This window comes from Sorex fumeus, unplaced genomic scaffold (genome assembly GCF_029834395.1).
Source record: "Sorex fumeus unplaced genomic scaffold, SorFum_2.1 ptg000098l, whole genome shotgun sequence".
In the NCBI taxonomy this organism is placed as follows: domain Eukaryota; kingdom Metazoa; phylum Chordata; class Mammalia; order Eulipotyphla; family Soricidae; genus Sorex; species Sorex fumeus.
This window is the reverse complement of record NW_026606155.1, coordinates 72,009,732-72,111,066: the sequence shown is the minus strand read 5'-3', so window position 1 is coordinate 72,111,066 and position 101,335 is coordinate 72,009,732. Positions and strand designations below refer to the sequence as shown.

The following is a 101,335-nucleotide window of genomic DNA, read 5'->3' as shown; positions in this document are numbered from 1 at the left end:
TAAAGCAAAAACAACATAGAGTGACCATTTCTGTGTATGCTCATAGAACTTGGCTGCAAATGAGTCACATTCTCCAGCACTAGTTGGTGGAATTTCTTGACTGACCCTGAGGCAATGGTCATGAAATTGACCTTTACAGGCAAATGCAAAACCTGTTGTCCTTTCTAACCCTGCACTGACAACAGTGGAGCAGGTAATTGGTTGTAGTAGTGCCATTAATTAGATCTTGATATCCCAAAGCTTGTACGATAGCACAGCAAGTAGGGTGTTTGCCTTAACATGCGACCAACCAGGTCAACCTGAGTTCAATTCCTCCGCCCCTCGGGGAGAGCCCAGCAAGCTACAAGAGTGTCTAACGGCAAAGCCTGGCAAGCTACCCATGACATATTTGATATGCCAAACAGTAGCGAGTCTCAGGTCATATAAACAAAAATCTATAATAATAGGCCATACTAATACCATCTCTGTGTGACTACAGATTGGTTTTAAAATATTTGTATTCTAAATACACCAGGCTGGAGGTACAGTGCAGCTGTTGGGTCCTTCCCTTGCAGCAGTTGAGCGGGGTTGGGTCCCCAGCACCACCTACGGCTCCTAAGCTCAGCCAGGAGTGATCCCTGAGTACATCATGTGTGGCCCCAAAGCAACAGAAATACTTGGACCTATTAAGTGCCCTGTAGTATGTACCAGGATATTTTGTTCATGAATGTTGGACTTGGAGTAACTAGATTTTAAAAACGGGCTAGAGATAGAGATAACCTACTCTAGTAGAGGGGTAGGACACTTCCTTGGGTGCGGATCGCCTGGGTTTGGTCACAAGATTCCCCAAACTCTACCAGCAGTAATCCCTGAGCACAGAGCCAGGATTAAACCTTAAACACAGCTGGGTGTGGCATGAAAGCAAAAGTAAAAGTGACATCCATGTCAAGCCTTATCCTGAGGGCTTTTCTCAGGGGCGGGGGAGGATCTTTGGGCCACATTTGGAGGTGCTTGGGGAGGAAGGGAGGTTGTTCCTAGTGGTTCCCTGGGAACCACAGTGCAGGGGTTCTGGGGAGGCTGCCCTTAAATGACTCCCATCCATACTGACTAGCTTTTGATACTTACGCCACATCACTTTTCATGATTGTTAGGCGTTTGGAATTCTGGTCAGATTCAGCTTAGAATAGTGTCTGATCATCTTAAGGGGAGAGAATATTACACACTTTGACAACTGGATAAAGTATGGTATTGGGTGTTAGACTTAGTACTTGATACCAGGATGCCTTCTGCCATTGAAGTATCACTTCTATCACTGAATTGAACTAAACTAGAGAACTAAATGCTAGTTGGTGTGATGCCATTAGTACTGCTGAGGTCTCACTGTTCCACCAGGGGGCACTAGATGACTAGCACAATCCCTAAAATTGGCACTCGGGGATTGAAAAGTCTTTGCCTTCTGCTTTATATTTGTGATGTGTTGATGGGATGCATGGATCTTTTTGCATTTAATCCCCTCTTCCCCCACACTTTTCCTTCCTGTTGTTGATAGTGTGATGACCCTACAGTTGGGGACATATTGTGCTTGCTGGGTCACCTGTAATATTGTGGGGACATTCTTCATTGTGTTTGGCACACATAGTTGTAGTATCTGACAGTATTGCTGCATTGCTTATACATATGCTTACTGCCGCTTGCATCCTTGAAACATGCTTCTGAACAATAGGTGTGTCCAGAAGTCACTTGCATTGTCCAGGGTTTTGGGGTTATGCGTGTGGCAAAGAGCTTGAATATGTGGTTTTAGGCACTGAACCACTCCTGGCCCTCTTTCTCAGCTTTTATTTTTGTTTTTGTTTAGTTTGGGGGTACCACCATCCCCCCCCCTTGCTGTGCTCAGGGCTTACTCCTGACTCTGCTCAGGGGTCACTCCTGGCAGGGCAGGGGTTAGGAGGCGGGGTGCCCCTATGTGGTGCCGGGGGTTAGAACTCAGGTTGGCAGCATGCAAGGCAAGCACCCTATCTGCCGTACTGTCTATCTGAACCCCCCTCTGCTCTTTCTGATTTAATTTTTAGTTTTTGGGGCCATACCTGGCAATGCTCAGGCCTTACTCCTGAGTCTGTGCTCAGGGGGTACTATATGGAGTGCTGAGGATAGAACCGAGGTCAGCTGAGCACAAGGCGGGTGTCCCGTTGTACTATCATTTTAGCCCTATCCCCTACTCTGCAGCCCACCTCTTTGCTTTTAATTTTGTGTGTTTGATCAGTTGTACTCTCTGTCCATCCTTTTTGGGGGGCTGGAGCCCACATACAGTGGTTTAGGACTCCTGGCAGTGCCACCACCGGTAAGGACAACTTCAGGGCTTTTCTCCAGTTTGGTCCTGGCTAAATTCTACCAACCACATCCTGCCCTACCCTGGGCTGGGTACATTACTCTTCAACTGAGTTTTCACTCCATGGACTGTTCATGGTGTTTCTCCAGCCTGCTATGTCTAACTCATCTACTCAAAATGAAGGTACACCCTAGTCAGAGCGAATCACTCCTGCTTGAAGGGCAAATTGCTCCTATCTCTAGCACTTCATGATTTTGTAATTAAAATAATTATGTCCTCATTTCCCCGTTAGACTCTTAGTTTCTTTAGGGCATGGATTGTGCCTCCATATGACCTCAGTGCCTGCCAGTAGTCACTGCTGGATGAATACCTTTATAGTTTCTGTAGGTACGTATCTGTCTCCCACCTTCCCTTGTCTTTTTTTCTTGCATCATCCTCACAGTACATCCTGGAGGGTGCTTTCCTTGCATGTAGCTGACCCCTGGTTTGATCCCTGGCATCATACCTGGTCTTCTAGCATCACCAGGAGTTATCCCTGAGCACTGCTGGATGTAGCTCAAACCACATCCCACCCTCTTTAAAAAAAGCAAGTACGTGGAAAGAAAATTGTTTTGGGGGCCAGCAGGTAGGGTGCCTGCCTTGAATGTGGCTGACAGGGTTTGATCCCTGGAGCCACATAAGGTCCTCTAAGCACCACTAGAACACGCCCTGAGCACAGAGGCAGAAGAAAGCCCTGATTGGTGGGTGTGGCCCAAATGCCCCCACCTCAAAAAAAAAAAAAGAAAAGAAAATCATTTTGGGGGGGAAAGATTGGCTATTCTGTTAAGCACTCCTGTTGAACAAGGAATGGAGCAAGCCCATCCATTCCTGGGGTTCTGTTGGGAGAAATGTGTCTTTAGGAACAAGATTCCAGGAGCCTGTCCAGAAGGTTTCTTTGCTGGAGTTGAGAGTCGAAGCCATAGGACCTCAAAAGGTCCCTGGGTGATAAGAGGTGACCAAAGACACCCCAGCAGGTTTTCAGGTAGGATTTGCTCAACCTGATGGCAATGGTGAAAAGCAGTTGCTGCTTTTTTTTTTTTGTATTTCAGTAATATAACATTTTTTTATAAGTGCTTAAAATGAGTCACCTTTCTCGAATCATACTCTAATCTTAGAATGTCTTTTAATTCTGTTCATTTCTCATACCTCTTCCCCCTGTTTTGTGCCTTGGGTAATTATTCAGTGAACAGACATTGAGAACCTGTCAAGGGCCGGACTCTTCTAGATACTAGGATTCATTTTAATAAGTGAGTCACTTAGAAAACTTTATAGTTTAAGAAAAAAAAAAGAGATTTGCCATACCTCTGACTTGCACCCACCAAAAACCTCTAGAATGTGGTTGGATCTTGTTTTTTGTCTGTGTCTGTGTGTGTGTGTGTGTGTGTGTGTGTGTGTGTGTGTGTTTGAGTTGAATTCATGTACCATAAAATTTACCTTTGGTCAGAAATTCGCCTCTGGTGCAGTGGTTATGTCTCATTCTGGTTTTTTTTTTTTTTTTTTTTTTTTGCTTTTTGGGTCATACCCGGCAATGCACAGGGGTTCCTCCTGGCTCTGCGCTCAGAAATTACCCCTGGCAGTGCTCAGGGGACCATATGGGATGCTGGGAATCGAACCCGGGTTGGCCACGTGCAAGGCAAACACCCTACCCGCTGTGCTATTGCTCCAGCCCCTCTATCTTTCTTTCTTTCTCTCTCTTTCTTTTTCCTTCTTTTCTCCTTCCTTCCTTCCTTCCTTCCTTCCTTCCTTCCTTTCTCTTCTTACTTCTTTCCTTCTCTCTCCTTTCTTTCCCTCCCTCTCTTATTTCCCTCCCTCCCTCCCTTCTTTCTTCCCTATCTTACTTCCAAACCAGATGATGCTCAGGGACCTCTATGGTACTAGGGATCAACCCTAGGGCCTCACGGATGTAAGGCATATACTCTTTTAAAAATTTAAGATTCGGGGGTACGGTGCCGCCAGCAGGTCAACCTGTACCTGTGAGGCGAGTGCATCAGCAGCCTGATGGCGCCTTCAGACTTCCAGATACCCCAAAATTGCTGCTGTGCCTTTGGCCAGACCCCAAAAACTTGAGGCAAAGTTTACCAGGAAAGTAAACGGCCAAAAGTTAGGTATGTGGGAAACACACCCACAAACCACCTCCAGCTCAGCTATATAATTGGAGGCATGGCCTCTCTGGTTCCTGATTGAACTGCTTAATGGCCATGATCCCAGAGACTCAAACAAATCTCAAAACTCAGCGGCTTTTGGCAGAAATGCATCTGGACCACGCAGTAGGTCACTGTCGCTGAGCCACCCCAGGGAGGAAGGGTGTTGTCCCTCTGCCTGCTTCCCCCTGGCGGCTCGGTAACCGTCATCCTCCAGAGGTCATTGGACAGTCAGGTTTGGGCCCGCAGTGACAAGACATGTTGGGCCTCACGGGATGGGAGTGGAGCCGGTCCTGTCCTCCCCACCCCAACGAGACCCCAAATCATCACCCACGAACAGCCTCTCTGGCTCCTGATCAAGCTGCTTAACGACCATGAGCCCAGAGACTCAGAAACAAATTTCAAAACCCAGCGGCTTTTGGCAGAAATGTGTCTGGACCCCGCAGTAGGTTACTGTTGCTGGGCCATCCCAGAGGGGAAAGGGTGCTGTCCCTCCACCTGCTCCCCCTTGGTGTCTTGGTGGCCGCTATCCTCCAGAGGCCATTGGACAGTCAGGTTTGGACCTGCAGTGATGAGACATGTTGGACCTCACAGGATGGGAGTGGAGCTGGTCCTGTTCTCCCCACCCCAACCAGACCCCAAGTCATCGCCCACGAACGGCCTTTCTGGCTCCTGATCAAGCTGCTTAACGGCCATGATCCTAGAGACTCAGGAGCAAATCTCGGAACCCAGCAGGTTTGGCAGAAATCCCTCCAGATTTCATTCATTCATTCATTCATCATCCTGTTAATTCGTCGATTGCCTCGAGCAGGTCCCAGTAACGTCTCGTTCATCCTAGCCCTGAGATTATATTCAAGGCTCTTTAGGAGAATGAGACCCATCATTGTTACTGGTATTTGGCATATTTGGTATGCCACGGGGAGTTTGCCAGACTCTGCCCTGTGGGCAGGCTACATTTGATAGCCTGCAAGTTTGTCCAAAGTAGGAATGAGATAATAAGATGTCATAAAAAGATGTTCTGATAAGATGTCCTGCAGCCGCATTCGGTTCCGGGAGCTGGATTTTATAGTCTCTTGAGTCTTTGATTCCCCTCCAGATTTAAGTGTTAAAATTTCAGAATTTCAAAATTGCGCGCCCACTACTGCAACCACACAACATCATATGTTATTCATAACCAGCAATAAAAAACAAAATGTCTACTGTTGCCTTTTCAGCAGATCTGAGTGTTGGGGTAAAATCTAAAATAATAATGGTGGGTCTGGTGTCAAAATATTGAATGTAATCAAAGTAGAGAGAGAGTAATGCGGAAATCATCTGCCCCACAGGTAGGGGGAGGGTGTGGGATGAGGGTATACTGGGATTTTTGGGGGTGGAGAATGGGCACTGGTGAAGGTACAGGTGTTTCATTGTATAACCGAGACTTAGACCCGAAAGCTTTGTAACTGCTCTCATGGTGATTTAATAAATAAAATTATAAAAAATGAAAAAAAAGTAAGGTGGAGTTCATGCACAATTCAATCAGCTAATCAGTGGCTGAATAAATAGCGGTACTCCTACATAAAATAAATTAATTAATTAATTAAATAAAAATTTAAGACTCATGTTATTTACTTATTTGTGGTCTTTGTGCCACACCTGGTGGTGCTCAGGGGCCCATATGTGGTTCTATAGATTGAACTTGGGTCCAAGGAATAGTAGCCGCAGGCAAGGCAGTGCTTTACTCCCTGTACTATCTCTGGCTCTTCTATGACTTGAGTGGTACACACAGCCTCTGGGGTTCTTTGTTATTTTATTTTATTGCTTTATTTCCTTACATAGGCCCTTGAATGCAATATTGAAATGGTGAGAACAGTTATCTTTGTTTTGTTTCTGATCTTTGGGGGAAAGCTGTCAGTAACATGCACCTCAGTTCTGCCTTGCTGGCACCCTAAGCAATCAGTAACACATGCACCCCAGCACCTCAGCTCTGTCCTGCTGGTGCTCTTCTTCCTTTGTGTGTGTATGTGTGTGTGTGTGAGAGAGAGAGAGAGAGAGAGAGAGAGAGAGAGAGAGAGAGAGAGAGAGAGACCCAGAGATACTCAAAAATAACTCCTGGCTCTGTACTCAGGAATTACTCTTGGCAGTGCTTGGCAAATCATATGGGATGCTAGGATTGAACCTGGATCAGCCATGCACAAGGCAAGCACCCTACCCTCCTGTACTATGTTTCCAGCTCTCTTCTTCCTTTCTATCCTGAACAAACTCAGGAATTTTTCTTCAAGTTTCAATCTAAATATCTGAGGAGCCAGAGTGATAGTAGAGCAGCAGGATGATTACCTTGCATGCAGCCAACCCAGGCTCAGTCCCCATTTCCCCGGAACCTCATGTGATCCCAGAGCCCACCAGGAGTGATTCCTGAGCTTAGAGTCAGGAGTAAACCCTGAGCACTGCTGGGCGTGGTCCCCAAACCAAAAAGACAACACCAACCTAAATAGCTGAGACATTTTCCTTGACTACTTCTAGCCCTTCCTCCCACCCCATGTCTTTTTAAAGTTTTTGGACTACACCTGGCTGTGCTTTGGTTTACTCATGGCTCTGTTCTTGGGGGACTGTATGAGGTGCCCGAAAGCGAACCTAAGGGTCAGCTGTGTGTAAATTAAGTGTGCGCTGTGCCACTGTGACTCCTGTGCCGTCACGCCTACCCCTACAGCATTTTCCATATGGTTGTTGATGCGGCTCCAGTGGGATCATGTGACTGGTGAATTTTGAGAGCAACTGAAAAGATAATAGTTTGTTTTCAGGCCACACCCCACTGCTCTGGGGACCCTGTGAGGCTAACAGAAGAAGCCGGGCCGCCTGCAGGCAAAGCATGTGCTTCAGCCCTGGAGCTACTTTCCAGTCCATGCCAGCGGGTAGTCATACACAGCCCTGGAATACGAATTGCTCAAGATGAGGGACAGTATTTTTCCCTGCTGCTGCTTCAGTTCTATTTTGTGTTTTGTTTTGTTTTGCTTTTTGGGTCACACCTGGCAATGCTCAGTGGTTACTCCTGGCTCTGCACTCAGGAATTACTCCTGGTCGTGCTCAGGGGACCAGATGGGATGCTAGAGAATGAACCCAGATCAGCCACATGCAAGGCAAACACCCTACCTGTTGTGCTATCACTCTGGCCCCTCAGTTCTTTTGGATGTTCCCTTTTTCTTTGCTTGCCCTCTCTCCTGTTTCCCTCCCAATGGAGAAAGCACAACAGCTTTCAGAGAATTCCCACTCTCCTTCTCTGAGTTTCGCTTTCCTTTCCATGGGTTTATTGACATGCCCTCTGACACTGACACCATTCCTCAGTGTGCACTGGACAGTGTCACTGCACACAGGTAACTCTTCTGCCTTACCTGAGTTCTTCCAACAGCACAAGTACCTCCTTACTCTCCTGCTGCTTCTCACAGAATCTATGGAGACAGCTGTGTGTTTTGTTTCACTTTTTAAATTATGTTTTTTTTTTTAAATTTGTTTTTGTTAATGTCGAAAGCACAGTGGTAGGGCGTTTGCCTTGCATGCAGCCAACATGGCCAACCCGAGTTCGATTCCTCTGCCCCTCTCGGAGAGCCCGGCAAGCTACCTAGAGTATCTCGCCCACACGGCAGAGCCTGGCAAGCCACCCGTGATGTATTCGATATGCCAAACACAGTAACAACAAAATCTCCAATGGAGACGTTACTGGGCCCGCTCAAGCAAATCGATGAACAACGGGAGGGCCTTTACCTTACCTTAATGTCTGTGGGCTATACCTGATGGTGCTCAGGGCTTATTCCTGGTCTTGCTCTCAGGGACCACTCCTGGCGGTGCCCAGGGGTCTGTATGGGATGCCAGAGAGAGAACCTGGGTTGGCCATTGCAAGGCAAGCGCCCTACTCCCCGGGCTATCGCTCTGGCATCATGAGTATGTTCCACTTTATTAAAAAAATTTTAAAGGGTTTTTATTTATTTTGCTTTTCTGGGTCACATCTAGTGATGCTCAGAGATTGCTCCTGGCTCTGCACTCAGGAATTACTCCTGGCAGTGTTTGGGGGCCCATGTGGAATGCCGGGAATTGAACCCAGGTGCAAGGCAAATACCCTACCCGCGATATTATCACTCTGGCCCCCATGTGATCCACTTTAGCATTGGCCATCCAATCTAAAAAGTCACCACTGGAGCCAATGAAAGCCCTTAGTCATTGTTCTACAGAATGTATGTGGCAGAGTGGGTAACAGTGAAGGAATGTTGTCAGAGTGGAGGAACAGCCAGAAGGCCTGGAATGAAGGCCCAGCTCTGCCACTGAAGGAGAATGGGGAATCATCCTTTCCTTGACAGTAAAGCCAGTTCATCATCATCATCATCATCATCATCATCATCATCATCATCATCATACCTACTCCAGGAGGCTCTGAAGATTGAATAATCTTTTTGGGGGAGGATGGGGATTTGGGCTACACCTGGCAATGCCCAGACGTTACTCCTAAAACTCCTGCAGACATTTAGGAATCACTCCTGGCAGTGCTCAGGGGCCATATGGGATGCTGGGGATCAAACCCAGGTTGACCACACACAAGACAAGCACCCCTCCCCACTGTACTATCGTCCAGCCCCTAAATGGGGGTCGGGGGAGGTCTTCTGTGTTATTCAGGAAACTTCTTGGTAGCTGGCTTGGTTAGAGAGCTTTGGGTCTTAGATGTACCGACAGCAAGGAGATAGGGACCCTGGTGCCAAGGAGTGTGTCTGGGATCTGGCCCACCCTTTTCTGGAAGGCTAGAAGAAGCTGGCCTCAAAACTTGGATTTTCCTAAGAATGCCTCTCTCATGCCATGCCATTCTGGCCCACCCCTAGGCCTTTGCTCTCCCTGGATGGTTGGCCTGGAGCTGAGAACTGTCTCTTGTTTCCACGGCCCTTGTCTGCAGCAGGTTTTCTGCCTCTCTGGGCAAAGTCTCGCCTTTGCAGGCTGCGGTCCTTCAGATCTGCAACTCCCCACCAGACGGTTGTCCTCCTCCTCATGAATATGCCTCATGTTAGATGCAGCTTCAGCTCCCTAAAGAATGGCCGGCAAGTGCACTGAGAATCCGGCATGGTCCTGGCCTGAAATAGGCCACAGAAGGCATGCATGAGTGGAAAGAATGGCTAAACTATTAACTCAGTGAGCATCTCTCCCATGTCAGGCTTTGGTGTTTCAAAGTTGAGTAAGACGGTTCCTACTTGTAAGGAACGTTTCATCTTTAGGGGTCATTTGAGAGGCACTTAACCTAGTTTATCTTGTTAAAGTCTCCAGGTAACCCTGGAAGAAAGCTGGAGGTTAAGAAATAAGCCCTCGTGATAAAGGTCGGCCAGGGCTAGTCCAGCCAGGAGGCAGGAGTCCTGGTTTCTTCCTGCCACTCACCTCGGTGCCTCTCCCTGCTGCCAAGACCAGGGCCCAAAGATTGGAAGGAGTTGGGAGAAGGACCACAGGGCATCCACGAAGAGCCCCAGTCCAGATCTGACCCCATCATTAGTTTGGTGACCTCGACGAGCTACTCAGTGTCTCTGCTGTCAGCCTCATGTGGGGAAAATATTGCAGTGAACACAACCACCAGTCCCCATCTCTCAGCACCCAGGGTATTGTGTGTGTGTGTGTGTGTGTGTGTGTGTGTGTGTGTGTGTGAAGCAAGATAGTATTTATTGAAACCAAATGTAATTAGATGCAAAGCGGGTTGGTGTGGGGGGGAGGGCAGGGGGGAGAGAAATATGTGTACAGGAGAGAACAAGCTCAAAAGAACAAGCAAGCAAAGATACACAGAGGCCAGCAAGTGAGACATGTTCAAGGGGAGAATACAGGCTAGAAGGAGCAAGCCAACCCCCTCAATTTTGTTTCCCCCCCCCCCCCCCGGGCTGTCCATGGCATGGGAAGTCAGTAGCCCTAGAAGTGATTCTTCAGTGGACTGGTCTTTGGATGCCAGTGTCCATTGTCCTGACAAAGACCCTCCTGATCCTGTACCCGCCCTAGTCAGGGGTCTCTGGTTCCTAACCTTGTATCACTCCTGCTTCTCCCTCTCTGGAGAGCTCCCCACCCTCCCTCCAATTAAGCCCCTTTATGCCTCAGCTTCCATCCAAGTACTAACCAGGCCCGACCCTGCTTAGCTTCCGAGATCAGACGAGATCGGGCGTGTTCAGGGTGGTATGGCCCAGCGGTAGGGGTTTGCCTTGCACGAAGCCAACGTGGCCAACCTGAGTTCGATTCCTCCGCCCCTCTCGGAGAGCCCGGCAAGCTACCGAGAGTATCTCGCCCGCACGGCAGAGCCTGGCAAGCTCCCCGTGACGTATTCGGTATGCCAAACACAGTAACAACAAAGTCTCCAATGGAGACGTTACTGGGCCCACTCGAGCAAATCGATGAACAACGGGAGGGCCATGCCTCAGCTCAGAAGGGTCCTTTGCTATTGCATGCAACCACACACACAAAGCTAACGTCATTGATCCAAATACCTACCATGGGGCCCGAGAGACAGTCACAGGATTAAGGCTCTTTCTTTGCACACAAATGGTTTCCAGAGCACTACAAGAAGTGATCCCTGAGCATAGAGCCAGGAGTAAACCCTGAACACCACGAGTGTGGCCCCCAACAAAGCAAAATCAAATACCTACCTGCAGGATTCCCGGGGTTACCTGACCTGTCGGCCTAGCCCCAGCAGCGTGGCTGACTGTCAGTAAGGGGTGGGAGATGTCTGACTCTGGGGGCAGGGCAGGGAGAGGGAGGGAGACAGTTTTGTGTTCGGGTCACACCTTAGCACCCTGGAGTGGGAGCTGGTGGCACCCCCTGGCGGTATTCAGAAGACCGGTGGCAGCCCCTGGCAGTATTCAAGTGACCGCCTGGTTCAGGGGACTCACGGAAAGCCGGGCGTTTGGGTTCTCAATCCTGGCCATGAAGTTTTGATCCGTTTAGGTCCAACCTGGAGAAGTCTTCTCCCAGGAGGAAGGAGAGAAGGCCATGCCCGGGTATGCTCATTTACTGAAAATGTCTTTATTGAAACAGATGAGAGCGCAAGGAAGAATGAGGCCTGGGAGGATGTCTTTGGGCACAGGAGGGGAGCCCAGACCTATTATGGTGACGGGTGGAAAGAAGCTCTCCCCGCCCTCAACTCGCACGCCTGGGAAGTGAAGACGAAGCAGCGGGGAGGAGGCGGGGTGTGCGGACGACCCTCTGTCCTGGGCTTCTGGGGTGGCCCGGCCTTCCTCACTCGCTCCTCCCCACCTCTGCGCCCCCCCCCCCCCACCCCGCCGGGCTGCGCGCCCCCTTGCTAGACGGGCCAGCCTTCTACCAGGGCGCTCAGAGAGCGGGGTTGGGGGTGGCAAGCAGCGGGACGTGGTCACAGCGGTTGGGGGGGGGCTGCCGCAGCAGGGACGGCCGGCGGCACAGCTCCCCGTCCCGGAGCACTTCCGGCAGGAGCTTGCGCTTGGTCTCCGGGAGCAGCATGATGCTGAGGATGCAGAGGAGGGCGCAGGCCGCCAGCACCACGTGCTGCAGGAAGGCGCCGTGGCCCATGTGGAGGCGCTGGGCCGGCCCGCTCAGCCCCCCCAGCGCCCCCAGCGCCATGATCAGGCCCAGACCGCGGCCCCTGCAGGTGGGGGAGAGACGGACAGGCACTCAGCCTCTGGGGGGAGGTCGCCCCCGGCCCTGTCCAGCCGCCTGCCCACCCCGCACTCACCGCACAGTGGTCGGGATGATCTCGGCCGCCAGGAGGGTGCTGAGGATGCCAGCAGCTTGGGAGGCAAAGAGGCCCAGGACAGAGAAAGTGGTGATGGCCGCGTCGTTGAGATCTGCAGGACAGAGAGCAGGGAGGTGAGAGGGGGCTGGGAAGCGGGACTCGGCCTGTTCCCTGTCTCTGCCCCTTGGATTCCTGATCCTGCGGCTTGGGGTGGGGGTTGGGGGCCCCTCCCTGGGCAGCGCCTGATGAAGAGAACAGGCAGGGAGCGTGGTGGGGGGGAAGAGGGGGCAGGGGTGGGAGAGGCGAGCAGGGGTCTGTTCTGTTCTGCTCTCGGGTGGCCCGTGCCGGAGGTGGTGGCGGAGCCTGCATGTGGCACCTCTGCTGGGCTTCCGTGGCTGGGCCCACAGTGTGGGGGAGGGAGGATGCTCACAATCCCACAGGCCCAGCAGGACCAGGGACGCGATGCCCGTGAGGGTCATGGAGAGGAGCAGGATGCCCCGGCGGCCAAACCGGTCCACAGTCACCCCCAAGAAGACACAGGCCAGCGCCGCAGTGCCACTGGCCAGCAGGGAGCACAGGTAGAAGTCCGACGGGCTCCCGCCTCCTCCGATGGGCTGGTAGCAGTGGCCGATGGCGTGGGCAATGAAGCTGTGTGGAGGGGTAGGGGACAAACAAGCACGTGTCAGAAGCCCTCAGCAGGACCTGAACACACACACACACACACACACACACACACACACAAGCACGCATGCACACACACTCCCACACACATGCACACACACGCCCACACACATGCACACCCCTCCCCTCTGCAGTCTCCCTCCTGCCCGCTGCCAGCCAAACCTCATCCCAGCTACTGGCCTGGCGGCAGCCTCAGCCTTACTTGGTGAAGCCCAGGATGAGCAGATTTTTCCAGAGGTTGCGGTAGTTGAGGAGGGAAGCGAAGGAGAAGGAGGATGTCGCCGGGAGGGGGCAGGTGTTCTCCAGGTCTTGGGGAGAGAGAGGGGCTGTCCGTTAGGGGGGACAGTGCAGGACCCAGGGCCCTGCACTATGGATGGGGATAGGTGGAGAGTTACCAGCACATGGGGGGCGTGTTACACTGTGAGGTGTGCATGACGCACCGCTTGAGGGACTCTGCCCCACCCTGTCCCCCACCCTGCAGAGATCCCTGTTCCCCACCCTGCAGGGACCCTGTCCCTTACCCTGCAGGGGCCCTGTCCCCCACCATGCAGGGACCTCTGTCCCCCACCCTGCCCCTTACCCTGCAGGGACCCTGTCCCCCACTCTGCAGAGACCCCTGTCCCCGACCCTGCAGGGACCCTGTCCCCCACCCTGCCCCTTACCCTGCAGGGCCTCCTGGGCCTCCTCCCCCAGCATCTGCCCATGAGGCCTGTTCCGCTCAGCCAGGATCCTCAGCACAGACTGAGCCTCCTCGATCTGCCGCTTCACTATCAGCCACCTCGCCGACTCCAGAAACAGGCCGGGCCAGCTGGGGACGGGTGGAGGGGACACTCTTGAGTGAGTGGGCTCCCCCATGTCCTGACCAGGGATGGGAGAGCCCCGCCCCGCGCCCCCACGCCCCTCCAAGGAGGCCTGGTCATGGGTCAGTGGAGAAGAGGAGGGACTCAAGGTGGCTGGAGGTGGGGAGGGGAAGGCCCAGGGCGCAGGTGGAGGACAATACTGACCCATAAAACAGGAAGAGGATGCAGGGAGCCGTGATCATCCGCTGCAGAAAGCGCCAGTCCTTAGAGACAAGGGCCAGGCCCAGGAACAGGAAGTGACCTCCCACCCCCACCAACTCCCCGGCCAGGGCCACCCGGAGCCTCTGGGTTGGGTCGCACAGCTCCAGGCCTGGAGACACAGCGGGGAGCAGGGGAGAGGCCAGGGGGGACAGAAGAGAGAGGGAAGGAGGAGGACAGAGAATGAGGTCAGAGCCTGCATGGTGGCCAGCTCCTCCAGCAGATGACCTCCCCCCCCCACCCCTCGCAGCTGGCAGAGTGGCATGCTTCCTCAGGGACCCTGCCCCGCAGACCTGAGGCTACAGGGTCAGGGGCCCTGGAGGGGGCCCCTCACAGGCCTCTCTCTTCCCCCTCTCCTCTGACCTTCCAGTCAGTCCTTGTTCAAGGTTGTACAGCTAGTCAGGGTTACTTTTCTATTTTTTTCTTTCTGGTTTTGGGGCCACACCCCCCTGGTGCTCAGGGACACTGGGCATGGATCACTCTTAGAGGTTCTATTCCCTGACAACGGTTTAGTCTCAATCTTGGGGATCCCGTGGTGGGGGAGGTGGATTAAAGAAAGGCAAAAGTTGGGGCCAGACAATTAGTACAGTGGGTAAGGTGCTTGCCTTGCACGCAGCTGACCCGGGTTCGATCTCCGACCTCCCATATGGTCCCCTGAGCACCACCAGGAGTGATCCCTGAGCTCAGAGCCAGGAGTAAGGCCTGAGCATCGCTGGGTGTGGCCCCCAAACAAAATAAAAGAAAAAAAAAAAAAGCAAGAGTCGCGGATCCTTCAAAGACCAGGGCAGAGAGACTGCTTTTGGACAACAGGAACCTGGGTGGCCTGACGGGGTGGTGGGCAGGGCTGGGGCTGCAGAGAGGCTGGTATGAGTGCCCAGGGAAGGGGCTGTGGGAGGGGCCACACTCACGCATCAGGTAGACTCCAAGGTCAACGCCTGCAAGCAGGAAGCCCAGGAGGAAGCGCAGGGCCATGACACCCGTGGAGGAGCCGGCGGCTGCCCCTCCCACTCCACAGGGGCCCACCAGCCCCAAGGTCAGCAGCACAATCGCGCGGCGGCCAAACCTGGAATGCAGGGAGAACCTCTCATCATCCAGACTTCCCGAGCAGCAGTTTCCGTGTGTGTGTGTGTGTGTGTGTGTGTGTGTGTGTGTGTGTGTTGGGGGCAGCTACGCCCTTCAAAGCTGGAGGTGTCAGAACAGGAGGAAGCACTGAGGTGAGAGATGATGGGAAGGCATGGGGACCATGGATGAGCAACGTCTAGCTACTGGGCAAAGGGATAGCTACAATTTGGTTTATTGACCTGGGCTCCTGGGCTCCTTGTTCAAAGACGAGGAAATTCTCCAAGGCAGGGAGACCAACCAATGGAGAAATAGAATATTGCTTAGGAGAGCTAGAACTGATGGGATAAAATTCTTGTTCAGGGGGAATGAGGCTGGTCTAGCTCGGTCTAGTCAGAGGAGACGAGTCATTGATTTGTGAGGACAGAGCTATTGATCTTTGGAGGTGAAGCCATGGGACACTTGTGTGTAGGGGATAGTCTTGGTTAGTGAAGATGGAGCTTTTGATCTTAGAGGACTGAGTAATTGATGGGGGGAAATGAGGTAACTTTTCCACACAGTTGGGGCTTTAGCCTAATTAATCCACAGGGAGGGTTAAGTGGGGGCGGGGCCACTGGAGAGGAGATTCCGCTATTGAACTATGGGATTGGGGTTATGAATCTCGGGGGTAGGAGTCTTTGATTCATGTACAGATCTTTGTCCAGGTGGCTGGGACTTATATGAGATGAGCCTATTAATCCCTGGAGAGTGACCAATACAGACAGGGTCACAAATCAGGGAGATGGGACTCTCAGTGAGTCAAGAAGGACACAGCTCTTGATGTTTGACAGTGGGAAGAATATTAGGGTCACTGGGAAGGAGCAATGATTCCCAAGTGAAGTTATTAACACAACATGTAGGGCTACTTCTCCCTGGGGATGGGCTTTAGCTTGGTTTTGGGGCCATACTCTGCAGTGTTCAGGGCTTATTCCTGGTTCTGTATTTCTGACTCTGTGCTTAGAACTGGAGATGCTGCAAGGCAAGCCCCTTACCTCCTGCACTATCTCTCTGGCCCTCGTCATGGTTTTTTGGGGGAAGCTATTGATTTTAGGAGACTAAATGATTGTTTTCTGATAATAAGGCCAGTAGTGCATGAAGACGGGCCACTGACCTGGGGATTTAGGGTCACTTGCCCACAGGGGTGTGTGACTGTGGGCAGTGGGGATAGGTTTGACTTGTGGAAACTGGACTACTGAACGACGGGTTGTCTTTAATCTGTGGGGGTTGAGCCCAGGGATCAAATGATAAGCCTGCTGGGATGGGATGTAGATCAGCGGAGAGGCATAGATGGTCAGTGAGATGGAGCATCTAGTCAGTAGTGATGGTGCTGGGAATCAGAGATGGAGTATTTCATCTGTAAAGAGAGCTTTTGGTGGGGGCCTGAGCGATAGTACAGCAGGTAGGGCGCTTGCCTTGCACACAGCCAACCCAGGTTCCATCCCTGGTGTCCCATATGGTCCCCCAAAACTCTGCCAGGAGTAAACCCTGAGCATCACCAGGTGACCCCCAACACAAACCAATAAAAGGCTTTTGGTGGTTGTGGGTGGGCTTGAGGAGAGGCATTAACTCATGGAAATGAAGCTTTAGACCTGGGAGGATCTGAACACTGAGGATTCATGGGTATGTTCAGGGCTGCTGTTGTGGTCACTGACCCATGGAGCGGGGGCTGGGTAGTCTACCCCAGAGGGCAGTCCCACACGAGCAGGTGTGGGACTATGGTAGACAGGGGGTGAGGGCCTTCTTCTCCAGAAGTCGTTGTTGATAAGTGGGGGAGAGAAGCTCCTTGAGCGGGAGGGGCTCACTGCTCAGAGCCACCCTGGGGGTCACTGGGGACAGACCACGGATGCGCAGGAACAATGATCTTTCAGAACGGCAGGCGGAGATGGAGTGAAGGGTCCAGGCAGGCGGGCCAACACTGACCCTGAGGGTAGGGAGGCAGGTGGAGGGGATCAGTGGTGGTCAGGAGGGTTGGGGCTGGGGACCGGTGGGGGCTGTTCCCTGGTATAGAGGAGGTGCGGTTGAGGGATTTCTGGAGAGGAGGGGCGTAGATGAGGGGGCGGGGCTCCGTGCCACTGAACATTAGTGCAGAGGAGATGACGAGTCCAGCGAAGTCTTCTTCCTCTTGTAAACACCAGCTGCCTGGCCAGTTCCCCCCTCCTCCGCCCCCAGCACCCGCTCCTGCCCACCGTCCCTCCGCTGCGGGGGCGGGGCCACCCTCACCTGTCCGTGGGGTAGCCCAGAAACAGGTAGCCGGAGGCAAAGCCCAAGATGAACAGGATCTGCTCCAGGATCACCTGCCAGCCCAGGTCACACACCAGGTCCCACTGGGGGGCGGAGAGGGATGGTGCTGGCGTGAGGCCCCGCGCCCGGAGAGGCTGTTGGGGGGAGGGCGGGGGGTCTCGGCTGCTCCCAGCCACGCCGCCTCACCTGGCCTATGGCGTTGGTGGTGAGCACAGGCAACCCGTTGTAGTCCCAGTCCTTGAGGCAGTGGTTGAAGTCCGGCGGGGCGAAGCCGCTGCACGCGGGGTCCGAGCTGGTGGCGGCGGCGACGCGGCTGGCGGCGCTGGCGGCGAGGGCCGCGCTGGCCACGCCCGCGCCGCTGGCGTTGGGGGGCTGCTCCCAGGCCGAGGCGTTGGGGGGGAAGGCCCCGTAGTGGCAGTGCAGCGGGGGCGCCAGCGTGAAGATGGGGTCGGAGGCCAGGCCCAGCGCCACGAAGAGCACGGGCAGGCAGCAGAGGCCGAGCTGCAGCTGCTGGCCGCCGCCCAGCGCCCCCACCTGGGCCAGCAGCGCCTCGAAGCTCAGGGGGCCGGGGGGCACGGCCAGCGACAGGCTGCTACCCAGGCCCGCCTCGGCCCCCTCCCGCGCGCGCTCGCGCTCGCCCTGCAGCTGCTCGCCGGCCACCGCATCTCCCAGGGTCCCGACCTGCGGGGCGGGGCGGAGGCAGGTGTAGCGCCGCGCCGCAGAGCGGGGTGCAAGGGAGGGGTGCAGGGGGATGCAGGGAGGGGTGCAGGGGGATGCAGGGAGGGGGTGCAGGGAGGGGTACAGGGAGGTGGTGCAGGGAGGGGGTGCAGGGGTGCAGGGAGAGGAGGGCCTGGGGTGCGCGCGGGGGCGGGGGGCACGCCGGGCGCTCGGCGCGGGAGGTGGGGGTTGCGGGGCGAGGACGGCCTAGTTCCCCCCACACCTCCCTGGCGCGGGCACTTACTCCTCCGTTGGGGCTGGGGGTGATCTCTACCGTGCTGTCGATTTTGTTGCCGCCCCCGCCATTGGGCTCGGGGGTCCCGGTGGCCACCCGCGGAGCCAGCTTGCCGACCGCAGGGGGCCTGCCGGCCCGACCCGAAACGATGCGCTGTTTTCTGGCCCGGTGGCGCGCCGCAGCCGGACCGGAGCCCCGAGACCCCACTCCGCAACCGCCGCGGGCGCCTCCGTCGTCTCTGCGATCTCTGCGCGGTTTTCCCCTCCCCTTCCTTCAGACTCTCCTCCCCCTTCCCACGTCAGCAGAACCTTCGTCCAGACTTTTCGTCAGAGAGAAAAAGGGGGGCCAGGGCCCAAGGGAGGGAGAGGATGGGGCGCCGTCTCTGTTCCCTTGGTCTGTGGGTCATTGCGGGGGAAAAAGGGGGAAAAGCTGAAGCATAGCCTAGATTGTCACGAGTTTCCTCCATTCCATCCATCCATCCATCCATCCACCCATCCATCCTCCACCTATCCTTCATTTGTCTATCGATCCATGCATCCATCATCCACTTATTCTCCATCCATTCATCCATGCACAATCATCTGTCCATCCATGCACCCATCCATGCATCCATCCAAAAACACATCCATGCACCCACATCCATGCATCTATTCACTCTTCATCCACCCACCCATCATCCACCCATGCACCATCGTCCATCTATTCTCCATCCATGTACCATCATCGATCTATCTTCCATCCATCTATCCAGCCATACACCCATCCATCCAAGTACTCATCCATGCACCCACCCATCCATGCACCAACCATCCATCCAACCTCCATCCATCCATGCATTCACCCATGTACCGATTCATCATCCATCTATTCATGCCCCTGTCATCCATCCTTTTGTGCATCCTTCCATGCATCCATCTACTCAAATGTTCAGCAGTAGAATTTGTAAAGTGTTTTACTATGCAACTGAACCTGTGCTAGGTTTTGGGTCTGCCAGCAGAGTGGACCTCATACACCTCTGACAGCTAACTAAGGAGAGCCATGTGAAGAGGCAGCTACAGTAACAGTTTCTGCACAAGGAGGATCAGGTGGGGGGGTTTCCTTAGCTGGCCTTCTCCTCTCCAAAGAGACACCTGTAGAGGATTCACTGCCACCCCGGTTGAGTTGCCATTGTTTCTTAGCAGCATTTGGCACCCTTGACCACCTCTTCCTCTCAACACTTTTCCTTTCTTAGCTTCTAAGTCTCATAGCCCCCTGACTTTCACTTTTGTTCCTCCTCTCCAATAATGCATACTTAACCTTCTTCCTCAGCATAATTCAATGATTCCCGTCCTCAGAGGCTCAGGCCCCCTCTGTCCAACTTGGGCTTGTAGGGACACTGTCAGCTTCAAGCACCACCCAAACAAACAGTACAAACCAATACACACGTGATTTCTGGGAAGATGCCCACAGCTCTTCCTCTCTTCTGAGCTCCAGGCAAGTGAAAACAGCTCTTATTTGACCTTCTAGTGTAGGTGATCAAGCTCAGTAAGTTCAGGAACAAAGTCATGTTCTTCACCCTGTAACTTGGTTGTGTTTGTAGGCTTCTTTGCTCAGTAAATGGCCTCTCCCCTCACCAAGTCTCTTCACATCCCTTAGTGACTTTCCTCCCTACCAACTAGCAACTCTGTGGCAGGAATTTACAGAAGTTTATTAATTTATTTCATTTTTTTTGCTTTTTTTGGGGGGTCACACCTGGCAATGCTCAGGGGTTACTCCTGGCTCTGCACTCAGGAATTACTCCTGGCGGTGCTCAGGGGACCTTATGGGATGCTGGGAATCGAACCAGGGTCGGCCGCGTGCAAGGCAAACCCCCAACCCGCTCTGCTATCACTCCAGCCCCCAGAAGCTTATTTTGACCAACTCTTCCATCCACCCTCACCACCCAGATAATCCCTTTACAATGAACCTTGTAAACTACGCCTGGCACCTCAGGGGCATGAAGAACTCAGCAAATAACCAGTTATTGAAGAAACAGCAACTTCCTCTCAACCCTGAAAGAGTAAGGCCTACAGTGTGTTCTGTAGGTTTGGCCAATAGTCTCTCAAGAAATGACCCCGGAAGCCAGTCAGCAGGGTTTATTTATTGAGGTGCATGCCCAGTGCCTGAGGCCCAGTAGAGGAGTCTCTCCCGGACTACCACCATGTCAGGGTTCACCGGCCCGTCCTCCTTTTAGGCACTGATTTTCAGAGCCAAGAGATGTGACGACTGGAGGTGGCTCGGGGAGGCCCCAGCCACTGGATTTTCAGTGGGGCCACATCCTGAGGAAGGCATCCAGCTGGTGACCCAGAAACCCTGCACCCCCCGAGGGGAGGGCCCAGCTCCTCCCTGCTCCAGAGGGCCTGCCCCTGACAAAGCAGGGAATAATATTAAATATAAATAATTTATACAAAATGGCTCGTATAAAAAGCTGCGGGGTAGGAGATGCTTGGGAGAGGCTGAGATGATTGTGGGGGGGCGGTGGGTGGGGGCTGGAAGGAGGAGAGAGGCCACCGGCCCTCAGTCCCTGAGCGGAGCTGTGTGCCACCAGGGCCTGGCCGGCAGCTCTGGCAGACAGGGGAGGGGCCAAGCAGGCACTTCAGGGGGCCAGGCTGGCCAGCAGGGTGGTGAAGTGCAGGGCCCGCCCTGCCAGCTCTGCCACGCACTGTGCCATCTCCTGGGCCGCGGGCCCAGAGGGGTAGCCCAGGGCGGCACCCTTGACTGCCAGCACAGTGGCCCGCAGGGCCTGGCCCAGGGCTGTCCCTGCTGCCCCAACTTGGGCACGAAGAGGGGCCGAAGCTGCCAGCCGGCCGAGGGTGTCCCCCACAAACACCAGGCGGTGGGCGGCCACCACCACCCGCTTGCCGTGGGGTACAAAGAGGCGTGGGGGCTGGTTGGCCCTGGTGCTGGCCAACAGGGCAGCCACAGCCACCTGCAGCGCCGCGTAGTGGCTCTGGCATTGGCCAGCATAGAAGTGCAGGAGCTGGAGGTCTCCGGTGGCCAGGGCCAGTGGCTCTCCTGGGGACTGGGGCTCCTGGGGGCGAGAGGGGGGGTCACTGGCTACCCTCAGACTGGGCCCTCCCTGTCCCTCCCTCCCTCCCTCCCTTCCCTTTCTTCCTTTCTTCCTTCCTTCCTTCCTTCCTTCCTTCCTTCCTTCTCCTTCATTCCTTTTTCTCCCTCCCTCCCTTCCCTTTCTTCCCTTCTCTCCTTCATTCTTTTTTCTCCTTCCTTCCTTCTTTCCTTCCTTCCTTCCTTCCTTCCTTCCTTCCTTCCTTCCTTTCCTCCCTCCTTCTCTCCCTTTAGCTCTCCAGAGCCTCCCACAGTGAGCACAGGAAAGCTCTTGGATTTGATGTCGGAAAAATCTGGACCTAAACACTCTCAGTTGAGTGTCTGAGCTTTTCTGCTGGTCTCTAGCAGGGGAGCTGTAGTGCTGCACCCCACCCCCACTATGAACATGTGAACTTCGTGTTGTTAAAAAAAAAATTATGCGGCTGGAGTAAAAGTGCAGCGGGTAGGGCATTTGCCTTGTATGCGCTGATCTAGGTTTGATTCCCGGCACCCTACATGATCCCCTAAGCATCTCCAGAACTTAATTCCTTGAGTGCAGAGCCAGGTGTAACCCCTGAGCATTGCAGGGTATGGTGGCCCCAAAACAAAAATACATTTTTATTTTTGGGGCGATACTTGGCAGAGCTGGCGACTTGAACTGAGGTCGCTGCATGCAAGGCGAGCGCCTTAACCCCTGTACTATCTCTCTCCAGCCCCTCACGTGTCACTTCACTTTCTTAGTCCAGTTTTTCACCGGAACTGTCATGGATCTGGCCAGGACTCCGTGTGCACATATGGATCCAGGGCTGACCAGAAAGGACAGTGTCCAGACAGGACAGTGTCCAGTCCGGCCAGGAAGGCTGCAGGAGGCGAGGTGCCTGTGGAGGGCTGAGCACAGAGGCCGTCCCAGAGTGGTCAGACCAGGTCAGGGCCGTGCTCCACGCCGAGGCGGGCACAGAGCTCAGCCCCTGACTGCACTTGGAAACCACCCCGATGTGATAGCCCCGGGGGTGAGGGCCACTCTGGAAAGAACTGAAGTGACGCCTCACCTCCCCAAGGCCCCGAGAGATTAGCGAACAGCGTCCAAGGCCGTGGATTAGGAGCCTGGTCTCTTAGGAACCCAGGAATTTGGCTTTGGAGGTGCTTTGGTAATCACCCTGCCCACCTCTGACCCACAGTCCCCAGCAGGCTGGTCAGCCACGGACTGCCCTCCAGCACATTCTTTCCCCTCTTTCTGAATTCCTATTCCCTGTGTCGAGGTCCCACTCCTTCCTGCTGAACCCTGCCCCCTCTCTGAACACCCACTCCACTCAGCCCCCCTTCCTGATCCCCTGGCACCCTCCCAAGTCCCCGCTCCTCTGCCCAGCGCCCCGTCCCTCGGACACGCCTGCCCCGGTTACCCGCTGCTCCGGCAGTCTCCTCTCAGGCGGCTCAGCGTCATCTGGGAAGGCCTTGTCCAGGGGTTTGGACCCCTGCACTTTGTCCACGCCCTGTGGGAGGGGAGCAGGTCTCAGCACGGGTGGGGGGGAAGCAGGGCAAGAGCCCCCCACCCTCCCAGACCCCTCTCGTCCTCCTTGAGGACTCTCCTGCCATCTGAGGTCAGTCTCCTATCTCCAGGCCTGGGAACACTCTGGTGGCTGATCAGAGGGCCCAGTTCCCCCCAGGCTGCGTGGAGGGGGAGGAAGGTGCCCCGGAATGATTATCCTAAAGGTGGGGTGTTGGGTCCTGGGTTCCCAGGTCATGGGTGAAGGGGACCCAAGGGGCAGGAGGGGCTCACCTTCAGGTGGACATAGTCATACTCCTCGGCCATGGGGATGCCCTCGTACTCATTATGGTGGCCAGCGGGGTCCTCCTCCACTTCCCCGCCTTCGGGGTCACCCTCGGCCTTGGGGCCCCCGTAGCCAGGCAGGCGGGGAGGGGGCGGGGGCAGAGGCCTGTCCTGGATGCTACCTTTCCGGCCTGGAGCAGGAGAGGGGGCTGGGGACGGGCTGGCGGCCTCTGGGACGGGCAGGGCGGGCAGCGGGCGGCGGGACAGGCTCTCGGCTGAGGGCAGCCGGGGCCTGTGTGGCAGCGGGGGGCTCTTGGCCAGAAGCAGAGCCAGGGTGTCCAGTTCCTGGGAGGCTGAGGCCCCCGGCGGTTCCGGGGAAGGCGGCGCCTCGGGCCCCAGCAGGGGCACATCGTAGATGGCCTCGTCGGTAGCCCCATCGTCCACACTGTCCAGCAGCTCCTCGGGGGCTTCATACAGATTGAGCAGGGCTGACGCCCGTTTCAGATTAGAAGGAGCCGCGTAGAGCGGGGGCTCGGGTTCCCGGTCCCCCTCACACTCCAGTTCTGGCTCGGTCTCTGAAGGGGGCTTGGGGGTCAGAGGCACGTCATAGGGAGCTTCGTCCTCTCCGGGGTGCTGCGGGGCCGCAGGGCGGGAAAAGGAGGCGGGAGAGTCGTAGGGGTCATTGGGGGGGACTCGGAGGGGGGCGGGTGGCACATCGTAGACCTGCAGTGGGAATGGCCAGTGGTACTTCCGGCTCCATGGGACCCAGTCCCCGAGACCCCCACGCCCACAAGGACCGCCAGCCCTCACCTCCGAGGCATTTCCAGGGGTGCCCCTGCCTCTGGGGACCTTGTAGATGGGGTCCGGGGAGGGCGGGCAGGGTCCAGCAGGAGGTCCTGAGGTAAGACAGGGCCGAGCTGGAGGTGGTACCACATATACCTGTGGGACCAGTGGACTGTGAATTTGGTGTTGTGTCCACAGGGGGTGGGGGTAGGGGGCTCACAACTGCCCCCATACCCCAGAGAACAGCAATGCACGGGGAGAGGCAGCAGAGAAGAGGCCCGGGCCCCTGGGAGCTCCTTCTGCTCACCTCCTGGTCTTCAGGGCTGGGCTGGGGCACTGGATCTGCTGAGTTGGTGGGGGCCGAGGGCCCCTGGGAGGTGCCGGGTGGGGGCTCGGGGCCAGCAGGCAGGAGCTTCACTCGATTGGCGGGCACAATGCCCTGCTGGCCGTGCAGGGAGCAGAGGCACCAGCCGTCCAGCCCGCCAGCACCCTCCCTCTGCAGCACCCGCAGAACGTCCCCTCGGCGGAAGGACAGCTCCTGGGGGGACTCGGCCGTGTTGTCGTAGAGGGCCCGAGCCAGCTGGGCCTAGAGGGTGAGATGAAAGTGGGGATAGGGTCTTCCCATGCGGGGCAGGCCCAAGGCTCCCTGCTCAGAACACACCCCTCCCCATGCCCCCTTGGGTGAAAAGTGGATTCTGACTCTCTCGTATACCCCTCAGGCTTTCCCCTGTTTCTTTCTGCTCCTGGAACCAGAATCACTTGCACTTTGCCATCCTGGGGCTTGGGCCTCTGCATCCAGATGTGTGACAGTCCCTCCACCCCCATAACTCTACATGATGGCCCTTCACCTCTGCTGCAAGGCTCCCTGCCAAAGGCCTTTCCTTGACTCTGCTCCCCGGCCTCTGCTATATTTCTCTCTCCTTGTGTTTCCTTCCCAATCCAAAACACTATTTATCGCTTTAGTTCTGGGGTCACGCCAGGTGGTCCTGGTGGTGCTTCTGGTGGTGCTCAGGGGAAGGAAAACTGGGCTCCTGACTCTGCCCTTCCCATGTGGAAACATGCATCCCAGCCCTTTAAACTATATATGTATTTGTCTATTCATTTTTTTTTAATTATTGAGGCCAGAAAAATAGTGCCGTGGATAAAGTGCTTGCCTTGCACGTGGCTGACCTGATCCCTGGCATCTCATCTGGTCCCAGTAGCACTGCCAGGTGCAGCCTTCGAAACAAAAACAAATTGTTGATTTCTTTGCTTACACCCTAAACCCTGTCGGAACAGGGATTTTTGTCCTCCTCACCCCTGCACTCGGCCGAGCTGGAATCCATCCTCAGTAAATGCAGTGAGTGAATTTCTGCAAAGCCTCCTGAGCAAGAGACATCCAGCAAAGGCCTCACACAAATCCCCTCAAGCTCTGCTTCCTGGTCAGCATCTCCCACCAGCAAAAGGTCAGCTCAAGCAGCAACAGAAACCAGGTTTCCTGAGAGACCCAGCCCTGGCAGAACCTCAGCACAATACAGAAGAAAAAGGAAAGCACAGGAGAGGTTTTGTTCTCCACGTGAGCAAATAAGGGTCTATCAGAAGAGGCTGAGGTTACCATGGAGAAGAGAAGTGTGTGTGTGTGTGTGTGTGTGTGTGTGTGTGTGTGTGTGTGCGCGCGCGCGCGCGCGCGCACGCGCATGTGCTGGAGGTTGGCGGCCAACCCAGAGTGAACATGCATCAGTCTGTTTCTAGTCTCTGGTGTAATGTTTTTCCTTCCATCAGCTCCGACCCCCTGTGCAAATGATGTACACAGACACCGAGCAAGCCGCCCCTCAGTCACCTCCTTTCATTTAATCCTCACAACCCCTGCAGGAGGGAGAGAGAGGCCACCAGTATTTCCACCACTGAAAAGAAACGTGAGACAGGGAGGTTAGCAGGCTGTCACCGACACGCAGAAAATCCAGCAGTGACCTGGACCCTGGTTGCAAAGCCCGCCACGAGGCGCAGTCAACTCTCCTCCACCCCAGATGGGAGATTCCGCTGCTTTTTTTCTCCTGTTAGCAACTGTGTTTAAGTCCAGGGGTCAGTGACTCAAACCTGACTCCAGCCACTGACGAAGGCTTCCTCAGAGCCAACCGTCCTTCACTGAGACCCTCTTCAGGGTCCTAGGAACTGTCCTTCAGAAGCTCAGGCAACCTTGAAGTCCTTTGGTGGAATCAAGCTGAAGCCTTGCACAAAAACAAAATAGATTCTGCCTCAGCCCTGTCTGTTGTGAGACAGTGCCTGCGCCTGGGACTCCAGGCCCTGGGGCCAGCACGGCGGTAGAGACAGCTGCTGGTGAGGCTCTCCTGGATTCCCAAGCAGGTGACCAGAGGGGCGGACACATTCAGTAAGCAGCCCTGAGCCTTATCTCACTCACACAGGCCCTAGGAGGATGCCTCGGTGCCAGCAAGAACAAACACAGATTCCCCTGGGGAGGTAGGTGGGGCTAACAGCTGGGTGATTTTTAATTTTTTTTTTTTTTTGGCTTTTGGGCCACCCTGCAGTGCTCCGAGTTTACTCCTGGCTCTGCACTCAGGAATCACTCCTGGCAGACTCAGAGAACCACAAGAGATGCTGGGGATTGAACCCATGCAAGTCAAGACCCCAACCCGCTGCTCCAGCCCCAACAGCTGGGTGATCCTCACAACCATCTTCTCTTGCCTGATTCCAAACTCATCAAACTATTTCTTTCTTGGGGGTGGGGGGGCAGGACCATATCACAGGAAGTGCCAGGGATCAAAGGGGGGTTGGGCCATTTGCAAGGCATGTACCTTAATCTTGTACTCTCTGGTCCTCAAACCATCTTTTTTTTGGGGGGGTGGCTAGGGTACCACACCCAATGATTCCCAGGGATTAATCCTAGGTCTGCACTCAGGGATGATTCCTGGTGGGACTCAGGGATCTTATGTGGTGCCAGGGATCATATCAGGGTTGGACGCATACAAGGCAAATGTCTTACTCTGTGCTGTACGATCACTCGTTCCCCACTCCCTCCTCCGCATCACTTACAGATTTTATTCTGGGTCCCAAAAGGTTCTTTCCCACCAGGTTAAGCGGATATCACCAATTCGTGGCTAGCTCAGCATTTTTTTTTTCTAATTCTGAATGTAGGAATGAGTATTTGGATCTGGCCAGGGAAGAAGGGCACAGTGGGGGGCGGACAGCCCTGAATTTTGAGTGTAGGCTCTGCGCCTTTTGAGCAGACCATCTTTTTTGGTAGTAGTTATTGTTGTTTTGTTTGGGGGCCATACCTGGTGGTGCTCTGGGGGTAGCTCTGCACTCAGCAATTACTCCTGGCAATTGAGGGGCTCAGGGGACCATATGGAGTGCGGGAGATGCAACACTGGTCAGCTGCATGCAAGCAAGCTCTCTACCTCTTTCTCTAACCCCTTGAGTCGAACTACTTTGGGCAGAACCTTCTTTCTGAGCCTTGTTCTCTTGCATTTGTACAGTCCACAGGCACAGCTGAAGACCCTCCTTAGATAATAACAATACCCTCCTGACTGTGTTGTTGTGAGGACTGAAAAACGCACAATAGCAAATAATCAGGACAGGCCAGGAGTAGATATACTCACTATGTATTTAACCATTACGAAGCCCAAATAGCATGATTAGCATAAAAGCTGTCCCAGAGAGCTGGGGATTTAGGACCACAGGCCTAACTAATGGGCTTTTCACTGGACCTCCCTATCACCCAGGTCTGAACAAGGGGCCTGGAGGAGCTAAAAGGGGTTGATCTAAAGAGTGACATTTGTCCCCAAGTGGAAGGATGATGGGGGCCACACTCGCCAGCCTTCCAGTGTGCTCACTGGGAGAGGTCAGAGAGCCGGTGGCACCCCTGGGGTGGATGGAAGGCGGTGCAGGTGTGGGACTGGGCTGGAGGTGGGGCCGGGGGCGGGCTCCGCCCTGGCCTAGGTTTGAATTTCCACCAATGGGGCCAGACCCTGGGCCTGCAGTCGGGCAGCCGCAGCTGCGGGCCAACTGATGCTGGGTGCGGCCCCCCATCCACCCCTCTGTCCCCCAGCTGCTTGGGGAGGGCGGGGCTGCCTGGGGGAGCAGCAGTGGGCCACCAGCTCCCAGGGAGGCCTCCTCCCTCTGTGCCTCGGTGCCAGCGGTCTCCTCCCTTTGTCTGCAGTCCCCGGAAAGTGGCCAGAGGCTCGCTGACATCACCTCACCTCCGCCCTCCCGGTTGTCCCACAGCCCCCCTCCTTCTGGCTCTGTCCCCTCCCCCGCCCCCTGCCCCGGAGAAGGCCCACCTGGGGCCACTTCCCGCTTTTCTGCCTACTTTGATCTCTTGGTTCCCTCCCAGCCTCACACTTGGCGCGGACCACAGACCCCTTCCCAGCACCACCGACCATCTGTCCCCGCCCATGAAGAGCCGAGAGGGTTCCGGGGAGGCGCCCCCCACCCCCTCTCCCCGGAGGGGCAGCCTCCAGAAAGAAACAGAAGGAAGGCGAGAGGAGGAAGGGGGGGAGGGAGGCCGGCCAGAAGGCGCGAGGGATGAGTGATGGGAGCAGGGGAACAAAAGTGAGAGGAGGGGGACCCAGGCCCGCGAGAGACAAAAGACCCGAAGGAAAGTGACAGGAGGGCAGAAAGACCCTCGGCCTCCTCGCCCCGGGGACTCACCGACGTGGCTATCGCCATAGCCTTGGCCTCCGGGCGCCGGGCTCCGGGCCAGGCTGGGTCTCGCTGACTTCAGTAGTCGCGGCCCCGCACCATGGAGGCCTCCGCGGAGGGTGGACGGAGGAGGAGAGAAAACCCACAAAACTCCCCAAAAGGGAGGCAGCAGCCTGGCTGGGCAGGAGGAGGAGGAGGAGGAGCGGGGCGGGCCGGGGCGTCGCTGCGGGACCTCATCCAAGGGCGCGCGCGCGCCGGACGGTCCCCGTGGCTTCCCGGGGGGGCCCCCCGGAGCTGCCCGCCCTATGCGTCCGGGGCGCCCGGGGTCCGCATGGGCCGAACGCTCCCTTCCAGGGGCGCGGCGGGAGCCGGGGCTGCGCTCGACGCCTCTCCAGGCCGTTCAGGACGGCCCCAAGGGCTGCGGGAAGCCGCCCGGGCGGTTGGGCAGGACGGACGGGTTTAGGGGCCAACCCTCCCCCGCCTCCAGGGCCGCGCGGGACAGCGGGGCTCGCCGGCCCGTGGTCGGGGCGGCCGGGCAGGCGGGGACGCAGACGCCCGTCCCCCTGCCGACTCGCCCCAGCTGGCCAGGCGGGCGCCAGGGGCCTCGGAGCGGCTGTTCTCGCACCCCCGGCGGCGAGGCGGGTTCACACTCGCTAGCTGCACGCCCCGGGCCTGCAGGGGCGCCGCGACGGCGCCTCAGTCCGCGCAAGCTGCTGGGTTCGAAGGGGCGGGCCGGCTCCTGATATCCACCCCCCCACCCCCGCCGTCCTTCACCCGGAGCCCGGGCGCCCAGATCCCCTCCACCGGCCCCCCAGCTTCACGTGCACCGCGAGCAGGCGCGTCCCCCGGCCGGTGCGCCCCGCAGCTGGGGCAGGTGTCCCGGAGAGGGGTGGGGTGGACAGGCCCGGAGCGCAGGGCCGGCACTCTCCAGAGGAGAGGTTTTGGGGGGGGGGGGCGCGCGGGCGACTGTGTTCCCCACCTCGCGCGCGGCTCCACGGCCCGCCCCGGCTCGCGCCCCGCTCGGCTCCTTTCTCCTCCCCTTGGGCCCTCGGCTCCCGCGCGGGGCTCAGTCCTGGGGACGAAGAGAAAGGAGGAGGGACGAGGGGAGGAGAAGGGAAGGGGCGGAGGAGAAAGGGGGACGGTCCCTCCCGTGGCGGGTGTTGAGTTTCAGCTCGGGACCCTCGGGCCAAACTGCGCGCCCCCTCCCGGCCCTTCTCCCCGCCACGTCTCGGCTCACGCGTGGTGGGCGCGGCCCCTGCGGGCGCCCCCCGCTCCCGCTCGCCCCGCGGCTGCCCTTACATCAGCCCTGCCTCTGCCTCTCCTCGGGGAGGGGCGCCCTCCTCCCGCCTTTGCGGGGGTCCTTCTGGGAGCCGCGCTTCCCTGGGGGGTGGCTGGCGGAGCACTAGCGTTCCCTGGCTGGGGGGTCCCGGGCCCGGGGAAAGAAGCGAGTCCCGCAGGAAACGCCTGGCCCCAGCGTCGGCGCCCAGGGCTGCAGGCGGCCGGCTGGGCCGCCGCGGACACCCCGTGGCCAGTCTGGGCCTGTCCGCCCCGCGGCTCCGCCGCCGCGCGCGCACCCCAACTCGGAGAAGCACTAAAGGCTGGAACAGGGACCGGTGGGGAGTGGCGGCTGTCACTGCAGCCACTCCTTTTCCAGGGTCTTCCTTTGGGGATACAAGCGAATACAGACGGAGGCTGGAGAGAAGCCTCTGTCTCTGCGTTTCCTTCTCTCCTCCTCTTGAAAAGAGTGGAGCTGCCACGCGGAGTGAGAAGCTGTAGTGTACTTTCCAGTGTTTACCTTTAGCAAATTAACACTCCAGACACATGCAGCTGACAAAGGCTCATTTGGAGGTAACATCTGAAGTCTAAATGAAGGCCTTTGTGAATCTGAGAAGTTGGAGAGGTGCTCCGGGCTCCCCATATTCCTCAGGTACCTTGCCTGGTCTCTGCAGGCAGGAGAAGGGGGTACCTGTCCGAGTCCTCTCTTCCTTCTTGCATTATTGCCTGGGCACTTGAGAGCAAACTTTTGCAGCCAGTGGGGAGAAAGCTTTGGAGATTTTTCTATGTTTGTTTTGGGGCCTTACACGGCATTGCTCAGAGTTTACTTCTGGCTCTGTGCTCAGGGGCTACTTCTCCTGGGATTTGGGAGACCATATGGCATGCTGCAGATTGAATTCAGGTGACCCCATGTAAGACAAATGCCTTATCTGCTGACCTATCTCTCTGGCCTCTTTGGGGATTTTGTTTTTGGATTTTTAAAAAAAATTTATTTTTATGAAGTTGTTCACGATGATTTATTACATTCAATATCCCAACACCAATCACACCAACATTACACCTTCCCATCACCATTATTTCCAGTTCTCCCAACCACCACCCAAGCTGCCCCAATAGCAGTCCCTAAATAATTTATTTTGTATTGCTTGTTATGAATAATTCGCTAAAAATAATCACAAAAAATTTCCTTAGGATTTTTTTTTTTAATGGACTCCAGGACCTCACTTGCAAAGCATATGCTGGTGGGCTGGGGAGATATTCTGGAGCAAACATGGGGATAAACCACTTTGAACGGTGATTGGTTCAGAGCCAGGAAGAGTTCCAAACAGTGGCTGTTAGCATGTGGCCACTAGGGAGGGCTCTTCCATTGCTGGGGAGTCACTGTGAACCTTCTCTGCCCAGGCAGGGCAGAGGTGGGTAGACAAATGAGTTCCCACCCATGGTTCCCACAGAATCATTAGACTGACCCAAATGGAAACAGATGGAGGCCATAACAGGCGAAGCAGGTATCCATACCAGGTAGAACCGTGCTGTGGGAGGTGGGGCAGTGGGTGGGTATTGGATAGCAAAATGCAAGTCTGCAGAAATGTGTTCAAAGCTTCTGGAATGTATAGGTGCAGCCCAGAAGCAGACCCAGGGGTAAACCCCGCTTCATAGTCTGGTCACCTTGGTCCAGTTATATAACATCTGGAGTCTCCACTCCTCCTCTCAGCCACTTTGGGGAGGAGTAGACAGATGCCAGGTGAAGAGATCTGTTCCCTGGCCTTCCCTCCTTGTCTGTCTCCCACTGTCCTCCCTGGAAGGGTTCTTATTCTCTGTTGTCCTGCTGCCTTCTTCTTTGCAAATAAAGGTTTAAGGTGCATTTTTTTGGCTTTTTGGGTCACACCTGGCAATGATCAGGGGTTACTCCTGGCTTTGCACTCAGGAATCACTCCTGGTGGTGCTCAGGGGACGATATGGGATGTTGGGAATTGAATCCAAGTTGGCAGCGTGCAAGGCAAACACCCTACCCGCTGTGCTATCCCTCCAGACCCACTTCTAACTTGTTCTAGGGAGAGGTCTGGTCTCCTGGAGCCTTGGGAGAAGTCCCTGGCTGGCCAAGCAGCTAAGAGCCTGGATGGGTGGTACTGGGTCCCCACCTCAGTGTTGGTCTTTACTGTGTTTATAAAGGAAGGGAAATTCATGGAGGAGGAGGAGGAGGAGGAGGAGGAGGAGGAGGAGGAGGAGGAGGAGGAGGAGACGAAGAGGAAGGAAGAAGAAGAAGGAGCAGGAGGAGGAAGAAGATGATTACTGACTTGGTGGGGAAAGGAAGGAAGGAACCCCCCTACCTACCTTCCAGGGGCCCAGCCTTCTCTTCCTCTTTTTCCCCTTTCCAGAAGGCTCCTACCATCTGGTCACTTTTTCATTTTACCCCTTGCCTTCCTTTACCTGTTCTACTGGCTAAGTGAAAATTCTCAGTGGCTCACACATTCTTCCACATTCTCTTTGGCCATAGCATCAAATTTGCCTGGGTTCAAAAGCAGGTTCCTACATGGGGTGGAGACTTTGGCAAACTCTATGGTCTCGGTTGGAGCCTCTTGTCTGTGAAATGGGGTCATCATGGAAACTATGGGGCTGACTTGTGAGGTTCAGAGATCCCTGAGACTAGTGCCTGGCTGTGCCAATATTGGATGAAAGCAACAATTATTGGCTGGGGAGATAGCTAAATTGGTAGATATATCAGCACATCTCTGGCACTGGTGGAAGTGGTACATACTAAAAACAGAATAAAAGGGTTAGAGAGATAGTACATCAGGTAAGGCACTTTCTTTGCATATAGCCAACCTGGATTCAATCTTCAGCATCCCATATGGTCCCCTGAGCCCAGTAGGAGTGATCCCTTAGTGCAGAACCAGGAATAATCCCTGAGCATCATCAGGTGTGACCTATCTACACCCCCTTCCAAAAAAAAATAAAGCAGAAAATAAACCCAAATAATTCTTCTTCTTCTTCTTCTTCTTCTTCTTCTTCTTCTTCTTCTTCTTCTTCTTCTTCTTCTTCCTTCTTCTTCTTCTTCCTCCTCCTTCTTCTTTCTTCTTCTTCTTCTTCTTCTTCTTCTTCTTCTTCTTCTTCTTCTTCTTCTTCTTCTTCTTCTTCTTCTTCTTCCTTCTTCTTCTTCCTTCTTCTTCTTCTTCCTCCTTCTTCCTTCTTCTTCTTCTTCTTCTTCTTCTTCTTCTTCTTCTTCTTCTTCTTCTTCTTCTTCTTCTCCTTCTCCTCCTCCTCCTCCTCCTCTTCCTTTTCTTCCTCCTTCCTCCCCTCTTCTTCCTCCTCTTCCTCCTTCTTTCTTATTTTTTGGGGGGAATGCACTCACAGTTGTTCTCAGGGCTTACTTCTGGCTCTGTGTTTGGGGATCATTCCTGGCAGTGCTCAGGGGACTATATGGAATGCCAGGGATTGAACCTGGGTCAGTTGCATGCAAGACAAGCACCCTACCTGCTGTACTATTGCTCTAGCCTCTTCAGTAAAAGCAGTTTTATTTAGAGATTGTGAGAAAGGAAAGAGAGAGTAGCCCGTTCAAGAGAGAACACGAGCTTCTCTAAAGGGGAGAGAGCTGAGAGTACATTGGAGGTGCTGGTGTGAGTCTCGTCTACTAGAGAATGTGCCGCTTGTCTTTGCAAAGGTGCTCAGACCTAGTTAATATTATGGATCGCCCCATGGGAGCAGCAGAAAGTCAGGACCTGCCTGGGAGAAATATCGTGTAGATGATACTTAAGTACAGTTGATTTCTCCCCTCTTGCCTTGAACCCGAATCCTCTACTAGAGCCTGTAAAACTCTACCTTTTCATCCCATCCCAGCCCATCTCTCCTTTACCCTTTGCTGTACATTCACATGGCCTTGGGGGTTTAACAGTTTGGCCAAGCTCTTCCTCACTGCTAGAACTCTGTTCCCTCTGCCTGGGCCACTCTGCGCCCAGACCCTTTCCAGCCTCCTTTTTATTTTCAAGCTCGAGAAGCCCATGTCCCAACCCCGTCTCTTCCTATCTCATAACGCTGTTTCATTTTCTTCACATGTGTATTATCAGACATGATCTCATTCTTGTTTTTGATCTGTCTCCTCCTTAAAACAAAAGCATCTGGAGGGAGACAGCTTATCGGGCTGTGCCTCCACTGCATTGCTAGCATCTAGAATTGTGTCTGGGGTGTAGTAGGTGCTCAACAAATATTTGGACAGTGAACTAAAGAACAAAGGCAGCAGTGACTGCAGGACAAAGTGAAGAGGGCCCTCCCTGTGAAGATGCAGCTCTGGGTTGACAAGGAGGGGCTGTCTGTTTTTTGCCTGTTCCCTGGGATTTTCCCAGGTCAGATTAGATTCTCCTTGAAAAAGGGTTCATCTATAGGCTGGAGCGATAGTATAGTGGGCAGGGCATTTGCCTTGCACGCGACTGACCCGAGTTCAATCCCCAGTATCCCATATAGTCATCCAAGCACCGCCAGGAATAATTCCTGAGTGCAGAACCGGGAGTAACCCCTGAGCGTCACTGGGTCATGATCACAATCACGACCATCCTGTTGTTCGTTGATTGCCTTGAGCAGGCCCCAGTAGCGTCTCCTTCGTCCTAGCCCTGAGATTTTTAAAAGAGTGCCATATTCAAGGCTCTTTCAGGATTAGGAGAATGAGCCCCATCATTGTGTTTTTTTTTTTTAACTTTTTTTTTTTTAATTGAATCACCGTGGGAAAGGTTACAAAGCTTTCAGGTTTAGGTCTCAGTCATGCAAATATCAAACACATTTCCCTTTACCAATACTTATTTTTTACCATGAAGAACCCCAATAAAACCCCACCCCCACCCCTCCCAGTCCCTGTGGGGCAGATGAATTCTAGTTAACACTCTATCTGCTTTGATTAGATTCATTGTTTCAATAAAAGATTCACCACTATTATTTAGAGTTTACCCCCCCACAAATCAGACATGCTGAAAAAGCATTGTGAAGTGATTTGCTTTCTACAGCTGGGTTCAAGAATTAAATGTTGGTTTTGGATTTCTGCTATTTTACTTATTGACCCTGGAAGTATTTCTACTGAAAGTCAGATAGTTAAGAAATTGGTTTCTGTGCTCTGGAGTCGTGGTCGTGCTGGAGAGCCGCTCGTGGGGGGCAACTGGTGGCCTCGGTAGGGCGTGAAGGGCGGACCGAAACGCCCCCCTTCCCATGAGGTTTTAGTCGCCCCCACTCCCCCGGCTCATACCTGCTGTCCACAAGGCTCCCATGCAGCCGCCATCTTTCTTTCCAGAGAGGAGAAGGCATCTGGGGCAACACCCTTTCCCCTCCGGACAGACCTGATGGCCTGGATCAACGCATAGTCCGTTCACTTTTCTGCTCCAAGCTGCCGGGTTCTGCATTAAGTCCTTGTGCTTCTGGGGCCGTGGCCGTGCTGGAGAGCCGCTCGCGCGGGGGGCAACTGGTGACCTCGGTAGGGCGTGAAGGACAGACCGGAACGCCCCCCTTCCCATGAGGTTTTAGTCGCCCCCACACCCCTGGCTCATACCTGCTGTCCACAAGGCTCCCATGTGGCCGTCATCTTTCTTTCCAGAGGGAGGAGGGCGGAAGGGACCAACACCCTTTCCCCTCCGGAGCCCCATCATTGTTACTGGTATTTGGCATATTGGATACGCCATAGGGAGTTTGCCAGACTCTGCCGTGTGGGCAGGTTACATTCAGTAGCCTGCCAGTTTGTCCAAAGTAGGAATGAGAAAATAAGATGTCACGCGGCCGCAAATGCGGCCACGCGGTTCCGGGAGCTGGGTTTTATAGTCTCTGAGTCTTGGCCGTTGATGGGATTACACGGCGCCAGGGGGCCAGTTGGTGGGTGTGACCCCCGCCTACTGGAATTCAGAGGATCTGGGTGGAGGATGCTCAGCCCTGATCCGAGTAGGCTTGGAGATCTCAGCTTCGGGACCCGCTTGCCTTTGTTCCTCTGCCGGTACCTTCAGGTGTGCGGAGAGTGGTCTCAGCATGGTGGTGGATGGTTCTGGAGGTCTTCGGCTGCCGGAGCCCTGGTCGGGGCGGGGAGGGAAACTCAGCCCGCTCCCCTCCAGGGGTCCCCGGCGAGGACAGCCAGGTGTGGGGGCAGGAGACTCTGTGCTGTTCTCTTCTGGGAGCTGGGTTTTATAGTCTCTGAGTCTTGGCTGTTGATGGGATTACAAAAAAAAAAAATAGAAAGAGTTCATCCAAAGTCTGAGTGTCTTTGTACCTAGAGGGGACACCACGAATGGTTGCAGACAGAACCATAATCGCCTCCAGATCAGTGTTCCCATAACCCTCATTTGGGCCTGCCCTGTAGTCATTGGACCCCCGGGGAGTGCATAGTCAGGTGGCATAGGGCTGAGACCACATTTCCTTCGCTACAGGGGCAGAGAATAGAGTACTTTATTTTAAACTTTATAGCATGTAAGTTTTTTTTCCCTGTGGTATGTTTTTTGTTTGGGGGCCACACATCTGGCGCTTCTCAGGACTTAACTTCTGGCTCTGCACTCAGGGATCACAGTCGGAGCTTGGGGGGGGCATATGTGCTGTTGGAACCTGGGTCAGTCACATGCAAGGCAAGTTCCTAATTCCTGTGCTACCTCCAGCCCCTACATTCTAGCCACCGGTGTCTCAGACTCCCTTAAGGGGACTACTGGGTATTGTGGGTTTAGGAGCTGAGGTCCAGACTAGCAATCTCATCGGTGTTTTTGTGGCCATCCAAGAACAGCCTCTCCACCCCAACCCCCACATCCACATGCATGTACCCACCCACACATACGCAGAGAAGGTGAAGGGAGCAGTTAGGAATTGAGGGGAGGTGGGGTTTGAACTTCAGGCCACCAGTGAGGACTTGGATGTCTTTCTGGGAAAGGACTGACACAACCCTCATCCAGAACTTGCAGCCTTCTAGAACTTTCTGTGCAACAGGAGACCATTCCACCCTCTCCCCCTCTTCTTCCCTTCTATTGAGGTCTCTTCCCCCAGGTTGAGAATCCCTGTGAGTCCCGCTGGCTGCCAGGTGGGGCCCAGGCAGGTGAGGACATGCTGGGAGGTGCCTTACTGTAGGCTGCTGGGTGAGACTTTCCTTCTCTCCCGCCTCCAGCATTCTCCCCAACACCACCCCCATCGCCTCACACCCCTGAGGGTTCCCTGGAAGCTGAAATGACTCAGGGATTCCAAAACCAGTCAGCCCAGGAGGAAACCCCTCTGGAAAATGTTTCGCATGTGGGGAGTCACCCCGAGGAATCCCACAGAACCTCACCACTGGGCGGGTGAGGAGATAAGGGCTGAGTGTGAGCCAAAGAGGGGGAGGGTGGCCTGTGGCCCGGAGCACAGTTCCTGGGTCAGGCAGGAGAGACTGTGATCCTAGGGGCTGTGCCCTGCCTGCCTCCCAGGGGTTTCCCCTGAGCAGGCTGAGGGTCCCGAGAGCCGCAGGCAGGGAGACACTCCCCCCACCTCCAAGTCTTTCCTAAAGGACAGTGTCCAGGGCAGCATCAGCAAGTGACCTGAGTGGCTGCAGTGGCTTCCAGCATTCTGGCAGGAACCAAGGAGAGGGCATCCAGGCCAACATCAGGTTTCAGTTCTGCAACCTGGACTCAGTGGCAGAGAAGGGTTTGTGGGGAGATCCCCAGGGACCCAGATCTTCTAGAAGAGCTAAGAACCTTTCCTGGGCATGGAGATCTGGCAGGAACACACCAGCCTCCCAGGGGGACTACCTATCAGCTGGGAGGTTGACGAGCAGATAGAGGGAAGCTGGTGGCAGCCCCAGGTGCAGAGCCAACAACCTGGGCAGGATCAGGTGCTGGATTTCCCTTCCACTTGCTGCCAACCAAGGGGTGGCACAGAGTAGCATCTCTGTGCCAGGAGCTTAGATTGGAGGCAGTCAGGGCCTCTTTTTCCTCACCATGTGACCTCAGCGAGGGGGCTCGTTTCCTCACCTGGAATGTGGGGGGGTTACAGCTTCCTGGGTCATGGAAGACTGCAGAGGAGCACAGGATGTATGGGAGCCCATGGTGTAGGGAGGTGACGGGCTCCAGGGAGCACAGCTCAGAGACCCAGCATGGGAGTGGGCTGACATGCTCCTGTCCTCACCCCCGCCTCAGTGCTCCACTATCCCGGGCACCACCTGCTCCTCTGAGCCCCACTGCTGCTTCCAGCACACCCTCCCTCCAGAGCACCTTCTCCAAATTGCCCAGCATACCCCCTGCGCCCCCCTCACCTCTCCCAGCTCTGCTTTGGGGCCGCTTTGACGTAAAAGTCTGGAAAGGATTCCTCTTCATGCAGCAGCTAGCTGTTTCTGGTTACCTTTGTTTATCCCAAGTCCATGGTTACCTAGAGGTGTATTTTCTAAGGGAAAGCACATGCAAATCAGAAAGCATCATATTAGAAACAGTGTCTGTCTGTCTATCATCCAGAAGGGGTGTGTGCGCGGGAGGGGGGGTTGAGGGGGGCAGGGGTGTGGGAGCTGAGGGCGGGAGTGGGCTGGAGAGAGAGAAGACCCAGAGGCGAGTGAGTGGTGCTCAAGGGTTCTGCCCACCTTGTCCTTGGGGTAGCCCCACTTGAGCCTTTCTGGAACACATGTACCCCTGCTGTTAGACAGGTACCCATGGATCCAGGGCCACTAAGGCTATGTGGGCTCACCCCATGGCCTGAGAGGGATGCCCCTGTCATGGTCCTTGTTCCCTAAGATCCAGTGAGTGGGATGGGGGCAGGCAGGTCTGGGACCTCGGGATTCAAAGAGATGTTGGGGAGGCCAACATCTGATGCTGACCGTTTCGAGGCGAGGATGATCCTCTTCATCCTGGCTTTGGCTTCTTGCGCCCCCATGGGCCAGCTTCCTCTAAGTAGACCCCATGTGCCACCCAACAGATGGAATGAGAGTGGGACCAGTACCCCTGGGGCCGGGGACAACAGTGCAGGTGTGGGGACAAGGATCAAGGAGATCCATGGGCTGACAGGGGAAGTTAGGGAAACATTGATAGAGAAGGACGGATGGACACATTATTAGGACGGGGTCACAGAAGTTCGGGTCACTGGAGATGCCCACTGGCAAGAGAACCACAGGGTTGAGGGTGAAAGGAGATGGAGGGAAAGGAAGTGTTTCCCCGGAGGAGTGCTGAGGGCAAGGTGTGAGGAGAAAGGGAGCAGAGGCGACAAGCTGGCACAGGAAGATGCGAGGTGACAGTGCCAAGGCTCCCTGGAGACATCACAGCCCAGGACATGTCCTCGTTTTAGGTCCCACGCCGACCGGGGGCATTCCTCTAATGCCAGCTCCTCACGTCACAGGGGCACAGAACACTCGTCCAACCCGCCGCCTGGAAAAGTGCAAAGGCCAGAGTTTACCCAACTGGCAGCTGGGCTGTCCCTGCGGCTCATCACAGCTTTCCATGAGTCCCACATTTTAAATAGCGTTTGAAAAACACTTTCAGGTTTTTTTGGTTTTGTTTTGTTTTGTTTTGTGTTTTAATCTCAGGTCACTCCCTTCAAAAGGTAGTGGAAATAAATTTGAATAAACAAAACAGGTTTGCTGAAAATAAAACCAGGGCTCCCCAATGCTCTCACCACTGCTTCCTCGGGGCCTGCCTTGTCAATCAGCACAGCAGCCGGCATGAACCGGGTGAGCGCCAGGAGGGTGCAGGCGGGTGCGGGCCAGGGCTAGGCTCGCTGGGATGGGCTTGTGGCCAGGCTGGTGGGAGACGCTGGGGGCCAGTGGGGCTGGATGCTGGGATCTCAGGTGGCTGGGGGAGGGGCTCCCAGAGATGAGAGGCTCGGCTCACTGGCCTTTCCCCACAGGTGGTCGTGTTCTTGGCCATGGCCATGGGCAGCCTGCGAGACCTGGAGGCCTGCACGCACCGGCACATCTGCTTTCACAGCAGAGAGCAGTTCCTCATGGAAGAGTGGCCGAAGTTGGACTTTGCTTTCATGCCTCACCCCAGAGCGGTCAGCATCAGTCAGTCCCCAATGAACTGCAACGCCAGTGCTGATGGGCCTCTGAACAGCAGATCCATCTCCCCTTGGATATATGAGTGAGTCAGGTTCACCTCCTGTGTGCCAAGGGATCCTGGGACTCGTCCCCTCACAGGCCTGCCTCCCTGCCCCAGTCAAGGGCAAGAGCGGGGCTCGGTCTACCTCTCTCTCCCTTCACTGCCAGACTTTGGGCCAATTATTCAGGATTTAGTGCTTAGGGTTTTGTTTTATTTATTTATTTATTTTACACGTAAAATGAGACAATTCCTTGTAGGCAGGGGCAGGAGGAATAGTGCAGGAGTTAAGGCACTTACCTGGCACACAACTGGCTCTGATTTGATCCCTGGTACCACATGGTCCCCTGAGCATCCCTGGGTGGAGCTCTGGAGAGTCCTTGAGCACCAGATAATCCCTGGCACTGCAGGCTGCAGGTGGCACTGCATTCTCCATGCTAGCATTGAACAGCTGAACTTGTTGACCAAGAATCACCTGGGTGGGGCTCCTGAACCTCCTGAGCACAGCTTAGGAGACCCCACAAAGATACCCCATAGGCTAATGTGCAGACCATATGAAATAATATATGTAGGGGGTGGAGCAATAGCACACAGCAGGTAGGGGGTTGCCTTATGCACAGCTGATCTGGTTCCATCTCCAGCATCCCATATGGTCCCCAGCCCAGAGCACCGCCAGGATTAATTCCTGAATGCAGATCCAAGAGTAGCCCCTGAGCATCACCAGGTGTGATACCACCCCCTAAAAAAGAAATAATGGAAATAATGTATGTAAAGTCTATACCTTCTACAGAAAAAGTTGGTCCTTCCTTCCTTCCTTCCTTCCTTCCTTCCTTCCTTCCTTCCTTCCTTCCTCCCTCCCTCCCTCCCTCTTTCTTTCTTTCTTTCTTTCTCTCTTTCACTCCATGTCAGATGACTAACTCAGCTGAGGTCCAGACCCTTCACTGGGAGACCAAGAACCCCTGATACCACTTGGCTGATATCCCCAGTGTGTGCTCATTCTCATACTTGGCTCACAGCTGCATTTTTTGGGAAGAACAGTCATGGTGTCAAGAAAAATTGGGGAAAACTATTTCAGCCTCCACTCCAGGAGGTTCATAATGTACTTAGCACAATCAAGTATGCAAAGAATCTGCAGAAAAGAAACCATAAACTCGGCATTCCCCAAACTCATCAGGGAATATATTGGGGTCTCATTGAAGCCATACATACTATTTCTTTTCTTTCTTCCTTTTTTTTCTTTTTGGGTCACACCTGACAATGCACAGGGGTTACTCCTGGCTCTGAACTTAGGAATTATTCCTGGTGGTGCTTGAGGGACCATATGGGATGCTGGGAATTGAATCTGTGCAAGGCAAATGCCCTGCCCGCTGTGCTATTGCTCCAGCCCCTCTTTCTTTCTTTCTTTCTTTCTTTCTTTCTTTCTTTCTTTCTTTCCTCCCTCCTTTCTCTCTTTCTCTTTCTTCCCTCCCTCTTTCTTCTTTCTTTCTTTCTTTCTTTCTTTCTTTCTTTCTTTCTTTCCTTCCTTCCTTCCCTCTCAGAGAGGTTGGTGCCAGAGATTGAAAACAGGGGCTTCATCCATGTGAAGCTTGTACTCTGCCACTGAGCTTCATCCCTGGTCCCACAAGATCCCTTTTCTTGTAGGGTGCTTTTTAGGGAACTCGCTCCCATTTGTCAAGAGCCTGTGTATGTGCAAAAGATTTTCACCACTGGTGGCCTATGTCCTTTGTTTCTGTAATATTCCCAGATCTTTAGAATACTGAATTTTCACTGGTTTTCATTTGGGGAGGAGGCAAGGAAATCCTTTCAGAAGAAAGTGAATTAGTCTTGGGCTAGAGAGATACAAAGCAGTGGGGGCACTGGTGGGACACACATGCTTCTGGCTCCTTGCTCAGGGGATCAAATGTGGTGCCTCAGTATGGGGGACTGGAGAGACAGTTTAGCGGGTAAAACATTTGCTTCGCATGCAGCTGACCTGACTTCCATCTCCGGCATCACATAATGTCCCCTAAACCCTACCATTCCTGAGCACCTCTGGGTGTGGCTCCCCTCTAAAAAAGAACATATGTGGTGCCAGAGAGCAAAGTGGATCAGCAGCCTGCAAGGCAAATGCCTTTATCCCTGCCCTATCTCCCACTTTTCCTTTTTATAATTAAAAACACCCCAAAACATAGTAACAATCATGGAAGGAATTTCATGATGGTACCCAGCCTTACTCCTTGTGTGGAAGCAGAACTGGTCTGCTGGAGTCGTCTGGCCCAGCCCAGCCAGCACCCCTTGCCCTGCTTTTTTTTTTTTTCCTTTTGGGTCACACCCAGCCATCCTCAGGAGTTGCTCCTGACTTTGCGCTCAGGAACAACTCCTGGCAGTGCTTGGGGGCCATATGGGATGCCCGGGATTGAACCTGGATTGGCTGCGTGCAAGGCAAACGCCCTACCAGCTGGACTATCGCTCCAGCCCGCCTCCCCTCCCTTGCCCTGTCCTGCTTAAGGGACTAGGAGGAAAACCGCTCCCCAACCCCAGCCCTCATCTCCCTCTGGGGAAGAGAAATCCCAGAGAGGAGGGAGTGATTCCTCCAAAGCCGCACAGCCTAGCGGCCGGCCAGCGCGGGGACCAGTCGCCCGCCCCTTCCCCTCCCGCTCCCCGCCCCTCCCCTCCCCAGCCCCCCTCCACCCCCGCTCTTTCCTTTCTTGCCCCCCCCCACCCCGTGCTCACTGGTGCCCCCCTTTCCCCCACCCCGCAGGTTGGACCGGGACCCTAACCGGTTTCCCCAGGACCTTTACCACGCCAGGTGCCAGTGCCCACACTGCGTCAGCCTGCAGACGGGCTCCGACATGGAGCCCCGGGGCAACTCGGAGGAGGTCTTCTACAACCAGACGGTCTTCTACCGGCGGCCCTGCCGGGGCCGGCACGGTGGCCCCGACAGCTACTGCCTGGAGCCCCGGCTCTACCCCGTCTCCCTGGCCTGCGTGTGCGTGCGCCCGCGCGTGTCGGGTTAGGGTCCCGACGGGGGTCCCTGGCGGGAGCGCGGGGGGGCCGGGGTCTCACCACCTGCCGCACTGAGCCAGACGCCAGAAGACGCCGCCCTCCGAAGGCCCTCCGGCGTGGCCAGAGGGCGGGACAGGACCGGACAGGACAGGGGGGCTTGAGGGGCTGCACGTTGCACTTTTTGGAGCGGGTGGGGGAGGGCTGGACGCTGCCCGTCACGCTGGAAGCGGGCATCCTGGCGTGGCCTCCGGGCAGATGTCCGAAGCTCCGCCCCTCTCTGGGGTCACCACCCCTCTTTCTTCCTTTCCTCGCGTTCTTGGGGCCCAGCCCTGCACTGGCACTTTCTGGATGATTTCCCCTCTGCCGCGTTTCATCATTCATTCACTCACGCAAGCACATTCATTCATTCACAGCGTGCTCTGCACGCATCCCGTGTGCATGCATACTAGTCTTCGGACGTGGGGAGGAAGAAGCTGTTATGGAACACGGAGGGGACTTATACAAATAAATAATCAGAATTCACAATTGGCCGCATTTATCTTTGGCGTTCGCGCGGCAGGAGCACCCCCCACCCGCCCCGCCCCAGCCAGCCCCAGCTCCCCACCCAGCCCTCAGCCTCTGCCCCCAAGAAGTTCCCCGTACCCATCCGTCCCCGCCCCGCCCTCTCGGGCTTCCTGGCTCACCCCAGCCGGGGTCCGGCTGCCCTCCTGGCATGTTGGATAGACAGAGCCCCATTGAGGCACTGCGGCGGGCACACAGCACCCCCTTGTCCCCCCAACAAGCTGCCTTTGTCCTCAGACTTGGCTGCCATAGTTCGGTTCTGCGGGTGCTGCCTGGGCCCAGGTCCAGACCCCACCCTCCCAGAGGGGAGAAGGGAGAAAGGATGCGCTGAAGAAGAGGGTTCAGGTTAGGGACGGGGCACAGACTTCCTTGGCTTGGGTCCTGGAGGGGCTTCTAGTCGGCCCCAGTCCTGGCTCACCTCCCAGCTCCTCCCCTTTGCTGCCAAGGCCTCCTCCGCCCCCCTTCGGTCCCCTCCCCTCTGCCCTCACGCCTGGGCTGGGCTCCCAGTCTGGGGAGGGGCTGACCACGCCCCTTCCCCGCCCTCCCCTCCCCTTGCGCCTTTTAGGGGCGGGCTGGGTGGGAGGTGGGGTGCGGGCCGAGGGGCACTCTGGGCAGCTGGGTTGAAGGCCCATCTGGGCCGACTCCCCCTTCTGCTGTCTCAGACCCCCCTACCCCCAGCCGCTGCCCTTCGTGGCTCCTGTCCGCCTCGCCACCAGGCCAGATCTCCGCCTTCCTGCTTCTCTCTCCGGGCTGGTGGCTGTGGGGGGCTGTGGCTGGGGACATGTTTGGTGCTTGGGATCGCCGGGACCAGCCCCCTGAAGCGGTACCAGCGGCAGGGCTCCAGGGGTTCGCCGTGGACAAGACCTTCCTCTCGTCCCTCAAAGGCATCCTGCTGGAAACCGAGCTGGTAACAGCCTCCCTAACCTGGCGCCTCTGTCTCCCAGCATGCCCTGCTCCACCCTGCCCACCTCAGCACCCCTCAGCAGCCCCCCAGGAGCCACTGCAGTTAGGCAGGACAGCTTTGTGGGACCAGAGGCACAGGGACATAGGACACGCCCGCCCTCCTTTCCTGGTTTCTAAGAGGGCCCCTCCTTGGCATATCCAAGAAGTCCAGCTCTCAAACAGGACAGACTTCCTGCCGCCCCACAGTGACCACCCAGAAGCATCTGCTGGAGAGGGGGTGGGGGGAGGGGAAAGGCTCTTCCGGTCCCTGTGTAGGACCAGAGCGGGACTGAGTCTCCCAGTGGCATGGCCGCGCTGTTGCTACCTCAAGCACCTGCCTGACCGTGTCCCCTGGTGTGGGCCCAGAAGTTCCCACCCTATTAGAGGGCTTCCAGGCCTCTGTGGGACAGGGGGGCAATCAGGGTCAGGGGTGTGCAGGGGAGGTGGACCTGTCCCCTGTGCTCTGTGCCCCAGAACTATAGCGCCAGTGGTTTGCCTGGATGGTGCCTCCTGGAGCCAGGCCGCACTGTCGGGGGCTGCTAGGAGGCAGGGGCAGGGGGCAGCCCTGGACATGCCCAAATGAAGAGATTTGAATCCTGCCACAGGGGAGGCTGGAATCTGACATTTGTGGGGGGGGGGGGGGAACCAGTTCCCTGAAGGCTGAGTCCTGCAGGCAGGGGTGGGGAGTGGGGGACCTCCCTCGGGGCCAGCTGGAAGGTGGGGAGGCAAAGGCCCAGAAGTGCCTGGGTCCCGCCTGGCCGGCCCCACACACTCGGTCCCGCAGGCCCTGACGTTCATCATCTTTATCTGCTTCACGGCCTCCATCTCTGCCTACATGGCGGCGGCGCTGCTGGAGTTCTTCATCACGCTCGCCTTCCTCTTCCTCTATGCCACCCAGTACCACCAGCGCTTCGACCGGCTCAATTGGCCCTGTCTGGTGAGTGCCCGCCTGTCTCCACTCACTCCGCTGTCCTGTCCTCGGCTTGCACCTAAATGTCACTTAACCACATCAACTCACTGCTGTGTCCATGGCAAGGAGAATGGACACCTCGTCCCTGGACTTTGCTGGCTCCTGCTCCCAAGAGCTGCAGCCTCACCCTGCCCAGGTCTGTCCATCAGCCATCCCAGGCCTGGCTTCTTGTCGTGATTCTCTGGGTAGTACGAGACCTCTCTCTCTCTCTCTGTCTCTCTCTGTCTCTCTCTCTCTCTCTCGCTCTCGTGCTATCTTCATGTAGGGGGGTTACAGTGCCTGAGGGTGAAGCACTGACAATCTTGGCAAGCCTCAGGGTGATACCCTCTGCCCCTTGCCCCACCCCAGGACTTCCTGCGCTGTGTCAGTGCCATTGTCATCTTCCTGGTGGTCTCCTTTGCTGCTGTGACCTCCCGGGATGGAGCTGCCATCGCAGCTTTTGTGAGTCCAGCCCCGCAGAGCACTCCTGCCCACCCCCTGAAGCCCCCCCATTCTACTCTGTGCCTGTGCCCATCCCATTCAGGCTCACACTTTGCCCTTTCCACCTACCTCCCTCTCCGTAACCGGGGAGTGTCCCCTTCGGCCTGTGTGGTGCCACCCTCGTTCCTCCTGCTGCAGGTTTTTGGCATCATCTTGGTTTCTGTTTTTGCCTACGATGCTTTCAAGATCTACCGGACAGAGCTGGTGCCTGGGCCCAGCCAAGGTGAGCGCCCGTGCTCTGCGGGCAGGAGTTGCCCTTCCAGCCAGCTCTCCATCCTCACTGTCCTCTTCTGCCTGCCTCACCTTCACAGGGGACCAACAGTGACCCAGGGCTTAACCCGCTGCCAAGGACCCACCAGACACAGGAACGGTGGAGCCCAGACACACTCCTTCGAATCCACAACCCTGCCCCACACCCAACCTGGCTGGAGAAGCCCCGGGGTCTGTCTGTGAGCTGGTTCCCATGAAGGTTCAGCCAGGCAGGGGACATTATGGAGGGGCTGGACATTAAAAGATTCAAATGCAACCGTTGAGTCTTTTTTTGGGGGGTGGGTCACACCCGGAGATGTATAAGGGTTACTCGTGACTCTGCACTCAGGAATTAACTCCTGGCGGTGCTCAGAATCGAACTCAGGTCGGTCGTGTACAAGGCAAACGCCCTACTCATTGTGCTATTGCTCCAGCCCCCACATTGAGTCTTCTTTCTGCAGAATGAGGTGGGTCAGGAACACAGAGTATTCCAGGAAATGTGACCTGGTCCCTTCTGAGGGGCGAAGCGGAGCCCAGGAGTGAGCTGTGAGGAAGTGGCAGACCAGCCTAAAAGAGCTGAAGACCCCAATTTCACCCTGAGCTTCTGTACTAGTTTTCTGTGCTCGCGGATGATCTGTGGGTGCCTGGGGACTGTGTGAACGGCTCCACCTGTGCACACAGGTGAGCGGGCTGGAGGGGAAGCGCTTGCCTGGGGTGTGTGTGTAGAGCTCCCCCTGGTGGTGTGGGGGAAAACTTGACCCATGGGCTGCTGGGGAGAAGTCAGCCTGTGGCATCAAACCAGCATTCCTGTGGCCAGTGCCCTTATATCTCAGCTGGTCCAAGGCTCTCATTATCGTAAGAGAACTCAGGCCCAGTGTGGGAGATGCATCCTCAACTGTGACAGGGCTATGACCCAGCTCTTCTAATATCCGAACAAGCCTCGGAGGCCTCATCTCTGGCTCCTCTTCCAGACCCACCTTCCCTGCTTGACCCCATATACCTGAGCCTCTCCTGTGTCATCCTGGGCTGAGCCCCAGGGATTCCAAGGTGGCTGGCCAGCCTGTCCTTGAATACTCACAAACTGGGATGGAGACAAGGGTAGAAGGACTGTCCCTTAGGATGAATGCAGCTGGAGAGCTCAGTTTGGGGGCGGGAGGGGGCGGTGTCTGTGCAGACCTTGTATGGTGCAGAACTACGCTGGCTGGTCCACATGGTTTGGTGCATCAAGACTCTTACCCAGCCCTGGGGAGACAGCACAGCCCTGCCCTGTGGCTTGTCCTGGCTGGCTGACCAACCCATCTCCCTCATGTTTGTTCCTGCTCTGAAGTGCCCTTCTTCTCCTGGGGAGCTCCTTCTGCATACAGAACTCAGCTTCTAAGTCCTCTGAACCCCTGTAACTCTGAGCTGGAGCTCTGCTGGTGGGAGGCAGTGATAATCAGAATTTCTGGGCCCCACTTCCTGAACTCTCACCTGGCATTCCAAGACTAGAATCAGCTGGTAGTGGTTTCTCTGGATGCCTTCATGGCTGCAGGCCCTGGGATGTTGTGGGGGAGGGGTGGAGGGGATGCCCTGTGGCTCAATTCCTTTTTGTTACTGGTTTTTGGACCACATCTGGCAGTGCTCAGGTCTCACTTACTCCTGGCTCTGTGCTTGGGGATTAGCTCTAATGTGCTCAGGGGACTATATGGGTGCCTGGGATTGAACCCTGGTTGGCCACGTGCAAGGTAAGTGCCTTCCCTGCCAGACTATCTCTCCACTGTTGTTAACTTCCAAGCTTAACCTCTAAGAGACTGATTTGGGTGGATTATCAGCTCCTCCCTCTCCAGCCAGCCCCCTCTCTGCTAGGTCCCTCCTGACCCTGGCAGGAAACTCAATGGTGGAGGAACAGGTGGAGTAACTTTTAACCCCTGCGGTGCCAGAGGTGGGTGTGATTGGGATCGCACATTAAAATTTTGTCTCCCACATCCAGAATTAGACTACGTGGTGACAGAGGTCAAAACTGGACCTCCTGCAGGCCAAGCACGTGCACTTCCTGTCAGCCACCTCCCAGAGCCCCTGTTTTCTCTCTTTGAAACGTCTCTTTTCTCCTTTGTGAGGTTCATAAGCAAGAACGCATGGCTTTGCCTATTTGGGGAGGGGTGAGTTTCCCTCCCTTCACTGGGTTTCACCCACCATCTGCCCCCACAGCGCAGATCCAGGGCAGGGTTGGGGGCATCCCAGGGGGTTCCAGGTGGCAGGAAGGACCAGGACGCACAGAGTGAGGTGTCACATTTATTTGAGGCTGGCAACAGAGCGAGGTTCCGGCACACCCCATCACTCCTCGTCGTGCATCTTTTGCTGAAAAAAAGAAAAAACCCCACAGATTGTGAGGGGCAGCTGGGAGCGGGGAGGAAATGCTGGGCTTCAGAACTCAAGGATCTTTGGGGTCCCATTTAGAGGTCTAGGGCATGGGAACAAGCTCTGGAGATGTTCCAGTCTATAGGGGGCCGCTTTGAGCAGAAAAGTCTCTGGCTGGGTGCCATGGGATGAGGCTGAGAGTGAGGAGTGCAGAGCCAGAGGGGTGCTAATATGGGGAGGCCATGCGGGGGGGGGGGGGCTGGGGGACACAGCTGAGCCCCCCTGCGGTGGGGGAGGGGACCCACCTTGGCGCCGATGTCGCGGCTCTTGGCCCGCAGCTTGTTGACCTGGGACTCGGCGATGTCCGCCCGCTCCTCGGCCTCGTCCAGCTCGTGCTGCACTTTACGGAACTTGGACAGGTTGGTGTTGGCCTGCTCCTCCTGCGGGGGTCGGGATGGAGGGTGGGAAGGAAGGGAGGAGGGTGTCAGCCTCTGAGTCTGGGGGAACAGCTCCCTGTCCTTGAGTGAAAGGCTCAGCGCTCCATCTCACAGGCCCCCATCACCTGTGCTGGTGCTCTGCACATGCCCCATGGTCCCTGCTCACCCTTGTCCGGTACTCAGAGTCCTTCATGGCCACTGCCTGGCCCAGCCCTTTGGGAACTCTATGTGCAGCTGAGCTCCTGCTGTTGCTTCTTTGCCGGGGTTCCCTGCACAGGTGTGCTCACCAGCATCTTAGTCCAAGCTCCTCTGTCCACCCAGACGTCTCCCCCTGCCCTGAGCCTGCCTGGCCAGGGCCTTTCCTCAGCCATGTTCCACAGCTGCTTTCCATCTCTCAGCACTTTCTGGGGTCCAGGCCTTCCCGAGCAGCAGCCCTGCTTTTCCTGGGCTGACTGATGCATGCATTCCTCAGGGCCTACGTTTCTGAGTCAAAAAAGCATTGCTTCCTCAGCTCGGAGTCCGACACCGCTCTGAGCACACCCGAGGCCCATAACAGAGACTGGAGAGTTCAATGGGACTGCGGGGCTGGAGCAAGAGCCCCGTGGGCTGAATGCCGGATTTGCAGACGGGAGCTGGCACTCACTTCCAGCACCACATGCTCCCTCAGCACCCACTTCCACACTCAAAATGTGTTGGAAGTGGTCCTGATGTACCACCAGGTGAGTCCCCCAAAGCAAAATTAAACGAACTGCAAAGGCTTTGTCTCGGCGCCAGGCTGGGTGGAGAGAATGGTGAACTTACCGCCTCCTCAGCCTGCCGCTTGTACGCCTTGACCTTGAGCTGCAGCTTGTCCACCAGGTCCTGCAGACGCAGCAGGTTCTTCTTGTCCTCCTCGGTCTGGGGTAGAACGACAGGAGAAGCAATTTGGGGAGAGGAACAAGTGAGTCATCCTTCCCTCCCTTATCTTTCCACTCAGCCCCCAGCTTTTGCTGCCCCTTCCACCCACCTCTCAGGCGCCAGGTCAAAGAGGTAGTTAGTGTCTGACTACCTCCAGACACTAACACCAGTCTCTGATGTGATGTGTATGACAAAGTGGCCAGTCAAGGTTTTCCGTCTGGGATCTAACAACTGACCACAGACTGAAAGTGGAGAGCAGGGCATCAGGATCATACAGAATGATTCTGGCTGGTAAGGCAGAGACTGGGGCTGTTCTAGCGCCACTGATATTCATGGGTGAATAGTTCTACAGTGACCAAGACTTACGAGGAATGCAACATGAAAGGTGTTTTTTTTTTTTTTTTTATCACAGACCAGATTATCCCGCTCCATCATGACCCAGTATTCTAATACATTATTCTGGCCCAAATTGTAAGCACCAGGATCTCTGGCTCTAAACACCTCTTGATCATAAGTATCTCGACACCACTGTGCAAGCTAGAAGGCTATTTCTATCTAGGGCCACCATGAATTTCAAGAACCAGATCTTGATCTCTTTTTGGTGTCTCTCCTATCGAGGTGTCAAGTGGACAAATACCCCCATTTTCAGTCTTTCTTTCCTAGGCACACTGTGAAAATAACAGGTCAGAGCAAAAAGTTCTGAGCTATGCAGATAGAGGTCTGTGAACATTCTTGGGTCTTCTTTCACGAAGATTTATCTGTGGCTCAGGAAATAACACATAAGACCAGAGTCCACTTCCCCACCTCCATGTTTATCCTTAATGGGCAGCAATATGTCCCTGTTCTCAGGCAGGGAAAAGGTGGGAAGAGTTCTGACGCCTTCCTGGTGGCACTCCAGGTTAGCAGCAAATGAAATAAAATGGATCAATGCTGGCTATAAAAGCTTTCAGGGGCTAGAGAGATATAGTGCATAGGATGCTTGCCTGAGACTGGGATTGCTCCCTGGTACCTCGTATGATCCTCTGATCATCACCAGGAGTGATCTCAGAGCACAGTCAGCCGTAAGCCCTGAGCACTGCCAGGTGTGGCTGAAAACCCAACAAACAAAACAAAGTGCTACTGGGAACTAGAAGTCCATTCTCGCTATACTAGAAAAAAGAAACTGTGAAAAATATACAGAAAAAATACAAATCCAGCCAACTTGACTCTAGAAAAGGTAAAGAGAGCTGATCCAGGAGCAGGAGGCTGGCTGGCATTCCTGGCAGATGGTGCTGTCTGGGGTTCGCATGGGCTCAGGGACACGAGTGCCCCTTGCCCCATGGCCTCTGCTTGCCCAGCCTCCCAGCAGCTGCCCCAGCGCACCTGGTAGGTGAGCTCCTTGATGCGACGCTCACTCTTCCTCATGCCCTTCACCGACTCCACGTTGCGCTTCTGCTCGGCCTCCAGCTCGTTCTCCAGCTCCCGCACCCGGGCCTCCAGCTTCTGCAGCTGCTTCTTGCCGCCCTTGAGGGCGATCTGCTCGGCCTCGTCCAGCCGGTGCTGCAGGTCCTTGATGGTCTGCTCCATGTTCTTCTTCATGCGCTCCAGGTGCGCGCTGGTGTCCTGCTCCTTCTTCAGCTCCTCTGCCATCATGGCGGCCTGGCCACAGGAGACGGGAGTGAGGAACCCAGGCCTCTTCTGGCCCAGCATTTCCCCCTCCCCATCCCGGTGTTTGCTCCCCGAGGCCCTCGCACCCAGGCCACTGCAGAGTCAGCCCAGTGCCACCATAGTGGCCCCCAAGCCCTGTGCAGTGTCTTTAGGGGACACGAGAAGCCCTGGTGCCCACTCACATCTGTAATGGCCTTCTTGGCCTTCTCCTCAGCGTTCCTGCACTCCTGCACTGCCTCCTCCACTTCTGACTGCAGCTGGCTCACATCTGACTCCATCTTCTTCTTCTGGTTGATGAGGCTGGTGTTCTAGATAGGAATAAAGAATACGATTGCATGCACGCTTTGTTTCCTGGTGTTTCCTGATTGCATGCACCTTTACCTAGGGAGAATGAAAATAGTCATGAGAACATGCCTCTCTCTATAGTTCTAATTTTGTATCTACTTTCTCCCTTTCCACAAAAGGAGGCATGTTCTAGACATTAAACCAAAAATTATTCAGCGCTGAGAAAAAGCTTTCAAGCAGCAAAGACCTGCATTTCTATTCCTGAACTCAGGCACCATGTTTATGTAGGAGCATGAAAATACTCCAAGAAAAATGGGAACAATCTTTTCACCAGGACCATATCCAGGAAATAATTAGAAAGGATGGAGTGGGAAAAGGAAGAGAGAAGTCAATGGATGACATATTAGTAGGAATATATACACGTGGGAATATATATATATTCCAACTTAACATCTTGGAGCAGTGCATAAAAAATTTTAATGTAGAATATAACTGAAAACGTGTGTATAGAAGGATAGAAAACTAGGTTTCCTTTGAGAATATGGTTTTCAGGCCAGTGTCATTGTGTTCCCTTAAGCCTCTAAAGCTGAATCCTGCAGAGAAAATTGGCTGCTGCTTGATCCGTCAGGGATACAGATTAACAGCGCTTGTTCCACTGGCTCCTGGCTTTGTGACTGGTTGACACAACCAATTCATCATGGCACGCGTGACTTTTAGCCTCCTGATCAAGAGGTGGTTCTGGGGAGACCTCGACTAACAGATGGGAGTTGGCCTGGGAGATGAAACCATTTGCAATCCTGGATGGACAGGCTCACTTAGAGTCATCTGGCTCAGAACATCTGTAGATGTGTCTGTGTGTGTATGTGTGTGTGTGTGTGTGTGTGTGTGTGTGTGTGTGTGTGTGGACTTGGACCCCCTCACCTGCGAGTGCAGCAGCTGCACCCGCTCACTGGTCTCGATCAGCTCCTGCTCAGCCAGCTTCCGTGAGCGCTCCGTCTGCTCCACCACGGCCCGCAGCTCCTCCAGCTCAGCCTGCAGCAGGTTGTTACGACGCTCCACAATGGCACAGTTCTCCTTCAGGTCGTCGTTGGCGTGGACTGCATCGTCCAGTTGGACCTGGGTGTCCTGTTGGGGGTGGGAGGGGAGGTGGTATGCAGAATCCTAGACCTCATTCCATGAGGGTCTCCTATTGGCTGGATCCCATGTTTACAAACCCCTTGCTCCTGGCTTTGTGACTGGTCGACCTGACCAATCCATCATGGATTGGTTAATGTTAACATGGATTGGCCCATATTAACTGGAAGCAACATGGCCTGTTCCCTCATTGGTACGCCAGGTTTGGAGGCTGCTTGACCTGGTCAGTCCTCCTTCAGACCTCACGTCCAGGAGCTACATGGCTCCCACTTGCCCATATCTATTAATACAAGACCTTTTTTTTCTTTTTGGGTGACACCCGGCGATGCACAGGGGTTACTCTCAGCTCTGCACTCAAGAATTACTCCTGGTGGTGTGCAGGGGACCATATGGGATGCTGGGAATCGAACCGGGGTCATGCAAGGCAAACGCCCTACCGACTGTGCTATTGCTCCAGCCCCAGCAGGCTTTTTTTTTTCTGGCTGTCATCATTCCTGGCAGTAACTCCATTCACTCCTTTCTAAGGGTGCTTGTTCCCTTACCTTCAGATGGGCTTGGGCATTCTTGAGGTGCTTCTGGGCCTCTGAGGCTGTCCTGTTGGCTTGGCTGAGCTGGATCTCCATCTCGTTGAGGTCGCCCTCCATCTTCTTCTTAACCCGCAGGGCCTCGTTGCGGCTGCGTGTCTCTGCGTCCAGCGAGGTCTGCAGTGAGTCCACCATGCGCAGGTGGTTGCGCTTGGCCTGCTCCATCTCCTCGTCCTTCTCTGCCAGCTTCCGCTCAATCTCTGCCTTGATCTGGTTGAACTCCAGCTGGGCCCGCAGGATCTTGCCTTCCTCGTGCTCCAGGGAGGCCTGGAGGGGTGGGGGAGAGGGTGAGGGGTAGATGGTTAGGGCACAAGGTTCGGTGGAGTCGGAGAGGATGTGGGGTCATCAGCCAGGATTATGGGATGGAGAGAAAAAGCGGGGACAAGAACAGGAGCTAAGAGCTGCCTCCCAGGCCTCCTGGATGCTGAGGGAGGGGCAGGAGGATATCCTGGGCTTCCTTGCAGTCAGGGGAATGGTTTGGTAGTCTCAGTCATCAAGTCCATCCAGCACCAACATAAGAGCAAGCCTGCATACAGAGGGAAGGACTTTTCTTTCTTTCTTTCTAAAAAAATTTTATTGAATCACCGTGAGATAGTTACAAGCTTTCATGTTTGGGTTACAATCACACAATGACCAAACATCCATCCCTCCACCAGTGCACATTCCCCAACACCAATATCCCCGGAATACCCCCCCTTTCCCACCCTCCCCCTGCCTCCATGGCAGACAATATTCCCCATAATCTCTCTCTACTTTTGGGCATTATGGTTAGCAATGCAGACACTGAGAAGTCATCATGTTTGGTCCATTATCTGCTTTCGGCACACATCTCCCATCCCGACCGATTCTTCCAGCCATCATTTTCTTAGTGATCCCTTCTCTGTTCCAGCTGTCTTCTCCCCTTCCTTCATGAGGCAGGCTTCCAGCTATCCTCCTGGCCCTTGTGTCTACTGTCCTTGGGTGTCAGCCTCATGTTATGTTATTCTATACTCCACAAATGAGTGCAGTCAGGAAGGACTTTTCTAACCCAACTATGAACCTTCATATTCATTTCTGGTCTCTCACTTTAAGATGGAGGTTTTTATGAGAGAGAGAGAGAGAAGAGAGAGAGAGAGAGAGAGAGAGAGAGAGAGAGAGAGAGAAGCCCCAAGCCCAGGGCTATGTTAGGTTCTTAAAAATAAACAGTAGGGGGCTGGAGAGATAGCACAGTGAGTAGAGCTTTACATGTGGCCAACCCTAGTTCAATCCCAGGCATTCCATATGGTCCCCTAAGTGCAGAGTTAGGAGTAACCTGAGCATTGTTGGGTATAGACTTCCCCAAATAGACAAAACTATGAACAGAAGGGCCAGGAAGATCAATCAAAGGGCTAGTGCATGTGTGATGAATGTGGAGACCCAGATTTGATGTCCAGAACTGATGGTCCCGATTACTCCAGGCAGCCACCCCCAGCACTGTACCCAAAGTGGGCTCTCCCATCAAAAGTAATAATTAAAAAAAAAGAAATAAAAATGAGCAGTAAAAATGAAATAGCTTGGAACTGAAGCAATAGTATAGTGGGTAAGGCTCTTATGTTTCATGTGGCTGATGTAGGTTTTATCCCTGACACTCCATCTGGTCCCCTGAGCCCACCAGGAGTGATCCTTGAGCTGGGAGTAAGCCCTGAGCATAGCTGGATGTGGGCCCCCCAAACTAAACAAAAGGAATACCATATATATTTGTATATCTGTATATACATAATATGCTTAAGAGTGTTACCTCATTTAATATTCAAAATGGTAGCACTATAACACTGTCCTCCCCTTGTTCATTGATTTGCTAGAGTGGGCACCAGTAATGTCTCCATTGTGAGACTTGTTGTCACTGTTTTTGGCATATCGAACACGTCATGGGGAGCTTGCCAGGCTTTGCCGTGCGGGTGGGATACTCTCGGTAGATTGCCGGGCTCTCCCATAGGGGCAGAGGAATCGAACCCAGATCGGCCGCGTGCAAGGCAAATACCCTACCCACTGTGCGATTGCTCCAGCCCATTCAAGGACCTGATGCCAGGTCCATGGAATCCTGGGGCCCAGGCCCCCAGGCCCCCAGACACTGCCTGAAGCGTTGCCAGGACATCCGGTTTCAACCTCACAACCCTCCTATAGCTTCCTCTGTGTAGAGTATGGCTTTGATCATGGAGGGTGTGTGGTCATGGGACTGTGGGAGGAAGGAGTTTTTTGTTTTGGGGTCAGGGTCACTGGCAGGTTAGACAGAGATGGTGGGGGTCAGAGAACAGGGAAAGGGCCAAAAGGGTGCAGGCAGAGCCAGCCTCACCTCAGCCTCTTCCAGCGCCGACTGCAGTTCCATCTTCTCCACCTCCAGCTGCTTGCGGACCTTCTCCAGCTCATGCACATTCTTGCCGCCCTCCCCTAGCTGCTCCGTCAGGTCAGAGATCTCCTCTGCGGGCCACAGGGACAGAAGCTCACAGCTCTGCCCAGCGTTCTCGGGCCCCAGCCACCCCGCCCCCCCCCCGCGCCCCTCCAGCGCCCCCCACCCTGCTTGCGGGCCCCGCGCACCCTGCAGGTTCTTGTTCTCCCGCTTGAAGGTCTCCAGGTGCTCCAGCGACTCCTCGTAGGCGTTCTTGAGCTTGAAGAGCTCGGTGCTGAGCGAGCGAGCCTCCTTCTGCGAGGACTCGAGCTCCGACTGCGACTCCTCATACTTCTGCTTCCACTCGGCCAGGATCTGGGGGGACACCCAGGTTCAGGTGCTGCCAGCAGGCAGGTGGCTCTGGCCTGCCCCTACTTCTCAGGACCTGCCATGGGGTGTGGCCTGTGGTGTCCCCGCCCATGCTGCTCTGACCACGCCCCACCATGACCACGCCCACCATCTGACCACACCCACACTGCCCTCTGGCCACACCCATTGTAACCAAGCCCTCGCCCTGACCAAGGCCACAATCTGGCCACGCCCACATCACCTCCCGGCCACGCCCCGTTATGACCATGCCCACACCTCTAACCACGCCCACACCCTGAAACGCCCCCAGCCCACCTTATCAAAGTTCCTCTGCTTCTTATCCAGGGCAGCAGCGGCTGCGTTGGAGCGCTCCACGTCCACCATGAGGTCCTCGATCTCGTTCTGTAGCCGGTGCTTGGTCTTCTCCAGCGAGGAGCACTTGGCGTTGACCGCCTCCACAGCCTCCTCCGCATCCTGCAGCCTCTGGGCCAGCTTCTTCCTGCCCGAGGAGGTTGGGGTGTGTGTGTGTGTGTGTGTGTGTGTGTGTGTGTGTGTGTGTGTGTGTGTGTCTGACTCTACCTAGGACACTATGGGACCTTGGGACCGCCCTGTCCCCTGTACCTGCCCCCTCCCCACAGCTCCTCCTCAGCAGGTGCCCACACCGAGGCTCCTCCCTACATGCAGTGGCACCTGGAGGTGTCCTCTCCCCACCCAAGCTGATCGCTGGCAGCTCCTCTGACCAACAAGCTTTTTGCTCGTCTTATACGTGAGCGTCAGGTATAACCCGGGCCAAAAGCTCGCCCGTCACAGGAAGTGAATCAGGGCCAGGCGGAGTCCACACAGGGCGAGTGCGGGATGCAGGTAAGTTTTTCTGGTGCCCACCATGTTGATGCCACATGTCTTCCAGCCTGTCAGTCTCCCTCCTGAGACCCTGTGCTGTACCCACCCCCAGGCCTCACATGCTTCCCTCTCCCCTTGACAGGATGTATTCCTGTGGTGGACTCACTTGGCCTCCTCCAGCTCCTCCGTTCTCTGGATGGCATCTGTCTCATACTTGGTCCTCCACTGGGCCACCTCAGAGTTGGCCTTGGACAGGACGCGCTGCAGCTCGGCCTTGGCCTCTGTCTCCTCCTCGTACTGCTCCCGCAGGAGGTCACAGTCGTGGCGGGCTGACTGTACTGCGTGTGCCAGGGCATTCTTGGCCTGTTGAGGGTCAGGAAGGGCAGGCTCAGACCCCAGGAAGCTGGGAGTAGGACTCTGTTCTCTAGCTCTTTATTGGATCTATTTTTTTTTCTTTTTGGGTCACACCGGGCGATGCACAGGGGTTACTCTTGGCTCATGCTCTCAGGCATTACTCCTAGTAGTGCTCAGGGGACCATATGGGATGCTGGGAATCGAACCCGGGTCAGCCGCGTGCAAGGCAAATACCCTACCTGCTGTATTATTGCTCCAGCCCCATTTATTGGATCTCTTGACTTCAGCCAAGTCCCAGCCTCAAACTTGGGGTGGTAGTGTGTGGAACCCCAACCTCCCAGTTTCCCACCACCTCCTCCTAGACAGAAGAGATGAGGTCTTCCAGGACTCAGGGGGCACTTGCAGATGTGTGGAAGATCCTCTTGCAGTTGGTTTGTTCAGGGGGCCAGGCCAGGAGGAGATAAGGGGTAGCTCTGTACTCAGTAATCATTTCTGGCAGGGATCGTATGAAACATATTTTGTTTGCTTTTTGGGCCACACTCAGCAGTGCTCAAGGCTTACTCTTGGCTCCTCACTCGGGAATCACTCCTGACAGTGCTCAGGGGACCATATGGGATGCCGGAGATTGAACCCGGGTCCGTCGCATGCAAGGCAGGTGCCTTACCTGTTCTCCTCCCCCACCCCAATCTTGTCAGTTTTTCCATGGCAGGTGCCTCTTTCTGAGCTCAGGGCTCTGTGTCTAACCATGAGGCTCTTGGCCCCCCAGTCCAGGCCACTGTCCCCAGCCTGAGGGGCCTTACCTTGCCCTCCTCCTCCAGCTGCCTCTTGAGGTCCTCCATTTGCTGGGTGTAGGAGAGCTTGCCTCGGGTCAGCTGTGAGATCAACGCCTCCTTCTCCTCCAGCTGCCGGGACAGCTCACCTGGGGGTGGATGGGAATGAGGGTGCAGGGGGTCACGAAAGGGGTGTGCATTAGGTCCTCGCCCAGGGCGGGTGTTGGGCTGAGGGGGCCCCCACCATTCTCTGTCTGTAGCTTGGCTCGTTGGGTGGTGAAGTCGTTGAGGGAGCGCTGGGCCTCCTCCAGTTTCACGCGGTACTCGTTCGCCTGGTCCTCCAGCGTCCGCGACATCTTCTCTAGGTTTGCCTTTGGTTGGCGTGGGAAGTGGAAAGGGTGAATGTGGGGGTGACCAGGGAAAGGAAGGAAGGACCCATGTAGGGAGTGTGCAGATAAAGAGGGGGTATGTGTGGGGGTGTGAGTGCTGGAGGAGTGTAATGTTACAGGGGTAGAGAGGAAGGTTGGATCTGGGTGAAACGCAGGGCTGGAGCACATGCTCTGTATGTGGGAGATCTGACTTTGGGCTCTGGCACTGCAGGGTCCCGGAAGCAATGAATGGGCTGGGAGTGCTCCCTCCTAAGCTAAAGAAGGGAGGGAGAGTGAGGCGGCCAAGCGGGTAGAGGGGGGCATTGATGGAGAGGGAAAGAGAAAAGAAAGACAGGAGAGTGGGAGCAAGGTGCACCTCAAGACTGTGATGGAGAAGCGGGGAGGGCGTGGGGGTGGCGCCACGAACCTTGGCCTTGATGATCTGCTCCATGTTGGAGGTGACGTCGTCCAGCTCCAGCTTGAACTCGCTCTTCTCCTTCTCCAGCTTCTGCTTGACACGCTGCAGGTTGTCGATCTGCTCGCCCAGCTCGGCCACGCTGTCGGCGTGCTTCTTGCGCAGGGCGGCGGCCGTGGCCTCGTGCTGCAGCGTGGCCTCCTCCAGGTCGCGCCTCATCTTCTGGAACTCGGCCTCGCGCTTCTTGTTCATCTCGATCTGCGCGGACGTGGCGCCGCCGGCCTCCTCCAGCCGCTCGCTGATCTCCTCCAGCTCGCGGGACAGGTCAGAGCGCAGCTTCTCCACCTTGGCCCTGGCTGTGCGCTCGGCCTCCAGCTCCTCCTCCAGCTCCTCGATGCGTGCCTGGGTGGGGACCCCATGGGGTCAGATCTGCAGCCGCACAACCGGCCTCGGGGTCCCTCCCCCACACTCGGGACCATCTGGGGTGAGCTTCCGGGTCCTATAAAACCCTCTTCTCAACCAGGAAAGAATCTGCACCCCTGGGGACAACTGGGCCCTGTCTGGAGACCTTTTCCTGGTCAGGACATAGGAAGGAAAGATTACTACTAGCATTTAGATGGTGTTGCTATGGGGCTGGAGAGATAGTACAGTGGGTGAGGTGCTTGCTCTGCACGTGGCCAGTTGGATTCGATTCTCTGCATCCCATATGGTCCCGCAAGCATCACCAGAGGTAATTCCTGAGTGCTAAGCCAGGAGTAACCTCTGAGCATCATTGAGTATACCTGTCCCCCCCGCAAAAAAAAAAATGGTGCTGCTATCTAAGATGCACAGAACATAAATAGGAATGTGGTTGAACCGAAGCTTTAAGGCACTTGAACTACATCTCAGAGCCAGGCCAAGCAGCTGCAGCCCTGAACCCTGACAAACAGTGCTCAGAGAGATCTTGTTAGATTCTAAATCTCAGTGTCGGGGCTGGAGCGATGGTACAGCCTTTGCCTTGCACGCAACTGACCTGAGTTCTAATCCTCGGCATCTCCTATGGTTCCCCAAGTGCTGCCAGGAGTAATTCCTGAGTGCAGAGCCAGGAGTAACCCCTGAGCATCACTGGGTGTAACTCAAAAAGCAAAAATAAATAAATAAATAAATCTCAGCGTCCCCAGAATCACTAGACTATCCTCTGTTGCCCATAAGGCAGGAAAGTGGGTATTTGGTATTTGTTTCTTCTCTCTCTTCTCTTTTGGTTTTGGGCCATATCTGGCTGTACTCAGGGCTAACTGCTGTCTCTCTGCTCAGAGATCACTCCCAGTAGGGCTAGCGGGACTTTAAATGATACTGAGGAGCGAGGTAGTGGCTCGTGGCTCCCATCTGCCTGGTGAGGTCTGGGCCCATGGTGTCTTTGGACTAGAGTTCTAGTTTGTTCTAGAATCAGATGCAACCTCCCTCAGCCTGCCGTGTTTCCCTTGACTGTGGTGGACAGAACGTCACCTGATTCTCTTTCAGTTTCTTCTGCAGCTGGAGGGCTAGTGCCTGCTCATCCTCAATCTTGCTGTTCTGCTGATTAATGTCGAACTCTTTCCTGAAGGAGAAGCGGGGAGGGGAGCAGGCTTTTCTCCCTGGCCCATTCTGTGGTTCCCCCACCCATCCACGGGAGGATGAAGGTTAGAGGGTTGTGGCTGACCCTTCCCAAGGGTGCCCCACAGCTGGTGGGGGGTCATCCTGATCCTCCCTTCTGGATCCTGCAGACACCTAATTCTTTTATTTTTTTCTTTTTGGGTCACACCCAGTAATGCTCAGGGGTTACTCTTGGCTCTGCACTCAGGAATTACTCCTGGTGGTGCTCAGGGGACCATATTGGATGCTGGGAATCAAACCCGGGTTGGCCACGTGCAAGGCAAACCCTCTACCCTCTGTACTATCACTCCAGTCTCAGACACCTACTTCTTGAGCTTCTCTTCCAGCTGCTGCTTGTCATTCTCCAGGTCCATGATGCTCTCCTGGGTCAGCTTCAGATCGCCCTCCAGCTTCCGCTTGGCTCGCTCCAGGTCCATGCGCACTTTTTTCTCCTGTTCCAGGGAGCCCTCCAGCTGGGGGCACAGGGCAAGGGTCAGTGCAGGAAACATGAACGAGGTCACAGGGCATGCCCTCCCACTCTTGGGAACTCAGACGTTGCAGGGACTGGAAGTCAACCCCAAGGCTCAGCCCCTGGCCCTGGGAGGCTCTGCAGGAAGCTGAGAGGCCCGTGGTGGTGGTGGCGGTGGTGGGGTCTCTGAAGCTCCTTCTAGGACTCAGGAAGCCCTGGGTGGGGTGGTGGGTGTGGCTGAGAGGGACTGACAGGAGAGAGGAAGTGCCTGGAGCTGACCACTCACATCGTCCACCTGCTGCTCCAGCTTGACCTTGGATTTGGTCAGTGTGTTGACTTTGTCCTCCTCAGCCTGGAGGTCATCCAGGGCCTGCTGGTGGGCCTCTTGCAGCGCTTTCTTCTCTTTGGTCAGTTTGGCGATGATCTCGTCCAGCCCGGCCATCTCTTCGGTCAAGTTCTTAACCTGTGGTCCAAGCACCACCCCCTTTAGGGTCAGAGGGCACCAGCCTGGGGACCCTGGGGGGCCTCTGAGGCACAGACTATGCTGGAATCGGATTCTAGAGCAGCCTGGCCAGGGTAAGGTCTGTGTGGTCAGGGGACCCTGGAGCCCAGGGCGGGGTGCTGGGGGCGCCTCACCTTGTTCTCTGTCGCGTGCTTCTCCTTCTCCACCTTGGCCAGAGTCAGCTCCAGGTCATCGATGTCCTTCTTGAGCTCCGAACATTCATCTTCCAGCTTGCGCTTCTTGGCAGTGAGCTCGGCGTTCATCTCCTCCTCATCCTCCATCCTCTCTGTCATCTCCTTCACCTTGGCCTCCAGCTGGATCTTGCTCTTGATCAGCTGGTCACAGCGCTCCTCTGCATCGTTGAGATTATCTTGTTCCTGGGAGAGGACAGAGGAGAGAGCTGGTAATTTAAGAGACATGGCCTTTAGAGAAAGAGTGGAAGCTTGGAGACTCTCAGTGCCTGAAGATGAGATCATCAACCCCCCAAGGGTTGGAAGGAGGGTGGGGGCCAGGTGAAGAGCAATCCCAGGAGCCTCACCGCCTGCACTTGGAGCTGGAGGTCGTTCTTCTCCTGGAGCAGGGACACCATCTTCTCCTCCAGCTCCTTCCGCCGAGCCTCGGACTTCTCCAGCGTCTCCTTGACTCGCCCGAACTCCTCCTTCATGTTGGCCATCTCCTTCTCTGTCTCGGCACTCTTCAGCAGTGGCTTGATCTTGAAGTATAGTTTCATCCAGGGCCAGTTCTTGACCCCCATAAAGGCCCGGATGTTCCACTGGATGACCAGCAGGGCATCCCTGGCAGGAGACACGGACAGGGAAAACAGTCAAGAAGCATGTCTCGACCACGGGACTAAGCCACTGTCCCCAGCCCCTCTGCAAATACACTTATGACATTCAAACACATTGTACCATAGAGTTCCCTCTTTTTACTGCTCAGTAATTTTGGAATGTCTAAACCTCCAGTCCTTTTGGGGCTTGGAATTTGGGCTATTTACAGATAGGTGCTGTTTCAACCAAGGTGGCGATGAAGATTCTTTTTCTTTTTCTCTTTTTTGGGGGGGTCACACTCGGCGATGCACAGGGGTTACTCCTGGCGCTGCACTCAGGAATTACTCCTGGCGGTGCTCAGGGGACAATATGGGAAACTGGGAATTGAACCCGGGTTGGCCATGAGCAGGACAAATGCCCTACCCCCTGTGCTATTGCTCCAGTCCCTGAAGATTATTTTTCATCTCACGTTGAAATGAGGCTTCTCTGGGGCAGTGTCTCCCAAGTAGGATTGAAAGACAGCATTTGCTCCCCCTTAACTTGAAGCCAAGAATTGCTTTCTGCATGTCTCTAAGCCCTGGGTCAGACACCTTTGATTTCATCAGTCTGGTGTATTGAAAGGGATTTCATTTGATTCCCAATATGCATTTTCCCATTCAGAACATATATATATATATATATATATATATATATATATATATATATGATTCAAAAGGTACATGCTCAGGCTAGCTGATGAGTGGAGGGTCCAGGGTATGGGACTCAGTGTCTCGGACCTACACTGGGCACATGCCTGCCTGCCATCTCTGGGGTCTTCTCTTCCTTTCCTTCTCACCTGCGCTCCAAGATCTTCTTGAACTCGATGCGCATGAGCTGGCCCCGGGCCTGGGCCTGGATGCGGGTGATGATGCGGCCCAGCCTCTCATCCCGCATCTCCTCCAGCAGCCCCAGCAGCCCCGCCTTGAAGAACACCTGTGGGCAAGAAGGAGATGGAGGGGGCGGAGACTCAGAGAAGGGGAGCCAGTGCTGAGACAGCAGGTAGGAGACCATGGAGGAACTCCTGGGACCCAAAACCAGCAAATTCAATTCCTGAGAGTAAACCATGGAAAACCAGGCTGAATGGAACCCGGGGTTCCAGCTTTGGGCTTGATTCCAAGCTCTGCACTCTCAACTCCTGGTGACTCTATCTAGTGGCACCTTCACCCCTGTGCTCAGGACTGACCTTGGTGTGGCCAAACTTGTACTGGTTGTGGTCAATGTCCAGTGAGCCCAGCAGCTTCTCAGCCCCTTTCTTGCTGTCGATGAACTGACCCTCGGGGATGGCGGCAGGGTTCAGGATGCGATACCTGCAGTGTCCAGGAGTCCCTCAGCGTCTGTGACTCTGCCCTCCCAGCCCTGCCCCAGACCCCTGCCCTGACTCATCCCTGCCCTGGGGCTGGCCCTGACCCACCTCTGGCGGAAGTCCCCGTAGAGGATGCGATTGGGGAAGCCCTTCCTGCAGATGCGGATTCCCTCCAGCACGCCGTTGCAGCGGAGCTGGTGCATGACCAGGGGGTTGTCCATCACCCCTGCATGCGGGAGCAGGGAGGGTCAGACTCAGGACACATGGATGCCAAAGACTCTCCCCAGACCAGTCCCTTCTGTAGGCTCACCTGGAGCCTTCCGCTCGTTGGGGATGAGGCAGCGTACAAAGTGAGGGTGGGTGGTCTTCAGGTTGGCCATAAGCTTGTTGAGATTCTCCTGAGGGTTGGTGAGAGTGAGGACCGTTAACGAAGTCACGTGCCAAGCATCTCAGCGAGTCACTCACTAGAACCCTCAGACACAGGGTGAGGTGTGATGGTGGGAACTCAGACTTGTCTACACAAAAGGAATGGGAACCTTCCCTTCCCAAATTCAGAGCATCAGGTTGAGGTGATGCAGCTAAGGGCTGGGTGGGGCTCCCCACCGAGTCTCAGGCAGCCTGGGCTCTTACCCGGTGGAGCGCTGACACTGTTTGAAAGGAGGATCCCTTTTTCTTGCCTCCTTTGCCTTTCCCGCCGCTGTCTCCTAAACACGAGAGAAGAACAAGTCATAAGGAGAGGCAGGAGCCCTGGGCAGGGCCAGGCTCTGCGGCTCATCCTGTGACATTGGCTCCTTATTCTCCAAGTGCTGGTGTTTTCATGAGGAGGACAGGAAACTTGCTCTGAAGATAGAAGGATAGGTAAAGATCAAGCAAAGCTACAAGAGCCAAAATCTGGAAACACCTCAAGCATCCAAGAGCAGATGCCTGGACAAAGAAACCGGTAAAGATACCCAATGGAGTACTACTTGGGAATAAAGAAAGATGAAGTCATGTGATTCAGTGGATGGAACTGCAGGGAATCATGCTGAGTGAAGCTGGCTAGAGGGAGAGAGACAAATACAGAATGATCTCCCATATGTGAAATATAAAGGATCGTAGTAAGGGATTAACAAACGGTCAATGTCAGCAGAACCAGAGAGCTGAGCTTACCACAGTGGGGAGTTACATTGTAGTGGGGGACACTGAGACCATGGTGAGGGGGGTGGATACTCTGGCAGGGGGTGTGGGGTTGGAATACTGGAAGCATGAAACTGTATTATAAATAGTATTGTAAACCATGGTGTCGCAAATGAAATTAAAAACAAACAAAAAGATCAAGCATATGAGGGACACATTGGGGGCGCATCAAGGCAGGCACTGGGGTGATATGGGGTCTCTTCTCCTGCTCCTCAAGGCCCCCCTTCTTTCTTACACCTTCTCAGTTCCTGCTTTAATTCCACTTCACCTGCATTTTTCTTTTTCTTTCTTTCTTTCTTTTTTTTTTTTGCTTTTTGGGTCACACCTGGCGATGCACAGGGGTTACTCCTGGCTCTGCACTCAAGAGTTACTCCTGGCAGTGCTCAAGGGACCATATGGGATGCTGGGTCAGCCATGTGCAAGGCAAACACCCTAACCGCTGTACTATCGCTCCATCCCCTTCACCTGCATTTTGATCCACAACTCCCCCTTGCTTCTCTGACACAGATGCTTATTTGTTCCTCTCTATACTGAGGGAGTCTCTGCGGCCTTGTTGAGTCTCCTGCATGCTGGGCCCAGCACCCCTGTGAAGGCCCTTCCAGAGCCCACAGTCTTGAAAGGACACAGACTCACACAGCAACACCTACAACATAGAGTGGAGCTTATGCCCCATCCCTGGACTCACTCTCCAGAGTTCTGAGCTTGGAATAGCTCCCTGACCCCGCTGGCCCCCACGCCTCCTGCAGAGCTCTGGCCACCTGAGAGGAACTTACCTGCATCCGCAGAGGCGTAGGAGGAAAAGAGTGTGGCCATGAGCTTGAGGGAGGACTTCTGGTACAGGCCCACCACTGTCTCGTTCAGCGGGTCTTTGTTCTTTTCCAGCCAGCCCAGGATGTTGTAGTCCACGGTGCCCGCGTAATGCACCAGCGAAAAGTGGGCCTCCTGCTTGCCCTTGACATTACGGGGCTTCTGGAAGTTGTTGGACTTGCCCAGGTGGTTGTCGTACAACTTGGCCTTGAAGGTCATGTCGGAGGCCTTGGGGAACATGCACTCCTCCTCCAGGATGGACATGATGCCCATGGGCTGGGTGCAGAGGGTGTCAGTGAGCATCTTCCCACAGTGGGGGGTGGGGGAGATATTCTAGAGGGCATCAGTGAGCATGTTTTCTGTGGGAGGGGGCATTCCTTTGAGGTGTGGATGGGCTCCCCTTTGCCTGGAAAGGCACCGGCCATTAAAGACTATGCTCAGTGGCTTCCCCATACACCCCTCCAGCCTCAGGTCCCTCAGATTCTCATTCTGATCTTCCTGCGCAGCTGCCACCTTGGCTGATTGGCTCTGGGGCCACCCAGAAGTCTGTCCATACTCTGGGCCCGGGGACCCCACTCCTCCCAGCACAGGGCTCTGCAGACTGGGACTTGGGGTCTCTCTGTCATCACACTGACCCCCCCATAGGGCCACCCCTCTTCCTGTGTGGTTGGAGCAGGCAGGCAGCAGGGGCAGCACCTTCTCGATGAGGTCGATGCAGGCCTGCAGGTCCATGCCGAAGTCGATGAACTCCCACTCGATGCCCTCCTTCTTGTACTCCTCCTGCTCCAGCACGAACATGTGGTGGTTGAAGAACTGCTGCAGCTTCTCGTTGGTGAAGTTGATGCACAGCTGCTCGAAGCTGTTGAACTGGGGGCAGAGGGCACGGTCAGGGGGCAAGGGACGTGGGCGGGGGAGTGGGGTCAGACAGGAAAGAAGAACTTCCCCCGAAGGGAAGCGAGGGGGCTCCCCTCTGTCTACCTCCCTCCATCTCTGCACTCCCGTGTCTGGCCTGTTCCGCCCCCCAGCGAGTTCACATTCTTCCCCTCCTGAGCCTCACATCGAAGATCTCGAAGCCGGCGATGTCCAGGACCCCGATGAAGTACTGGCGTGGTTGCTTGGTCTCCAGGCTGGCGTTGATGCGCATTACCATCCAGTTGAACATCTTCTCGTACACGGACTTGGCCAGGGCGCCGATGGAGTAGTACACCTGCTGCACGCTCTGCCCCTTGGTGACGTACTCGTTGCCCACCTTCACCCGGGGATGGCACAGCCCCTTGAGCAGGTCCGCCGAGTTCAGTCCCATGAGGTAGGCAGATTTGTCAGCATCTGGCGGAAAGGAAGACCAGTCAGCCCCTCCCTGCCCTGGGCCAGCACTCCTGGAACTTCAAGCCCAAGCCGCCCTCAGGGATGGGGTGTGGAAGGGGTGGAAGCCACAGGGCTCATGGGGGTCCCGTGATGAGTGTGTGCTGAACGAAGCTGCGTCCAAGATCCCTTCCGCTACACACCGTTTCCTCATCTTGCCTCCTCTTCGTGTCTGCTGGGGGTCTCTTGGCCATATCCTTCATGATCCTTCCGCTATACTTAACCCTGTCTCCTACCCATCTCGGTCATCCGGGTCTGATAGGATGTGTGTCCTCTGTCGCCTACCTCTCTTCCTCACCAGGGCACAGACACCCATCCTCGTGCCTGTGCTGACCTGCTGGGCAGGACAGACCCCACCCTTCAAACCTCGAGCTCTCCAATAGTCCGTCTGCAACTTGCCACCCAACATGGGCTCTCTCTCTCTCTCTCTCTCTCTCTCTCTCTCTTTCTTTTTAAAAGATTTTAATTTAATTTTTATAAAATAGTTCACAATATCTGACTACATTTAATATTTTAACACCAGTCCCACCACCATCACACCTTCCCACCACTGTATTTCAGATGTTCTAACCCCTGCTCCAAAGCAGAACTGAAATCATTTATTTTGTATTGTTTGTTTTGAATAAACCACTGAAAATGATTCAAAAAAAGTTTCCTTAGAGGAAAGTGTGTGAAGATTGTTGTATTTCACCCAGGGGCCATTAAGCCCTTCTATAACATATCAGTAACATGTTGTTGAAGGTTGAGCCTTGTGTGCATATATATATATATATATATATCTGTAAAAATATATTTCCCTCTAAGATTGGTTGAACATGGGCTCTCTCTTTAGAGGGGATTTTGTTGCCGTAAGCTCAAGAGTTGAGTGATCATTGGCTACTGCCTTTATGCGGCCCAGGTTTGGCATGGGGTGGGAGTCCTTGAAGGAATGTGCTAGGCGTAGGTCTGGCATTTGATGCCTTCATATCCCCTCCACTGGGTTCCCAAGGTACAGGAAGGACTGTTGCTCCATTTCACAGTATCCTAGGTCGAGTCCTAAACCCCCTACTCTGCTTCCTCCCAAAGAGAACACACAGCAGAGAGCCTGGGGGGGTTTCTTCAAAATCTGGGAAACCCTCGCTGCATTCATGATGGGGTACACAGTGCTTGATAAGTGATAACCAGGAGGGGAGAAAAAAAACGACAAAAACCCTTCTCCCCTCTGCTTGTTTGAGAAGTTGATGAAATCTCGGGGTGACTTTGTCTGCCTTCCTTGCCCATGTCCCTGTACCCTCCCTCAGCCCCGGTCCTCCACCCCACATGTCCCAGGCATTCTCAGAGTCAGACAGAGAGAGCCTGGAGGCAAAGACAGGCAGAGGGGGACGGGGAGTCTGCCTCTGTGCAAGGCGCTGCCCTCTGGCCCCTGCTTCTCACGCTTCTGCCTTTCTCCCTCTCTGTGTTAGTAACCCTGCTGCCAAGCTAGTGCATTCCGAACCATGGAAACACGAGGCCGGAGTGATAGTACAGAAGGTAGAGCGTTTGCTTTGCACATGGCCGACCTGAGCCTGATTCCCAGCATCCCAAATGGAATATACTGAGCACCGCCAGTATATTCCTCAGTGCAATGCAGAGCCAGGAATAATCCCTGAGCATTGCTGGGTGTGACCCCAAAACAAAAAAAAAAACAAACAAAAAAGAGTCATGGAAATGCACCACTTTTGGTGGCATCCCAGGACCCCCTGGCCTCCAGGGAGCCCCTGTTCCCCCCACCCCACCCCAGCATCTCCAGCCTCTGCATATCTCCCTCGACCCTGCCCACCTTCCGTGCCGTCAGGCTCAGCCTGCTCCTCCCGCTGCTTCTGCTTGAACTTCATATTTCCGTAGTGCATGATGGCACCTGTCAGCTTGTAGACGCCCACCTTCTCCTCAGGGGTGAAGCCCAGCACATCGAAGGCGCTCTGGGATAAAGCAGAGGGATTGGAGCAGGAGGTCCGGGAGCCCTAGGGCTTCCTCTCAAGCCCCACCCCTGCCCTCCACTGAGCCCTCACTCACATCTGTGGCCAGGAGCTCCTCGGAGTCATCGATGGAGGCCACGGTCACCTCTCCCTGAGACACGAAGGCATAGTCGTAGGGGTTGTTGGTGATGAGCAGCATATCTGTGCAGGCAGGGAAGGGTGCAGGACACAGGGTGGGGAGAGGAGAGGCACATGGAGGGCGAGGGGCCGGGGAGAAGCGGGGAGAGCAGGCAGAGAGGAGGAGAGTCAGCACAGATCAAGGCGGAGCATCCAAAAGAAATGAAGAAACGGAGGGGAGAGGGCAGGAAGAAAAAACGGGAGTCTTGGGGAAAAGGGAACAGGGAGGAGAGGGGGTGATCCCTGGGGAAGGAGAACCCACAAGGCAGAGAAGAGAAATAAGGTGGAGAAGGATTAGAAAGGAAGCAAGAGGTGCCCCAGGAGGGGGCACCAGTGGGGAAGGAAGAGAGCCCGGGGGGGGGGGGGGGGGGGGGGGGGGGGGGGGGGGATGGGGATTTGAGGAGCAGAGGTGGGTAGGGGAGTGGGGAGAGGAGAGAGCCAGACCCCAGGAGGCTGCTGCCTCCCATATGGGCTTGGGGAGGGCAGTGGGGGCCCTGCCAGCTCACCCAGCAGCTCCGGCTTCTTGTTGGACAGGATCTGGTAGAAGATGTGGTAATTCCTCTCAGCTTTCAGCTGGAAGATCACCCGGGACTTCTCCAGGAGATCTGAAAGGTGGAGAGGGGAGGAAGGGGGTCAAGGAGGCACAGCAGAAGGGGGCGTGTAGGGCGGAGGGGGGAGGCTCTTGCAGCCGGTGGAAGGGGCTCACCAAAAGGGGCAGTTGAGGAAGGAAGGATGCTAAAGTCAAGAGGTGTGTGGATGGCAAAGAAAGGAAGAGGGAGGGGTGGGGGTAGGGTCCCCTGCTGGAAAGAAGGCAAAGGGGAGGGTGGGCACTCACAAGTCTCAATGTCCGCGGATGCCAACTTTCCAGTGGCTCCGAAGTGGATCCTGATGAATTTCCCCTGTGAGCCAAGAGATAAAGAATGAGGGAACGGACCAGAGGGCACAGAATGCAGCCCTCCACACAGATCTCCACACAGCCCAGAAGCCTCCAGAGAGTTCTGGAAATGGAAGTGACTCTTTGGTTTCCCTCTTCAGTATCAGTGAGATGGGAAAAGGTGCCCCCTGCTTGCAGGAGGAGAAAGCAGGGCACAGGAAAGAGTCTGGGTAGAAGGAACATGGTGGACGACTGCCTGGAGCCCTCTGAGGGGACCTCCTGTCTCGACCACTTTCTCCTTATCAGGAATGTGACTCAGAGCCCTGGGAAGGGAAAGCGGGGTGCCTGGACACATCTCTGCTCTCCTCCTGTTTCCACTCTTCAGAAGACTGCTAAAGAAAACTCTAGCATGACTGAAGTCTGCAATGTTCCTTGACTATGGAATTAATAACCAGTGACTCTCATTCTCTTTTCCTGAGTTCCCAGAATTTGGGGCCAGGGTGAGTTGGGGGCTTGAGGTGAGTGAGTGAGTGAGTGAGTGAGTGAGTGAGTGAGTGCATGTGGAGGAGTCTTCGTGATAGTGCTGCTATAGGGCATTTGCCTTGCATGTAGCCAACCCAGGTTCGATCCCAGACACCCCATATAGTTTCCCAAGCACTTCCAGAAGTGGTCCCTGAACACAGAGCCAGGAGTTAGCACTGAGCACCACCGAGTATGACCCACAAATAGAGAGACAGACAGACAGACAGACAGACAGACAGTCAGACAGACACAGAGAGAACTTAATTATCTCCCAAAGCCAAATTTAGCACAGTCAACTGGAGTTGGGAACCCGCTGATGAGACCGCCCCCGGTCACGGACACGCAACTCACAAAGCGGGATGAGTTGTCATTCCGCACGGTCTTGGCGTTGCCGAAGGCCTCCAGGGCGGGGTTGGCCTGGATGATCTGGTCCTCCAGGGTGCCCTGGGGAGGGAGCAGAACCCAGGCTTCACCTTCAGTCCACCTCCAGGAGATGCAGGAGAGGGATGGGGCCACCTTGGTCCTGGGGGCGCTGGACGGGCCTGTAGCCCAAGTGGTCATACCCAGACCTCTGGGCTGTCTCTTTATTTTTGTTTGTTTGGGGGCCACACCTGGAAGTGCTCAGGGGTTACTCCTAACTCTGTTCTCAGGAACCACTCCTCACATGCTTAGGGGACCGTATGGAAAGCTGGGGATGGAACTTGGGTCATCTGCCTGCGAGGCAAGAGCCCTCCCCGCTGTGCTTTGGCTTAGTGGTGCTGTACCCAGGGCCCCTCCAGGAGGGTGTGAGGTGACAGGCAGCTGTTCCCAGACCCTGTTGCTGTGTACCTTGTTTGCATTGGCAGTGTCCTTCTTGCCACGGTCGCCTATGGCTGCAATGCTGGCAAAGTACTGGATGACACGTTTCGTGTTCACAGTCTTCCCTGCGCCGGATTCTCCGCTGGAGGTAGTGGGGAGCTTTCAGGATCCGGGTCGCTAAAGCTCACCACCAAGCCCTCCTCCCTCGAGTCCCGACTGAGACAAACCACCGCCTTGGGTAGAGCCCAGCTCTCTGCAGATCTGTCCCGTCAAGGCTCACCCCAGAATCCTTTTTATTTTTTCAGGGGAGGGGTGTTGGCCACAGCTGGAGGTGTTCAGACTACTCTTGCTCAGGTTCTGTGCTCAGGGGCTACTCCTTGCAGTGCTCAGGGGCCATATGGGGTGTTGGAGAATCAAATCTGGGTCAGCTGCATGCAAGGAAAGCACCAGAACCCCCGCACTATCTCTCCCGCTCTGCTGGTATTCTTCCCATGAGAGCTCAGCACCCCCACTCCTGACAGTCACAGCTGGAAACCTTTTGTCCCCAGGACCCCGCTGAAATAAGGCAGGGTCTCCCCAAGCCCCTCTGGGAGTGAACAGGGCTCACTCACGTGATGAGGACAGACTGGTTCTCCCGATCTAGGAGAGAAGAGGAAAGGCAGAAGGATCAGGCCTGAAGGCCCAGGCTCATAGTGGGGGTGGCAGGGTGGAGGGAAGGGCACAGGGCCTGGCCTCACCTGTCAGCATGTACTGATAGGCGTTGTCTGAGATGGAGAAGATGTGGGGCGGGGCTTCCGTCCTCTTCTTGCCTCGGTAGGCGGCCACCACCTCTGCATTGTACACGGGCAGCCACTTGTAGGGGTTGACCGTGACACAGAAGAGGCCCGAGTAGGTCTGGGGTGGGGAGCAGGAAAGGAAGAGGGAGAAAGGAGGGTGACCTCAGGGTCAGAGAGCACCCGGCAGAGGGAGGAGGGCAGGGGCATCTCTGGGGGCAGTGGCCACACACAGAGCCTCCTGGACACTGCTGGACATCAAGTAGGTTGGGGCTGTGCATGGGGCGCACTCACGTAGATCATCCAGGAGGCGTAGCGTTCCTTGAGGTTGAAGAGCACAGCGGGCTCATGCAGGAAGGTCAGCATGGCCATGTCCTCGATCTTGTCGAACTTGGGCGGGTTCTGCTGCAGCACCTGGTCCTCCTTCACGGTCACCGTCTGGGGTGGGAGTGTGTGGGGGTAGCAGCGTGGAGATGACCAGGCTCCTGCTGGCCTCAGCTACCCATGGGCCTTCTCCCAGATCACAGGCCCTGACCTGCCTTTCTCTCCTCGCTCCTCTCTCACCAAGACTGGGGCCCTGGGGGGGGGGGTCCCAGGACTGACCACCCATGGCTTCTCCCAGCATGGAGACTCTTTAGGGTGTCTGTGCCTGTGACCGTTACTAGCCAGTTGTTTTTTTTTTTTTTTTTTTTTTTTTACTTTTTGGGTTACACCCAGTGATGCACAGGGATTACTCCTGGCTCATGCACTCAGGAATCACACCTGGCGGTGCTCAGGGGACCATATGGGATGCTGGGGATTGAACCTAGGTCGGCTGCGTGCAAGGCAAACGTCCTACTCTCTGTGCTACTGTTCCAACCCCTACTACCAGCCAGATCTTGCTTTAAGTGTCAAATGCAAACTCAGAGGGGCTGGCCACGTTCCTGTCTGTTCTCATCTCTGACTCTGACTCCTGGGCAGTGCCTGAGGCTGTTGGTGCTCAGAGCAAGCCTCCACCTCAAGCCTGCTGGAGAAGCATCTCATCCATGGTCCTTGACAACTAAGTGTGGCTTGATGGCACTGACCATGCCCTGATCAGAGTCCCAGGGCCAGTCAGCCAGCACACACATATGTGTATAAAATCCACAGGGAGCCGTGGATCGAGTCACCAGACAATGGCTTTTCACAACTGGTGGCAAGCCGCAGGACCAGGGATGAGAGTGCCCATGGGCTTGACCCTCATCCCCGTGGGAGGCCAGTGACAAGGAAAGTGTGAGCCCCTGGCTTTGAGCCACGGTGAGTCCGTGGCTGGCCTGAGGGACCCAGGTTAGGGACTTCTGAGAGCCCCTCACCAGCTCGAGAACTGGCGCGTTTGGTTTCCATCCAGGTCCAGGTAAGGGGGCGCTGGGAGAATGGGGGAGGGGATAGAGGCACAGAGAGGCGGGCACGAGAGAGCTTCGTGTGCTCCTGCCTGTGACCCTGGGCCCCCCTTATCTGAGAACAAGGCTGGCTGAGTCCCCTGGGGGGGTGTGAGCAGAGAAAGTCACAGTGGGCACTTAGAGACCAGCATATCCTGCACCCTCACCGGTGTTGGCTCTTCCCCAGTCTTCCGTAGCTCCTGCAGCGAGTGGCACCACCCACGTACCTTCCCCCGAAAATGCCCTCCTATGCCGAGCCCGGTGTCCCGTGTACCTTGCCGTTCTCCGTCTCGGCAGTAACCATGCCACCTTCCCGGGACTTGATCTTGGCCTTGACAAACTCCTCTTTGTCATCGGGCAGGAAGCACTCAGTCCGGATGTCGAAGGGCCGGGTCTGGGCCTCCAGCCGCTCCTGCTCGGACTTGCGGAGGTACTGGGCCGCCTCCCCAAACTCGGCCATCTGCCCGTCGGACATTCTGCCGCTCTTCTGGGCGGAGATGGAAGGGCTTGGGTGTCAGTGGTGGTGGCATTGCCCCCGGTCCTGCCTCCCCCACCATTCCACTCCCGCCCCTTCTCTCACTGCAGTCTGAGAAGCACCAGACTCTGCTGCTCAGCACCAGAGGCCAGAAGCCAGGGGCTTGTCTGGTCCTGATGGGGAGGGAAGAGGGGTCTTCATGGGGCGGGGCGGTCTGGACTTGGCTAAGGTGTGTGAGGGTGGGATAGTTCCTGATCAGCTCAGAGAAAGAGAGAGAGACAGAGACAGCGACAGAGACAGAGAGACAGAGAGACAAAGAGAGACAGAGAGAAAAAGAGAGAGAGAGATGGAGACACAGAGAGAGAGAGAGTAGGTCCTGGTCCAGTCACCTGGCTCCCAGAGACGCTTGCTCTTCTCTCTACAGAGAAAACTTGGTTGGGTGGTGGTTGGAAAATGTGAAATAATGGTGGTGGGAAGGTGTAATGGTGGTGGGATTGGTGTTGGAATATTGAATAATAAATTATGGTGAACAACTCTATAAAAATAAAATAGAATACACACTAAACCAAAAAAAGAAAGAAAGAAAGAAAACTGAGCTGGTTCTCACCTGGTTCCTTCCTCACAGAGAATCCTGAAGCGTCTGCACAGTGGCGGGATGCTGGCAGAGAGAAGAAACCAGGAGAAAGAGGTCCAGAGCCTGGCAAAGGGAAGACAGCCTGCAACCGCCCCCCCCCCCCCGCCCCCAGGGAGCAGGACAGACAGGAACAGGGCCAGGGAGAGACAAGAGATGAGGGAATGACAAGCCTGGGGTGGGCAGAGCAAGATCAGAGTCCACAGCGGGATGGAAGGGCAGAGGCAGGGGAGAATGGAGACCGTGTGGGAGACGCAGAGGGCGGAGGTGACATGCGGGGACAGAGGAGAGAAGTGGCTCTGGTTCCCCCTCAGACTCAGGGACTCGGGGGACTACAGAGAAGTTCCTGCCAGGCCCCTACGGCCCATCCGACTGTACACCCTGTCTCTGGGTTCTGTGCTGGTCACCCCCTCTTACCTGGTCCTGAGGAGCGTCTGCATGTGCGCGGGAGTCCCAGTCCCTTATATGTCACTGCCGCTTCCCCCGCCCGCCCGGGGTGTCCTTCCTCCCACCTCTCTGCCAGCTCCTCCCCCCTGATCCCTTGGCTCCGAGGTGACAGGAGGACAGCAGGGCCTCCAGATTTGCCCATGAAAGGTCCGCGCCCCAGTGCCTCTGGCTCCAGGGCCTTTTTTTAGTCCTTGGGCACATTCCTGCCCCCAAAGGACTGATGGGCAGATAGTAGGGAGACAGGACCTTTGCGAACCCGCTCCCCTGCCCCGGCCTGCCAGCAAGGCCCTCACCTTGGTTATTTTTAACCTGGAGGGTGGCTGGCACCTGCTGGGATGAGGGTCACCTTCTCCCACAGGCCAAATGATCCCCCAGCCCACAGCACCCCTCTCTTCTACTCTAGTTTGTCCTCACACTGGGCTGGGGATGGGAGCTGGAGCCCGGAGGCCCCAGGAGGGAATCTGTCCAGCGTGACTCAGCTGCCCTTCCCCGGGAAAGGGCCTGGGTGCCTCCCTGCATGGGCACCCGCTCTCCTTCTGCTCCCCTTGCTCCTGACAGATGCCCTCCCAGAACCTGGACTCTGTGCTGGTCTGGGGAGCCCCCTGAGGTTCCAGCCGTAATGCTCCCAGTCAGCCTCACTGTGAGGAAGGGGGTCCCCAACAATGCCCTGATTTCCCCCCAGACTCACTGCCCAGGACCCTCACCCACCCAGGCCATGCTTGGAGGCGTGTGCGTAGATTTGCCACGCATATGCGCCACACACATACTTGTCACGCTTATGTGTCACAGGCCGACACACCATACAGACATGCCACACGCAGATATGCCACACGTACGTGCCACATGCAGACACGCCACATGTCCGTGCACACCCCCCCTAAACCTCCCTACTGGCTGTGCACCCCTCCCTTAGAGTCCCCCTGCTCTTTGCTGCTGGCAGGGTGGGGGTGGGGAGAGGCTGAGGTGCTAATCCTGGGACCCGGAGGGAGGGGTGGCAGCTCCCTTCCGCCTGTGGGGCTGCCAGAGGGTGCAGGTGTGGCTGAGGCTGCCTGGAGAGTCAGCGGGCCTGGGGATTTACACCAGCTGGGCATGCATTCAGGGGGCGGGGGAGGGCCTGCAGGCTGCTCCCCGTGCCCAGGTACTGCTACGGGACTTGGCCCTCGGGCCAGCCTCACAAACCTTTCTTGTTGGTGGCAGTCCCCGAGTGCTGTGGGCCCTGACTGCCCTGTCTCACCCTGACACCATGCGACCTCTTCGAGATCACGGTCAGGCCTGCCACAGGCCGTGCCTGTTATGACTAAGTGGACACGGCGTCCGGGAGACAAAGATGCCCCTGCTCTGTCTCTCGCCTGTCTACCCCATCTACAGACACCTCTCAATATAGCTCCCGTGGGGAGGCGGGGCTGGAGGGGGCCTGCTGGAGGGCGGTTTCCCATCCGACATCCCCCAGAGACCCTCCCCGCCCCGTGCAGCCACCTCCCGATTCTGCTTCTCTCATGCAGAGCACTTGGGGACACCCAAGCCACCCCCCGTTCCCTCTCCCTCAGGTGCCCAGGCCAGAGCGTGACCCCAGAATCCGGGCTGCCTGTGCCGATTCCAGGTCACTCGGGGCCCAGCTAGGCGCAATGACGCCTGTAGCTCAGTGCGTCACCTCTTGGTCCCCATCGACCTCGGGGACATGATAAGGGCTTGAGGACACCAGGGGCTGGGTCAGGTCCTGGTGACAAGGCCCAGCTCTGTCCTCGGGGCACCCCGAGCTCTGAGCGGCCAGGAGCTGTCTCCTAGGACAGGAGGAGGAGGAGGAGGAGGAGGAGGAAGAGAAGGGAGGTGGCTCACGTGCTCGCCGGGCTCTGTCGCCCCCCCCCCAAATGACCTGCTCTGTCCTCCTCTTCCTATCCTTGGCCCCCCACCACTCCCCAGGCACTTGCGTCCACGCCTGTTCTCCATTACGCGGCGGCGGCTGCCCAGGGCAGCTCCTCATTCTCCGTGGGTCCAGTGGGAGCTGGGATGGTGGGGATGCCGGCTGAAGGTGAGCGCACCGGGCCCAGGGTGGAGGCAGAGGGGCCGCAGGGGAGGGCAGCGGGAGGCTGGGCGCCCCTCCTCAGCACCAGCTCATCTCTCCTCCGCCAGGCCCCTGTCCCTTGGTCTGCCGTTGCCGCATCTGATTCCACCTTCCCTCCCTAGGTTCCCGTTGAGAGGTCGGCGCTGGCCACAGATGCTCCCTGGCACCACATCTGCGCCCCTCTCGGGGTCGGCTGAGCTCAGCCTGGCCTCTGCCCGCTGTGCTGCTCTCTACTTGGCCCGGGACCTCTTGCACCAGGGACCCGCCTGCCCCTCCTGGCCCTGTTCCTCACTGGGATTCCTGGTTTTCCTGTCGAAAGGTGACTGAGGTCTCCTCCCTGGACCTAACTCCCGCCCCCCCGCACCCCCATCACTCCCTTTCTTCCTTTTCTACCGGGACTCAGCTCCGTCGCCTCCTCTCAGCGTCCAGAGCGGCCTCTCTCTGCGGGCTCTGGTTTCCCCTCCTCTGCCTCTCGGAGCGTTAACGCCGCTCCTCACCGTTCTCCCAGTCTGTCCCTTGGGAGAGGAGCGCCAGGGCCGGAGAATGGACAAGGGTGAGGAGAATGGGGCGTGGGTGGGTCCCTTTCCAGAATCTTCTCCCTGTGTTGGTTGTCCTGGACGCCCTCCCTGTCCCCACCCTCATTTCTCCCCCCAGGGTCATGCTCTTTCTCCAGGCCCCTCTCAGGTCTTCCTGCCGCCCCCCCCCCCCCCCGTTTCTCCTGGTCTCCACACTGTCCCCCTCCTCCCTGGAGGGGTCTCCCTCTGGCTTTGCTGCATTGCGGGGGTTCAGAGCTCAGAGGGATGGGGAGGGAGTTCTGCTCAGGCTGGAACTGGGGCATCTGCACTCCCAGAGGAAGGCTGACTCAGACGTGGGTCTCATTGTTGTCCTTACCCCAGCCTGGGGCCCCACATCTCAGCCTTTCCTGAGCACCCCCAGGGAGCGGGGCATCAGAGATTGGGGGAGGTGCTTCTTCCTTCCTCACTACTGGGTCCTCCAGAGACCTGTCCCTGGCCTTCTCAAGCCCCCAGTTCTGCTCATGTGTGAACTGCCTGACCCCCATCGCCCACCCCCCACCCCCACCCAGAAACAGCCATCATGGTGGGTCAAAGGACACCTCTTGCCCAGCAAGCCCAACCAGGGGCATCTGGAAATAGAGTTTACTGGCGGGAGGAGGGAGGAAACCAGACCTAAGGCCCTGAAAGAAGAGGAGGAGCAGAGTGACAGGGGGTGACAGGGGGTGGGGTGCTGGGTCTGAAGGAGCAGTGGCTGTCCTCCCAGATAACTGTCTCTGTCCAACCGCCTAGGTAGGTCACTGCTCGGGGGCCAGAAATGGCACCGATCAGCACCCCTCTGCTCTACCCCTTGTCCCTAATGTAACAAGGGGTCCAAGTTGGGGTGCAGGCCCCCAGCAGAGGGTTTTCCATGTGCCTAGTTGGGACCTAAGGGCTTTCTGGATCCCTGTGACCCGGGATCTGCAGGAGGGCAGCTGCCTCCTGGCTGGGAGGAGGGAAGGGGGGAGGGGTTTCCAGAGCCTCCCGGGGTGCCCAGGAGCCCTCCCAGCTCTGTCCTTTGAAGCAGCCCCCACTGCCCTGTGTCCCACACTCGTGTCCCCTGGGCCCAAGGGCTGACAAGCAGCGAAGAAGAGTCTGGAGGCAAACTCTCAGCTTCAAGGAAAATCGCTTTATTCTGCTTCCTCCAAAGGGCTGTGCTGTCGGCTCGGGGCCCGGAGCTGCGTGGGCACCGCAAGGGGAGGTGGCCAAATCACTCCTCGTTTAAGCCCTTTGGGAAGGAGACAAGGCTCAGGTGAGCCATGCACGGTGACTGTTGGGTGGGCACACACAGAAAAGGACGTGGGGGAGGTGCCCCCCCGCGGTGGAAGGGGCCCTGAGGGGGAGGAGGACTCTTGGGGGGTGAGGAGGCATGTGCTGGAGAGAGGCCTCTGGGTTGGGCAGAAGGGAGGTGGCCTCCGGCCACCAGGATGCCCTCCAGAATGTTCTTGTTAGGTCTGGTTGCCAACCTGAAGCAAGACCGGGCGACAGAGGAGTGGAGACAAACAGATGGGGGTGGGGTGGGGTGGGGGAATGAGGCACACGGGGTATCCACAAATCAAGTCCTCTAGGACTGTGGACCAGCCCAGCAGTGGGTTTCACCAAACTGTTGTGAGCAGAGCAGGACCGAGTTGTCCCCACATTGTGGCTCATTTGTAGGGGGGCGTGGAGGAGGCACTGTCGGGGAGAGGGTGATGGAGGGGGCAGGGTCTGATATGGAGAGGCCAGGGGGAGCCGAGGTCAGCGGGGACCCACCTTGGCGCCGATGTCACGGCTCTTGGCCCGCAGCTTGTTGACCTGGGACTCGGCGATGTCCGCCCGCTCCTCGGCCTCGTCCAGCTCGTGCTGCACTTTGCGGAACTTGGACAGGTTGGTGTTGGCCTGCTCCTCCTGCGGGGGTCGGGGGGGGGGGTGGGGACAGACACCAGGGTTTTTCAGCTCCGGGTCTGGAGGACCAGCTCCCCCGTGTCCTTCCTCCGGGTTGGGCCCCGCTGGCCACTCACCGCCTCCTCAGCCTGCCGCTTGTAGGCCTTGACCTTGAGCTGCAGCTTGTCCACCAGGTCCTGCAGACGTAGCAGGTTCTTCCTGTCCTCCTCGGTCTGGGGGGGCGGGTGGGAGGGATAGTCAGGGTTGAGGGTGGGGTGGAGCATGTCAGGGATGAGAGGCACAGATCTTGGAGCATCCCCCTGTTTGTAGTCTTTGCCCTAGGTAAGAGTCTGGCTCAATATTATTTATTTATTTATTTGCTTTTTTGGGTCAATGATCAGGGGTTACTTCTGGCTGTGCGCTCAGGAATTAGTCCTGGTGGTGCTCAGGGGACATATGGGATGCCAGGGATCGAACCCAGGTTGTCCACGTGCAAGCAAACACCCTACCGCCGTACTATTGCTTCAGCCCCACCAAACATTTGTGAGTGCTTTATGATTTTCTCCAATTAAAAATGAATATTTATGATGATCTATATCAGAAAAGGGTCTGAAGAACCGATGGGACTGCTGAAACTGTGCACTAAATTGTGTGTGCATTATTCCAGGGTGCCGGCCCTCAGGGGACCAGTGATCCCTGGAGAATAACTGCCCTTATCCTTAGCACATGCTGGGCTGAGTTCTGGGACCTCAGGCCTAAAGGTGCTGCCTGGCCATGGGGAGATGACTGAGACTTGGTTTAAGGTTGCTGTGTGCTCAGATCAATGGTGGACATTCTCCAAAGAGAGACAAAAATATAATTGGGTCTGATTCTGGAAAACAAAAACAAAAACAAAAAAACAAAACAACAAACACTCTAGAAAAAGAAAGTCTACCTGTCCTGGATAAACAAGAAGCTCTGGGCTCTGAGCTTTGTGTAGGACTCTGGAGTACTTGGACTAAGTGTCTGTTTTCTAGGGATCTTCGCCAGAAGGGGCTGTGTCTGTGTCACCAGGGGACAGACTGAGGGCGAACTGAGATGCAGTTCACAGACCAGGAGGCTTAGAAATTGATGTCTGTGGCCAGTGGAACTCAGGGTTGGACAGAGGGGGGCAGAAGGAAAGGGGGGCACCTGAGAGCCACATCCCTACCCTTCTTCCTGGAAGGCACAACCAGAAAATACTTAATTTCTTCAGGGCAGCTGTCAATCACACCAGCTTTAGGCCATGGGGTGGAAGGCCTGTCCCTAGCAGCTGCCCCAGCGCACCTGGTAGGTGAGCTCCTTGATGCGACGCTCACTCTTCCTCATGCCCTTCACCGACTCCACGTTGCGCTTCTGCTCGGCCTCCAGCTCGTTCTCCAGCTCCCGCACCCGGACCTCCAGCTTCTGCAGCTGCTTCTTGCCGCCCTTGAGGGCGATCTGCTCGGCCTCGTCCAGCCGGTGCTGCAGGTCCTTGATGGTCTGCTCCATGTTCTTCTTCATGCGCTCCAGGTGCGCGCTGGTGTCCTGCTCCTTCTTCAGCTCCTCTGCCATCATGGCGGCCTGGCCACAGGAGACGGGAGTGAGGAACCCGGGCCTCCACTGTTTTTGTTTGTTTTTCATTTTTTGGGTCGCACCCAATGATGCTCAGGGGTTACTCCTAGATCCGCACTCAGGAATTACTCCTGGCGGTGCTCGGAGGACCATATGGGATGCTGGGAATCGAACACATGTCAGCTGCGTGTAAGGCGAACACCCTACTTGCTGTGCTATTGCTCCAGCCCCCACAGGCCTCCTCTGGTCCAGCATCTCCTCCACCCCCGCCCCATCCTGGTGTTTGCTCCCTGAGGCCCTTGTACTCAGGCCACTGCAGAGTCAGCCCAGTGCCATCACAGAGGTCTGCTGGCCCCAAGTCCTGCACAGTGCCTTTTTTTTTTGCTTTTTTGGGGGTCACACCCTGCAATGCTCAGGGGTTACTCCTGGCTTTGTACTCAGGAATTACTCCTGGCGGTGCTCAGGGGACCATATGGGATGCTGGGAATTGAACCCGGGTCAGCAGCATGCAAGGCAAATGCCCTACCCGCTGTACTATCACTCCAGACCCTGCACAGTGTCTTTAGGGGACGTGAGAAGCACTGGCGTCCACTCACGTCCGTGATGGCCTTCTTGGCCTTCTCCTCGGCGTTCCTGCACTCCTGCACTGCCTCCTCCACTTCCGACTGCAGCTGGCTCACATCTGACTCCATCTTCTTCTTCTGGTTGATGAGGCTGGTGTTCTGAGGGTTGGGATGGACAGAGCGTGAGTACCCTCTCTGCCCTTCCTTCCAGGGGCATCCAGGGGCTCACCTCCCCCCCCTCACCTGAGAGTGCAGCAGCTGCACCCGCTCGCTGGTCTCAATCAGCTCCTGCTCAGCCAGCTTCCGTGAGCGCTCCGTCTGCTCCACCATGGCCCGCAGCTCCTCCAGCTCGGCCTGAAGCAGCATGTTGCGCCGATCCACAATGGCACTGTTCTCCTTCAGGTCGTCATTGGCGTGGACCGCGTCGTCCAGCTGGACCTGGGTGTCCTGGGGAACGGGAGCATGGACATGAGAGGGGATCCAGCAGAAGGCTGAAAAGTGCCAGGGGGTGGGGGGGCATTTTCAGGACTGTGACCCAAGGTGGGGCCTGCAGGGGGTTTCTGCAAGAGCCAGAGAGGTAGGAATTGGTGATGAGACGTCAGCAACCCACCACCAGCCACACAGAGTCACGCTCCTGCTCTGGGGAAGGGGACTTCCTGCGCACCAGGGTCTCCTCCTACCTTTAGCAAGCCCTGGAGGCTCTTGACTTGCTTCTGGGCCTCAGCAGCCATGCGGTTGGCGTGGCTGAGCTGGATCTCCATCTCGTTGAGGTCGCCCTCCATCTTCTTCTTCACCCGCAGGGCCTCGTTGCGGCTGCGCGTCTCTGCGTCCAGCGAGGTCTGCAGCGAGTCCACCATGCGCAGGTGGTTGCGCTTGGCCTGCTCCATCTCCTCGTCCTTCTCTGCCAGCTTCCGCTCGATCTCCGCCTTGATCTGGTTGAACTCCAGCTGGGCCCGCAGGATCTTGCCTTCCTCGTGCTCCAGGGAGGCCTGGGAAGGGTGGGGGAGAGGGTGGGGTGATCCTTAATCACGGATACAGAGCAAGTCCAAGAGCAGTCAGCGCGGTTTGGTCAAAGGAACAGAAGAAGGAAGAAGAAAAGCACATCTAAAAGAAAAGTCTCAGAAAAGGGGAAGTAGGCCCTCACAGGGGAGAGGCAGCCAAGAAGACAAAGAGGAAAATGAAGGGAAAGGTGTTTCCAAGGAAACAGGCAACCAGGCACAGAACATAAGAAAGCCCGCCTGGGGAGGCAGAGGTGGGAAATCTTAACCTAAAGTGTAAAGTGTTCTATAAGGGGGAATGAGAGGACCCCCCACTTTCTTCTGTTCTTCCACAAATGTTTCCCTGGGTGCCTACTGTGCCAGACACTGTTCTGGGCTCAGAGAGAGAAACAGTGAAAACAAAAAGAGAAAAGGCTGATAGAAACAAGGATGCAGCCTAGAACTGAAGGAGACCCCCTGCCTGCATCCTGCCCCCTCCTCCATGCAACACCCCCTCAATACACACACACATACACACACACACACACACACACACACACACACCTCAGCCTCCTCCAGCGCCGATTGTAGCTCCATCTTCTCCACCTCCAGCTGCTTGCGGACCTTCTCCAGCTCATGCACATTCTTGCCGCCCTCCCCTAGCTGCTCCGTCAGGTCAGAGATCTCCTCTGCGGGCCACAGGGACAGAAGCTCACAACTCTGCCCAGCGCTCTCGGGCCCCAGCCACCCCGACCCCCCCCGCGCCCCTCCAGCGCCCCCCACCCTGCTTGCGGGCCCCGCGCACCCTGCAGGTTCTTGTTCTCCCTCTTGAAGGTCTCCAGGTGCTCCAGCGACTCCTCGTAGGCGTTCTTGAGCTTGAAGAGCTCGGTGCTGAGCGAGCGAGCCTCCTTCTGCGAGGACTCGAGCTCCGACTGCGACTCCTCATACTTCTGCTTCCACTCGGCCAGGATCTGGGGGGACACCCAGGTTCAGGTGCTGCCAGAGGCAGGTGGCTCTGACCCGCCCCTGTTCCTCAGAACCTACGATGGGGTGTGGCCTGTGGTGTCCCCGCCCATGCTACCCTGACCACGCCCCACTACCTGACCACGCCCACACCACCACTTGGCCACGCCCATTCCAGCCGAGCCCATGTGCTGACCACGCCCAGCATCTGACCACGCCCACACCACAATCCGGTCACACCCCATTTTGATCATGCCCACACCTCTGACCACACCCACAAATCTGGCCACACCCACATCACCATGGCCACCCCTATTCTAACCACTCCCACACCTCTGACCACACCCCTCCAGCCCACCTTGTCGAAATTCCTCTGCTTCTTGTCCAGGGCAGCAGCGGCCGCATTGGAACGCTCCACGTCCACCATGAGGTCCTCGATCTCGTTCTGCAGCCGGTGCTTGGTCTTCTCCAATGAGGAGCACTTGGCGTTGACCGCCTCCACAGCCTCCTCTGCATCCTGCAGCCTCTGGGCCAGCTTCTTCCTGCTCGAGGAGGTTCGGGTTAGGGGGGCATGCCGGTAGAGAGGAAAGAGGGTGTGGATTGAGGAAAGGGGAAAGCGCAGGAATCTTCAGGAAAACATGCCTTGAAAGCCCGGAAGTATGGTTGGAGATGCCCAGCAGGGTTAGGCAGGCAGAGGATGCAAGAACGGAAGAGTCCCAGTATCAGGGGGGCCTGAGGGTGGCAGTCCCTCTCCACCTGGGCGCCTCTAGGAAGCCGACACGGAAGCACACAGGGGCCTGGACAGCTCTTCCTGCTGCAGCACTGCCCCAGGGGGGAGCACTCTGCCCTCAGACAAACCTTTTGTTCGTCTTATATTCGGATGAAAAACATAACGCGAGCAAAAAGCTTCTCTGAGGGAAGACGAGGTCTACTGGGGCAGGGGAATCCTTGTTGTCAGAACCTGGATCAGCCACATCCTGGTGAAGCCACTGAGGCTGGCGCTGGCAGCTGCAAAGGGGGCCCCAGTGGGAAGAGGCAGCTGCAGACTCACTTGGCCTCCTCCAGCTCCTCTGTCCTCTGGATAGCATCTGTCTCATACTTGGTTCTCCACTGGGCCACCTCAGAGTTGGCCTTGGACAGGACGCGCTGCAGCTCGGCCTTGGCCTCTGTCTCCTCCTCGTACTGCTCCCGCAGGAGGTCACAGTCATGGCGGGCTGATTGTACTGCATGTGCCAGGGCGTTCTTGGCCTGTCAAGGGGCAGGCGGGGTGGGCTCAGCTTTCTCTAGCATGCCACCTGGCCCCTGCCCATCTCTAGACCCCATTTTAACATTCCTCGAATAACCTTCCTCAACCCTCAGCAGACCTTGAATTGTTTTGGGACCAAGAATGCCCATTGGAGCTCTGTGTTATTTGCAAAATCCCTATCAGCATCACCCTGCCCTACCCTCCTCCCCATGTTTCTCCCTTTAGTTGCATCTCCATTATCATCATCATCATCATTGACCAGGTTAAGGTAGAAGACAGAGGCTCAGAGAGGTTTTATGACTTGTCCCAGGTCACCAAGCTCTGAGAGGTCTGTTGGGATTTGAACCCTGGGCTTTGATTTGTGGCAGGGCACGCACTGTGGTACTCTAGGAACTTGTGGTGTCAGGTCCAATTTAGGGTTCCTGTGTACAAGGCATGGGCTCCAATCCTCCAAGCCAGCTCCCCATTCACCCTTGGATCCATGTATGTGGTGTCCATGTCCCAATCAAGGCCATAGCACACCTCCTTGGTTTATTTCCTCTCGCTCACTGATTTCCTCTGATCTAGACACTCTTACTCCTGGTCCCTTTGATGAGACAGAGAGGGAAGCAGGAGACAAAGCTGGGCCTGGGCATAGAGGTAAAGGCACATCCCGGCAGGCTGTGTGCTGTCCTGCCCTGCCTTGTGGGGGTTGGGGGCATAATGACTAAGAAGCAAGCTCCTCCTTGGGAAAGGAAATGGGGGGAACGCAGGCCAGAAGGGATGCTCCTTGTCAGGGCAAGTCTCAGCCTCACCTTCACCTCCTCCTCCAGCTGCCTCTTGAGGTCCTCCATTTGCTGGGTGTAGGTAAGCTTGCCTCGGGTCAGCTGCGAGATCAGCGCCTCCTTCTCGTCCAGCTGTCGGGACAGCTCGCCTGGAAAGGCACACTCGAGTGGGTTCCAGCTCTCTCCCCTACCCTACCACCAAACCCTACCCTCATCCTATGGGCCCGTTTCTTGACAGCTGTGTGTGTGCAGTGTGCCTTGATGTGCCTGCTGTCTGCTCGTATGCTTGTGTAGGCTGCCATGGCTCGGGAAGCCAGGAGATCCTGGGGTTCGGCCCATGGAGCCCAGCCCTGGGCTCACCATTCTCAGTTTGCAGCTTGGCCCTCTGGCTGGTGAGGTCATTGACCGATCGTTGGGTCTCCTCTGCCTTGCTCCGATGCTCATTCATTTGGTCCTCCAGGGTTCGACACATCTTCTCCATGTTAGCCTGAGACAGGAAGGAGCGACACCGTGGAGGTAGGGGCATGGAAAGAGGTGCAGGAGGTATAATGGAAGGAGAAAGGAAGTGGGAAGGCAGGAGAGGTGAGGAAAAACACATAGATGGACGGTGTTGGGAAAACTAGCCTTCTAAGGAGAGAGACTTGGACAGGAAGTGGAAGAGAGGCGAAGTAATTTACAGAGGTGTTGGGGGTGAGGGGGTGGGGCCCGCGCACCTTGGCCTTGATTATCTGCTCCATGTTGGAGGTGACGTCGTCCAGCTCCAGCTTGAACTCGCTCTTCTCCTTCTCCAGCTTCTGCTTGACGCGCTGCAGGTTGTCGATCTGCTCGCCCAGCTCGGCCACGCTGTCGGCGTGCTTCTTGCGCAGGGCGGCGGCCGTGGCCTCGTGCTGCAGCGTGGCCTCCTCCAGGTCGCGCCTCATCTTCTGGAACTCGGCCTCGCGCTTCTTGTTCATCTCGATCTGCGCGGACGTGGCGCCGCCGGCCTCCTCCAGCCGCTCGCTGATCTCCTCCAGCTCGCGGGACAGGTCAGAGCGCAGCTTCTCCACCTTGGCCCTGGCTGTGCGCTCGGCCTCCAGCTCCTCCTCCAGCTCCTCGATGCGTGCCTGGGTGGGGACCCCACGGAAAGTCTCAGACCCCCGGCCACGCGCCCGGGGTCGGGAAGAGGCCTATCTAGCAGCAAATGAGTCTGATTCAAGCAGCAGAGGGTCGGCATGAAAGGATTTGGACAAGCTGATCTGGAATGCCAAGTTAGCCTCCCTTTGAGCCTGAACATTACACATTCCCTTTCTGGAGAGGAACGTGGTTGAGGCTTCCTCTTTTTTTTTTTTTTTTTTTTTTTTTTGGATCACACCCAGCGATGCACAGGGGTTCCTCCTGGCTCTCCACTCAGGAATTACTTCTCGTGGTGCTTGGGGGACCATATGGGATGCTGGGAATAGAACCTGGGTCGATGTGCAAAGCAACCACTGAGGTTTCCTCTTGAAGAGAAACAGAAAGGCCTGCATTCTCCGTTAGGACACTTAGTTAAAAGAAATAAAAAGCGGGAGACCTATATTCGTCTGTCCCACTAGTGTCTGCTCTGGAGGGAAGAACAGATTTGCAGAGCATTCACAGTGCTGGGACCTAAAATGTTATTGGGCAATGAGGGAGCACATGAAGACCCTAAGGTCAGGCGTGGACTCCCCACACTCCCTGTAGCTGAGACAGGACGCTGGGATCTACCTCCAAACTGGTGACCTTTTCATGAAATCCTCGGATCATGTAGCCCTCCCTAGAGGACTCCCTGGGGGAGCTGTGCTAGCTCAGCCTCTCCCTTGACTGAGACTTAGAGAGAGCCTTGATTACTGGGGAGAGCCTGCAGGATGTGTGTGAGAGGCTGGGCACCAGCACAGGCCCCACAGCAACCCCCTGGGCAGCCCGAGTCCTCCTCACCTGGAGTTCTTTGAGCTTCTTCTGCAGCTGGCTGCCCAGGGCCTGCTCGTCCTCTATCCTTGAGTTGAGGGTGTTCAGCTCAAAATCTTTCCTGGATGGAGGAAGAAAGAACCTGAGCAAGGAGGCCTGGTGGGGTTCCAGCAGGGTCCTCAGAGGTGGGAAATGGTAATGAAACAACACGGCAGCCACATTTCTTCAGAAAAGAGCTGCCTGGAGGAGAGAGATTCCTGGAGGTGCCCGGGGCTGGGCAGAGCCTCATGGTGGGCAGAGCCTGCCCGGTTCTGGAGACTCCTCTCATTACTTCTTGCTTTCTCACCTATAATATGAGGGCTTTGCACTGTAACTCTTCTAAGGCCCCCTTAAGCTCTGAAGGACATTTTTTTTTTGGGGGGGGGGAGGTAGATCACACTTAGTGGTGCTCAGGGCTTTCTCCTGGCTCTGTGCTCAGGGATCACTCCTGGCGGGACTGAGGAGTACTTTAGTGCTGGGAATGGAATTGGGTCAGTGCCCTGGAAGGCAGCATCCCCCCTACTGTACTATTCTCTGGTCCACTGATGATTTTTAATCCACTTATGAGCAATTTTGAACAACCTTTTGGCATTTTAGGTGGTCTTTGATCATCCGGAGAGTAGTACGGTAGATGGGGCCCTTGCCTTGCCACCTGGGTTTGATGTGAGCATGGCAGAGACCCTCAGTGAGCACAACAAAATTGGGCATGAGCACCACAACTAAAGGAGTGCTGCCCAGACTCAGCAGCCTAGGCTGTGAGCGCCGCCGCAGAACAAGCATGCCCCACTGCATGCCACGGCCAAGTGTGTGTGCTACCTTCGGCATGTCAATGACATTAGCGAGGGGAAGCGAAGGAGAAAAGAGCCCCATTCATGTCTCAACTACGTCCACAGCCTAGCTGTGGCCCCATTCTGGATAATGTTGCTGTGCTGTTTGGAAAGGAACAGAGAGATGGTTCAAAGGGCCACAGCGTCGAAGCCAGAGACATAGGATAGTGGGTAAGGCAATTGTCTTCCATGCTGCCAACCCAGGTTTGATCCCCAGTGCCCCATAGGGTCCTCTGAACCCTGCCAGGGGTGATTCCTGAGTGCAGAGCCAGGAGGAAGCTTTGAGCACTGCTGGCTGTGGCCCCCAAAACACAAACAAATAATCAAAGGGCTGGAGTGAAAGCTTTACATGAAGGAGGCCTGGGTTCTATCCCAAGAATTGGTCTGGGAATGACCAGTGAGAACTAAATCGGAGAGTAGCTTCTGGGCATCGTCAGGTGAGACCCAAAGCCAAGGACTCAGGATAAGGAAAACCTTTTTCTGTTTTCTTTCCGTTTTTGTGTCACACTCAGCGATCCACAGGGATTACTCATGACTGCACTTATTACTTCTGGTGGTGCACGGGGGACCCAATGGGATGCTGGGGACTGAGCCCAGGTCGGCTGCATGCAAGGCAAGTGCCCTGTCCGCTATACTATCATTCCAGCCCCAGAATGAGGTGGCACTTGCAGTAAGAACTTGAACCACAGATTGTCAGAACAGAGAACAGCCCCAATGCCTTTGCTGCTCAGGGTCAATGCTAGACATTTCCCTCCTAGAGGCTAGTGGGTGGCCCCTTGGCCTGGCCAAGCACTGCTTCTCAATGAGGACAAGTGTACACAGTTGTTTTCCACCGGGGGCCCTGTGCTGAGCCTTGAGGAGAAGCACCTGCTTCTGGGGAAGCTGTGCTCCCAGGCACCCACATCAAACTGCTCGAGCCTGGACTCAGAGGAGGGACATCAGGAAGATGGTGCAGAGCAAGAGGCACAGAGCAGGGTGCCAGATGGTGTGGGAGTGGGGAGGAGGGGGAGGGGCGGGAGAGGAACCCGCTACTTTTTCAGCCGCTCATCCAGCTGCTGCTTGTCGTTCTCCAGGTCCATGATGCTCTCCTGGGTCAGCTTCAGATCGCCCTCCAGCTTCCGCTTGGCTCGTTCCAGGTCCATGCGCACCTTTTTCTCCTGCTCCAGGGAGCCCTCCAGCTGGGGGCACAGGGCAAGGGTCAGTACAGGAAGCATGAATGAGGCCACAGGGCGTGCCCTCCCGCTCTTGGGAACTCAGATGTTGCAGGGACTGGAAGTCAACCCCAAGGCTCAGCCCCTGGCCCCGGGGGGCTCCGCAGGAAGCTGAGAGGCCCATGGTGGTGGTGGTGGTGGTGGTGGTGGTGGTGGTGGTGTCTCTGAAGCTCCTTCTAGGACTCAGGAAGCCCTGGGTAGGGTGGTGGGTGTGGCTGAGAGGGGCTGACAGGAGAGAGGGGGTGCCTGGAGCTGACCACTCACATCGTCCACCTGCTGCTCCAGCTTGACCTTGGATTTGGTCAGTGTGTTGACTTTGTCCTCCTCAGCCTGGAGGTCGTCCAGGGCCTGCTGGTGGGCCTCTTGCAGCGCTTTCTTCTCTTTGGTCAGTTTGGCGATGATCTCATCCAGCCCGGCCATCTCTTCAGTCAGGTTCTTCACCTGTGACCCAAGCACCACCCCCTTTAGGGTCAGAGGGCACCTGTCCAGGTACCCTGGGGGGGCTCCGAGGCACAGACCATGCCGGAATCGAATCCTAGAGCGGCCTGGCCAGGGTAAGGTCTGTTTTGTCAGGGGGCCCTGGAACCCGGAGGGAGGGGGTTGCTGGGGGCTCCTCACCTTATTCTCTGTTGCATGCTTCTCTTTCTCCACCTTGGCCAGTGTCAGTTCCAGGTCATCGATATCTCTTTTGAGCTCTGAACATTCATCTTCCAGCTTGCGCTTCTTGGCGGTGAGCTCGGCGTTCATCTCCTCCTCATCCTCCATCCTCTCTGTCATCTCCTTCACCTTGGCCTCCAGCTGGATCTTGCTCTTGATCAGCTGGTCACAGCGCTCCTCTGCATCCGCCAGATTGTCCTGTTCCTAAGGATAAGGCATGGAGACGAGGTGTTCTGTGAGGGCAGCCTCCAGCCTGTGGCCACACCCAGCAGATTTCAGGGGCTACTCTGAACTGGGTGCTCGGGGCTCATTCCCTGTGGTGCTCAGGGACCGTGCATTGCAGGGGAGGGAACCCAGACCTCCTATGCACACAAAGTCTAAGCCATCTCTCTCAGCCTCCACTCTTAGAGGGAAGTGCAGGGTCTCCGCAGGGGAGCAGAACCTCAGACAGTGTGGAAGGACGATTCTTAGGGCCACGTGATGGATGAATTGGGAAATGAAAGCAGAGAGGGAGGGAACCAGAATTCTCCTGATCTGGGCCTTTGTCTTGGGTCTCCTCCTTTGTAGGGAGGGGACTCTATTTGCTGACGCTGACACTTGACATCTTACTGATCTAGTGAGCTGGGCAGCTCGAATCCCCACCATGGTCATTTGGAAGAGTGTAGGGTTGGCCCAAGGTCACTGAAAGAAGCTGTGACTCCATCCAGAAAAGCCTGTCCTGGAAAATGAGCTGTTTTTCTTTATCTCTTTTTCTTTTCTAGAGGAACCTCTTTGGAAGTGTGGGCCCCAGACCTTCCTGCTCCTGAGGTCTGGTCCCTGCGGAGCAGGGAGAGGGTGCGGGGCAGTGTGGGGTGGCGGACTGGACGCTGAGCAGGGCGTGCCCTGGGCAGCCCACAGCCTCACCGCCTGCACTTGGAGCTGGAGGTCGTTCTTCTCCTGGAGCAGGGACACCATCTTCTCCTCCAGCTCCTTCCGCCGAGCCTCGGACTTCTCCAGCGCCTCCTTGATGCGCCCGAACTCCTCCTTCATGTTGGCCATTTCCTTCTCTGTCTCGGCACTCTTCAGCAGCGGCTTGATCTTGAAGTAGAGCTTCATCCAGGGCCAGTTCTTGACCCCCATGAAGGCCCGGATGTTCCACTGGATGACCAGCAGGGCGTCTCTGCAGGGGAGCCCCAGGGTGAGGTGGGAACCCTCCTTGCCTGTTCCCAGCCTGCTTTCCTGGGAATGACCCTTTCTTCCATGCATCTGGTGCAGACCCGGACGCCCCCTCTACCCCCCATGTCCGTAGCTTGAGCCTTGACTCCAGCCCCCTCACCCCACCAACCCCCAGAGCTCAGGGCATCTGGGAGCCCTCACCTGCGCTCTAGCAGCTTCTTGAACTCCATCCTGGAGAGCACGCCCCGGGACTGGGCCTGGATGCGGGTGATGATGCGGCCCAGCCTCTCGTCCCGCATCTCCTCCAGCAGCCCCAGCAGCCCCGCCTTAAAGAATACCTGTGGATGGGGTACGCAGGAGGAGAGGGAGGGAGTTATGGGGGGTGTGGGGGAGGAAACAAGGGCAGGGAGGAGGGGATGCTGGGATGGGGAGCAGTGCTAAAAGCCTTGCAGGAGGGGGCACAGAAGCTCCAGGAGGGGTCCAAGGGCATGGGGGGGGGGCAGCTGTCTTTGGGGCTTCCGCTTATCTCCTTGCTGGACCTTGGTGTGGCCGAACTTGTACTGGTTGTGGTCAATGTCCAGTGAACTCAGCAGCTTCTCGGCCCCTTTCCTGCTGTCGATGAACTGGCCCTCGGGGATGGCGGCGGGGTTCAGGATTCGGTACCTGCAGTGTCCAGGAGTCCCTCAGCGTCTGTGACTCTGCCCTCCCAGTCCTGCCCCAGACCCCCGCCCCGACTCATCCCTGCCCTGGAGCCGGCCCTGACCCACCTCTGGCGGAAGTCCCCGTAGAGGATGCGGTTGGGGAAGCCCTTCCTGCAGATGCGGATTCCCTCCAGCACGCCATTGCAGCGGAGCTGGTGCATGACCAGGGGGTTGTCCATCACCCCTGCGTGGGACCAAGACCCCAAAGTTGTGGATTCTGTGCTAGCTGCTGCCATCCTCAGCTTATCAGAATATCTCCTTCCTTCCTTCCTTCCTTCCTTCCTTCCTTCCTTCCTTCCTTCCTTCCTTCCTCTCTCTCTCTCTCTCTTTCTTTCTTTCTTTCTTTCTTTCTTTCTTTCATCAGACATTCCCTTGACGCTGCCTTGCCAGTGGTTCTGGGGGCCACTTATGAAAATACTCTGCCCTTCAGGGTGACACTACCGATTTGGGGCTCAAACCCTGCTATTTAGGGCTACTCGAGCCATGTGGTGCTGGGGGCTGCCCCACCCTGTGGTACTGATCCTTGGAGTTCTGGGTTGGAATCAGGCTTTCCTCCTGTGAGATATCAGCCCTTTGAACTAGCTCCCAGACCCCCCAAACATTTTTTAAAAGTCGATAATAATTGAAACTTATACTCTGCTTTTGGGCAGCAGGGACCACCCAGTTCACACTTTGTTGTGTGAGGGGGGTCCCCAGTTGCAGTGCCTCCCCTTCATACTTTAAAGGGGGTCGGACTCAAGACCTCACTTCTGCAAGGGAAGAACCTGCCTATGGCTCATGTGTCCAGACCCACTAGCCAGACTGTTCAGGACCAACAAAGGTGCTTATTGTAGATGGCGTCTGCCCCTCACCAAAGGCTACGGCCAGTACAGAGTTTCCTGTTTTCTGGACAATAAATGAAGTGTACAGGGTCTGGGCCAAAGTCACTAAGCTGACAAGAGCAGAGATAGACCTTGAGCCCAGGCTCACCAGTCTCTTGCTCTTTATTTGTCAAGAAAGGAGTAAGTGTTTTGCATCCCACTAAGGGCTATAAGGGCTTGAGAGGGGCTGTCCCCAAGGTTCCTTGCCTATTACCCGGGGTGGCACATTCCAAACATCAGGGTGCCGAGGGCAGGGGAAGTCTGTGAGATTCTCTGCAGACAGAGGATAAGGCTGAGGTTTGGAAACTACCATGCTGGCGATTAAGAGATGGCTTGGAAGGCCTTGCCCATGGTCAGGGGGCTTCCTTCCACCCAGTCAGGCTGAATTTCAGAGCTCACCTGGAGACTTTGTCTCATTGGGGATGATGCAACGCACAAAGTGGGGGTGTGTGGAGCGTAGGTTGGTCATCAGCTTGTTCAGGTTTTCCTGTGGCCCCAAAAATCAAAAGGGAAAAGTTAGAGGAAATGAAAGAGGGGAGTATAGAGGGAGAGCGGGGGGGGGGGGGGGTGTGGCGGGGGAGGGAGTTTAGATAAAGAGAAGTACCTGAGACCTGGCGGAGGGGAGCAAAGAGTCAGGACGGAGACACAAAGAGGCGAGAGGAGGGGTGAGTAAGAGAGGAGGCAGCACAGGAAGGGGAAGAGAAGAGAGCTGAGAAGAAAGGACCAGAGTGCAGAGGAGCAGAGAAGCAATCAGGGATGGATGGCAACTTGTCAGGGCGGGGGAAATAGGGTTGGGACAGCTCACCCGGTGCACAGCCGACACTGTCTGGAAGGACGAGCCTTTCTTGGCCTTGCCTTTGCCCTTGTCAGCAGCTATGCAGAGAGAGGGGAGAACAGGAGTGTGAGGGAGCATGGGTGGGGGGCAAGGGCAGGGGCGAGGAACCCTGTTCCCTTCTCATCTGCGCTAGCTTTGTGTCCAGAGGCGAGGGCATTCACTGCGGTGCCTCAACTTCTGCCCCCCTTCCTTCCCACTGGGACGGTGGAACTTGGGGGACACCCTGACACAGAGGTGGCGATGTCGAGTGGTTGACCAGCCTGAGAACCAAGGCGGAAACCTCCAGACCCCGGGTCCGCTTACGTGCATCAGCCCCGGCATAATTGGCAAACAGGTTGCTGAGCAGCTTGAGGGAGGACTTCTGGTACAGGCCCACCACCGTCTCATTCAGCGGGTCTTTGTTCTTCTGCAGCCAGCCCAGAATGTTGTAGTCCACGGTGCCGGCGTAATGCACCAGCGAGAAGTGGGCCTCCTGCTTGCCCTTGATGTTACGGGGCTTCTGGAAGTTGTTGGACTTGCCCAGGTGGTTGTCATACAACTTGGCCTTGAAGGTCATGTCGGAGGCCTTGGGGAACATGCACTCCTCCTCCAGGATGGACATGATGCCCATGGGCTGGGTGCAGAGGGTGTCAGTGAGCATTTTCCCACAGTAGGGGTGGGGGATATTCTAGGGAGCATCAGTGAGCATGCTTTCTGTGGGAGGGGGACATTCCCTTGGGGGTGTGGATGGGCTCCCCTCTGCCTGGAAAGGCACTCAGAGGGGAGCCCAGTGACTTCCCCAAACCCCCTTCACCCCCAGGTCCCTGAGATTCTGGGGATGAAGGAGGTTCACTCTGATGTCCCTGCCCACCCACTCCCTTGGCTGGGTGGCCCTGGGGCCACTGAGGTCAGGGAGTGGGAGTCTGGCTTCCAGAAGTCTGTCCACACTGTGGCCCCGGGGACCCCACCCTTCCCAGCACAGGGCTCTGCAGACTGGGCTCGGGGTCTCTCTGTCATCACACTGACACCGCCCCCCCCCCCCCATAGGGCCACCCCTCTTCCTGTGTGGTTGGAGCAGGCAGGCAGCAGGGGCAGCACCTTCTCGATGAGGTCGATGCAGGCCTGCAGGTCCATGCCGAAGTCGATGAACTCCCACTCGATGCCCTCCTTCTTGTACTCCTCCTGCTCCAGCACGAACATGTGGTGGTTGAAGAACTGCTGCAGCTTCTCGTTGGTGAAGTTGATGCACAGCTGCTCGAAGCTGTTGAACTGGGGGGCAGAGGGCACAGTCAGGGGGCAAGGGACGTGGGCGGGGGAGTGGGGTCAGACAGGCAGGGAGATCTTCCCCCGAAGGGAAGCGAGGGGGCTCCCCTCTGTCTACCTCCCTCCATCTCTGCACTCCCGTGTCTGGCCTGGCCCGCCCCCCAGCGAGTTCACATTCTTCCCCTCCTGAGCCTCACATCGAAGATCTCGAAGCCGGCGATGTCCAGGACCCCAATGAAGTACTGGCGCGGCTGCTTAGTCTCTAGGCTGGCGTTGATGCGTGTCACCATCCAGTTGAACATCTTCTCGTACACGGACTTGGCCAGGGCGCCGATGGCATACGACACCTGCAGGGGTCAGAGGAGTAGAGCGGTCCAGAGAGGAACTGGGAAGCTCCCGAACCACACCATGCCCCCTGTCCCACCGGAAGGTCACGCACCTGCTGGACATTCTGCCCCTTGGTGACGTACTCGTTGCCCACCTTCACCCGGGGGTGGCACAGCCCCTTGAGCAGGTCAGCCGAGTTCAGCCCCATGAGGTAGGCGGACTTGTCGGCCTCTGGAAAGAACGGGCGGGTAGCAGAGCTGTAAGGACTGCATCCCCTGCTGGGCAGCCCTTGGGGATCCCCACCCCGACTCCCACCTTCCGTGCCGTCGGGCTCAGCCTGCTCCTCCCGCTGCTTCTGCTTGAATTTCATGTTCCCAAAGTGCATGATGGCGCCCGTCAGCTTGTAGATGGAGTTCTTCTCCTCAGGGGTGAAACCCAGCACGTCGAAGGCACTCTGTTTGGGGGTACACAGGGATCCAGGGAAGAACATGGCAGCCCGATAAGATCCCTCTTTGGTATTTTTTTTCTTTCTTTCTTTCTTTCTTTCTTTCTTTCTTTCTTTCTTTTTTTTCTTTTTGGGTCACACCTGGCAATGCACAGGGGTTACTCCTGGCTCTGCGCTCAGGAATTACTCCTGGTGGTACTTGGGAGACCAGATGGGATGCTGGGAATCAAACCTGCGTTGGCTGCGTGCAAGGCAAATGCCCTATCTGCTGTGCTATCGCTCCAACCCCAGGATTTTTTTTGTTTGTTTTGTTTTTGGACCACACCCAGAGATGCTCAGGAGTTACTCCTGGCTCTGCACTCAGGAGTTACTCCTAGTGATGCTCAGGGGACCATATGGGATTTGGGAAATTCAACCTGAGTTGGCCACATGCAAAGTAAATGCCCTCCCCACTCTTCTATGGCTCCGGCCCTCCATCTTTAGCTGGAAAGACAACAGTCTCCTGAATCCTATGGGCTCTGGGACCCCCACAGGCAGGGGAGACATCCAGAGCAATGGGGAGTTGCCCGAGCAGATGGGGGCGGGCTGTTCCCTGCTCCCACCTCTCCTCTGTGCTGCTCTGTGTGGCCCTCTCATGTGCCCCCGTCCACCCTCCCTGCATGTGCCTGTACTTGCTCTTTACCTGATGGTCAGCCCCAGTCCACAGCCTCTGCACACCGCCCCCGGCTTTCTCTCTGATGCCTTGTCCCCCCAGACTGTTTCTCAGTCCCCTAGGGTCAGTGGACACCCTAGAGGCCAGCCCAGAACCCAGGACACATTCTGGCCCTCGGGAAGAAGTGGGTCACATTGAGCAGGGATACCGGAAGGCAGTTGCCTGGCTCCCTTTTGCCCCTCGCCTCTCGATACCCTGGCTCCTCACGCACTTACGTCAGTAGCCATGAGCTCCTCAGAGTCATCAATAGAAGCCACGGTCGTCTCTCCTTGGGAGATGAACGCATAATCATAGGGGTTGTTGGTGATCAGCAGCATGTCTGGGGGTGGGGGTGCGGGGAGAAGAGGTGATTAGGGGGCAGCTCAAGGTCCCCTGCCCTCCGCACCCCCAGCTCTCTGGGCAGGGACTGCAGGGAGGGGCATCCCCTCTTCAGAGAGCACAGGACAGGGCCAACCTGGGCCCCAGCTCGGGGAGCTGCACCCAGCAGTGCCGCACGCAGGAGCAGGCCATTAACAGCCCGCCACAAGCTGAGGGGACCAGGTTGCCATGGAGATTGTTGATCGAGGCTGGGAGCTCTGACTCACCCAGTAGCTCTGGCTTTTTGTTAGACAGGATTTGGTAGAAAATGTGATAATCTCTCTCTGATTTCAGCTGGAAAATAACTCTGGATTTTTCCAGTAGATCTGTTAACAATTGGGGAGAGGAAAGAGAAATGAAAGGGTGGGGGTTAGGTACAAGGAAATAGAAGGGAATGAAGGATCAATGGCGCAAGTAAAAGGTGGAGGGAGGGCTTGAGAGCACTGAGGGTGGAGTGCTCGCCTGGCACGTGATCGATCTGGATTCAATCCCCGGCATCCCATATGGCCTCCTGAGTACCACCAGGAGTGATTCCTAAATGCAGGTGTAATGTCTGCGCATCACCAGATGTAGCCCCAAAGCAAAATCAAAACAAACAACCCCATCCCCCCCCCCCACAAAAAAAAAGGCAAGGGAAAAGGAGAAGAAACAGAGAGAGATTCATACACAGACCCACAGATCCCCCCTAGCTGGGGATGGAGACAGAGACCCAGAAGGGAGAAACGGTCTTTCCAAGACATCCCAGAGACACACACACAGAGACGTGCAGAGACAGAGAAGGAGAAAGACCAGAGGAGAGCCGAGGAGACCAACCTAGAGAAAGCAAGAGCTAGAGATAAGAAGAAAGGGAAAGAGACAGAGGTGGAAACAGAGAGAGAGAGAGAGAGAGAGAGAGAGAGAGAGAGAGAGAGAGAGAGAGAGAGAAACAGAGAGAGGTGGAGAGGGACGGAGAGAGACCAAGATGGAGACAGTTTAGCAGATTTGCTTAGGCTGAGCTAAAGCCCTGTAAGCTTCCTGGTACTCACAGGTCTCGATATCGGCAGATGCCAACTTTCCAGTGGCCCCAAAATGGATTCGAATGAATTTGCCCTGGAGAGAGAGAGAGAGAGAGAGAGAGAGAGAGAGAGAGAGAGATGGAGTGATGATGAGATGGGATGGAAGTTCCTGCGTGATGCCTCTTCCATCCATCCAGCAGCCCAACTCCTCCAGTCTGAGGTCAGGGGCACTCACAAAGCGGGACGAGTTGTCGTTCCGCACGGTCTTGGCGTTGCCGAAGGCCTCCAGGGCGGGATTGGCCTGGATGATCTGGTCCTCAAGGGTGCCCTGGGGAGGTGAGGCAGGAAGCAGGTGAAAGGTGTTCCCCAGCTCTCCGCTTTCTGCGGTGAGGGCCAGCAAGCACAGCACCTTACCTTGCCTGGGTTCTGGTCTTTCTTACTGCGGTCTCCAATGGCAGCGATGACGGCAAAGTACTGAATCACCCTCTTGGTGTTGACCGTTTTTCCTGCCCCGGATTCTCCGCTGCCGGGACAGTCAGGAGCTCATGGGGGCAGTGTACAAGCACCATGGAACCAACAAGAGAAGAGGGGATGCCCCTCCCTGCAGCTGGCCAGGGGCAGCCTTTTCCCCAGCACAGGGGCTCTCACACCTGGGGCAGAGTCATCCTGGACAGGACCCCACAGGAGTGGGCAGCCTTGGGGCAGGGGGACTGGGTCTTATCTGGAGCAGGTGAATCAGAGAAGGGTGGGGGCATTTGGTCTAGAATGGTGGGACGGGAAGAAGGGGCCAAGTTTCTGGAGGAGGAGAGAAAATGGAGAGGCAGGAAGACGTGGCCCCTGGAGGGGAGCAGGCGATGGAGATGGGGGAGGTCAGGAGGGGGCAGAGCTGGAGAGGAGCAGGGGGGCCGGGGAGACAGAGAAGCTGATGTGAAGGTGGAAAGGAAAGAGGAACAGGGATCTGTGCAGGGTGAGGGTCAGGGAGGCTCACGACAGCTGCGGGCCGCCTCACTCACGTGATGAGGATGGACTGGTTTTCTCTGTCTGCAGGAAGGAACGGGCATCAGAAATCAGAGGCACTCTGGGTGATCTTTTTTTTTTTTTTTGCCTTGTGGGTCACCCCAGTGATGCTCAGGAGTTACTCCTGGCTCTGCACTCAGGAACCACTCCTGGAGGTGCTCGGGGAACCGTATTGGATGCTGGGAATCGAACCTGGGTTGGCTACATGCAATGCAAACACCCTACCCGCTGTGCTATCGCTCCAGCCCCACTCTGGATGATCTTGTGGGGCTCCTGCACCCACCCCCAGCTCCCACCCTTTTCCCAGGCCTCTCCTGGAGGCTCGAACCTCCCTCAGGAGGAGGAAGAGAGTGACCATCATATTTTTGGGGTGCCCCTTCACTCCTCTGCCCCCAACCAAACCCTACACTTGGGGCTTTGCATACCCGTCAGCATGTACTGATAGGCGTTGTCCGAGATGGAGAAGATGTGGGGCGGGGCCTCGCTCCTCTTCTTGCCCCGGTAGGCGGCCACCACTTCCGCGTTGTACACGGGCAGCCACTTGTAGGGGTTGACCGTGACACAGAAGAGGCCTGAGTAGGTCTAGGGTGGGGAGCAGGAAAGCAAGAGGGAGAAAGGAGGGTGAGCTCAGGGTTAGAGAGCGCTGGGCAGAGGGAGGAGGGCAGGGGCGTCTCTGGGGGTGGTGGTCGTACAGGGAGCCTCTTGGACACTGCTGGACATCAAGTAGGTTGGGGCCGTGCGTGGGGCGCACTCACATAGATCATCCAGGAGGCGTAGCGCTCCTTGAGGTTGAAGAGCACAGCGGGCTCGTGCAGGAAGGTCAGCATGGCCATGTCCTCGATCTTGTCGAACTTGGGCGGGTTCTGTTGCAGCACCAGCTCTTCCTTCACGGTCACCGTCTGCAAGAGCCCAGACCCCCCCATTGCTGCATGCTGCCCCCAGCCCCTTGGCCTTTACTAAAGAGCTGAGCTGAGATCAGACAAGGTCAAGGGAGGAGGAAAGGTGGAAGGAGGGGACGACGGGAACGAAAAGGGCTTCCTGGAGAGTGAGAATCCCGACTCTCTAGGGGGGAAGCTTGGAGGAGCCTCAGGTGCAAGGGGTTTGGAGCCTGAGGCCGCCTTCCCGGTCACCCCCCAGCTGGGGGGACATCCCAGGTGACAGCCCTGCCTCCCACCTTGCCATTCTCTGTCTCGGCAGTGACTTTGCCACCTTCCCGGGACACAATCTTGGCCTTGACAAACTCCTCTTTGTCGTCAGGAACGAAGACGTCCTTCTTGAGGTCGAAGGGCCTGGTCTGGGCTTCCACCCGCTCCTTCTCAGACTTGCGCAGGAAGGGGGCTGCGGCCCCAAAGGATGACATCTCTGCGTCCGCCATCGCTGCCCCTGTGCCAGTGGAGAAGGAGGTGATCGCCTCCCACTCATACCCCCCCACCCCAGCCTCTCCCGCTCAGGGAAACTCCACAGCCCAGCACCATGTCAGCTTGTTCCCTGTTCAGCAAACTTGTGGAATCTAAGAACGGTAAACCTGGGGGAAGGGAACTAATTTTTTTTTTTTGCTTGTTTGATTTTGGGCCTCACCCAGTGATACTCAGGAATTACTCCTTGCTCTGTGCTCAGGAATCACTCCTGGCAGGACTCAGGGCGCCGTATGAGATATCAAGGGTTGAACCCAGGTCAGCACATGCAAGATGAACACCTACCCGCTGTGATATTGCTCCAGCCCCTGAAAGGGACTAACTTTTGTCCCCCTTTGGGCTATCCTGGAGCAGGAAGCTGTTTCCTGGTCCTCTCCTAGAATCGAAAGCGGCTATCTCCACCCTACTCCGCCCCCCCATCCCTCCCTGACCCATTCCCAGGTCAGGTGCTCCTGGCGCAGATCTGTCCCTCAGAGTCAGGTATAATGGACGCCATAGCCAGGCTTCTCCTTCAGGCCCCCTATGCCCCCATCATCAGCATCCCCTACCTTGGCTTCTCAAAGGTGAGTCTACTAGCAGAAAGTGCTCACGTCTGCGGGGCGCCTGAGAGGGGCAGGTCTGACTGAGGTCTGCCTCTGGCTCCCACCCACTGACCCAGTCTGACGGCACCTGCAGGAGTAGCCATCCACTGCTCCATCCTGGTCCTCCTCGTGTTCCAAGTGCTTTCTTCATCCCCGCCTGTCCCCCCAAGTTGTCACCCTTCCTGGTGTCAACTCAAGATGCAGGCCTGATCCTCCTCATTCCCACTGTCCCCACCCAGTGACCTTCAGAGAGGCACCATCTGGTCAGGGCTTCACAGTCTGCAGAGCATGTTCCCTCCACTTTCACCCCATTCTACAGATGACAAGAATCCAGCTGAGAGGGGGCTGGTGGGGCCAGGGAGACCAGGAAAGGCAGAGGCCGGGGAGGCTGGGCCTCTAACCCCAGTCTGCTACTTCAAAGTCAGCTGCTCACCCTCCTCTCCTGGTTCTGTGGTTATTCACCATGGCCCCCTCTCAGAGGGGACACTACAGGGGCTTCCTCTCACAGATAAATATCACCCTGAAGCTCCCCTACACCTCATCTTCTGATGAACATGCATGCTTGTAGCAACAAACATGCCTCACACTGAAATGATTTCTGCCTCCCACCCCCCTCCCCCACCCCCCCCCCCCCCATACACATTCACAGTGAGCCATGATGTCCTGGCCATTGTCACGCGTGTCCCAACACAAACAGGCTGCACCACTGGCCTCCATCAGATTCTAAGCTTGGAACAGCCATTGTGTGGCCG

General features: G+C 56.1%; 5 protein-coding genes and 1 long non-coding RNA gene across 7 annotated transcripts; 3 read left to right on the top strand and 3 right to left on the bottom strand.

Moving 5' to 3' along the window:
• Positions 1-11,731: 11,731 nt before the first annotated feature.
• On the bottom strand, positions 11,732-19,066 carry SLC22A17 (solute carrier family 22 member 17). The gene is made up of 11 exons (XM_056133914.1): positions 19,052-19,066; positions 18,212-18,469; positions 17,437-17,931; positions 17,230-17,333; positions 14,820-14,974; positions 13,858-14,023; positions 13,516-13,661; positions 13,056-13,161; positions 12,603-12,820; positions 12,173-12,284; positions 11,732-12,082 (listed from the first exon to the last, which is right to left on the bottom strand). Exons 1-11 carry the CDS (start codon positions 19,064-19,066, stop codon positions 11,794-11,796), a joined length of 2,064 nt encoding a protein of 687 aa, XP_055989889.1. The 3' UTR covers positions 11,732-11,793.
• A 1,404-nt stretch (positions 19,067-20,470) lies between these two features.
• Positions 20,471-29,477, bottom strand: EFS (embryonal Fyn-associated substrate). 2 transcript variants are annotated; one of them, XM_056134203.1, is made up of 7 exons: positions 29,434-29,477; positions 28,464-28,631; positions 24,124-24,402; positions 23,844-23,972; positions 23,043-23,756; positions 22,666-22,755; positions 20,471-21,251 (listed from the first exon to the last, which is right to left on the bottom strand). In XM_056134203.1, exons 2-7 carry the CDS (start codon positions 28,479-28,481, stop codon positions 20,817-20,819), a joined length of 1,665 nt encoding a protein of 554 aa, XP_055990178.1. In that variant the 5' UTR covers positions 28,482-28,631; positions 29,434-29,477; the 3' UTR covers positions 20,471-20,816. The 2 variants fall into 2 exon arrangements, with proteins under 2 accessions (XP_055990178.1, XP_055990177.1); XM_056134202.1 differs by lacking the exon at positions 29,434-29,477 and having other exon boundaries at positions 28,464-29,192.
• A 9,862-nt stretch (positions 29,478-39,339) lies between these two features.
• IL25 (interleukin 25) lies at positions 39,340-42,821 on the top strand. Its single transcript, XM_056133913.1, has 3 exons — positions 39,340-39,348; positions 39,525-39,757; positions 42,453-42,821. The coding sequence occupies exons 1-3, from the start codon at positions 39,340-39,342 to the stop codon at positions 42,706-42,708; spliced, it is 498 nt and encodes a 165-aa protein (XP_055989888.1). The 3' UTR covers positions 42,709-42,821.
• A 1,147-nt stretch (positions 42,822-43,968) lies between these two features.
• CMTM5 (CKLF like MARVEL transmembrane domain containing 5) lies at positions 43,969-46,133 on the top strand. Its single transcript, XM_056134209.1, has 5 exons — positions 43,969-44,165; positions 44,985-45,137; positions 45,519-45,611; positions 45,789-45,873; positions 45,962-46,133. The coding sequence occupies exons 1-5, from the start codon at positions 44,040-44,042 to the stop codon at positions 45,973-45,975; spliced, it is 471 nt and encodes a 156-aa protein (XP_055990184.1). The 5' UTR covers positions 43,969-44,039; the 3' UTR covers positions 45,976-46,133.
• Positions 46,134-48,157: 2,024 nt separating this feature from the next.
• On the bottom strand, positions 48,158-74,377 carry LOC130041915 (myosin-6). The gene is made up of 38 exons (XM_056134201.1): positions 74,274-74,377; positions 73,466-73,678; positions 72,089-72,232; positions 71,759-71,915; positions 71,633-71,660; positions 71,052-71,163; positions 70,575-70,667; positions 69,663-69,726; positions 69,334-69,432; positions 68,748-68,851; positions 68,515-68,653; positions 66,412-66,680; positions 66,051-66,221; positions 65,321-65,630; positions 64,002-64,075; positions 63,682-63,769; positions 63,480-63,597; positions 63,252-63,375; positions 62,865-63,001; positions 61,801-62,056; positions 61,397-61,639; positions 61,047-61,223; positions 60,619-60,764; positions 60,166-60,256; positions 58,693-59,082; positions 58,142-58,268; positions 57,928-58,046; positions 56,940-57,136; positions 56,249-56,432; positions 55,774-55,939; positions 55,532-55,656; positions 53,179-53,487; positions 52,424-52,627; positions 51,400-51,525; positions 50,933-51,208; positions 49,475-49,570; positions 48,542-48,676; positions 48,158-48,236 (listed from the first exon to the last, which is right to left on the bottom strand). The coding sequence occupies exons 2-38, from the start codon at positions 73,664-73,666 to the stop codon at positions 48,213-48,215; spliced, it is 5,823 nt and encodes a 1,940-aa protein (XP_055990176.1). The 5' UTR covers positions 73,667-73,678; positions 74,274-74,377; the 3' UTR covers positions 48,158-48,212.
• A 2,282-nt stretch (positions 74,378-76,659) lies between these two features.
• LOC130041921 (uncharacterized) lies at positions 76,660-78,605 on the top strand. Its single transcript, XR_008795075.1, has 3 exons — positions 76,660-76,773; positions 76,929-77,125; positions 78,508-78,605. It is a non-coding gene; the product is annotated as an uncharacterized LOC130041921 (long non-coding RNA).
• The last annotated feature ends 22,730 nt before the right edge of the window (positions 78,606-101,335 follow it).

Excerpts from the sequence above, each read along its gene's own strand:
- SLC22A17 (XM_056133914.1), bottom strand. Across the intron at positions 17,932-18,211 it reads CCCCCAGCCCCAACGGAGGA|GTCGGGACCCTGGGAGATGC; the intron begins GTAAGTGCCCGC and ends CCCGCCCCGCAG. Across the intron at positions 13,162-13,515 it reads GGCCCAGGAGGCCCTGCAGG|ACCTGGAGAACACCTGCCCC; the intron begins GTAAGGGGCAGG and ends TCTCTCCCCAAG.
- EFS (XM_056134203.1), bottom strand. Across the intron at positions 23,973-24,123 it reads CCAGCCCTGAAGACCAGGAG|GTATATGTGGTACCACCTCC; the intron begins GTGAGCAGAAGG and ends CTGGTCCCACAG. Across the intron at positions 23,757-23,843 it reads CCCCTGGAAATGCCTCGGAG|GTCTACGATGTGCCACCCGC; the intron begins GTGAGGGCTGGC and ends TTCCCACTGCAG.
- IL25 (XM_056133913.1), top strand. Across the intron at positions 39,758-42,452 it reads ATCTCCCCTTGGATATATGA|GTTGGACCGGGACCCTAACC; the intron begins GTGAGTCAGGTT and ends CCCACCCCGCAG.
- CMTM5 (XM_056134209.1), top strand. The coding sequence starts at position 44,040 with ATGTTTGGTGCTTGGGATCGCCGGGACCAGCCCCCTGAAGCGGTACCA. Across the intron at positions 44,166-44,984 it reads TCCTGCTGGAAACCGAGCTG|GCCCTGACGTTCATCATCTT; the intron begins GTAACAGCCTCC and ends TCGGTCCCGCAG. Across the intron at positions 45,138-45,518 it reads GGCTCAATTGGCCCTGTCTG|GACTTCCTGCGCTGTGTCAG; the intron begins GTGAGTGCCCGC and ends GCCCCACCCCAG.
- LOC130041915 (XM_056134201.1), bottom strand. The coding sequence starts at position 73,666 with ATGTCCGACGGGCAGATGGCCGAGTTTGGGGAGGCGGCCCAGTACCTC. Across the intron at positions 69,433-69,662 it reads ATCCGCGGACATTGAGACTT|ATCTCCTGGAGAAGTCCCGG; the intron begins GTGAGTGCCCAC and ends TCCACCTTTCAG. Across the intron at positions 60,765-61,046 it reads TGGAGCAGCAGGTGGACGAT|CTGGAGGGCTCCCTGGAACA; the intron begins GTGAGTGGTCAG and ends CTGTGCCCCCAG.